Source organism: Macrobrachium rosenbergii, chromosome 55 (genome assembly GCF_040412425.1).
Source record: "Macrobrachium rosenbergii isolate ZJJX-2024 chromosome 55, ASM4041242v1, whole genome shotgun sequence".
Classification (NCBI taxonomy): domain Eukaryota; kingdom Metazoa; phylum Arthropoda; class Malacostraca; order Decapoda; family Palaemonidae; genus Macrobrachium; species Macrobrachium rosenbergii.
In genome coordinates this window covers 10,350,194-10,458,862 of record NC_089795.1, presented here as the reverse complement: position 1 = coordinate 10,458,862, position 108,669 = coordinate 10,350,194, and the positions used below count along the sequence as shown (strand labels likewise).

The 108,669-nt window shown below is 41.6% G+C and overlaps 1 protein-coding gene and 1 long non-coding RNA gene across 4 annotated transcripts; one reads left to right on the top strand and one right to left on the bottom strand.

The window, feature by feature from the left end:
• Positions 1-671: 671 nt before the first annotated feature.
• On the bottom strand, positions 672-60,427 carry LOC136835893 (uncharacterized). Its single transcript, XR_010852273.1, has 4 exons — positions 60,290-60,427; positions 54,646-54,814; positions 39,386-39,538; positions 672-2,452 (listed from the first exon to the last, which is right to left on the bottom strand). It is a non-coding gene; the product is annotated as an uncharacterized lncRNA (long non-coding RNA).
• A 956-nt stretch (positions 60,428-61,383) lies between these two features.
• Positions 61,384-69,964, top strand: LOC136835891 (uncharacterized). Of its 3 annotated transcripts, none has more exons than XM_067099738.1 (11): positions 61,384-61,557; positions 63,923-63,964; positions 64,133-64,174; positions 64,325-64,366; positions 64,697-64,726; positions 65,665-65,715; positions 65,954-66,028; positions 66,237-66,353; positions 66,922-67,083; positions 68,805-68,987; positions 69,287-69,964. In XM_067099738.1, the coding sequence occupies exons 1-11, from the start codon at positions 61,419-61,421 to the stop codon at positions 69,487-69,489; spliced, it is 1,086 nt and encodes a 361-aa protein (XP_066955839.1). In that variant the 5' UTR covers positions 61,384-61,418; the 3' UTR covers positions 69,490-69,964. The 3 variants fall into 3 exon arrangements, with proteins under 3 accessions (XP_066955839.1, XP_066955842.1, XP_066955840.1); XM_067099741.1 differs by having other exon boundaries at positions 61,384-61,550; positions 69,287-69,691; XM_067099739.1 differs by lacking the exon at positions 64,697-64,726.
• Positions 69,965-108,669: the final 38,705 nt, after the last annotated feature.

Below are 108,669 nucleotides of genomic sequence, written 5' to 3'. Positions count from 1 at the left end.
TCAAAGTCTTGAAGTTTTATTAGTCATAGAATCACCACCTTCCAATAATCTTCTGGGAACTTCTAACAGTGATGTTAACTGTGCAATGATTTCTCAGAGAACAAAATTGAGTTTCATGACCAATTTCAGTAATTTATTTAGGAGAAAACAACAGAAATAATTTAAAATAGCAGGGCTGTGCAAAATATGAATGTTCTAAATTGCCATTTACCTGATATCACAGCAAAAGTATTTTTAAACAGATGATTCCTAGGAAAGATCTCTGAACTCTTAGGAATGAAAAAGTCTCCTGTTGATACATTGGGTTGCTATGAAATTATGTTAATAATCAACCTCCCAGGTTTTATGAATGTTTTGTACTAAACAGTTAAAATCTGTTCTAAACAGTTCAAATACAAAAATATCACAGAACAGTGAGACTACTTTACTTTTAATGGATTCCATAAGACAAAAGTTGCCAAAAAACGCCTGCATTCAAATGTACTATCTGCCAATCTTCACAGACTAAACCTAACAAAATCTGCATAAAGTGAGAGCACTACAAGTCCACACAGTAAACATGAAAGTGTGCCTCAACTTTCTATATCAGAGAAACTCAGTCTTCAGGAATATGTCCACACAGTGGAAATAGGTCTAGATTGTTCCTGAATTAAAATATGGCAAGACACACACTAGCATACCCCAGATGGAGGGGGAGGAGGTAAATTACGTCCGCTCCATATGACTATGAACACTCAACAGCAAATCAAAACCTGAGACCAAATTGGCCAAAAACAAAGCTTCCATGTTGTCATGAACTTTCTACAAAGAAGGGACATCTGAAATCTTTCCATAAACACAACAATGAGGACCCACTTAATCTATTACCTTAAGCAATCTATGACATTTCTAGGCCGCTTTTAGGAACCTATTCCATAGGAACTTGGGGCAACTGAATCTCATGACTCTACCCTCATGATTCAAGGCCATTTGCTTCACCTTCTGGTACATAACAGCAGGAAATAATGATACTTGTACATACAACATGAGACAATGACAAGATTGCTGTGCCAGTTCTCGGGGAGAAATGACACAACCATTTGCATGTTGCACTGTTCTTCAGTCAATTGCACTGCCAGAAACACAACTTGCCCATGAAACTCAGACATATGTAGAGTGATACTGGACTCCTTTCTAAGGAGTCTTCATGAACCTTCACATAAGAAAAGTATACACGAAACTCTTAAATGTCCTACGAGGGAAAATGTTACAACGCAAACTAAAGAGGCCTCGAGAGTCAATAAGTTTTGCATTCAAATTCACTCTTTCTTCTGAAGCAGTGGTATAAATTGATATTAAGCCAATTACTACATTCTCACAAAGATAAATGTGTCAATACAAAATTCCTGGGTCTAATAAAGACATACAAAAGTGTTCATCTTCAGATCAAATTAATACAAATATGTCTCATGGAATACTGAGAAATATTCCCTGATAATCAATCCATTTTGTCATAAGCACAATGTTACTTATAAGATAATGAAAGTCATGTATAAAATATATTCCTATTTTGGTGCTTTAAGCATCTTAACAGTGTCATGTTCTCTGTTCTTCAGAGTATTTCTATTCTCGAACAGAGTGGAAGATCTAAGACTGATTTTTTGGCTTTCTGAAGATTCTAACTTCATAAAAATTGGACTTATTATTTATTTTATGCATTCTTTACAAAAATTAGGTTATACAGCAAAACTGAATGACCTCTTCAGCACATCTGATAAAGTTACCAAAGTACTGTACCTGAATTTTACAGAATACTTTCTAGGCATAAAATTTATGCCAGTCATGACATGAGCAAGATAAAACCACATTGCTAGAGACGGTCTCAGATCACCAGAAGAGTTTATAAAATCTAAATTCATTTCTATAACCTTCAGTCCTAATTTCAAATGGCAACTTTGTTCCAAGTTAGAGGAACATAACTTGAAAAAATCTGACAGTCTGTTTAGTTAAGAAAATGACTCAGGTTTATCTCCAGGCCTAGAGTGTCTGAGATTATCTTTTGTACTTTTGAAACTCCTACAGATTTTAAAATCAGCCAAGTAATAAAATGAACTCTTATCAGTACTAGGTAAAAATGTCAGTAACTTAGTCTCAAGTTATAATAAATTCTAGACAGAATAAACAAGCCATTTACAACACACATTATAGCAAACATTAACCATCTGGATGATGCCAAAGTGAAGAAATGCTCTCGGTAAACAAACAGAAGTCAAATGCCATGTCTTAACTTCATTCCAGTTCAGCGAAGAAACACAGCACTGCACTTCTCATTCCTCAGGGATTGTTTACGACTCCTACGCAGCCTCTGGTGGCACAGCAGAACAGCAAAGAGTGATGGAGCAGTTACATAAAGCAAGCCCCCTCGGAGTGTGGACACAAGCCTTTATTCTTTCCAAAGTTTAACAAACTACATCTGAAAGAGACCTTCAATTTTAGAGCTTTAAAATTTAGAACTTTCAACTTTACATTAAAAAATGACAGAGATTTCGACACGAATTCCATTCTGACATAAGTTTGGGGCCATGTCGAACTCTGTACTGTTTTGATAAACCTGCTTTATGCCCAGTTAGATTACTTTCACTCAATCCTGTGGTAAAACATTCTGTTCTGGCTTACTGCTCGTGAGCTTGGAGATCATGTTCTTATATCGCTTTCTATGAACCTGTATTTTTGGTAGAATGTCGAGTCTGGTGTCCTTTTGAAGCTAAATGATTTTACTTCATTTTAATATCTTTGAAAAACCAAAACATTTTGAAGCTAAATAATTATACTTTATATTAATCTCTTTGGAAAACCAAAACATTTTGAAGCTAAATGATTGTACATCTTAATATATTTGAAAACCAAAAATTTTGAAGCTAAATAAATGTACTTTATCTTAATATCTTTGAAAGAGATAAACAAAACTATTATATAGTCAGAATGATGAGTTGAATTTAGCTGAGAAGAGAAATCATGTTACTTTTTGTTAATAATCTTTAAAATATACAGGAAATTTCGAAATTAATTCTGTGCCAAGCAAATATGTCGGTTTAAAAGAAAATGATAACCTTCATTGTGTTTGTAAGCAAATTATCAGACACAAATTACATAAATATGTACATCATTTAGAAAGGAAATCTATTAAACTTTTGCAAAGTGCAAACTCAAGAAAATACTTTATATAAAAATAAAAGAAATAAAGAACAATTACTCAGCTTGAAAATGAAACCAAAAACCAAGATTCCATTCGAAAAAATGAATTTGCAGTTGTCAATGGAAAAACTGTCTTTATGCTTAGAAACAGTAATCTAGAACCTTTCTTCTTTCTCTGTGTTCCCTCAACATATTTATAGAATACCATTGACAAATTAATTGGTCTCATGTGATTTATAAAAATTAAACAACCAGTTGCCTAAAAATGTTTAAAATTGTAAGAATATTTGCAGAACATTAAAATTGTTGTCTAGTGAATCATGAATGTTGTATCTAATAACCACCAATATATATACAACACAAACTATTTCCTTGTTAATCAAATGTAATCACTTTTAATTTGCTGCACTTATCTGAGCTTGTAAGTAAAAGATTTCATGAAGGTAACTTGCAATTAGAAGACTCTAAGTGTCCCTGATGAAGAGAGAACAGACACGTCCAAACTTACGTCAAAAGGAATTTTACAATAAGCAAAGTTAATCACTTACAAATGTTACAAAGATCTCACTAACAATATTCAAATTACATGAGGTATTATATTTAGATCCAATTTGAAATGTACAACTTTAGAAATGGATTCGAAAGTTGTACCATACTGCAGGAGTGGCCAAATCAAATCTTCTGATATTATTTAAATGATTAAATTTGCCCCTCTTGTATACAATTACGCCAGCAACGCTATATAAAAAAAAGTCTACAGAAAAGAACAAGTGGTTTGGTCAAACGTGAAACTATGGAAAGCAAATTAAAATACTCATTAGTTTCACAAATACAAACGTGACAGGTATTTCAACAGTTTATTTCTGGCACAGAGAAACAGAGATAAGGCTAGGCATATGTTAAGGAGACAGTTGGTTAATGCTAAACCTCCTTCGACTGCACTGTCACTTCATCTTGTATAAGGAACACTGTGTCACTGCCATACAGTGGCCTCACACCTTACCCTCACCTCACTTTTAGCAAAAGGCCTGGGAGCCACATTAAATGGGCTCTGAAGACTCCTCCTCAGTTCTAAAGGAAATACGACGTTGGGATCCTTTTACAGGATTTTGGAAGAGTCTTGGCCTTTCCCTGACAACAGTGTCACAGATGTAGCTGTACTTATAGACATCACATAACAAAATATCTGCTGGAAAAAACTTATCTGCAATTGCTAAGTGTACCAGGAGAGATGACAACATCTCTATGGCTCAGAAAATGTTTCAGCACATCCGGGCACTAGAAAAAAATTCTGAGGTCATCAAGATCTTGTGAAGAGTTCATTAACCAATCCTAAACGTACTTGCTTTACATAAAACTGCTTACTATTGAACCAGTGAATCTTAAACTATCAATAATACTCTCACAATATCCAAAAACTTTCCAGGAACACTGGCCCTACCAAACTATAATTTTCCATCATGCTGGCAACTCGTGGGACCAGATAAAACATCTCATATATTTTGACCACACTAAAAAAACATATAGAAGACAGTGCTCCTAACTCTGTGCAATTCTTAAAATGACCTAGAAGCTTTTACTGAATATAAATTCTGTTTCACACAGGTATATCAGCATCTTCATTGCCTCCTACACAGTGAGGAGATGCAATGGCCGTCTGTCCAATTCCGCCACTCAAGTCTTCCCTGTGTTTTATCTTTCAGAAATCTCCCCCCCACTTCCTGCATCCCATATCATAGTTCTCATCCAAGTAGGTCTGTGTATTCCAATTCTTTTGGTGGCCCAGAGGAGTCCTGCTGACAATATTATGCGCTGTTCTCCCTGAGTTGTGCAAAGGATACGTTCAGGTGTTCTCTATACATGCTTCATACAGTCCATTGCGGAAGATAATCTGGTGACCGGTCATCCCCTTGAATGAAACTGACCTATCAAACATTCACTGTTGTCTGCATTCTGCACAAATACATTTGTCTCCTGATTACCTAATTCAAGTGTATGTTCTGCACTAGACTTCGTATCACACAGTAAATTCATTTCATAGCTGCTGCGGGATCTTGTGGAACTTTGTCACTACCTTCACCAAAAGTGCTTGAAGTTCCTGACCAACCATTTCTCTCTTTCTCTAAATCTTCAGCTGAAGAAAACCCTTACTGCTAAGAGTCAACAGAATATAATAAACCCAAGAGAGCTCCAAAGGGAAATCGGCCCGCAGAGAGAGAGAGAGAGTTACAGGAGAAGGTGATATAAATAAATAAACATGAGAGAATAGAAAATAAAACCAATACACCTGAAATTCAGATGTCAGTAGAAAACAAGAATGAATTTGCTCCTAGCTTGAATATTTGGTGATCAGAAGATTCCACAACTGCATTAGGCAAACTATGCCACATTTGAATTGTAGCCAAGATAAAACTCCCAGCAAACTGCGTCACAGACAGTGAATTAACACCTGCTATGTTTGGTACAAAGTTCAAAGAGCCATATGTGTGGCAAGCCTTGCAGAGTATTGGGTATTTAGGTGTTGTTAAAAACAAAAATTATACCTATTTCTCACCAAATGTAAAGAGGATTTGCTTGTCGTTAGTGTTTCAACTTCTTCGGCAAAAAAGCTAGCACCGAACACCCTATGAAAATCAATTCCAGCATGATTAACTGCACAAAACACCTAGTCACAAATATCTGAATTTGAAACAATATTACAATATGTTTGAGTTTCAAACAGAAACCTGAAACAACTGTCATACAATACAGAAAAATTCTTTCACAGCTCACAGCCACTGGCAAAATGTGATGTACACATTTGACGATGCAAAGCAAAGCCTTCTGTGAAACAATAAAACTAAAATGTAAGAACATCACGACCTTCAGAGCTAGACCAATAATATGGCAGCAGTATACAGTAAATATTTTTTCGTATGAACACGTACTTTGTAAGATAACATAAAAAATTCCATGGAATAAAATGTCATATACAATTATACAAAAACCTGCTGTTACTTGCCAGCCTTGGCTGACAGTAATACAAAAAACTGAGAAAAATGAAGAAGATTACTAACCTTTACTCTTTTTAGTCAAGTTACTGCAAGGTGTAATTATACTTGGTTAACGATTACAGTAATTACATTTGCTCAACAACTAATAACAACGGTTTACAAATTAATACTAGGGGAACAAGTGAATAACAATAAATAATAAATATAATATAATATAATATAATATAATAATAATATAATAATTATGAATAATAATAAATAAGCTGAGATTATAAAGATTCGGTGGTGCAGTAAAAGATGAAATTCCTTGTCGCATGTGGATAGGTCCAGACGACGAATGCAAGGGGCACGGCCAATCAAAACTCACTTATATCGCACTGTTCACAAATTGGAATCAGACTAGCATGCAAGCAATGGGTAGCAGGCTGAGAAAAGGATCGACTAGGGGAACAAAAGGAGGGTCTACTGATGAATGGAGAGAGAAATACACGGTGAGCATGGGTTATACTACTTGGAGGGGGTTCGTTAAAAGTCGAGAAATATATCACGAGAAGGAAAAACAGGCTGCCAAAATACTCGCGCTCGTCCAAGGTTTATCGTAGGCATCCAAAGGTAATATCCAGTTATCCTGAATTGGGACACCACGTGGAGCAAGGGTTGGCAGTTCTGTGAAATGTGCAAATCGGGAAGTATATGTCCATTCGATAGTAAGGCCAATAACTGTCTGAGCGTGAATTTGAGAGTGCCTGGGCGACGCCGAGGCAGGAGCAGCTCAGGGTCCAATATGGCTGTTGCATGAGGTAGGGCTTCCAGTCTTTGTAGCGGCTCTCCCATGGATATCCGGAAACACGAGATTTTGACGGCAGAGGAGGAAGAATACAGGAAGGACAAAATGAGAGAATTATGCTGTGTGGGCAGCCATTTGCACTTTGTTTGCATGGGGGCGGCCATTTTACGAGCAAAGATTAGCCCTGCACGTAGCCCCCATATTAGTAGACATTTCGTTCTTAACAGGACGAAAGGTCTGCAAGAACAGGATTAACTTGAGCGAATGTAAATTAAATTAAGAAGTGGTTTTGATTGGCTAGCTGTCTGAGCATACTCTTGTACATAGAATAACATGTCACTACTAATGCCCATAATATGTGCTTGTTTATTTATCTGAGAAGTATTGTCTGTGGAATAAAGGTTAAAACTAAATATTAAGGTAACTCGACACTAAGGTCAGAAAGTTGAACTAACTGAATTCCACAAAGATGCAAGCTAGCGCAGCGCTATACGTTAAACACTAGGCTACTGATTAGATGCAGCATAAAACACGCAATGGGTAGTACAAAATTTACATAAAAATACCCATACTTAATACTAAGAATAATGACCCTACATTTGATTAAGGAAGGTACTGCCTGTGAGGTTGACTAAAAAGAATAAATCTATTACTAACTGAATGCCCCACAGAACCTGGCTAACGCAGCACCATCAAAGTGATAACCTAGCTCACAGGTGAATGATACATCCCTACAATAACGGAACATGCTAAATACAAGCGGGTATGTTGAGCTGCAACTCAAACTCTAGTAATAATAATAAAAATTAAGGCTAAATATGATACAACTGAGCTCTCAATTGAATATTTCGCAAGTAAGCAAATAAAATACTTCAACATGGGCATGTTGGAATGCAACAAAATACACATGGAGCTAGGACATGTCCTCAGCTGTGGTCTAAGGAACAGACGTAGCGCAATACAAAATAAATTCTTTCAATACAACAATGCTGATTAAAAGTAGGAGCCAACCCTAGACATCCTTTCTGGATCAAGGGCTAAGATTGCTGTACGAAGCTAAGGAACTGTTACAGCTATACAATATGAGTGTCATGAGAGCTTAATGGTTCTGATAAATACAAGAAATAGGATCCTAAGGCTATGTGTAATATATATATGGCACCAGGGCTGGAAGAGCACCTATGCTCTGTCATTATTCAAGTTTCAGGTGCCTGACCTTCCAGCTGTAGCAATGGAGGCTTAGCCCCTTGATGCAGGTAGCCTTCCAGTTACTTTTCGTGGGAAGTGCTGGAATTGCAGTTGCTGAGTGGAGCCAACGACGCTTCTTCAAGGGACTGGTGTGCTTCATCTCTTGTTATTTTTTCCACAGAATCAACTGTGGGAACAATTCCTGGATCTACGGGTGGCTCTGCCTCTTCTAAATCGCCCTTGGGCTTCGATGGCTCTGAAGGAACTGGTTGGGCCGATTCCCGGGAAGGCTCATGAGTGCCTTGGGATTCTAAGCAGGGAGTGGTACTGGAGGCTATGCTACCAAACGGAGTGCGACAACCTCAACAGCGGTAGTGCCAAAAATGGGGTCTAAAGCAGTGCCACCCACTCCAGCTGCTGTGACAACTGGAGAAAGGGTGGCACCAACAATCTCTGCCACCTGCCACCGCAGTTCTGGGGCCTCTGTGATCAGCTTGGGTATTAGTCCCACATCTGCCAGAGTCTTAGCTTCTGGGAACTTGGAAGAAGAGGAGGAGTTCGTTGTAGGTGAGAGAGGCTCGCAAGTTGTAAGATCTCCTGAAGGGAGATCGAGGGCGTGCTCTGGCACTGGCACTAAGGTTTTGGCCTCCTCCAGGTTGGTCTGTAGGGAGTCATGGCAACAATCATCTACAAATCTGGGGGATGTAACAGACCTAGTGGGACACTGGTGGGAATTCTTGGAATGCTCACGCATGCTACACAAGTTGCAGAACTTCTGCATCCATCTCTTGGAAGGAGCCCAGTCCTTGGGCTGTGAGTTTGGGGCAGGACCAGGCAGTGGCACTGGGTCTGGAGGACCCAGGTCGGGCTCAGGAAAGGGGCAAGACTTGAGGGCCTGTCCTATGAGTAGCTTGGAGTCTTTGGGAAGGAAATCCACTACCCCATAGGTACTAATTCTACTGTGTTGGGGTGTGGTCACCCTCAAATGGACAGGTGGGATTTTTGCCCTGTGCCCATCTACAATTTCATAAATTATTGTCTTATTCAGGTGGATGAGGACCTGAGCCGGTGCCTGGTCTTTCTGTACAAGGGATATCGTGTTGTAGAGGTCATGGCAGGTGAGGATCAGTCGACCTCCATCGAAAACTCTGGGAGATGCCACAATGATGGGCCCCTCACCTGGAGGTTCTAGTGGAAGGTCTTTCCCTTCAGACGAGTGCCAACCATCCATCCATCATATGGCCATCGCATCAGGTAGGGCTTCCAATCTTTGTAGCGGCTCTCCCATGGCTACCTGGAAACACGAGACTTTGACGGCAGAGGAGGAAGGATACAGGAAGGACAAAATGAAAGTTAACCCTGCACATAAAAATTAAAATGCTCAACTGAATGCCACTACTGGCAGAAACCCCCATTTGCTAAAATCCTGTTTAAAACCCATAAAAACACTTAGAACTGCCCCAGTTTTATAAAAATGCTTATACCTGAGTGTTTTAATAGTTTTACCCTGCACATAAAACTATATAAAATAAAAATTTCTAACAAGCGCATGGGTGAATTTTCAACTGAATACAGAAACCCATGAATGTGTGGCCACTACTGTAATACAGTACAATACAATAATCCCTCAACTTAACAGGAACTGATCTACAGGACTTCTCTACATATCAGCTACATTATCATGAAATATCTTTGCTGTGCCACCATTTTAGGAAAAATAAATTTGCTAGATAAATCTTTTAAATGAAATATATGTACGGTACAGTTTAGGATAGGTCACAGAAATCATGGGAGTTACTGTTAGCCATGAAAGAGCTCGAAAAAGTTCAAGAGCAGTTGTACTATAAGGTCTTTGTTGCATTTTAAGACTACATGCCCCTAATAAACCATACCTGGATTATTAAAAGACAGAGAACAATTTTGCTTCTTCCAAGAAAATAAATTAATTTAACTGCATGAAAAAAATGAGGTGAAATTGACAATCATTTCCCAGTTGAATGATTCCTTCTGGAATGAAGGAACCTCTCAACATTATATCTGAATGTCAGTGGTACTTTTACAACAAATTCTTGAAAACAAAATGTATTCATCCTGTAATAATTCTATAAAAACACAGTACAAAGCTTAAAGTGCAGAATACAAGGGAGTTTTTTTACGTTAGTTATAGGAAATGAGTCTTCTTTCAAGCCAGGCTAGGCCTACTGTACGCCAAAAAAACCACCTCTTAATCGGCAGTTATCAGCTCATTGCAAACTTTGCAAATGACCCGAGTTGCGTACATTATATGACCTATACAAAGCTGATGACATTATACAAAGTATTACTGCCTAGGCTATACAGAAATAGGCTTCAAGGGGAACTGTACCATGCATAAGTCTCACAAGAAAGCTACTGTGAACATTATACTGTGATGAAATGTACAATGACTGTATTGATACATAAACAGTTATGGTAGAATCTATTGCAAGAATCTGCGTTCTACTGAAGAGATTTATGAATGTACTACAATGTTATCCATGTAATTAGCAAAATGTGAACCGTCTCTTCAAGTTTCATCAACATCCGTCATGCAGAGATGCACAAACTGGATAAATAATTCAGAAACTTGGTAAGTGATTCAGGAACCTGATAAATAATTCAGGAACTTGATAAATAATTCAGGGATCAGATAAATAATTCAGAACCTACACAAATAATTCATGAACTTGACAAACAATTCAGGAACTAGATAAATGGTGCAGGAACTTGATAAATAATTCAGGATCTAGACAAATAATTCTGGGACAAGCCTGAATTTACAGTCTAGAAAACTGACTCACAATAATCACAACTTTAACATGTAATTATCTCTAGGTTCATGGTAGGCATGCCGTAACAGTAGTCTTTCTTTATACAAGTTTGCAAAAACAAAATTAAGTAAAATAATAACAAACTTGGAATAGGATCTACATAATTACTATATGACAAAATCATCAAGAGTTTTGTTTCATTTCAACACCTTAAAGAAAGCTTTTTCAAAGTGCAAGACATCTTTAAAAACCAAAGCAAAATATCAACTGGTGTCATTAATTCCTTCATCAACATGTCTAGACTTCCAATCTTACTAACTGGGTTTCCCGTAATGTCTAATACTGTCATTCGAAATGTTTTGCAGTTTTTCACAGTGTGTTTAATCTGGTAGCAGGACATAAGCTGTGGTCCTGTCTTCTCACTGAAAAGCAAAGCCTTTATTATCATAAGTCTTTTGGCAGATCTTTGCATTTTAAAAATTTTTTTACTTGTACGAGTACATCTCCTTCTTGTTCCAACTTGAATACATTTTCAAAAGGGACAACTTCCAACCTCTTCTTCAGGAGATCCAGTTTCCTTTTCACATAACTTTATTCAATGATTGCTATAATGTTTAGGTCTTTTGATGCAGTAATCACTGCCCTTTACATAAAAGTTAATCAAAGTTTTTGATTCACACATGTAATTACAGATTTTTTTTCCCTTTTAAAGGATACACTTTACGTAACTTTTACTGGAACGGTGATCCATGGAAACAGGTTATCTATATATTATGTATCTAATGTGCAGCTTAAACAGAATAAGACATTACTTTAGTAATTTACAAAACAAGTCCTGTCTCAACACTTCTGACTGGTTAGCTTAAAACAGAATACAGTATTACAGTACTTGAGTCATTTACAAAGCAAGTTCTGTCTCAACACTTCTGACTGGTTAGCTTAAAACAGAATACAGTACAGTAATACAGGACTTTAGTTATTTACAAAACAAGTCCTTTCCCAATATTCTGGCTGGTTAGCTTACAACAGAATACAGTAATACTGTACTTTAGTCGTTTACAAAGCAAGTCCTTGCTCAAAACTTCTGACTGGTTAGCTGAAAACAGGATATAGTAATACAGTACTTTAGTCATTTACATGGCAAATCTTGGCTCTAAACTTCTGACTGGTTAGCTCAAAACAGAATATAGTAATTCAGTACTTTGGTCATTTACAAAGCAAGTCCTCGCTCAAAACTTCTGGCTGGTTAGCTTACAACAGAATACAAGTCATTTACAAAGCAAGTCCCTGCTCAAAACTTCTGGCCAGTTAGCTTAAAACAAATATAGTAATACAGTACTCTGGTCATTTACAAAGCAAGTCCTTGTCAAAATTTACTTAAAACAGGCAAGACAGTACTCTGGTCATTTACAAAGCAAGTCCTTGCTCAAAACTTCTGGCTGGTTAGCTTAAAACAGAATACAGTAATACAGTGGTTTAGTCAGTCCACTGTGTCCAGTGGGCTAATACAAAGCGTCAGGATTTACTAATGCTATATCACATTTTTTGTAGAATACCAAGAACATAAAAATACCAAGAACATATAAAAAATAATCAAATAAAACTGCACCTAATTTTCATTGATGTTTAATGAAAAATCAATCTTTTTACTTCCACTAAGAATGACATTTCATGGAAATATTCAAGCTTACAACTACATATACAAGTGCATATGCATAATGCTGAATAACATAAGGAAGCAAAATTCACATCAACCAATGACAAAACTAATTCTTAATTTGGAAATCATACAAAAAGTACATGGGAACAAGAAAAGTGAAGTATACACTAGAACATTTCTTAACCTAGCACTGTACAGTGTTCAGTGAGCACAATTTAAAAAAACCAGAATATATCACGTCAAATTCACTATGGTCAAAATATTTTGGTTCTGCTTTGACTTCTAAGAAAGGATCTGCAAGTAAAGAGCCATCATCTGTGCTTTCATTAAGATCCTCCTCCAAATTCTCCTTCTCCTCTTTGATTAACAGCAATTATAATGATTTTTCAGCTTCCATTTTCACAGGATGTTCTATGTATAATACTCAATCCTAGTTAGGATCTAGGATCTAATGAAATTTTCCTGTTTGGAATACTCAGGAATAAAATATAAAAAAAGAGTAAACAAATGCTCTCAACAGCACTGTCTAGAACACAGAATTAGAATAACTTCCGTGTAAAAATTAATTGGATCCTAAAAATATAAATACTCTTTGGTTTTTATTTTCTACAGTCCCATAGGTTGCTTTTGTCAAGTTTTTTTTTTTTTTGTTAGAGTTTGCAAATAAGTACACGATAATTATTTGAATATCCAGTGCAACTTACTTTGAAATGCAAAAAATTTACAAGTCTGTCAGTGCAACTGAACATCACCTCTGATGAGTGACTGTTTGTGCATTTTGACACTTGAAAACACTATTTTGGCATTCAAAACCATTGATTGTGTTTTGGAGATTGCAAGACAAAAACATAACACGGTGTAAAATAATAGCATCTATCCTCCATGAGTCTCACAAATGTTATGAATCTACAAGAGGAAAAGTGTTTTAACACTGTATGAGAGAATGGCATCTCTCTTCCGAGTTAACGCATTCATTCTAAGATGGACCTAATGAAAAAAACTTCTTGGGAACTAAGTGCATATACAGTATACGACTTCTAACCTTTTGAGACACTTCGATTAAAAATATCTCCTTATGGGTGCTCACAATGTTTTGAGAGCAGAGGAATGCTAAACACCTTTTTGGCATCCAGTTCACTTAATTGCCCTCTAAATATGAATTTTCATGAGTAATCTCAAAGTATTTGAAATTGTCTAACATTTTTGACATTAGGACTGGAGAATGTCCTCTCTCAACAATGAGTTCCAATGTGCACTTTTGAGAATTTCAGAATTAGAAAAATACTTGGACAAAGATCAAGTATACAGTTTCTGTCTAGTATGAATTCTCGTGTGTTCTGAGATGACTTGAGCCAGAAGAACTTCTTTGACATACAGAGCAAGTGAATGGTTTCTATCCTGTATGAATTCTCATGTGTCTTTTCAGACAACTTGAGACAGAAAATCTTCTTTGACATATAGAGCAAGTATATGGTTTCTCTCCTGTATGAGTTCTCATGTGTATTTTGAGACTACTTTGATGAGAAAAACTTCTTTGACATGAAGAGCAAGTATATGGTTTCTCTCCTGTATGATATCGCATGTGTCTTGTGAGAATACCTAAGGCGGAAAAACTTCTTTGACATACAGAGCAAGTGAAAGGTTTCTCTCCTGTATGAGTTTTCATGTGTGTTTTGAGATTACTTTCTTGAGAAAAACCTCTTTGACATATAGAGCAAGTATATGGTTTTTCTCCTGTATGAGTTCTCATGTGTGCTTTGAGAGGATTTTGACATGAAAAACTTCTTTGACATATAGAGCAAGTGTACGGTTTCTCTCCTGTATGAGTTCTCATGTGTGTTTTGAGATCGCTTTGACAAGCAAAACTTCTCCGACATACAGAGCAAGTGAACGGTTTCTCTCCTGTATGAGTTCTCATGTGTCTTGTGAGATTACATGTGTGTGAAAAACTTTTTTGACATACAGAGCAACTATAAGGTTTCTCTCCTGTATGAGTTCTCATGTGGGATTTCAGGTTGCAAATTTGTGAAAATGTCCTTTGGCATTCAGCGCAAGTTAATCGCTTCCCTGCTCTGTTGCTTCTCTTTGGAAATACTTCGGTTCTATCCAAATGTCTATTTTTTTCTGCAATACACATCTTCTTTCCACTCTCATCATCAGAGCTTGGAGAGCAGTCCTCATACTTGATAGATTGGGATGAACAGTTCTCATCAAATTCGCTATGGTCAAAAAATTCTGGTTCTGCCTTGACTTCTAAGATGGGATCAGCAAATAAAGAGCCTTCACCTGTGTTTTCTGTAAGACCCTCCTCCAAATTCTCCTTCTCTTCTTTGATTAATGGCATTTCTACAGGATGTTCTATCTACAATACTCAATCCTAGTTAGGATCTGATGAAATTTTCCTCTGTTTGGAATACTCTGAGATAAATTGAAAAAATCTGAGAAAAACATGTTCCGAATAGTGCCGTTCATAATAAACACAGAATGAGAGATTCAAAATAATTTCATGTTTTACAGTATGTGCTTTTTTCAACTCTAAAATAAGCATACTCTGGGAAAACAAATATCACAATGCAATCATCATCTGGACACAATTGTCTCAAAAGATAAATAAATAAATAAATAAAACAGCCTTGGATTCTGTTTCGAATCAATAAATTTAGTCAGGCCAAAGTTGGTTGACAATTCAACCAGCTTCTGCCTTTACCACAAATTCCCGGCTTACTCTAATTCTGACAATCAAATGAACATCGTCTTTCCTTCATGAGTTGTGGGTACTATAAATCTATTCACAGAAGAATGGCTTTTTTCTTATACAAACTGCATGTCCATTTTGAGATGGTTCTAATGAAAAGGCTAATTGGACATCCAGTGCATATAAATAATTTCTATCTAGTATGAGTTTTCATGTGTCTTTTGAGAACATGGGACATGGAAAAGCTCCTTCAGCATTCAGCACAGATGAATGGCTTCTCTCCAGTATGGGTTCTCATATGTACTTTGAGATGAGAGGAATGATAAAGACCTTTTTGGCATTCAGTGCAAGTGAAAGGCCTTTCTCCAGTATGATTTTTCATGTGTAATTTCAGGCTATTCAGACATGTATAACTTTTTGGACACTCAGAGCAAACGAATGGCTTCTCTCCAGTATGCCTTTTGATGTTTATTTTGAGACTTTCAGAATGAGAAAAACTACATTGCTTGGACATACAGTAAAGAGCGAGTGAATGGTTTCTCTTCCGCATGAGTTCTCATGTGGATTCGTAGATGTCTTGAAAGGGTAAAGCTTCTTTGACATATGAGGCAAGTAAATGGTTTCTCTCCTGTAAGAGTTCTCACGTGCATTTTCAGATTACTGAAGTGAGAAAAATTACTTTGGCATACACAACAAGTGAATGGTTTCTCTCCAGTATGAATTCTCATGTGGTGTTGAGATGACTTAGGTGAGTAAAAGTACTCTGGCATTCAGTGCAAGTATACGATCTCTTCAGTACGGATTCTCATGTAGATTTTGAGATGACTCAAGTGAGAGAAAGTACTTTGACATTCTGCACAAGTTATTTCAATATCTGATCTTTTTTGTTCAATATAAAAAATCCTGTATTACATTGGTAACATGATGTAAATAACAAAACTGTAGTAAAAATCTTCTCAAACTCCCACTGCATTACATCGAGGATCTCATGAAATTTTCCTCTTTTTGGGATACTCTGAAATAAAATAAAAAAATCACAGTAAGAATGTGCTCTGAATAGCACTGTCCATAACAAACACAGAATCAGATATTCAAAACAATTTCATGCATCATAATAAGAGAGCTTGTTCTAACTCTAAAACTTAGGTCCCTTGGGAAAACTACAAATTTTCAGAGTAATTTTGTATTTTTCCAAACATGCAAACCTGAAGTCTTTACACATAGATTTTACTTGCAGCGCGAGCTGGGAACGGCTGTTTAACTTTTAAAGAGGGTAGTTAACTACCGACGGTAGGGGTGGGAGTCCCGCCCACCCAGTCGGCATGCACTAACTTTGCCTTTCAGCCCAGGTATCAGAATGAGGGGTGGCTGAGGTGGGCCATTCATGTAAAGACCTTCAGGTTTGTATGTTAGGAAAAATACAAATTACTTTGAAAATTTATTATTTGTTCCTACACGAATACAAACCTTCGGTCTTTATGTATGGAGACTTACTCTCAGTGGGTGGAGTCTGAGTAAATTTATGAACTGACTGGTAGTTCTGCTCACCTGGGCCTCTCTTCCTGGCCTCAAAGAGCAGAGGAAGGAGTCCCATGTCTCTGATCTGTTGAGCATATGGGATGTTCAACTATCAGACTCCTGGACCTTTCAAATAAATGAGTTTGTGTCATTGATTCAAAAAGGGCTTTGATGAACCAGTAGTGTTGGAGACAATAAAAGGCTAATAAAACCAACAGGTTTGCTTTATTGTCAGCCCGTCTCTCCCCTTGCTAGAGAGAGGGGGGGAGGACTTGCATGAATTAGTTTACAGTATTCTATATTACAGACAGGGTACTCAGTTACGTAAACTCACCTGCACAGCACACCAGTCCAGCACGTGATGGCTCGCTAACCTTCCCTCTGCCCTATGGGAGAGGAAGGTAAAAAGAAAAAAAGGGAAGAGGCCAGTCACTCACACACATTCTCCCTTTTGCAACCATACACCTTAGGCGAGATGCTACCTGTCCCTATAGGGGAGCTGGGTGAGCTACACAACTTGCTGAGCAGCCACTACAGGACCCAATGAAAACATATCCAAGGACCTATGGGCAATGTCCTGAAGGCAGAAGGACATGAATGTGGTTTGTCTAGACCACAATCCCGCCCTCAGTACCTGTGGAACCAACAGGTTCTTCCTGAATGCAAGGGACTGACCAGTGCCCCTAACCTTGTGAGCTCTCGCCTGGAACATACTCCCATTCACCTCGTCAGACACAGGGTATGCCCACTTGATTGTCTCATGAAGTCAGAAAGAAACTGTATCTTGGAGACCTCTTTCTTGGTCAAGCCAGTACTCACAAAGAGTCATTGACATTCAGGCCTGAGCTGTCGAATCCTCTTAAGACAGTATGGCAGCACCCTAACTGGACACAGTAGCTTCTCGTCCCGATCACTACCAACAAAGTCTTATAGGGAGGGGATCGAAAAGGACTCAAATCTAGTGTCAAGGACCAACGGATTCTGAGTCTTTGCTACGAATTCCAGGACAAACTCGAGCGTGACAGACCCCTATCATTTCAAGTGCTTAACGCTAAAGGAAAGTCTATGAAGTTCACCAACTCTTTTCACCAATGCCAAGACAAGAAAGAACACAGTCTTGAGGGTCAGATCCCTGTCTGAAGACATGTAAAGGCTCGTAGGGCACACAAGTCAGGCTCCATAAAATGAGAGTCAAATCCCACTCAGGGGGCCTAAGTTCTCTGGAAAGACAAGACTATTTGAAGCTTCTCAACAGCATAGAGATCTCACACAAGGAAGAGAGATCGAGAGCTTTCAAGTGAAGGACTTGGCCCAGGCAGACCTGTAGCCATTAACAGCTGAGACAGAGAGGCTTCTCACGGTGAAGACAAGAAAGTTCCCCACCTGCTGAAGAGTAGCTCTGGCTGGAGAGATAACCCATCGATGACACCAACCACAGAAGACGTCTCACTTCCCCTGGTACACAGCTGCAGAGGATTTATGAAGGTATCCTGACAACTCTGTTGCTGTCCGAGAGAAAAGCCTCTTGCTTGCAAGAGATGCTGGATAGTCTCCAGTCGTGAAGTGACAGCAACTCCATGGCTTGGTGACATCTCCTATGTGCTGCTGGCACAGGTTATGCCAGGGGGGAATCTCTCTCGGCACCTCGGAAAGCAGAGCTAGCAGGTCCAGGTACCATTCGGCACATGGCCACTTGGGAGCCATGAGGGTCATCCTGGGATTTAGGGTGATCATTACCCTGTTGATCACTATTCAAATCAGACAGAATGTAGGGAAAGCATAAACCTTAAGATTGCCCAATGGGTATTTGAAGGTGTCTTCTACTGCTGCCCATGGGTCTGAGACGACAGAACAGAACACCAGCAGCTTCCTGTTGTGCTAGGTTGTGAAGAGGTCTATCACTGGAAGGATCCACAAATCGAACAATCTCTCCATAATGTCTGGGTGCAGGAACCACTCTGTCCCTATCATCTGGTCTGCCACTACATTCCGTTTCCCTGGAATGTACCTGGCTGCCAACCTGTGGAGCTGAAGGGACACCAGCCCCCTGCTTGTTGACATACGTCACTACTGTGGTATTGTCGCTCATCAGCACCATGGAGTGCCCCATCGCCGAACCCAGAAACTCTTGAAGAGCTAAGAAAGCCACCTTGAGTTCCAAGATACTGATGTGGAGGTGTCTGTCGTTCTGGCTCCACACACCTGAAACCAGCAACTCTTCCAGGTGTACACCCCATCCCTTGGTCAATGCATCCGAAAACAGAAGCATTTTGGGACGGGGAGTGTGTAATGACACTCTTATTATGAGGTTCCTGTCATCTAGCCACCAGGCTAAGTCCTGTCTCATTTCCTCTGAGAGGAATGGGAAGGAACGGAGAGCCCCTTGCCAGAGACCAGAACTCCTTCATTCTTCACTGAAGGGAGGGAATTAAGGTGAAGCCGCCAATGAGGGACCAGCTTCTCCAAGGACAACAGCTGACCGAAAACAACTTGCCACTGCCAAGCTGGCTGGTCCTGTTGAGAGAGAAACAACTGTGCTGCCTCTCTGAACTTGCTGATATAAGAGTCTGAGGGGTAGACTCTCAGCTGCTGTATCTATCAGCATGCTCGAACTTCTTGAAATTTATCATGAATCCCAGGTTGAGACAAAATCTGAGTATTCGATACCTGTCTTGGAGCAACTGCGAATGGGAGCTTGCCAGAACTAGCCAATCATCGAGATACCTCAGAAAGCGTATCCCATGCAAATGGGCCCAAGTTGACTCACGGATGAACACTCGAGTGAAAACCTGGGGAGTGGTTGAGAGCCTGAAACAGAGTGCCCTCAACTGGAACACCGTCTCCATAAGGATAAAGCAGAGGTGCTTGTGGGAGGACTACTGGATGGGTATTTGAAAATATGCATCCTTAAGATCCACCGAAAGCATGAAGTCGGACTCCCTGATGGCCGTGAGCACCAAGAGTGCCGTTTCCATCTTGAACAGAGTCTGGTGAACGAATCAGTTCAGGGGAGAGAGGTCTATGACCAGACTCCATACATCCGTCACTTCTTCCACAAGAAAGAGACGGCTGTAGAACCCTGGAGAACGGTCCGTCATGACTTCTACAGCACCTTTCTTCATCACTGCCTTCACCTATCCCCACAGGGCAAGATCCTTTAGCAAGCTGGTAATGGTCTTATGGAAGTGGACCGGATCATTGGTGAGGGGTGGCGGGGACTCAAAGGGAAGCAGATATCCTACCCGAAGGACATCCACTAACCAGGTTTCCACTCCATATCGCTGCCATGTTACCAACTTCTTACCCTTGCGCACCCTTCCTGATGGGGGCAGAAGAAGACTGGGTATTCTCGCAAGGCCCTTGAAGCCTGGGACTTACTAGGACCTGAAGAGGAAGGGCCAACCTGACCCAAAGGTCAGGCTACAGTGGAATGCGAAGACCCAGAGGTCTTGACCACTGCCTGGTGAACTTGACGGTCATTATTCTCTGTCCTCCGCCTGTCTACCACAGCATCCACTTCTCCTCTAGGGAAGAGGATTCCAGTGCCACTGCCTCCTGCTGTGAAAGGGAGACTCCCTTGGCATGGAATTGGTCCAGCGACAGACCCAGGTACACGCGAACCAGGTCCGGGTCAACCTGTTTAGTTGGCAATGGCTTCTCCGAGGGGTTGTAGTACCACTTCTGGCAAGTGAGAGGAGGAAGCATCTTGCACGAGTGGCTAGACCGAAAAGAATTCTCCTGCCCAGAAAAGAAAATTCACTTGGTCCAAGGCTCCTTCAGCAATTCTTCAGCAATGGCAGGTCCATTGAAGCTTTGGTTTCTTTCTGGGGTCCCCAAAAGGCTTTGAGGGCTGATGAACAGTCCACAGAGAAAGCCATGGTCTCTTCCTCAAGGTTGTTGTACTGACGAATCAAAAGAACAATCTGAGTAGGTCCTCTGTAACCCAGGGGTGTTCCATGTCCTGGGGAAAAGGACCATCGAGCCCTTTCAGGTCAGTCTTCCCAGTCATCAGAACCCCCTGGCGACCTCTCCACCACATAAGCATATGACTGGTCCGGCCCGAGGACCGTACCTGGAGCGTAAGCTTTTGTGGATGGGCTGGGATGGGAAGTCAAATGTTCCCAGTCCCAGACCCCAAGGCGTGTCCGACTCCTGGTAAACCACCAAGAGGTGGAGTGGACAGGAGAGAGGTGCCTAGCACCCTTCATGGACGTGCCAGAGGCCGAAGCCCAGGCAGGTGAGCAAGGTCGTGGGCAGTGGTCAATCAGCGGTGACAACGGCTGCATGGGTCAGGAGAGCTTTCCTGTTCATGCAAACATGAACTGGGGCTGTCCCAAAGAGGTGCTACAGTCTTCTTAGAGGCTGGGGCCTCTAAAGTGGAAAAAGACTGGACAGGGGACCTCATCTTTGCCTTCCTAGGTGAGCGGACCAGTAGGCAGGCCAGCATCACCCTTCTGGGACCCTGGCACTGTCAGGAACGTGCAGGAGGGAGGGAGGGAGCACCCACACGCTCAGAGCTCACTCTCTCTAGTTGGGCCAGGCCTGGGTCCATAGATCAGGGACCCTTACCAATTTCACGAGGGTCCCTGGAACCCCGTGCATTGACAGAATAAGCTTTACTGGCCTGGGATAGTGAATTCCCAGGACTGGTACCGATGACATGGGGGTCAGTGGAACCCCATGCACCTGCTGCTCCTGTGATATAGGGGTCTGCAGAACTCCCTGCAGCAGTTACTCCCGTGACATGGGGGTCCTTGGAACCCTGTGCATTGGTTGAAGCTCCTTTACTGGCCAGGGAAGTTGACCTCCTTGGATCAGTACCAGTGACATGGGAGTCCGTGCAACCCCGTGCATCTGTTGCTCCCATGACACGTGGGTTCTGTAGAACCCCTTGCAACGGTTCCCGTGTCCGTAGACAGTTCGGGAGAGCAAACGAGAGATCCCTTAGCCTCTTCCGTAGAAGAAGGCTGACTGTTAGAAGCCCTACAGGCCTTCTTACTGCTGGGAGAGGCAACCTTCTTCTTCTTCCGCTTATTTACTTTGGAAGAAGAGGGGAGGAGGTGTAGGCACACGGCGAAGATGAAGACACTGTGATTCTTTTTTTTTTTACCTCCTCTTATGGTTGTGGCAGGCCTTTTCGAACAGGGAGTGGAGAACATCCCCCAAAAGGGGAGGATGTCAGAGGGACCACTTAAGGGCAAACAGCAGGAGGCAAGATCATAGGAACCACTGCTGTAGTGGAGCTCCTAGATCCAGTAGACATCGTGACTGTGGCCGTAGTTACGGTCACGGAGGCAGCTGTCACTGGAGGGGCACTAGAGGCCCTCAAGTGTGAGATCAAGCCCTCCACAGAAGGCTCCCCCAAGAGGCCTACGGAGGGCCGCAACTCCTTAAGCCCCTCAGGCTCCACCAAACCTGCAAGACAAGTCGGGTTAAGAGGGCACTCTCCCTTCACCCCTTGGGGAAAATTTGCCCCCCCGAGCGAACAGAGGCCACCAGCGAAGATTTGTACTGGGTCATGGTTCCCCCAAAAGCAGACTTTCTACCATCGAAGCAGTAGGAGACGGTGAAGGGGAGACCGCTCCCTTAGGAGTGGCAACAATAGGAGGCAGTCTGGCTGGGGGTCTATCTCAAGAAAGGAGAAGGAGCGACTGCAGGGTTTGTCAGTGCCAGGGCAACGACTCATGACACAGAGCTTCCTTTCCCTAGGCTCAGATAAGTCGTGGGTTTGCATTGTACCAATATAAGCAAAACAACAACTACACTCATATATCACAAGTATTCACAAACAAAAACAAAAGGATGGCAGGTTAAACAGTCAGTCGGGCAGAGGAAACGTCTAAGCTCGACAGCAGCTGAAAGGCAAAGTGAGTGCATACCAACTGGGGAAGCGGGGCTCCCACCCGTACCGTCAGTAATTAACTACCGTGTTTAAAATTTAAATGGCTGTTCCCACCTCGAGCTGCAAGTAAAATCCATATGTAAAGACCGAAGATTTGTATTTGCACAGGAACAAATCACAAGCAAGTATATATTATTTACAATTCCAGCATTGGTAAACAAAAGTTGCAAGCTTAAAAATGCAAAAAACATTTTGATACATAAATATGAAACATTCAAACATTCTTTCTGTACTGTTGGTTTTGCCAAAATGAAAATATTACTTCAACTTATGCCATTGTGTAGTATCACAGGTAGAATGTGACTCAAGTAGCTCTTTATAACTAGCAACAGCAAAAGGATGGACAAGATACTACACTATGTAAGGCAATATCCATCATGCAATGTCATTATTGTTATTAATTACTATTATTATTATTTTTTTTTTTTTTTGTCTATCACAGTCATCCTATTCGACTGGGTGGTTTTTATAGTGTGGGGTTCCAGGTTGCATCTTGCCTCCTTAGGGGTCCATCACTTTCCTCATTATGTGCACTGTTTCTAGTAGCACACTTTTCTGCAGGAGTCCTGGAGCTACTTTGGCATCTAGTTTTTCCAGATTCCTTTTCTGGGATCTTGGGATCATGCCTAGTGTTCCTATGATTATAGGTGCAATTTCCACTTGCGTATTCCATATCCTTCTTATTTCGATTTTCAGGTCTTGATACTTATCAGTTTTTTCTCTTTCTTTCTCATCTACTCTGGTGTCCCATGGTATTGTCACATCAATGAACGATACTTTCTTCTTGATTTTGTCAATCAACGTCACGTCCGGTCTATTGGCACGTATCACCCTATCACCCCATCTGTTCTGATACCATAGTCCCAGAAGATCTTTACCTGATCATTTTCTATCACTCTCTCAGGTTGGTGTTCGTACCACTTATTACTGCAAGCTAGCTGGTGTTTCTTGCACAGGCTCCAGTGGAGGGCTTTAGCTACTGAATCACGCCTCTTTTTGTACTGGTTCTGTGCAAGCGCCGGACATTCGCTTGCTATGTGATTTATGGTCTCGTCTTTCATACTGCACTTCCTGCATATGGGTGAGATGTTATTTCCATCTACAGTATTGTTCTTTGGACATATCTGGTTCTTAGGGCCTGATCTTGTGCCACTATTAGCATTCCTTCTGTTTCCTGAGTTCTCCCCTCTGTAGCCATTGCCATGTTTCAACGCTGGCCAGTTCTTTTGTCTGTCTCATGTACTGTCTGTGCATTGGTTTGCTGTGCCATTCCTCTGTTCTGTTTTTCATTCTCCTGTCTCTGTATATTTCTGGGTCTTCGTCAACTCTTATCAGTCCATCTTCCCATGCACTCCTTAGCCACTTGTCTTCACTGGTTTTCAGATATTGCCCCAGTGCTCTGCTCTTTATGTTGACACAGTCCTCTATGCTTAGTAGCCCGCTACCCCCTTCCTTTTGTGTTATGTATAGTCTGTCTGTATTTGCTCTTGGGTGTAGTGCTTTGTGTATTGTTATGTGTTTTCTAGTTTTCTGGTCTATGCTGCGGAGTTTAGCTTTCATCCACTCCACTACTCCCACGCTGTATCTGATTACTGGGACTGCCCATGTGTTTATGGCTTTCATCATGTTTCTGGCGGTGAGTTTTGACTTGAGTATCGCCTCAAGTCTCGGCATATATTCTTTCCTGATTGTGTCCTTCATCTCTCGGTGTTTTATATCCTCTCCTTCTTTCATTCCCAGGTATTTGTATCCTGTCTCATCTATGTGTTTGATGCTATTCCCTTCTGGTAGCCTTATCCCTTCAGTGCTTGTTACTTTGCCTTTTTGTATGTTGAACAAGGCTCATTTTTCTATTCCAAACTCCATTCTCATGTCCCCGGATGCAATCCTTACTGTCTGAATTTGGGTATCTATTTCCTTGATGCTCTTACCATACAGCTTGATGTCATCCATGAACATCAGATGGTTAATTCTGTTGCCTCCTTTCTTGAGTTGGTACCCAGCATCCATCTTCTGCAGTACTTTTGTCACGGGAATCATGGCTACTACGAAGAGTAGTGGGGACAGTGAGTCACCTTGAACGATCCCTCTCCTCCTGATGTTAACCTCTGCTAGTCTTACCCCAGAGATGGTAAGTACTGTACTCCAGATGTGCATTGTATTTTAAGGAAGCTGATGGTGTTTTCCTCTGCCCAAATATTTTCAGTCATTCTATCAGGTTGGTTCTCCTTCTCTTACTATTCTTCATTACCATTTTGTCTATCAGGAGCTGGTCTTTTGTGCCCCTGCACTTTCTTCGGCAGCTTTTCTGTTGGTGGGGGATGGTGTTTGTATCCTCTAGGTAGTTGTATAGCCTTCCACTGATGATACCTGTTAGTAACTTCCACATTATTGGTAGGCAGGTGATAGGCCTGTAGTTACTTGCTATATTTCCCTTGTTCTTGTCTTTCTGTACTAAGGACGTTCTCCCTGTGGTCATCCATTTGGGCGCACGGTAGCTTGTGATACAATGCTGGAGTTGTTCTGCTATTCATGGGTGTAGGGCCTTGAAGTTTTTGAGCCAGTATCCATGGATTTCATCAAGACCTGGGGCTTTACAGCTGGGCATTTTCTTTAGTTGGTGTCAGACTGTGTCTGTTGTGATCTCGGTGAATCTTCGTTTTATTCTCCCCGTTTCTTCTGCTTTGATTTCCTGGAGCCATGTTGCATGTTTGTTGTGTGGTACCGGATTGCTCCATACGTTTTCCCAGAGTCTCTTAGTTGGTCTGGCTTCAGGAATTTCCTAGTAGTTGTCTTCCCCTCTTAGTTGGCTGTATGGTCTTTGCTGGTTGGTTCCGAAGAGTTTGTTCTGTTGGTATCCTTTATTCCTGTTCATGTACCGTTGGATCTTATGTGCTTTGGCTTTAAGCCTCTGTTTTGTATCTTCTATTGTGTTGTTTAGTCCCTTCTCCCGTACTTTGTATTTCTCATTCAGTTCCTCTCTCGTTTTCTTGCTTCTTAGCCTCTATTCTGCCATCTCTTTCAGTTTACTCAAGTCAGATCTCGTCGCCATGATTTGTTTTTCCCGGCGCCTTTTCCAAGGCGGTTGCTGTTTTGGTTTCTGTTGGGTTGGTTGTGATGGTGGTGCGGATTACTCTAATTATTTCATTAACTTCACTTCTTTTTCCCTTGGTTTCTTTGTGTTGTAGGCTTTCATGGAGGGGACCTTTGTTCTTTCTGTACCTGGCTTCATCCATTGCCTGATCTTCTCCACCATTCTGACCTCTCTGGTACATCTTCGGTGTTTCCTCGTGTGTCATTTGGTAGCTCATCATTCCTGTCGTTTTCTGTGTCATTGTCTCTTAGTTCGTCTTCTTGTCCTTTGTTGCTTGGTGTTATTTCTCTTTCCCGTTGCTCTTTTTCTGTTGTGGGGGGCCAGTTCTTTTTCTATATGTTCCTTACTTGGTCTGCCAGCCTCTGTTCTGTTTGAGGGGTGTTATTTCTCTCAGATGTTGACCAGTCTTCTTCTGTATCCTCTTTCTGTCGGGTTGCTTCTGATGTGACATCTCCTTATTTCCTTATTTTTGTCTCTTGTCCATTTCTTCTTCTTCTGATTTCCCTCTGTAGCTCCAGTCTCTGGTTGCTAGTTACTGTCGTTGTGGTAGTCAGTTGCTGAATGACGACCTCCAAGTACCTGACCGTCATCCCCGTCGACTGGGTTGTATACCTGGCTGCCAGATGAAGCTTCTCTGTTGCCAGAGGTTCCATTTACGCCGTTGTCGCTCATTCTTTCATTTCTTTTCACCACTACTGAGTTTTGCTATTTAACCCGTAGCTGAACCATGCCCCATCGAGAATAGGTCCTCATTTACAGCTGAGTAGACTGAGGAAATTACGGTAAAGATCCTTTCCCAAGGAATCAACGCTGAGGAGAGTGGTCACCCATCCAACGACTGACCAGCACCAATGTTGCTTAACCAGTCCATCGACGAGCTAAACCACTCTGCCACGGTGCGATATAAGCAAAACAACAACTACACTCATATATCACAAGTATTCACAAAAAAAGAAAAGGATGGCACTTCAAACAGTCAGATGGGAAGAGGAAACGTCTACGCTCGACAGCGGCTGAAAGGCAAATTGAGTGCACACCAACTGGGTGGGCGGGACTCCCACCCGTACCGTCGGTAGTTAACTACTGTGTCTGAAAGTTAAATGGCTGTTCCCACCTCAAGCTGCAAGTAGAATCCATATGTAAAGACCGAAGGTTTGTATTTGCACAGGGACAAATCACAAGCAAGTGTATATTGTTTACAAATCCAACATTGGTAAACAAAAGTTGCAAGCTTAAAAATAAACGAAACATTTTGATACATAAATATGAAACATTCAAACATTCTTTCTGTACTGCTGGTTTTGCTAAAATGAAAACATTACTTCAACTTATGCCATTGCGTAGCATCACAGGTAGAATGTGGCTCAATAGCTCTTTATAACTAGCAATAGCAAAAGGATGGACAAGATACTTCACTGTGTAAGGCAATATCCATCAAGCAATGTCATTATTGTTATTAAAATTATTATTATTATTATTATTCAGAGGATGAAACCTATTCATTTGGAACAAGCCCACAGGGGCCAACGACTTGAAATTCAAGAAACTTTCAAAAAATATTAGTGTTCATTTGAAAGAAGTAATGGTGAAATGAAGAAAGACGAGATCAGTTTTAAGAAAAGTACAAATTAATAAATAAACAGAATAAAGTAAGTACGTTATTAAACTACAAAGAGAATTATTTTAGGGTAGTACTGTACTGCGTTGCATCTTCCCCTTGAACTTTTGAGGTTCCAATTACACAATATCCACAGGGAGGAGTGTTCCAGGGTCCAACAGTGTGAGGAATAGAGGACCTTTGGAACTGAGAAGTTCGCCAGCGAGGGAGGAACATTTACTGCATATTGGTGCTGCTATTCTGCAAACCCAGTTGCTCTTGGCAGAAGATCAGGGATCAGTTGTGTATGTGAAAGATCTCTGTTAAAATCACAATTTTTGAAAGTAAATTGTATTTTTCCTAACTATACAAACCTAAGGTCCTTTACATTAGGAATTACTTTCAGGCATAGGCTGGAAACGGCCGTTAAACTCTTGAGCAAGGTGGTTAGGCAGTAACTACCGCCAGGTGGTGGGAATACCCGCCTGCCCGGATGTAAACATTCCAGTTTGCCTTTCGGTCCAGGTTCAGATTGAGGGGTGGCATGAGGTGGGCATGGTATGTAATGTAAAGGACCTTAGGTTTGTATAGTTAGGAAAAATACAATTTACTTTCAAAAATTGTGATTTGTTCTGACACAATATACAAACCGTCGGCCCTTTACATTAGGAAGACTTACTGATTGGAGGGAGGGATCTGAGTGAGTCTCCTGAACTGACTGGAGTTCTGCACACCTGGGTTACTCCTCCTGGTCAAAAGAGCAAGAGGAGTACCATGCATCTGACATATTGATTGGATGCAAGATCAAATGTCAGATACTGGACCTTTCGCATGAGTGAGGAAACGTAACTCCTACGAAATAGGCTGGAAGGATCTAGAGTCGGAGGCAGTAAGGGAAAACCGAGATAGGGTTCCCTAATTGCCAGTCTCTCCTTCCTCCCTTGCTAGAGGAAGGAGCGGAATTGCTTCTATGATTCTATAAGAAAAATAGAACGGGTGCTAGATGTGTAGTCTTACCGCATCAGTGACAGTTCCAGCAGCTATTGGTTCGAGTCCTATTCTCATCCCTAAGGAGGAGAAGTTGGAGGACGGGGAAGGAGGAGGAAGAGAGGCCAGTCACTCTCGGAATCCTTCTCACTTCCAGAACCAACACCTTAGGCGAGATGCTACTCGTCCTCTTGAAGGAGCCAGGTAAGAAAACACAGCTTGTTGAGCAGCCACCACAGGGCCAAGGAAAAAGGGGTTCCAAGGGTCTGTGGGCAAGACCACAGGAAGAAGACAAGAGTGTGGTCTAAGAGACCACGTCTTGTTTCCAGACCGACAGAAACTTCCAGAATGCGAGGGATGGTCAAGCCATCGACCGTGAGCTCTCGGGTGGAAAGGTACCAGGTATCGTCGTCGTCAGCTGCCAAGCACCTCCTTTGATCGCTTCACGAAGTCAGGAGGAAGATGTGTCCTTAGACACTTCTTCCTTGGGGAGAAACAGTACTACTAAAAACGTTGATGACATCCAGGTTAGGAATGTCAAGCCTTTCGGAGAGTACCACAGCTCCCTAATAGGACAAAGTAACGAAATGATCTGGATCATGACACAAAGTCCAAGGAGGAGGGGAACAAAGGACTCAAACCCGACAGTAGATGCCAATGGATTCGGAGTCCACTTACGACATCCGAGAAGGAGTCGAGGTATGATCCCCATCCCTGTTCTTCCATCTTCTACACCAAGGCCAGGGTAAGATGAGAGATGGTCCTAAGAGGGCATATCCCTATCTGATGACTCTCTTAAGGCGCGTGCAGAGCACAGACAGGAACCCTAAACGAGAGTCACATGCCACCCAGGGAACAGTTCCCTGGGACAGCACAACTGAAGAAGCTTCTCGTCCGTAGCTAACTCTCGACTGAGGAGACGAAGGCTACTTCAGATAGAAGACTAGGTGGCAAGGGCCTACATTCTTCACAAATGAAAGGGAGAGAAGCAACCCTCAGCGGAGAAGACGAGGAAGTCCAGACTTGACGAGTGACTCTGACCCGAGAAGAAGTTCCGACAACTACACCACCAGCAAAGATGGATCCAGTCCCTGGGACAGTGTTGCAGAGGACTTCAAGGGATATCCAGCTATATCTGTTGCCGCTCGGCGAGAAAGCCTGTGCTTGCAAGGAAAGCTGGAAAGTCTCCCAGTCCTGAACACACAGGGATGTACTGCCTCAAGAACCGCTTCTTGTGTAGCTGCTACAGGAGGTTGGGTCAAGCAGAATTCTTCTCGATGCCTCGGCAATCAGGTTGGATGAAGGCGAAGTCTTCAAGTATTTGTCTGTAACTCGGGGTAAGCAATGTTTGTGAACCCCTAGCAAAATGGACAAATATGGAGGGAAAAAACGTTGATATCGAGTTTTCCCCAAAAAAGACAGCATGCCTCACCGCAGCGGCCCCTGGTCTGGTATGAAGGAGCAAGAAAAAACTACCGACTTGTTTGCAGGGAGGCAACACAAGGACGGTAGGGATTTCTCAGTCGAGCAGTCTCTGCATGAATATTCGTGAAGAAAAGAGTGAGCAGCATGTTCCGTCCTGATCACTCAAACCCGAGGCCAGGCTTGCCTACCAATACATCCCCACCAGGAATGCATCTGGTTAATTCAGCTGTCGAGTGTGCAATAGAACAACACTCGAGTACCTGCAAATGTCCAGATGAAACAGGAGGAAAAAACAATTACCTCTTGTTTGTCGACAAATGCCACTACTGTCGTTTGTTGTTCAACGAAACCAGTGAGTGCCGCAAAACCCATCCTGAATTCTTGGACAGCCAAAAGGCTGCCCTGATCCCAGGACGGTGATGAGAAGGTACTAATCGTCTCGGCCACACAACTTCAAGACAAGGTCTTACCAGTGTGCGCCTATTCCTCAATCTGTGAATCCGTAAGTAGACACAAGATGTGAGGGGAATATGCAAGCATATTCGAAGGTTCCTTCAATCAAGCATTAGCCTAACTCTTTCCTCATACATTGAAGAGGAAAGAAGGACGGAGGAATGGAATCAGACTTCCATTCTCCACCATGGGGAAGCTTCTGCAAGATGACAGGGTACCAAGCCAATTAGCTCTAGCCGGGCTGGCATTTCCCGAATCAGGAGCATGGGAGAGGAGGCGGGATGGAAGTTCGATGGAAAGAATTGCCGAGACCTAAGGGAAATAGGTACTTCTCCTGAAGGAATCCATTCCAAGGTCTCGACAATGTTGGTGCCAGTTCCAGAGACTCGATAAGTATCATTTCGTCCAGGCATCAGCAGTTACAATCTTCTTCTGAAGCCTAGGACTTCTTAGCTAAGGAGTTGAGGGGGGGCTGGCTTGAACTCAAGGTCGAGTTGAGATGACCAAGACCCAAAGTTCTTGGCCATTGTCCAAAGGATAAGTCAGTGCCCTGGTACAAACCTTGATTACCGATTTATCTGGCAAATCTCTGAAAGAGAAAGGCAGAACCAAGTAAAGGTTCATTCCTAAGGGTCGAGCCAACTCAGGACTTAAGAAACCGGAGATCCAAATTGGGACAAAGTCCTTCTTCTTAGCACCAGAATTGCCCAAAAAACTGCAGTCGGCAAGACCCTCCCAGGCAAGAAGAATTCATATTCTGTCAAGGCAGGGGTGGAAGCTTGGTGTCTTGACCTGAATTAATTCCTTCGAAGAAAAGAATTCATCAGGTCGAGAACGCTCTCAGAAGCCAGGACCACAGCGGTCCCCGACACTCTCGGTCCCTCGGGAACTGCAAGGGTTGCAAGTGATGAAGGTTATTCATTGGGGGAGCCGCGGTCCTGTCCCGGGGATCCTCTTGCCGACTAATCTGCACGAAGTTCTCCGAAAACACGGGGGCGATTGCAACTTGAAGAGGAAGACCCTCGCTGTTTCCGAAGCGTGAAACTCCAGTACCTCTCCCTTTGGAGGGAGACCTAGATAGATCCCATGCAACCCTCCTCGACTGCCTGGTTATACTACGAGTGAATCGGGGGACCAACACCCAAAGCATGCCAGGCAGCTGAACTCCGAAGATAATTTCGTCAAAGCTCTCTCCATCCGTCTCGCGCCTCTCGGAACAACCAAGAGGAGAGGGGAACAGGTGAGGAGAAAGACTATCCCTTCCTGTCCTGCCTGTAAGATAAGCAGGAGAGGCGGACTGTGAGCGATAATCAACTGAATGAGATTACTGCCACATGGGGGAAGAAGAGCACTCATGCTGTGGCAAAGTGCTTTCCTGGGAAGAGCAAAAACCTCACTCGAATATGGCCGAGTACCTGAATTGAAAAAACCAAGTAGGGCCGAGCCGAGCCGATCACGTGAATGCGATCCAGCTGGTTGGTATGCGGCGGACTGGAAGGCAGGCGGGGTGAGCCAAACCAAGCCGAGCCAGTCTGGCAGGCCGAGTCAAGCCAAACCAGTCTCATAAGCACGACTGGGGGCTGAGCTGAGCCGAGCTGATCACGGGAACACAATTGTAACTGGGCAGGCCGGACTCGTCTGCTGTGAACAATTGCTAGTTTCCTGAACTCTAAACTCCTTCAAGGCCGAGGCCCCTCGAGAAGAAGGTTCAAAGGGGAATTCTGTGTCTGCTATCTTGCATGCTCGAACCCTAAAGTTCAAGACACAAGAATGAAGCCTGGCCGAGCAACCGAAGCAGCTGGCGAGCAGTATCGAGACACCTGGCGTCTCGGCACCCAGACAACCGGGCATCTCGGCACCCAGACACCTGGGTGTCCCAGCAACCAGACACCTAGGTGTCTCGGCACTTTCTCTCGTCCTGTGCCTTTCGTCAGGAGAACGCTCGTGATTCATAGAATTCGAGCTACCCAAGAGACTCACAATAGCCCTTCGTTGGATGAGTCGGTAGAGCTTCAGACTGTCACTCGATGGACCGGAGTTCAATTCCCCCGACCGGCTGATGAAGAGTTAGAGGAATTTGTTTCTGGTGATAGAAATTAATTTCTCGCTATAATGTGGTTTGGATTCCACAATAAGCTGTAGGTCCCATTGCTAAGTAACCAATTGGTTCTTAGCCACGTAAAATAAGTCTAATCCTTCGGGCCAACTCTAGGAGAGCTGTTAATCAGCTCAGTGGTCTGGTTAAACTAAGGTATACTTAATTTAACGAGACTCCCAAAAATCAGGAGCGGCTGCTTTGTTTCCTAAGAGATTGAAAGAGCCACACACAGAACCAGTCTTAGATGCAGACTTTCAAGACTGGCAACAAGGGAGTGGCCTTGAGAGGCAGCGCTCTCGCAGCCCCCGAAACGCAAGATCCCACAGGAGAATGCGAATCGGTTCCTGCCCGAGGGCAGGAAGAGCCAACGTGAGAAACCTGTCTCCCAGAAGAGAGTCAGTCCCTTAGAAGTCCTGCAGGACTCCCGAAGTGAATCTCTTCCCTGCTTCTTCTGATGTTCGAACCGACAGGATTGAGACACCAGGATGGGAACCCGACCAAGCACTGGCAAACACTCGGGGAGCGCTTGCGGTGCTGGCAGGAAGAGCCAAGACACCTGGGTGCCTCGGCCCTTTCTCTCACACTGCTCCCGAACTGGGCCGAGGAAAATCTCTCCAGACCAGATAGGGATACTTGATATTCCATAGAATCTCGAGCACCCGGAGCAGCTAGCGAACGAGCACCCGAAGCAGCCCCCGTCTTAGAGGCAGAACCTCTAGGACTGGGAACGGGATCGCAACCCGAGGTCTGCGCACCTGCGGCTTTTGAAACACAAAACCCAGGGCTATGCCAATCGGTTTCCTAACCCGAAGGTCGGGAAGAGCCAACAAGAGACCCACTGACTCCTTGGAAGGAGGCAGTCCCTAGACGTCCAAGGGCATCAAGGGGAAGAAGCAGCCTTCCTCTCCTTTGGCCGACGGAGGTCTGTCTGATTCTCGGGACCCCCTTGGACCTCGGGAGAGGAAGGGAAGATGCAGCAGAAGACGAAATCGAAGATAAGATGAAGAAGATGGCGGCTACTTCCACAGGGCGGTTTTCTTCACCTCCACTCCGACATCTTCTACAGGATGGTGGACACGAAACATCGTAACCTCCAGGGTAGTCCAGCAGGAACACAACGGACATGGCCCAGGACACCACCACCAGGAGAAGCAGCAGGCATGATCAGGACAGCCGATGCAGGAGCTACGGTAGCGGTTTGGAAGGCAGGAGCTACTGCAACGGCCAGGAACATCACCTCAACAGAGCGACTTCCTTCATCTTCACGCTGACATCTACAGGATGGCGGACATCGTAACCTCTGGGGCAGCTGGCAGGAACACAACGGAAGTGGCCCCGGGCACGACCGCCAGGAGAAGTGGCAGGCATGATCAGGACAGCTGATGCAGGGGCTACGGCAAAGGTTCGGAGGGCAGGTATTGCAATTGCGTCACGGCCAGGAACCTTCCCCTTCATGCCAACATCTTCTATAGCAGAGGTTCTTAACCTTTTAATTCCCCCCCCATTCGAGTAAAACCCCTCCCAGATTTAAAGAAAACCAAAACCAAGGTGTTTTTATCTTTTGGGAATGAATTAGTGAGGATGGCAGACATCGCGAGTCTTGTTTCCAGGGCATAAGCTGGCAGGAACACTTTTCCGAAATTGCTGGCGCCCCAGATTGAGAACCACTGTTCTATAGGATAGCAGACATCCTAACCTTCAGGGCAGCTGGCAGGAAGTAGCAGGCATGACCACAGGACAGCGGCAAGATCAGGGCCAATGCAGGAGCTATGTTAGCGGTTCGGAAGGCAGGAGCTACTGCAACGGACAGAAATGTCACTTGAAAGTCACCAGCAGTGACAGGAAGCGATCAGGGCGGCTGCGGCAGGAGACCAGGAAGAGCAGCCCAGAGACTGTCGTCGAGTTGACAAGAGCATAACACAGGGAACAGCAGGAGCAGATGGACCACAGATACGCCGGAGGCATTGCAACAGCATACATGAAAACCAGCAATGACAGCAATCGATCCACATCGGCGGGAACAGAGTGAGAACGATCCTGAGGTGGAAATATGTCATCTAACCAGGTACTGTGGTCGATCCCGAAGTTCCCGAAACAACACTGAATGAATGTCAGGACTGCTTCATGTGAGATATCCTTTGATATATCCAGCCAACTACTGCTGTGTCTGCGATGCTCACTGTCAACCTGAAAGAAAAGCAAAGATGATTAATAGAGGGAGACTCCTCTCGCTACAAGGGGAATTGCCCTACGCAGAGGGAGGAGGTACTCTACAAGAGGTCGCCCGATCACTCCCCGTCCCTGGTCTTCGCCCGACGAGCGAGCGAAGAGGGTGAAGGAGAGAGATCTACTAAAGGGAAATAGGAAGAACCTACGGGAAGAGAAAAAGGAAGGCTCGAAACTTATCGACACCTGCAACCTCCCACCTGGCCTGTAATTCTCCAAGCGCCAGCGGCAAGCAACACTCAGCATAAGTAGGAAGGAATTAGTGATGCCCCTTATACACGGAGGGCGGAAGCCCAAGAAGGGAACGAACTCTTACGTCCCGATGAATGTAGGGGAGTGAAGATATTACGTCCCAAACTATATCTCCGAATGTACAGGGGCGCCTTCAGTACTGTATTTATGTAAAGAGCTGCTGGAAGAGAAGCATTACCACTCGGTTACGCTACTCCAATTACGCCCTTGGCCGTCAAACCCAAGACACAGGCAGGGAACGACGGCTCATGCAAGGTTATCAAAAATCGTGGGTTTGTATTAACTCTTAAACGCCGAGCCTCTATTTACAAAAGTGTCTGTCATATGCCAGCGGCGTTCGGGAGTTAGCGCCGAAGCGGAAAAAAAGTTTTTTTCAAAAAATCACAGCACGCTTAGTTTTTAAAATTTAGAGTTCATTTTTGGCTCCTTTTTTTTTGTCATTGCCTGAAGTTTAGTATGCAACCATCAGAAATGAAAAAAATATCATTATCATATATAAATATTGAAATATATGACAGCGCAAAAAAAAAAATTTCATACATAATTGTATACAAATCGTGCTGTGAGCAAAACGGTTAAAGCTAATGAGTTATTTTTTTTCTTTGTATTGTACACTAAATTGCAATGATTTTGGTATATAACAAATTGTAAAACGATCAAAGCAACACAGAGAAAATATTATCACAAAATGATGCATGAATTAAGTAACATGCGGATGTAAAAAAGTTTTTTAAAAATTGACCATAAATCGAAATATTGTGCTAGAGACTTCCCGTTTGTTGCAAAATGAGGGTAATTGATTGAATATTACTAAAATGTAAGAGTTTTAGCTTACAATTGCAGTGTTCGACCATTTCGGTTGAGTTAAAGTTAACCGAAGGTTGAATTTTTTCTATTTATCGTAATTTATATGAAAATATTTCAAAACTGATAAAACCTACAACCATGAGTTATTTTTTGTTGTATTCTACATGAAATTGCACACATTTTCATATATAAAACTTTATGTAACGACTAATATAAAACGGTGCAAACATTACAACAAAATGACGAAAGAATTTCCAAGATGTTCGGCCGAGTTACTGCGCAGATGTAAGGAAAAAGTTTTTTTCAAAAATTCACCATAAATCGAAATATTGTGCTAGAGACTTCCCGTTTGTTGCAAAATGAAGGTAAATGATTGAATATTACTAGAATGTAAGAGTTTTAGCTTACAATTGCGTTTTTTGACCATTTCAGTCGAGTCAAAGTTGGCCAAAGGTTGAAATTTTGGCACTTATCGTGATTTATATGAAAATATTTCAAAACTGATAAAAGCTACAACCATGAGTTATTTTTTGTTGTATTCTACATGAAATTGCACACATTTTCATATATAAAACTTTATGTAAAAACTAATATAAAACGGTGCAAACATTACGACAACGTGACACAAGAATTTCTGAGATGTTCGGTCGAGTTACCGCGCGCGGACATAAGGAAAAAGTTTTTTCAAAAATTCACCATAAATCGAAATATTGTGCTAGAGACTTCCAATTTGTTGCAAAATGAAGGTAAATGATTGAATATTACTAGAATGTAAGAGTTTTAGCTTACAATTGTGTTTTTCAACCATTTGGGTCGAGTCAAAGTTGACTGAAGGTTGAAATTTTGGCACTTATCGTGATTTATATGAAAATATTTCCAAACATAAAAGCTACAACCATGGGTTGTTTTTTGTTGTATTTTACATGAAATTGCGCACATTTTCATGTATAAAACTTTATGTAACGGGTAATATAAAACGGTGCAAAAATTACGACAAAATGACGAAAGAATTTCTGAAATTTTCAGCCGAGTTACCACGCGGACGTAAGGAAAAAGTTTTTTTCAAAAATTCACCATAAATCGAAATATTGTGCTAGAGACTTCCAATTTGTTGCAAAATGAAGGTAAATGATTGAATATTACTAGAATGTAAGAGTTTTAGCTTACGATTTCATTTTTCTACCATTTCGGTCGAGTCAAAGTTGACCAAAGGTTGAAATTTTTTTGTAGTCGCCGTATGGTGCGTCCACTCATCACCCAACAGACAATTTTAGTCGACTTACGATACGTCCAGTCAGTGTTTAAGGGTTAATAAATATCAAACACACATATATATAAACAAAAATACAGAACGGTCCCACCGGGATAATAAGAGCTAACGACAGTCAGGCGGAGAGAACGAAAAAAACATGTCAGCAATGCATGACGGCTGAAAGCAAACTGGAATATTTACATCCGGGCAGGCAGGTATTCCTGCCTACCTGGCGGTAGTTACTGCCTAACCACCTTGCTCAAGAGTTTAGCGGCCATTTCCAGACTACGCCTGAAAGTAATTCCTAATGTAAAGAACCGGTGGTTTGTATATCGTGTCGGAACAAATACAACTTATGAACACCTGACAAACAAGAGACCATCCATCAGTGGTCTGTTGCCCAAAGATGATGTCATCAACTCTGAGTTGGTAGAAAGTACTCTGAATATTACTGGCATTACTAAAGACTTTGGTAGATATTCACGAGACCAATCACATCTCTCAAAGTGGCTTTCCTGCTGAATCTTTATTTAATTTTAAAGAATTTGATGTTTATTGCCCTAGGAAATACTTGTATAATCCATTGCAATGGTCCCACTTATCTAACAATAATAGAGGTGTCCCAGAGGGAACCTGGGGCATTTAAATTAGGGTGAATAATAAGGACACACAATGATCTAACATAGGACACTTGAGTATAATCTGACCAACAAGGGGAGCATTGCTTCTAAACTGACAATTCATGATGGGAAACCGGTCATTATTTAGAACGGGTCAGGATGAAGGAAATTTCACAACTGACCACAAACAAGATAAAAGAAGCAATGCAGCAAAAAACTGGCTTGAGAGAAACAGTGAGGCTTGTCTACTCGATGCACCAATGCTAAGGCTAGCACAAAAGTTCTTGAGAGCGTTCTCTTCCCAAAGACTCAGTGGAAGTCTAAAAATTGAGTACCTGAGTAAGACGCCTGAGAATGAGTCTATCCCACTCTGTAGAGGCGTGTGAGGTCTTGAATTCCTGACCTAGGGCCGAGCAAAACAGAGGAGGAGAGGACATTTTCTCGGTGAAGGCGGACTAAAGAAGTCCAAAATCTGTTGAAGAGTTGCTCCCACCAGTGACAAGGATGCTTCTCATGACTTAAACTTCTGACAAGGGACCCAATTCCCCTTTGCACTTCTACTGAGGAACAATTGACAGTACCTGACATTTCTAATATACTCACAGCGAAAAAGTCCCTTTCAAGAGTCACAGGAGTGACTTCACAGACCAGTGGTGCTTTAGCAAATGGTGACCAGTCACACGGGTGGCAAGCAACTTGGTGCAAGGTGGACACACCATAAGAGACAGTACAGGTACTGTGCAAGGGTGAACAGCCATGAGTGCGCATTAGGACATACCAAACTGATTTTGAAGAGCCAGGATGTTCATAAACCAAAAACAGGTGCAGTCTCCCCCACCACAACTCAGGAGAGATGCAGTAAGCACGATGAGAGTCCAGGTCAGATCTCCTCACCTAAAGAGTCCATATCCTCCCTCTTTGATGATGAAGAGGGGGACAGAAGTGGAAGAGCTCAAGAGCAAAGAGAAGGATGTTGAGGGAGGCAGCCACCTTCTAAGCCTCTCACTCAGCTCTCCTGCTTCACCAGGGGATGACATCATTGAAACAAGAGTCCATGCAGGGCCAGGTGTCAGAGTAGCAGAAGAGGATCCATTTTCAAAGCATGGGCAACATGAGAGATTTGGCAGCACCCAAATGCTCTAAGATGGTAACAAAGGACAGTTCCACGTACTGTATGTACCAAGGGACCTCCAAAGTACCTTCAGTAACTCCTGGGAAAACCAGGGGGGCCTGAGGACCACAGAAGGATTGACAGATGCAGGAGATTAGTTGATGATTGTGTAGGGGATGAACATCAGACATATACCAGTCCCATCATGAGCAGAGGGCCCAGTTTAGTTGTCCACAAGTATCATGGCAGAGTTGGTGCCAAAAGGAGACAAGAGTGAAGAAAGGAGTATTACCTGCCAACAGAGACTTTGTGTTCTTCCTCTTCTTGGCTGTCACTAGGAAAATCCTCAGCACAAACAGCCCATGCAAAAGGAACAAAGATACTAGAATCAACATACATGGGTGATATAAAGCAGCCACATACTCACAAACACTCTCTCACGTCCACAACAAGCCTTCATTGCACACAAATGAGAAAATACAAATCACTCGAGATTTCTTGACTTGAAACAAGCCGAAAGAAAAGGTCTGCAGACCATAGTATTATGATTCAAAGACTTTCATTTCTTGCTATAGATATTCACATACAACAGACAAAGGTTTGTGTCCTCGTGGGAACAAATGAATTTGGTTTTCTCAATTCTGATGCCAAGAGAGCTAAGTCTAAACAGTCAGACAGTTCCTAATCTCAAGAGATATACTTTAAATCATACATGAATGACAGTACTCATAAACGTACAAATCTCTTAAATACTTACAGAAAAATAAAATGGACAGCGGTCCTAAAAGGTTTACAACAAGACCAAGAAATACACTTTCTTTTTGACAATTGCTTCAGCTTCACTTTCCGGTGACCTCTGACCAAGTCTTCATTTTGTGTGTCAAAGTCTTCATTTAGTGTCACAAATTATCTGCAAGATAAAGAAACTGATCATTATAAATATACAGGACGTGTATTAGGCTTACATTAGTATACAGGCATTAATGCCTTCCTCAAATCAATGTACAATGTCCTAACCACTAAATCAAGCATACAGTACATCCAAAGGTCCCCAATTCAAGTCTCACTCAGGCTGTTGAAGTAAAATAATTGATGTTTTATGTGACCACAGATCTCCTTAAAACCTGTTTAACTATCTTCTCTCGTTCTATTTCAGACCATCTTTGGGGACTAAAGAACAGTTCAACTGAACTGACTGTATCCCCAGCTTCCTATAAATGAATGTCAAATAGAGTAGTGTGGACAACAAGAAGTCTGTCATATAGGCAAAGGAGTGTGGTGTTGGCCCTAATAGGAACATCTTCAAAGCCATTTTGTATGTCAGTGGGACTGCATTTTTCTTTTCTTCAAATCTTCAGCTGAAAACCCTCACAAACAGAGTCAACAGACTTTAATAAACCCAACAGAGCTCCAAAGGCAAATCAGCCTGCAGAACGAGACAAGATACAGGAAAAGGTTATATAAATAAATGAACATGAAGGAATAGAAAATAAGACCTATACACCTGAAATACAGATGTCAACAGAGAGTAGGAATCTTGATGTTCCCCAGCCTGAACATCGGCATTACAGTGACTGATCAAGATTTCCTTTTCGTGATGCTGTTTTTCGCTTGTTGCAGGAATCCACAAGACCACTGGCTCTACTGATACAAACGAAAGTGAGGTTACTGTGTCAATTTACTGTTTGTTCCTACACAATATACAAATCATGTCTTTACATAAGGAATGTGCTTCAGTGCAGCTGGAAATGGCCATTTAACTTTTAGATGAGGTGGTTAGGTAGTTAAATACCATCTAACTGGAGGGAGTCTCACCCACCTGGATGGTAAGCATTCACTTTTGCTTGTGGTTTATGTGCTATGAGGAGCTGTTCATGTACCCCCCTGCCCTGCCTGCTGTTTTGCTTTGTTTACTTCAATCTCGGTGGGACTGTTGCTTGCTTGCTTTTTAGATATACAGGCAGTAGTTTGTGCTTGTTTGTGTATTTGTGAATTGACAGCATGCAAACCCATGAATCATGTGATAAGCCTGTTGAAAATTGTCAAAAATCCCAAGAAAACCTTACTTTTAATGCTTGGTGTATTGAAACTGATGTAAACTGCATTTTTATTGAATTTTTCGTCAAAAAAACTCTACCAAATTTTTATTATTCTGCCATTTTGGGCCATATTTCTTCACTGATTCTATGTGTGACAAATGTCATGACCCTGGTCCCCTGTGCAATGGGTGAAATAATTTCTGATGAATATATTTGGAAAGCGAAGAAGGCCTCGAACGGCATCGTCTGACCCGGTAAACCAGGGACCCTGACAACACTATTTGTTGCCTTCCTTCTTGCTCTTTCCTTCCCCATGCAAACCCACGAATTGCTGATCACTCCTTGAGCAGAAGTCTGGTCCCCTTCATTGTCTTCCCTTGCTTCATCTAAACCCTGTAAGTTGGCAAGGGGCTGGTGACAAGGATGTTGACCCCTCATGTCTCCTGTTCATTCAGGTTGCAGAAATCCCCTTCAGGGTGAAAACACTGATTCTGTGTCTTGACAAATGGCCATGACTGGTCCCCAGGCAAGGGTGAAGTTCTCTCTGGGAGGAGGTGTTCCCTCAGTGAAGGCCTTGTTGCAGTCACCTGGGGCTGCCCATGTTCCTGTGATGCACCTGGTGACTCAACTCCTTCTTGCTAACAGTCCATCAACTGTTACAACTCCCACGCTTCGTTGTCACCACTGTGATAGCTCATCCCCTCCTTTGTGACCCCTGCTTCATGAAGACAAGACGTCATCTGGGGGCTGCAACAACAGAAGAATGGTAGTCACCATTCTTTGTTGGGTGGGAGAAACTCCAATGGGGTGAAAAGACTGCCCAACTCTCCTGACCCAAGGTGTCTTGCAGGAGTGGTCAAAGAAGAACAGATGAACTCCAGTCTTCTTGGCCATCTGGGCCTCCCGGATGTTCCTTCTTCCAAAACTCAGTCACCGGAGGGAAGGATGTTCCTGTGACCACAGCAGACTCCTCTGCTGTAACAGCAGAGGGATCTCTCGCTTGCTCTCCCTAGTCTTCAGACACAGGGCCGTGTCACAGATCTCTCAGAGACCCCGTGACTCGGGAGCATCAAGTGCCCAGGTCTCCAAGGGGACCCGCATACCAGATAGTAGTTCAACGAAGTCATCTTCCAGAACTAGTGCAGTGCCTACCTCTACCTGTGTCTCTTCGGACACTTCGGTAGAGGGAACAGCTGTTGAATGTTTAGTATGTGATCTGGGAGCTTTGAGCACGCGGACCTTCAAGGAAGACCATGCTACCCTCGGTACTCGGGTTCTGACCAAACCACAAATAACCTCTGCCAGTACCGTGGAGTCAGCTCCACGGGTTGGTTCAGGCTCTGTGCAAGAGAAGGTGAGCAAGCATGCAGGCACTGTCTCATCCCCTGCCAGTGCTCCCTGAGCACGTGGCCAGGGTCCCGGACAGGTGCAGCTGACTTGAGAGTCTGCACACCTGGAGAAGCTTTGGGGAGGTCCCCCACACAGTCTTCTTCTCATCTGGAGGCCACGGCCTCGAAGAAGACTGGGGCATGTTGGGAGACAGCCTGAGCTCACACCTGAGTGTGCGAACATTCTCGCTACATCAACCTGAGTTTGCGTTTGTGCGAATGGGCCTGCTCATATGGCGACAACTTCTGTGCACGTTTGCATCAGCTCACCTTGGGACAGCACCCCCCAAAGTCCATGTGTGCGGGATCGCTATCCTAGACCCATGCAGCCATTGTCACCACGGGATGGTGATTTCACATGGCCTTCCTCTCCTGTCGGGGCTTTGGCTTCTGATAGGACAGCAAAAAGTGCTTGGTCCCTCTCATCTGCCCCCTCAACCTCCTGGGTTTATATGGGAGGTGTGATTTGGACAGAAGGGTCAGCGACTGGGATGTTTCACCCCAACTCAGCCCTACCACAAAGGCTTATGTTATAGGTTCAGTTCTAGGATCAACCAGGTCATTTGCCCAAGTGGTTGAGCAGGGATCTGGGGATTCTGCTGAGGTTCTCCCTCCAGCAGGGAGAGTAGATCAGGAGGAACGTGTCCTGGAAGGACCAGAGGTCCTCTCCCTCAGTACTTGGACACCCCCGAGATACAGAGGACCTTTGCAGAGATCGTAAGGCTGATCCATCAGCACAACGACCTCAGGGAAGGGGCCATGGCCACGTCCATGGATCGTCCATCTCGCCTCGAAGCTTACTGGGGGCCAAAGAAGGAAACCAAGGCTCCGGTGGGCTTGCCATGGTCCACGCTTGCTGAGGGGGTTTTGGAGCAGGTAAACCCTCTAGAATCTGGGCAGGAGAGTTTCCTTTGCTCTGACTACTCAGATAAACTACTCCTCCTCCTCTGCCTCGACAAAAGCAATACTACACGGCCTCGGAAGTCACTGCCTAAAAAACAGGTTGACCTGGACTTGGTTTGCCTAGGTCTGGGTCTGACGTTGCAGCAGCTTGGTGTGGGGGGTACCACCCTCATGCAGCAAGAGGCACTGAGCCTGAAATTGACTGTCATGGCAGAATTCCAGGCAGTCTCTTGGCTGGACCTGTGGTCATTCACAGTGTCCAAAGTTGCTGCCGTCTTGGGTTCCATAACCCCAGGGAGGATTCCACCTTTGGGAGACTGTGCCAGTCTGGAGGTGGAGCTATTACCTACCTGGTCCACCAGATGGTGAACCTGTGGGCGAACATGGTATTAATGAGGAGGGACATTGTCCTGACTTGGGTATCCAAGTTTGCTGGCCTGGAAACAGAACTGGCTCTACAGAATGGACCGTTGCTGGGGTCTGCCTCTCTCTTCCCTCGAGAGCATGCAGATGCTGTGGTGGACAAGCACTGAGGTGAGGCTAATGACCGATTTGTTCGCCAGGCAGTGGCCAAGACTTCTGGGTCTTTGCATGCCACTTTGGCCCGACCCTCGGGTCAGGCTAGCACTTCCTCTCTGAGCCCTATGAAGTCCCAGGCTTTGAGGGTTCCCGGGGGAACACCCAGCCTTCTGCACCTGCCAAGAAAGGTGTGCAGTCATGCCCCTTTCAACCCTCCTTCCAGTCTTGAAAAGGGGGCAGGGCAAAAAGAGAGGAGGCTGCTAGGGCAACATTCCCCTCCACATGCTGCCATGGGGAAGGGGGTTACCTGTTGAGCTGTTGGGCAACATGGCAGCAATATGGAGTCAAGACCTGGGTAGTGGATGTCCTCCAGGAGGGCTATCTATTTCCCTTTGAATCTCGGCCACCCCTCACCAACAATTTGGTCCATTTCCCAACATACGTTCTGGCTCACAAAAGGACCTTGCCCTTTGGGTGGAGGTAGAAGTGATGCAGAAAAAGGCGGTATGGAAGTCAAGACAAATTGGTCCCCAGGCTTTTACAGCCAAGTCTTTCTCGTGGAAAAAGAAACAGGAGGTTGGAGACTGGTCATAGACCTCTCTCCCTTGAACCAATTCATTCGCCAGACCTGGTTCACGATAGAAATGACATGGTCAGCGCTCACGGCCATCAGGAAGTCCGACTTCATGCTTACGGTGGACTTGAAGGATGTGTATTTTCAAACACCCATCCACAAGTCCTCACGCAAGTACCTACGCTTTATCCTTGGGGAGATGGTAATCCAGTTCAGGGTACTATGTTTCGGGATTTCAACCGCTCCCCAGGTGTTCACACAAGCATTCACCCTTGTGTCAGCTTGGACCAATTCGCATGGGATATGTCTGGTGAGGTATCTCAACGATTGGCTGGTTCAGGTGAGCTCTTGATTGCAGTTGCTCCAGGACAGGGATCGCTCCTCGAATTTTGCCACGACCTGGGGTTGTGGTAAAGATCGAGAAGTCTGATCTCATACCCAAGCAGAGGATAAAGTACCTGGGCATGCTGACAGATACACCAAGCAAAAGTCTTCCTCTCACACCCGCGTATCAGCAGTTTCAGGAAGGTAGCGCAGTTGTTTCTGTCTCAGCAGGAGCAACCAGTTGGCGATGGCAAGTTGTTCTCGGCCACCTGTCGTCTTTGGAGAAGTTGGTCCCTCATGGGTGGCTTTACCTTCATTCCCTTCAGTGGAGGCTGAAGGATGTTCTGGTCTCCAGCATGGGACTCCCCGTTCCTTCCCATTCCTCTCTCAGAGGAAGTTAGACAGGACTTAGCCTGGTGGCTAGATGACCGGAACCTCCTAATAGGGGTGTCTCTGCACTCCCCCTCCCGAGATGCTTCGACCAAGGGATGGGGCACACACCTGGAGGAGTTTCTTGTTTCAGGTGTGTGGAGCAGAAATGACAAGCACCTTCACATCAATATCCTGGAGATCAAGGCATCCTTCTTGACTCTTCAAGAGTTTCAGGATCAAGTGATGGCACTTTGTGGTGTTGATGAGCAACACCACAGTAGTGGTATATGTCAACAAACAGGAAGACCTAGTGTCTCTTCCACTACACCTGTTGACACTGCTGGTGCACGAGTGGGCAGTAGTGCACTTGGTAGAGCTGTCAGCCAGATACAGTCCAGTCAAGAGGAATGTAATGGCAGACAAGCTGTCGCCAGGGTCAGGTGATAGGGCAGAGTGGTCACTTCACACAGACATCATAGAAAGGCTGTTCGACCTTTGATCGACCTGTTTGCCACTCGGTACAACAGAAAACCACAGGTGTTTTGTTCCATTGTGCCAGACCCATGGGCTGCAGTAGATGACACCTTCCAACACCCATGGGACAGGCTGGATGCATATGTCTTTCCTCCGTTTTGTCTGATTCACAAGGTGATCATTAGGGCATGTCACCCTAAATCTCAGGATGACCCTGGTGGGTCCCAAGTGGCCACATGCTGTATAGTGTCCAGACCTGCTAGCTCTGCTTTCCGAGGCACCAAGAGAGATTCCTCCTTGGCACAACCTTCTGTGTCAGCCACACATAGAACAGTACCACCAGTCAGTGGAGTCTCTTTCACTTCACAGCTGAAGATTAGCCAGCATCTCTTGTGAGCTAGGGGGTTTTTCCATTGCACAGCAACAGAGATGTCTGGATACTTTCGTTAATCCTCTGCAGCTGTGGACCATACCAGGGAAAATGGGCCATCTTCTGTGGTTGGTGTCGTAGACGGGGTCTCTCCCCAGTCAGAGCTACTATTCAGCAGGTAGTGGACTTCCTGGTCTTTCTTCACCGAGAGAAGCTTCTTTCCGTCTGAGCTGTAAAGGGCTACTGGGCTGCCATGGGCCTAGTCCTATGCCTGAAAGGTGTGGATATCTCCTCCCCACTGGAGATTTCCCTGCTGATGAAAAGCTTCGAAAGATCTTGCCCTCCCAGGGAACCCCGGACCTGAGTGGGATGTGACTCTCATTCTTAGGAGCCTGACTCGTGCACCTATGAGCTTCTACAAGAGTTGTCTCGCTTGCACTAGCATTGGCGAAGAGAGTAGGCAAACTTCATGATCTTTCCTTGGAAGTTAAACACTTGAGGAGATGGGGATCAGTTACGCTTGATTTCATCCCGGAATTCGTAGCGAAGACTCAGAATCCGTCAGTCCCTGATGCCAGGTTTGAGTTCTTTACAATCCCCTACCTAGAGGACTTTGTTGCTAATGATTCAAATGAGATACTACTCAGTCCAGTTAGAGTGCTGTGGTACTACCTTAAGAGGACTTGACATCTCCGGCCTGAGTGTCAACAACTATTTGTTAGTACTGGTTCGACCAAGAAAGAGGTGTCCAGTTCCTCAGGCACTGAAGGAGGGGGTGTGGTTGCATCAGACCACCTTGACCTCCTTCTACCTTCAGGATATTCCCCAAAAGTCCTTGAACACTTTTTCCTTGGATCCTGTGGTGGCTGCTCAACTATTTGTGTAGCTTACCTGGCTCCTCTAAGAGGACAGTAGCACCTCGCCTAAGGCATTCAGTTGCGAAAGAGAGAGTACGTGTGTGAGTTATTGGCCTCCCTCCCTTTCTCTTTCCTCAACCTTCCTCTCCCTGCGGGCAGAAGGTAGGTTGGCGAGCCTTCACATTCCAGAACTGGCGTTGATGCAGGTGAGTTTCACAATCGAGTGTCCATCCTATTTCCTGCGTAATGTAGATGTATAGGAGCAAGTCCTGCCCTCTCTCTAGCATGGGTGAGAGGGCCCGACAATAAATCAAACCAGTTGCTTATACATTACTTTATTTTCTCTGACACTTAGGTTCAACCTAGCCCCTTTTCAAATGATGTTGCTTTCACACGCATTCGTTCAAAAAGGCCTAGAAGTCTGACAGGTGAACATGCAGTTTCCATACTCCATCCAATATGTCAGAGGCGCGGTCCTCTTCCTTAATCTACTTGACCAGGAAGAAGACCCACGTGTGGTGAACTACCAGTCATTTCATAAACTCACTCAGATTCCTCCCACCAAGACAGTAAGTCTTCCTTATGTAAAGGTTGATGGTTTGTGTATTGTGTAGGAACAAATGAGAAATTTTGAAATTTGTATTTTTCCTAACTATACCCGCCTGAGGTCTTTACAATTTAATGCCCACCTCACGCCACCCCTCATTCTGATACCTGGGCCGAAAGGCAAAGTGAATGCTTACAATCTCTGCCAGTCGGATGGCAGTTAACTACCTAACCACCTTGTTGAAAAGTTTAACAGTTGTTTCCAGCTGTGCTGAATCATATTCCTTATGTAAAGACCTCAGGTTTGTATAGTTAGGAAAAATACAAATTACTTTCAAAATTTGGAATGTTCAATGACAGGCTGCTGGCAGACTGTAGGAAACTGGACTGAGAAGTACGGCATCTGTAGCGAAATACTTTTAGCCTGTACCAGCACCTGGCAAGATACTTAGCAACTCTTAGCAACTTGCTGCCAAACTTCAGACAAGTAGAGAACCTTAAGTATAAACACTTTTTTTTAAGTAAATTGTAGTTTTCCTAACTATGCCAACCTGAGGCCCTTTACGTTAGGAATTACTTACAGTGCAGCTAGAAATGGCCGTTGAACTTTCAAATACGGTGGTTAGGCAGTTAACTGCCGTCCAGGAGGTGGGAGTCCTGCCTGCCCGGATGTAAACATTGCAATTTGCCTTTCGGCCCAGGTGTCAGATTGAGGGGTGGCATGAGGTGGGCAAGGAAATGTAATGTAAAGGACCTCAGGTTTGTAGAACAGGAGCTCGAAGTGTATGCATACCTGCATCGACCACCAGATCCAGCATGTAACGGCTCGAATCCATTCTCTGCCCGCAGGAAGAGAGCCAGGATAAAGAGAAGAAGGAGAGGCCAGTCACTCCCACACTCATTCTCGCATCCACAACTGCACATCTTAGGCGAGATGCAACCCTGTCCTGTTAGAGGAGCCGAGTAAGCTACACAACTTGTTGAGCAGCCACCACAGGTCACGAGGAAAAGGAGTCCAAGGACTTGTGGGCAATATCCCAAAGGTAGAAAGAAGTGAAAGGGGGTCTGTTGAGACCACACCCCTGCTTTCAATACCTGAGGAATGACAGGTTCTTCAGGAATGCAAGGGTTGGACCAATGCTCCGGACTTTGTGAGTTCTCGGATGGAAGGTACCAGTGTCGTCTTCTCCAGCAGCAGAGTACGCTCTCCTAATCGTCTCACGAAGCCAGTAAGAAATTGTATTCTTGGACACCTCTTTCTTGGTCAAGCCAGCACTAACGAAGAGTCATTAACACTCAGGCCGGGTCATTACCTATGAGGTCCTCTAAGGAGGGGATTGTGAAGGACTTGAACCTAGCGTCAGGGACCGATGGGTTCTGAGTCTTCGCCATGAAGTCTGGGACAAAATCGAGCGTAACTGATCCCCATTCCCCTCGAGTGTTTAACATCAAAGAAAAGTCCGTGAAGTTCTACTCTCTTCACCGATGCCAGGGCAAGCAGAAAGATGGTCTTGAGAGTCAGATCCCTGTCTGACGACTCTCGTAAGGGCTCGTATGGTGCATGAGTCAGGCTCCTTGGAATGAGAATCACATCCCATGCAGGGGGCCTGAGGTCCCTGGGTGGGCAAGACCTACTGAGGCTTCTTATCAGTAGAGAAATCTTGAATGATGAGGAGATATCTACCCATTTAAGCTGCAAGACTAGGCCGAGCATGGTTCTGTAACCCTTTATGGCTGAAACAGAGAGAAGCCTCTCTTGGCAAAGAAAGACGGGGAAGTCCGCAACCTGCTGCACAGTGTTTTACAACACCAACCACGGAAAACGGCCCACTTTCCCTGGTATACCACTACAGAGGGCTGCCTGAGTTGTCCATCCATATCTGTTGCTGCGAGATGCAAAGAGCCTCTCACTTGCAGATGCTGGATAACTGCCAGCCTTGAAGACATGGGGACTGCACTGCCTGGCGGTACCACTCTACCTGAGGTTGGCACAGCAGGTTGGGCCAGGGAGGAATTTCTCTGTGCCTTGGAAAGAAGAGCTAGCAGGTTGGGATACCAAACACCCTGGGGCCATTTGGGAGCCACCATAATCATCCTGAGATTCGGGGTGATCATCGCTTAGCTGATAAACTTGCGTCAGAAAAAATGGAGGAAAGGAGTAGACACTGAGGTTGTCCCATGGGTGTTGGAAAGCGTCCTCCACAACGGCCCATGGGTCTGGCACGACTGAACAGAAGACCTGAAGTTTCCTGTTGTGCCAGGTGACGAACAGATCTATGACTGGACGCCCCCACAGATCGAACAACCTCTCCGCAACGTCTGGGTGAAGGGACCACTCTGTCCGTATCACCTGATTCTGGCAGCTGAGCTTGTCTGCCAGTTCCTGGCTGACAGCTCTACCGAGTGGGCCAGAGCCCACTCGTGCACCTGCATCGCCAACAGATGAAGCAGAAGGGGCACCAGGGACCCCCTCCCCCCCTTGCTTGTTGACGTATGCCATTACCGTGGTTTTGTCACTCATCAACACCAGAGAGTGTCCCATCACTCAATCCTGAAACTCTTGGAGAGCCAGGAAGGCCACCTTGAGTTCCAGGAGGTTGATGTGAAGGTGCTTGTCGTCTCGGTGCCACACTCCCGAAGTCAGCAACTCGTCCGGGTGTGTGCCCCATCCCTCGGTTGATGCATCCAAGAACAGAAGCATGTCTGGAGGGGGAGTATGTTGGCATACTCCTATTAAGAGGTTCCTGTCGTCCATCCACCAGTTTAGGTCCTCTCTCACCTCCCCTGAAAGAGGGATGAGAAAGGTTTGGGAGCCTCAAGACTGGGACTAGCACTCCTTCAGTTGTCACTGCAGGGACTGAAGGTGTAGATGCCCATGAGGGACCTGCTTCCCCAACAAGACAGGTGACCGATGACGACTTACCATTGTCGAGCTGGCTGCTCCTGTCGAGACAGGAACAGCCATGCTGCCTTCATGAACGTGCTGATACGAGAGTCTGAGGGGAAGACTCTTGCTGCTACCGTATCTATCAGCATGCCCAGGTACTTTATCCTCTGCTTGGGGGGCGAGACCTGACTTCTCAAGATTTACTACAATCCCAAATTGTGGCAAAACTTGAGGAGCTGATCCCTATCCTGAAGCAACTGCAAGCAAGAGCTCACCAGGACCAACCAATCATCGAGATACCTCAACAGGCGTATCACGTGCGAATGGGCCCAAGCTGAAACTAGGGTGAACACTTGCATGAACCAGAGTATCTGAACAGATGGCTTCTGTAACAGGTTCAAGATATTATCCAAGCGGTGTTGAGTAGGAACTAAGAAAGGATCCTGAACCACAAGAGGATCGGCACTAGATACACCAGGAACAGAGTCCCACATGTGATGCCTCGACGAACGCTGGCAGGTGGACAAACATCAACATTGGCGCCCATTAACACAAGACGCTTGGTCCCTGGAGTCCGCTCACGGACCGACCAAACACAACAGGATCACCAAGATTAATACCTTTAATAGACAGATCTGATGTCTGCAACTTGGACACTGTGCGCTCCGACAATGCACGAACACTCTCGGGACGCTCAGATACTGGGTACCCACAAGCTGGAAGCGCAGATGGCGGACTCTCCAACGAATGTCGCTCAGACACTGATCACTCACAATCAGGAACTAAATTCTCGGACTTTGGGCATTCAGACACTATGCATACACTGGACTAACCAGCACTTTCTTGGACACTTTGTGGCGCTCGGTGGACACCGAAAGGGAGCGAGAAGCTTGAGGAGACTCCCAAAAACTACAGTGAGGGAAGAGGCCTACAAGCCCTATCCAACGCTCGCTTACAAGCCAAGGGAATGTCTTCATCCATCGGGGCGCCAGACCTTTTCAATGGTCTTGAAACATTAGCGTTCTGAGCCCCACCAGTCTGAGTCACTGGAAGATAATGCATGCATGTTCAAGCAGATGCCTGTCCAACGGCGATCCTCCGAGTCCTGGGATAAGCGGACAACAGGCTCGGATGAGGCAGGGAATACTCGTGGGCAACTCCACCGACCTCCATTGGACTGCCAGTTTACTTCATCCTAGGAGAGCAAGGGGAGTTTAGCAGGGACCTTGGTTTAGGAGCATCGGTGGGACAAGTAGTCACCCCTCCACTGACATTGCACTAACACTGTTAAATCTGTCCGTGAGGACATGCACTGAGTTCCCAATCTGGGAAACAGTTATCACTAATAAATCAAATTTCTTATCAACACGAGCTTCAAGGCTGGCAATGGCGTTGGGTTCAGAGGAATGAGAGCCAGGGATCACAGTTACAGGGAAAGTCAAAGGGCTTGAGATAAGGAAAAAAGTGGTCACAGGTGTTGCATGTACAGGTAAATCAGCCACATCAACCCTTGCAGACCAAAACCTGACTAGCGGAAGCCTTTGCTTCAGCCCTAGCTGTAGCTTTCCTAAGTCTGTCACGCTGTGACTTTTCTAAAATACATTTAGTCTTCCACTTCCCCTTACATTTGTCACAGCAAAGTTCAGGAGAGCAAACTTGCTCCCTACACAAACTACAGAGTGTGATTGTCGTATTCAGCTGAAGTCAACCAATTCTTACAGCCTTTACTAAAGTACTTGACACTAGAAAGGCTAGAACCTGACATGATTATTCCAATCAAATAGTCAAAATCAGGAGAGTCACAAAAAAGGGAGTCCTGAATTAGCTAAGCTAATTAACAATAGCACGCTACCAAAAGGAACAAAGTGCTTCACCAAATGAAGAACAACAGCAACCATCCAGTGGAAAACAACAAATTCAGAGGTGCCCATGGCCAAGTGTTCAGTCACTGACCGGCAGAAATGAACTGAGCGCTACCTGTGTTGTAACTATCCTTCCCCGAAAGTGGGCGGGGCAGTATAACCACATCCAAAACAAAAGAGCGCTACCGTGATTAAATTTTGAGTTGCCGCGTAATGTAGAAACTGATAGCTATGCAATTATTTGGTAAGTTAGGTAGATAAAAAGCCATAGCTTACTAGAGAGCGTTAGGGTAGCCTAGTTAGGCTACTGTCAGTAAGAGTAACCACAACTTCCTGGGGCAGGTTAGGATAGCCTAAGTAGGCTACAACAGGTCAGTGAGAATAGCCACAGCTTCCTGGGGCAGGTTAGGGTAGCCTAGGTAGGCTACGACAGGTCAGAAAGAGTAGCCACAGCTTAATAGGGCAAATTAGGGTAGCCTAGGTAGGCTATGAGAAGTCAGTGAGAATAGCCACAGCTTAATGGGCCAGATTAGGGTAGCCTTGGTAGGTTACAACAGGTCAGAAAAAATAGCCACAGCTTCCTGGGGCAAGTTAGGGTATCCTAGGTAGGCTGCAAAATGTCAGTACGAATAGTCAGAGCTTACTGGGGCAAGTTAGGGTAGCCTAGGTAAGCTACAACAGGTCATTAAGAAGGGCCACAGCTTACTGGGACAATTTAGGGGGGGCCAGTGAAGGACCATGGGACGGTGACTTTCCCGCCAAAGAAATGCAATTAAAAGATCCAACGAAAACTACATATTATTTTTTTGATATCGGGAATGAAATCATTGGTATTTACCACGTTTTTCTGATGACCCAGTATTCAGATAAAAAATCGAAGGAAACCTACAACTGGTAATGGGGGCTTTGTTGGGATACCAGGGTTTATGGGGGGGGGGGGGGGGGAGATGGACACAAAGGTGTACAATTTCCACAACTTTCGTAATCCCCCGATTTACTAACCTGCCACTCTACATACAAGAGGCTAACCCGCCATTCTACATACAAGAAGCTACAACATTTGGGTAGTCTATCCTAATGTACCTACTGACACCACTAGCCTCGGCTACTGCTTGCCTACATGAGAAACATTACTCGTTATTGACAGACTGACCCGCCACTCTACACACATACGGCTACATAATGCGTGTCCCGTTGTCCCGATCGTGGGGACTAAAGATCTGTCCGGGGACGTGCTTTGTCACTGGCTGCGACCTAACCAAACAAACCAAAACCTAACCGAACCTAGAATATAGTGTCCTGACCTAATCTAACCCAACCCAATCTAAAATAAAAATAAAAATATTTATAAAAATAAAAATAAAAATACTATAAATAAAAATAAAAATCTATAAATGAAAATAAAAATGAAAATACTAAAATACAATACCCAACCTAACCTTACTTAGGGCGCCATGCCCCAACCTGGCCAGGGAGCTTCGCTCACCTGGACCCCCCCATCGTTGTAACCCAGTAACTCAAACATGTGGAGCGGCCTAGGCTACCCCTTAACGGTAGTAGGTACAAATCATCATTATTCATTGTGCAATGTTTGCCGCAAAGAAAGAGAACTGCACCGCTTACCTTACTGAAAATCGCTGCTGTCTGACCACGAGGGTACCAGGCTAGGCTTCTTTGCAGCGGTCAGGAGTTCAAGTGAATCGTGAGTACTAGCTTCGGCTGGGAAAGTAAATCAGAGATGGGGGATGTCGGGCGGCTTTTGAGCTAATTTCGTCAGCGGACGCACCATGCTAGAGAACAAAATTTTATCGTGACACTCCATCTCGGTGGCCAAAGAACGGAAAGAAAGCACGAACGTGGATCAGGGCGTACGGCTATTAATCGTATAGATCAGACACATTCTCATTGGTTAGATGTATTCAATCCATGGGGGTAGGGATCAACCTGGGTCAACCGGGCCTACGATTGGATGGAATTAAAAATTTCCCGCGATCAGGTCGGGGCAACGCAAGACGGCAGTCTTAGGAATTGTCGGGTGAGAGTAGAGTCGCACTACAGCCATCTTGAGAGCTGCGGGAGAGCGGGGCTGCGTGCCCACCATTCACAGTGACTGGGGTACTTAGAAAAAGTGGTATTATTTTATAAGTTGCCAATACAAACTATGAAATAAAAAATTAGAAAATTTACGACTTATAAGGTAAGAATACCCCCCCCCCTCCATAGCTAATACGGCCAAATTGCAACCAGCCAACACCCGTAGGTGAAGTTATATTGGTATTTTAAGGATTCTTTTAGCGCCCTATTATTTCTTAGTCATTTCTGCACGAAAAACTCAAAATGGTTTTTCGTGCAAAAATGGCTGACTGGAGTCTTATCGGCAACTTTTATAAAATCTTACCGAAAAAGCGACGTTCTGCAGCAAAAACTGTCGGTATTGTTTTAAAATGAAATTGTGGGCTAACCTACACTACTTAAAAGAGCTCCTCATCAAATTACGACTTATAGGGTACGACAATACCGACCCCATAGCTAATACGGCGATAGTTTAACCAGTAAATACCCCGAGGTTACGTGGTACGATTTAGCATTGGCAACTTATATAAAATCTTCCCAAATTGACCAAAAATGGCCGCGTAAGTTAATTTCCGGGTAGATTTTACCACGCTGAACATCTTTTACTCTATACAACTTTTCATTTGGGGTCATTGTTAATGAGGTTCCTGGGTCGGGTCACGGTAGCCTTGGTAGGTCACGACAGGTCATTGAGGTCAGCCGCAGCTCCCTGGGGGCAGGTCAGGGCAGGCTTGGTAGGTTACCACAGGCGGGCCAGCCTGCTAAGGTGGATTTAGGACGGGCACCGGTAATTTAACGTGATTAAAATGATAATAAAATGTCATATTACCTTCGTTGTTAAAGTTGAATGACGGTGCACATCAGTAGTAGTAGTAATAGAAGAGGCTTGCCTTTGCAACGGCTCCTCCTCCCTTGCGCGTTTTATCCCTCCTTTGCGTTTAGGATTTTTGCTTCTTTTATAAATTCTTTCCTATTTCCAGTTTCCCCCTTTCGCAGATCTGTAAATTAAAGTATATTATAGCTATCGGTTCCTCTTTATTTTCCTGATATGGCTGCTGCGCAAAGCTCTATTTATTTCTAATCTCACTTTGTGCTGGGCAGAAGAGTCTGACATGTTCTAAGTTTTCATTTTTTTCCTCACAGCACAAACATTTTGTATCTTCCTCCTTTTAGCCTGTTCCTATCATTTAATTCTAGTGTGCCTAGTCTAGCCCTACGGATCAGCATTGTTTTTTGAGTGTTGTCATACCAGATTTCTTCATTCATGTTTCCTTTATATTTTCTGTAGATTCTTAATGTTGTTTTGTCGTTCATTTCTCTCTCCCGAGCTTTTTTTGTCTCATTTATTATTTCTTTTAGCTGCTTAGCTTTAAACGATTCAGTTTTACCTAAGTTTAATGTTTAATTCTTTCATATGGTCTTATACTGCAGATTCCACGAGGATCTCTTGTTTTCATATTGTCTCGTATATGAGGCTATTTCCACCACTCTCAAGTGTGTTATGTTTCAGACAGAATAGTTTATTCTTCCTATCTCTTAAGTGGCATGAAGAGGCCCCTATTTCGGATCTTAATGCTCAACTTGCTGCGTGACTTGGTGCTTTCAGGATTGTTCTATATACTTGATTGTCTATAGTTCATTTATGGTTTTCTTGTCGAGTTTCGTGGCTTCCTTGGCATGCAGGAAGGATGGCACCGCTAATACTTTCCGATAAAGTTTTCCTATTTTCACCCTGCCACAGCTTTTGCTGATGACTGCATTGGTCAAATTTGCCATTTCCTTTGCTTTAATTTGTGGCCTTTTTTATTTGTTCTCTGAAGCAGTCTGTCGAGAATTTTTCTCGATATTGAGTGAGTGGACTGTATTTAAGAGTTCGAGGCCCGATGTTGTGGGCTAATTTGCATAGGCGTATACGAGCCTGGGGCGGCTGCAGCCCCCCCTCAAGATTTGGGCAGACTCAAATTTTTCGGGTAGAGTAGTCTACGTAGCAGGGTTATTCAACTGGCAGATTGTGAGCTAAATTCTCATTCTTGATCGCATTAAGAAAGATGTCGTTGCCAGTGAACATTACACGATAATGATATATGAGGCCTCTGACGTAAGTCGTACAGAATAGGTCTCCATTTGTCTCAGCTTTCTCGACAAAGGGAAGAAGTGAGAGGCAGTTGTAGGATTTTATGAGACGAAGATTACTGATGGCGAAGCTTTGTTTGCTCTTGATTTAGATCTTCGAAATATTGTTGGCGAATGTTTTGCTGGAGCCTCAAACGTGAGTGGTAAAGAAAAAGGATTAGCAGCCAGAATGAAATGATGTGCACCTATGGCCATCTACGTACACTGTTATGGACACTTGTTATATCTGGCACTGCAAGACATTTTTGTATCTTCCCCTTTTAACTTATTCATATCATTTGAGTCTAGTGTGCTTGGTCTAGCCCTACTGATCAGCATTGTTTTTTAGTGTTATCATGCCAGATTTCTTCATTCATGTTTTCTTTATATTTTCTGTAGATTCTTAATGTTGTTTTGTCGTTCATTTCTCTCTCCCAAGCTTTTTTGTCCCATTTATTTATTATTTCTTTTAGCTGCCTATTTTTAAGCGATTCAATTTTACCTAAGTTTCTCCTATATGTTTCCTGTATGCAATATTCTAAGATATACAAATTATCAATTCCTCTTCTTTGAGTAGTGGAGCCTGAGTGGAGTTCATGCTTTTTCCTTATATTTCTAATATATGCTTTTCTATTTTGGTTTTCAGGATCCCAATGAAAATTTTATATGACACATTAGTTAATGCAATTGGTACGAGATCTTTGACTGTGGGGTGTTGTTTCTTGAGTGTAAGTGTTGTTTTTTTACTTAAACCAGCTGTTCTGTGTTTTCCAGCCTTTCAGTATGTTGTTTCAACATTCTGCCAGTTCTCTTTTAAGGCTGGTGCTCCGTAAGAACAGTCTGAAGAGAGCTGCTTTGTTTGATTTCATTTTCTCAAGTTGATTTTTCACATCTTCAGTTCTTGTGACTTCTTCCATGGGTTTAATTTCTGTCACTGCTACATCAAAAAATGGCAGATTATTTTCATTTTCATATTCAATTGTAAAATTAATGTTAGGATGTATTTTATTGGCATAATCAAGAAATTTCCCAGCTCGATCTTTATCTCTGAGCAATAAAAAGGTATCTTTCACGTACCTACTATAGAAAAGGGATGGTAGGCCAAAGGACAATTGTCCAATATGCTCTCCTCCAGGGAGCACATAAAAATGTTTGCAAAGGTGGGACCCAAAGGGGACCCCATCGCCATACCACCAACCTGAACGTAGGCTTTACCGTTAAAAACAAAGGCTGTGTCCTGTAAAGCGAGCTCTAACAATTTTGTAAAATCAGTGAGGTTAAAATGATTAAAAGTGGCATCTGGGCCAGTAAAAATATGGCTAACGATAATATCAATGGTTTCTTCTACCGGTACATTAGTAAAGAGAAACTCGATCCACTAGTGACCTCAGGAATCGTAAATCTATTTAATTGCCCCAGATGTAATCTTGGGAAGTACTTCGACTCCACACGAAGGTTGCTCGAATTGAAATTAGACTCTCATCGAAGCGTTATAGCTATAGAACAGGTGTCAAATTAACTAATCCTGAATTTTCATGTATATGTGAACATGCAAAGAAATGTAAATATGACATAAACTACGAAGATTTTAAAATTATAGGCCAAACTCCTAACTCTGTATCTCTCGTGAGCTTAAGTCGAAACTGAACCCCGCCCGAATTCCGAGTTTGTTATTTTAACGTTTGTCTTCTCTTTTATAACTTGAAAATGGGACTTTTACGTCTTGCAACGTTGCAGCAATAATAAAGTACTTAGAAAAGGAATAAAGTACTGATCCTTCACCTTACACTACTGAGATATATATATATATATATATATATATATATATAATATATATATATATATATATATATATCGTATAATCTCAGTAAGCTACTTGGAAATCTTAGCTTGATGATAAATAATATTGCCAAGACCAGGAAGAACATTCTTTATTATACGAGCGCCTGAGGTATAAAACCTCGTCATCAGGCTGAAAAAACCTACAAGGATGAGAATCAATAAAATTACAATAAAATGAATCTTCATAATAAATCTTCAGCAAAAATACTAACCAAATATATAAAATGAACAAGTAAATACAAACTAAAAGGGTGAGACGTAAAATAACGAAAAATTAAAAGCGAACACAAACATAGAAATATGAAAATAAAAATAAGGTGAAATGTAAACAAACTACCACTCACAAAGTAAAATATTTAACGACCTAATTGAGTACCTACTATGAAATTACACGATAGCTAGTTGAATACCAGACGAGTTGTTGTTCAATTCCGGCTTTATATTTTTAATAGTCAGCGACTATGAAATCAAAAGGTCCTGTCTATTTGAACAAAAAGACAGTACCCGAAAATCCAGGTCAGTGAAAGGATGGTCCTGTGCTAAACTGTGTTCTCTAATGGCAGAAAAGGGTGGTTTGGAAAGGGGAAACCTAGTTCTAATAGAAAGACCTCTGTGTTCCAAAATTTTGTGTCTGAGCCAGCGGGAAGTGGATCCCACATATCACAGACCACACTGCGAACAAGTGAACAAGTAAACGACACAGGAATTAAGGTCCACAGGCAGAGTAGGCTTCTCTCTGAAAAGTGATCTTATTGTAAAACGATTACAGAAAACAAACCGGAAACTAATTTGAGGGAAACAATGCTTAAGTATTTCTTGTAACTTTTTCGGACCATATAGCTACTATGACCAAGGTAAGGCAATTTAATGTACTTTACATCTTTACTAGCAGTACTGTACACCGGTCTGGGACAAAACTTTTCATTTAAAAAATTTTTCAGAACTTTATAAAATACAAAAATGGGATATGAGTTTTCAGAAGAATAATTCAGGAGGAAAACCATATCTTGATGAAATAAATTAAAATCACAACAAACATTGTAGGCTCTATTTATCAAAGTGCGTATTGAGTTCTTCTTATACAACTTTGGCCTGCTCTGCCTGTGGACCTTAATTCCTGTGTCGTTTACTTGTTCACTTGTTCGCAGTGTGGTCTGCGATATGTGGGATCCAGTTCCCGCTGGCTCCGACACAGAATTTTGGAACACAGAGGTCTGTCTATTAGAACTAGGTTTCCCCTTTCCAAACCACCCTTTTCTGCCATTAGAGAACACAGTTTAGCACAGGACCATCCTTTCACTGACCTGGATTTTTCGGGTACTGTCTTTTGTTCAAATAGACTGGACCTTCTGATTTCAGAGTCGCTGACTATTAAAAGATGAAGCCGGAATTGAACAACTCGTGTGGTATTCAACTAGCTATCGTGTAATTTCATAGTAGGTACTCAATTAGGGTCGTTAAATATTTTACTTTGTGAGTGGTAGTTTGTTTACATTTCACCTTATTTTTATTTTCATATTTCTATGTTTGTGTTCGCTTTTAATTTTTCGTTATTTTACGTCTCACCCTTTTAGTTTGTATTCACTTGTTCATTTTATATATTTGGTTAGTATTTTTGCTGAAGATTTATTATGACAATTGTAATTTTATTGATTCTCATCCTTGTGTTTTTTCAGCCTGATGACGAGGTTTTATACCTCGAAAGCTCGTATAATAAAGAATGTTCTTCCTGGTCTTGGCAATATTATTTATCATCAAGCTATATATATATATATATATATATATATATATATATATATATATATATATATATATATATATATATATATATATATATATATATATATATATATATATATATATATATATATATATATATATATATATATATATATATATATATATATATTTACATGGGTCATTCGGTGGATGAGGTTATCTATTAATTACTGTGATTTATACAGCCTTGCTTTAGCTAAGACCCACGTAATTCCATCAATTAAGGTTTAAGTTACCTAAAAGACAGGTAATTATCTTAATTAGATTCGGTCGCCATTTGAAACTAGGTTACTGAATCTTTTTATTTACTCTGAAACAAATTAATTAAATAAACCACATTGATCAACCATCTAGTCCAACAAAAAAAATTAATTAAAGTAAGGAAATCTACGTGAGCCAATAACAGCTCCCCAGTTCACCCCCCTTTGGACACAATCACTTTTCCCCCACTTTAGAGGATGATGCAACAGCTGAGTTGCTCTAGTGACGCTCTTATAGTCGGTTCTCTAGTATATTATGGGGTGTATCTTAAATCGAGAATATTATGTTAACACCATGGAGGATACTTTATGCAATCTCACTAGGCAACACTGATTGTACTTCATATAGTCAACTTTATAAATGGGATATGGTTTCACTAGGGTTCTTCAGTCAGTGACTGATAAGAGAGAAACTTGAAACAGAAATACAGTGTGAGATGCGATGGGAGAACGGCGAGTAATTATCATCTTCAGACTTACCTTATTGTAGAGCAATTGTGCACACTCGTATCTGATGCCCAGAGTCTGTTGAATCGATCCTCGTCGATTCCACTAAGTTGGAAAGAAAGAGGTAGAAGGGTCGTTGGTTGTAAACAACTCCCCCCACTTTGCAGAGGGTGGGTAGCCTGAAAGATAACAAAACTTGCCAGTAAGTAGTTTTTAGGGAAAAGGGATCTTAAGGGATACCCTAACTAAAGGTGGCCCTAGTGAAACCTTCCTTGTGGGATAGGTCCCTAAACTGAACTTGTAATCCTCTGAAGACGGTTGGTGGTTTTGGATCACTACAGCTGAAGGTCTGTACTAAGCAAGCTGTTCGCCCCGATTACTTTACTCTTTTCCCCTGAACAGATCCGTCCCTCGCAATCCAACTAGCTGAGGATCTACCTGACTCTAGAAAGGGGTATGAGCTTTTAATCACTTATTTCTACAGACTCCGAACACTACTTAAAGGTACTTACGGTTATTTACGTGCTACCTCTGATGATCGTGATATTCAGACCTAGCCAAATGGTGGTACATTCAATGGCATCTACCATGACATAACCTATTAGAACACGGCTGTAGCACTGACGTAAAGGACAAATAACTAGCTAAGTTACAACCCATCTACACACTAAAAATATCCAAAATATATTTATTATTATCTGTTTTTCTTTTTATGATACCCATTGCCAGTTCCATCAGAGAAAACCCATCTTTATTCATTTTCCTTTATTCCTCAGAGACAATCCATCTTTATTCATTTTCCTTTATTCCTCAGAGACAATCCATCTTTATTCATTTTCCCTTTATTCCTCAAAACCGAGGAACAGCGAAGCAGCTGTCTCAAGGGTGGCACTCGGTAAGTCCTATCATGACCCTGTCGAGTGCTTGCGAACCTCTTCTCAATCATCAGGCTATGATAACAGAGCCAGCGACACTCATCCCCCTCCACCCCCCCGGTCTATCTATCAGTCACCCACTTGAACTCTGGTCTGATAACAAAGAGGCAAGGTTCTTGGACAGTGGACTGAGTCACGCGTCTGATAGACGTGTCCCCGTGAGGACTGGTTATATAAAGACCCAGGGCTGCAAAGGAAAGCCAGTTCGGCTGTTCTTTTCTGCAGAGATGAAGCCTACTATTTTTGCTCTCATTCTCTTCCTGACAGTGGGGAATTTTGCCCACTGTCAGGAATGGGAGAATCTTCTCTTCATCAAAATGGAAGAAGTGCTGCAGAAACAAGAAGCAGTCTTGAACCAGGTGAAGGGTAAATCCTGATTCATGTTCAAGTTTTCTTTTCTTTTTCATGAAACACAATCTCGACATTCTTATATCTTTTCTTTTTTTCTTTAAAGATAAGATAATACATTTGATGCCAAGACTAATTCTTAAACTATTCATGATTTTTATCAATTTTGGTTGCACTCCTTTCACTGCACTGAGCTGTCAGGGTTCTATACAGTATGTTGGACTTCCTCAGTCCTGGGTGTGTTGCCATTTACCCGAGCACATTTCCTCTCAGACACCATTTGGTGTGTCTGGGAATGTTAGTTAGAGAGATGAGTTTAGTTTTTAAATGCACAGGAATTTGATCTTTTCCATTTACTCTGTTCTCTTAATTGCCTGTTCGGGATCCAGCATTACTGTTCTATAACTGCTCTACCCTGGTTGAAGGGGGAATCCTGTTTTTCTTTGCCTGGTAGATGGCGCCACCATATCGACTTGTTTACTTCTGGAATGTTTTTTTTTTTTTTTTAGATTGATTTATGGTGTCATCACAGTTTCTTCTTGGCACAAAATCTTTTGCCTGTGTAAGGAATTTGATTCATTGTTCATTGTATGCTGAATAGTTTTGTGTCATGTTACAATCGGGGATTCCTTTTTCATTCATTCGAGCAATATGAAACTAATCTGTGGCTTTCAGCTTAATTTCACGAAAAGAAGCTCTTCAATGTTTTCCTCATCATTTGTCAATCAGCTCAGTGGTCTGGTAAAACTAAGGTATACTTAACTTTTTGATGGCCTAAGACAGACCTCACGACCCCTAGTGTCATCCCTGTAAATGGTTGGAGCAAAGACTAACGCGGAATTGCTAGTTTCAGGATTTGCTTACCTTTCCTTTGTTAGCAGCCACAGCACATCACATACGCAGCACATGGTTATTTACTTCGAAGCAATTGCTCTTATTTATTAGTAAGAGGATAGTGAATATTATGGTGAGAAATTTTGTAGGGAACCCTATGTTATAGGTTTCCGGAAGGCCTGTCTATTTCAGAAGTGATGTCTGCATACTTAGATGCGTCCTGATAAAATAAGTATTTGACAAACAAACTGACACTAATGCCAGTCTTGTCATCTTTGGAGGCAGTTGTGCTAAGTGCAGGGATCGACTTATGGCTCTAGTTTTACATGGCAGGTCAACCCTGGATCTCTCTCTGTTTTCTGATTTCCTTCAGCTGGCTGAAAATATGGCAGCCCAAATTTCCAATGATGCACTGGGTCTGATTATAGATGGTTTTTCAGCCATCTAAGGTGATCAGTCTGTGGTTGAGCTATTAAGACTTGATACTAAACTTCATTGAAATAGACTCTCCTGATCAATCAGTCTTTCAACAAATTCCTGCTCCATGATTCGGTGTGTACAGGTAAGGCTGTGTTGAATAGTCACGAGCATTAGGCAATATTTGGTGATACCTTCAACTCACGATGTTCTTTTCCACAGCAGCTAAAAGGGATTTCATCTCATGCTGAAAAAATACGAAGGTTTTGTTCATTAAGCTGCTTCAGATCTTTCCTTTCTGACATCTACAGCCTACTACCTCATATTTTCTCAGGTTAGAAAAATGGTTTTATACTGTTGCCACAAAACTTAGTATTACTCTTAAAGTTTTCTACACCTGCAGAGATGATATCATCAGTGACACCTGTTTCAGATGGTGAACTCTACCACTGCTTTATAGTGTTGTTCTATGTTAGTACCCTACGCCTTCCAGGATCTTCACCAGTCACAAGGATTAATGGAAGATGTAGTGGACTTTTCCACAGACAAATTCAATTCTAGTTCTTTCATTACCTTCTCCTCAAGAGCCAGTGTGTGTGTGTGTGTCTGTGTGTGTCTGTGTGTGTAACGTCCTCTGCAGAGCTTCCACATTCACATTCAGTTGCAATGTTACATTGTAACTCATCCCAGTGCCAGAAGTCTTCTGTTCCTTCCACTGCCAGGCCTTAAAATGGACTGAATGGCAGGTTTTGTTGTTCTGGATTTTTGTGAATTCAAAAGAAGTTGGCATATATTTTTCACGTACACTTACCTTTGATTCCTATTGATGTTTTAATACATTTCATTTTTCTTTAGTTGTTTTCTTATCACTTTCCCCTTCTCGCTTGCAAAGGTGAGCAGCAGGTGGAGAGAAAAGCCAGAGTAAGTCAAGACTTCTTGAGGACTGTTCCCGCTATAAAGCTAGTGGATGCAGAAGAACCTTTGTACACTCTCGTGTAAATTTCTCACTTCTTTGATGAAGACTCCGGTAACGTGAGTTTATTCGTGTTTCCCTTTTATTCAAACGTTTCTCGCGGAGAACATTTTTGAAAATAAGGACCGACGTTTTTAACACAATGATTAATATTTGCAGGAATGCAGGAGAAGCAGGAAAATATGGGAGACAAGCTTGAAGGTAATTTTCATGCATTATGCTTCAAAATTTCATGTTCTACTAAATAACAGATATCCATGCCTCATAAATCTCTGTGCTTCAAATACTGGGGTAAATTGCTATTAACGTGAGCCTTGTGTTTTTAGGAAGAAAGACCAGTGTTCTTCAAGCAATGATTAATATTTTCAGAAATGCAGGGGAAGCTTGGACTCATCGAAAACAACCTTCGAGGTAATATTTATACACATTTTGTTTCCAAATATTTATGTGCTAATAAATAACACATTAGTATTTCATGGCTTTCTATGGTTCATACAGTGAGTCAAGTTTCGCCAATACGACCTTTGTGTTTTCAAAAGCAGGAATAATTTATATTTTCAGAAATGCAGGAGAAACTTGAACTTGTCGAAAACAATCTTCAAGGTAATTATTTTCTGAGTTTCTTTCTTCTGTTGAATAGCATATTTCTTTACTTTATAAAACTTCATGCTTCAGATATTGATTCAGGTAGCTATTAAATTAAAACCAGCCATTTACCCATTTTCCATTTGAGGCCATTTTTTTTTTTTTTTAGAGAGAATATTTTGAAAAAAAAAATCCCCCAAAATAAGTTATATAGCTATGTATTTTTTAAACTCTCTCTTCATAAGTATGAAACTGGTGTAATGACAGGTTACATCTTTCAGTTAGTATTTCATTTGAATGAAATATCCTTCCAATATGCTGTCATTGACATCAGATCTCTGTTTCCAGACACCCACCATGAGATGGAACACATGAAAGGTATTTATTAAAGTCTTGTTATCCTAAAAACAAAATGCTAAACACACGCCAAATTCTTCAAGATCTAATGTTTCCCTTCTGTTAATATGTTGTCAAGCTGATTAACAGTTAGAATTGCTTTTAGAAGTCAACTTTAAACACGAACGTTCTATTTTCTCCAAGTTCACCAATAAACAACCAGGACCCTTGTGATGTAAATAGATTCATTAGATAATTATGCAAGAAAAGGCTTGGCTCAAAAATAATGGATCAAACATTGTACAGGAACAACTAAGAGCTTTTCTAAGATAGTTCATGTGAATTCATCCACTTAATCGAAGCATTTTTCATGCAATTTCAATGTAACATTTCACATGGTATGATGTGTAGCATCATACTCCCTCTCAGTGCAGTTTTCATATATTCACACACACACACACACGCAGACACATATAGAGTACACACGTGTATGCTATGATGGTGTGACTGTAGCTTTGATGTTCTAGAAGGTCATTGCACAGCATACTGAGCGAGAGAAAAGTTAGATGAAATTGTGGCCAGACATTCTCTTGAACATCACGTCCTCCAGTGGAGATAAAATTGTCTTGATGGATATTTTCATCTTGCAAAGAGATTTCGATCCTTCACATCTGAAACTATGAGAAATTTCCTTTCTGAATAGGCGAAGGAAATCAATTCTGATCGTCACAGTGAGAGGCGCAACTGTGTTCCTCTCTTGCAGAAATATAGCCTACTGTCCACAATGGTCGATAAAATTTCTTTGCTTTCAAAAACCTCCTGATCACATCATTAATCAATTTGGCCTTTAAAAACTTGCATAATTGCTTCATGGAGAAAATACTGAAAGATCTGCCGCAATCCTCTTCATCATGTGATGTATTTTTCCTTGCTAGAGCTGACCAAGTCATATCTGAAGTCCCTTTGTCCAAACATTTCAGGAATTCCTCAAGAAACCAGAGGATGCCTCGGAAGGGACGACTTTGAAGCAGGTACTTAGCTTTTGGCATTGGCAATGATTTTTTGTATTGTGTAATTAGTACAGAAACTTCTAATTATTACCTAATTTCAAAGTTGGAAGGTAATTATTTTTCATTTTTCATCTGCTTTTATGACGTTTCTCGAAGTACTGTGATATTATAGGTTTAAAATTGCCTCATGTAAAATGAAGTCTTATCAAATGGCATAAGAGTTACGAGCAGTTGTTCATGGGATTAATTTTCTTTTTAGGGCAACAAAAACTAGAATCGTCCCTTCACCAGGAAATATCTGGGGTCATCTCTTTGTTAGAGACTGGAGGAATTGGTTAGTGTGATGATCTTAGTTATAGCCATATATTTTTTTATAAATTTAAAAAGAATTGTACTGGAATATATGTATCCTAATGTACTAAATAATGGAAAAGCTTTCAAGACAGTTTAAAAGTAATGTAAAATACATAACTGACGGTTGACAAAACTCCTCATGTAATCATTGTGTACTTGATAGTGACTACAGTACTCTTATTCCACAGATGAGTGCTCAGAGGGAACCCACAGCTGCGGTACCGACAGGATATGTACCGAAAAGTTTTTCAGTTATACCTGTTCGTGTCCCCCTGGCTTTGCATGGAATGGTCCACATTGTGAAGGTGAGAGAGCCTGCGCAGTTCACTGTTCTCTTTCTTCATTGATCCTGTTACAGTTCTCATATATATGCCATTTACTCTAAGATTAAAGTGTGGGCAGCCGGGCTACAGCTCTAGGCTAATTGCATTCAAGTACACTGATAATGGAAATCACGCTGCTTTCTGGTTTTACTCCCCACGAACATGGGTGCAATTTGGAGAAGTTCTTCAAGTTTGTCTCAAACAAAAACAAATGAGGCAGGATTGGATTTGGAATACACGAATCCTGTGGGTTGTCATTCTAGTTGAAGACGAGTTCTGATGGCCATGTTTCCAAGAACATATTTCTTTCTTTAATATCAAAATGTCATATGATACGACGCTTATGGTTTTTAAATTAGTAGCTGTCCACATTTCAGAATTTCACATTTTTTTTATCCAGCATACAGTTAATTTTGAGTCATTATATATGGCGTCACAAGAGTCCAGGCCCTCTTTGTCTCTTGAAATGACTCTACTCGACCTCCCTCAGAATAAACTGGGCCATTTTCCAAAGCTTTTTTCTCAAAACTGTATATCTAATCCTGAGCAGACATCGATGAGTGCGCCCAAGGAGAAGCCGAGTGCAGCCCCCACGCAGAATGCAGGAACTCCGTCGGGAGTTACAGCTGCTCTTGCAACCCACCTTTCGAGGGAGATGGGAACACCTGTTCTTGTCCTCTGGGTTTTGCACAGAATGGATCACATTGTGATGGTAAGACAGATTGCTTTATCGGTTTCTTAATTTCTGTCTTTCTTTTTCTTACAGTTCTTTGATATCATTTTCCCAGACAAATATTTGCTCCATGTGGTTTGATACTGTTAGTTCTACTGGTCATATCGCTTCCTAAATAGTCGAATGTTGTGTCTTTTGTACAAGTGATGAATTGATAATGGCTTTGAGCCTCGATGGCTAGGTCGGTAGAGCAGCAGCCTCGGACTTCATAGAGGTCTGTGGCACGGGTTTAAATCCGCAGCCGACCGGTGAGAGAGGCGGACACTACTATCCGTGTAGACACCCTGGGATTATGTATGTAATCAACGGATAGGTTTGCTGAAAGCAAATGGGTGTTACAGACTAATACACACACAAACAAAGCCACTCCAACATCTTCTAAAAACATAACAGACACCTCACACGTCTTGAACTGTCGACCTAACCGCTCAACTCTCCTCGCTGCCAGGAGAAAGGGAGCTGGGGATTTGGTACGATACATGTACACATGCGCTACCGGGGTCTAAGCGATGTCAGGCAGGGCAGCCGACTGAGGCTACGGTCTACCCCAATGCCAAATCAGAGTCCTTCAAAAAGAAGGCATCGTGCTTACTCCATATAAAAAATGGGAAAAAGCATGTTAAACGAAGAAGAAGAAGATGATGAATTGATAATGGCTTTATAAGCAAAAGAAAGTAAACAGAGAGAGTGTCATGCTATTTAAAGGCGCACATTTTTAGGAGCTTTATTTCTGAATAAAGGTTTATTCCAAGAACTTCATTGAATGTTTCCAACTAGATATCTTGATAGATTCTGCAAATATATCACTTGGGTTTTCACTAAATGCATTATCACTTTAATTGTGAGTTTAAAAGCTATTTAAAATTCTTTCAGAAATATTTTCCTTCCATAGACCTTGAACAGAGTTATTTTTCTATGGATGAACAAAATCATTTTGCCACCCTTTTCAATATATCTAGCTTCAAAGGCATCTACTAAGCTCAATATGTTTCTTGAACTGAGTCTACTTCACTTTGCTTGAACAAACAGGGTCATTGTACAATGGCTGTCTCTTAACATATTTCACTGCTGTGTAGTCATCAATGCGTGGCCTGAAGCAAAGCTGAGTGCAGCCCCACGCAACTCTCAGGAACTCCACTGGAGTAACAGCTACTCTTGCAACTGACGTTCCCGAGGATGTGAACAAAGCTTTTTCAAAAACTGTATCCATAGACAAGAGAAGATGTGAGAGAAGTGCGAAATAATGGGCAGGAAGACAAGTACCGCTAGTTTACTGATGAAGCGAGCCGCTTATAAAGTGGGATGCGGGCGTCTGCGTATACTTCGCAGAGACCGCGAGTACAAAGATTTACAGGTGGCCTGAGGTCAGACTAATTCTTTGCAGAAACAGGACAGGTTCATACAGAAAACATAGTGATCAATAATGTCTGACACATAACATAAATAATTCGTTACTTGTACATAAAGCATGACTGTTTAGAAAGACAATAAATATACAGTTTACAATTATGGTGATAAACATATATTCTGATCGACCCTAGGTCGATGTGAAGGCACCGCAGAAAACGGGATGTTCTCTATAGAGAACGCATTGAGCGGGGACTTTACAAAGACGTTAAATTGTTTATGTTTAATTAGTTCTAATCGGTTCTCTTTCCTTATACAAATCTTTTGATTAAAGATTTATGCTAATTTTCTAGAGTTTTTGTGTAAAAGCCCGGGCAAGGCCATCCAGGGTCTGGGATGCGTAAAGTCTGTCAATGAATGGAAGACGTGGGAGCAGATGAGGGACCACTGCTGGAAAGAGGGATGGCGTCTTCTGCAAGGCTTCGACTCACGACACTTGCGGGACATTGAGCAGGCATATCCTTTCGCTCATATGGGTAAGTTCCCTCCTTACATAAATCTTGTAATAGCTGACAATTAAAGAGAGAGAGGGAGAGAAAATATTACATTAGTGTCTCATATGCTTATATATACACACACACATACATATATATAATATGTGTGTGTGCACATTATCATCAACAAACATTAATCAATGAAAGTTACACAGAATTCATTAAGCAATGAAAACTTCATTTTAGAATATTTCTCTGACCTTCACTGTTCTTAATACATTGATTTGTTGATTACATTTTCTTTACTTTGTTTCTCTAAATCTATTTATTTATTTTCAAAGGTCCATGGGTCAGCATATACGACGGAAAATGGGCAGAGTCTGGAGCACCGATAGGGCAAGAGCTTTGGGTGGAAGGGTACCAGGCAGACTCTCCCAGGCGCTGTGGGTTCTTGGAACGCGATTCTTCTTCTTCCTCTTCTGTCAGAGTGACTCAAGGGGACTGTTCGTATCCGCGCTGGGGTCTGTGCCAGTTCGTCTTCTAATCCTCAGAAGTCAACCCCAAGGGAATCTTAAGTGTGGTAAACCCTGAAGTCCAATTATATATATTCGTTTGCTTTGCAAAGGTTATATGATATCAATGAATGTAGCCATTTAATATACACATTTTGACTGTGGTAAATGTTTGACATGAAATAGCATTGGAATTCTCTGTGTGAGCTTTCAACAATATATAAGAGTTAAGCACTTGGTTCTTTTCCTGAAACACTTTTTAATTTTTTTGAACATTGTTAGAACAAAAAGAATCAGAAAATAGTAAAATGATGAAATAAATAAAGAGCTCTTCACGGGTACTTTGAAAAAAATGAAAGGAAGGAAATGTTAATGTAAGTGGAGAGGATGGAAATAAAAGGGACTTGGGAATGTCAAGATGAAATTTGTAAAGCTGAACAATGTCAGAAGAAGAAGAATCCACTGTAAACGATTATGAAAACAAGAAAAATAAAGGATGACTGAAAATCTTACTGTTCTTATTGTATAAAAAAAAAAAAAACCTTCAATTTTGACAATACCTTTTTCAGAAAATAAACCTGACACCTATATGATATATATATATATATATATATATATATATATATATATATATATATATATATATATATATATATATATATATATATATATATATATATATATGTGTGTGTGTGTGTGTATATACATCAAAAACTTGCCTATTACAGAAAATTAATGATTAATTGCTCCTACAAAAAAACTACAGGCATTTGTGAACCTGGTATCGTCAGACGCCCCCATACTCGATGATCTCTCTTGTAAAGTCCCTGCTCAATGCGTTCTCTGTAATGAGGACATCCCGTTTTCTGCAGGTTCTAAATGCCTTCACATTCGACCTGGGGTCGACCACACACATATATATATATATATATATATATATATATATATTATTATCATTGTTGTGAATTGTATATTTTATAGTGACCATGCATTATGTATATGTGACGGAGTATTTTTGTAACACATCAGACATTATTAATCATTATGTTTTCTGTATGTACCTGTCCTGTTTTTGTAGAGAAATAGTTTGATCTCAGGTCATATTTTATTGTCTGTTTGTAAATCTTTGTACCAGCGGTCTAATCATTATGTTTTTTGTACCAGCGATCTCTGGTACTCAGATATCTGCACGCCACTTTATAAGCAGCTCGCTTCATTAATAAATTAGCAGTACTTGTCTTCCTGCTCGTTATTTCGCACCTCTCTCACTCTCTCTCTTTCTCTCAACTTTACTGAAAACCTCTTAACCTAAGTGTGTGTGTGTGAATCAAACCCCAGAATACAAAAAACAAATCTATCATACGACAAGTAAATAAAAAATCGTGCATGTTAGGTAATTAATCCCAATTACACTGTATCCCAAAGCAAAAAGAAACTGTTGCAAGAAATCATAATATATAGGAACAAACTCCCACTTCCCACAAAGTCACCTAAAATCCACAACATAAGTTTGTCCTTGATCTGTAGAAAAAAAAAAAAAAATAGTCACTGCAGCCCCCATCTCTCTCCCATAAGGGCTATATGCCATGTTAGGGTTCTACCTTACTTGAAACATCTGCGATGACTGAACAATGCCCATTAGTCCACAGTTCATAACACAAAACATACACAATAAAAATATTAAATAAAGGCAGTCATTAATCACTGCAAAATAATCATATCTGTAATAAACACTGATAATGATTAGTAATTTTTCAAAGTTCCAACTCACTTTCAGCAACAGGGAATTCTGGTTCCCAACATGTTCCAATGCATCTTTTCAGTCTGGACTCTCACCAAATAATGTTTAATTTTCCATTAGAGCACCTTGCGCTTAGTGCTTTTGCAGTGCATGCACAGATTGCACTTAGTGCTTTTGCAGTGCATGCACAGATGCACCTTTCTCTTTAACACACTTAAAAATCTGACTCACACTGTATCAAAAGCTTCCATACCTTCCTATTGCCCCAAGACGGGATTTCCATTCTTGGACATGTCACCAACGACCCGCTAAATAAAAGGTGATCGTCCGACAAGTGCTGATTAATGCCGAGAGTGCACCAGATCTCGCTGAATAATGCTGACACAGGTGCTATTAAACAAACATACTGCCCAACTTCCTAACGACTGAACATTGCCAACAAGTTTATATGTCGCACATACCTACGCACACCCCACCCCATTTAATAGGGCTCGGCTACCTACGTACAGTTTCATGATTCACCGTCATTTGCACTTGTGGGGACTGCTTCTCCTTGAAGCAGCAAAGTGGCCCGCACCCCAAAATTATAGCCACAACCGTGACTATGACAATAACCAGCAACACACCAAGGATGCATGGTAAGACGAACTTGTGGCTACTCAGCCACTTCATATAGTCTATTTCCTCCACCTGATTCAACAGCGGCTATGTTGTGACCTCTGGCAAGGCTGGTAATTCTACAGCCCCATACAAAAAATGGGAAAAAGCACGTTAAAAGAAGAAGAAGAAGAAGAGTTGCATGAATATACCCTCCGACGAGTTGGGGATGCATCTACTCATCACCAGGAAATGAGTAGAGACTATCATCCTGCATGCTCCGCTGAATAGCTGTGACCCCCCCAACAGGAATGGTGTTGACTCGGTGAAACATAAACTTATCAACCTGCATCTGTGACAATGCATCGCCGGAGTTGTCTCTAATGGCATTACCATATAATCACCAGCGGCCGGTCTAAATCCACATTATGTAACGGCTATTTCGCGTGTCACCTGAAACACACAGCCCTCTAAGATAATATCCCTGAAAACAAATCCGTTATTATTGCAATTATATTTATTATGAACTAATGTACACCTAATCTTATAATCAACAGCTAATGATGGAAACTTATCCCCTATTATATACATAGCTTCTAGTCCCTCTAACATCACTACACTATTATTATATGTACTAGGAAAAAGTTGTATGATATACTATGAAATGGATCTTTCGTGCTGGTAGGCCTACGTATCTCCAACATTAACCCCCTGTCTGATAAACATACTTTTATTATCCCTTAGTACTTTTATAAATCACTACCATTTAAAACAACATTGAACCCCCATTTATAAGCCCATTCACCAAAACTGATTCTAACATCCCCAAAGGTAAAAATATCTTCAGGCTATTGCCACGTTTACTTGAGATTTAATCTCTGCCAGCAATAATTCAGTCTCTCTCAATGTTTAAAATTGTAATATATACTGTAAAGAATGCAATTGTCAAATCTAGGTGTCGACCACAGCTGTGGAATTATTGTGGCTGCTTGGTTCGGCCTGAGTTGGTTGACCACCAGCTATTCTACTCCAGACGCGGAGGATAGGCTACCCTTATTCTTCGAGGAGAATATCAATAATTTATCCATTCAAGAAGCTGATAAGAGACAAGTTTATTTATAGGAAAATTAGTTTGTAATTTGCGATTTCCTCCTCCTTTCTGGACCCCCTAATTTTTGGTTTTGAGTGCTTAGTACCTATCTTAGGTGTAGGTGTATTTTGGGTGATTATTATTAAGAGTGAAAGTGATTAATTTATTACTTGTATTAAAGAGGTTCAGGTGTAATTTCTATCTGTTTATTTTTGTATTAAATTTATGGTTTTTGTGGTGTTTGTTTACTAACCCCCTTGAATTCATTCTTGCACTTTTTTTATTGAGTTTTGGTATGATTCCACCCTATTGTGGACTTCATATCGGCATTACATAGATACACGAAAAGGAAATTAATGAGTGAATTTTGGTAACGGTTAAACGAGTCGTTACAACTGGTATTTGAGCGAAAAATTGTCGCAAATTTTCCGTATGACTTCTTAAGTGGAAGTGAGAAATATACTTTACTTTCCTGCTAAAATACAAATTATCTACCATAAAACTGCCTCTCTCTCTCTCAAAAAAAAAATATATATATATATAATATCAGAGTAAATATGTATCTACGTATCTTGGTATCGCCATGTGAGCGGCATTGTTTGACAAATTGTCGTACAATGTCTGTATGACTTGTCAATTCTGGATAGCAGAGAGAAATTTACTTCAGTGTCCTACTAAAACTACCCATTTTCTACGATAAGAGCTTGATCGTTCTCTATACAAATATCAAACAAAATATCAAAAAACGTAAATATATATCTATGTATCTCGATATTTTGAACTCGTTGTCGTAGACATATCATGTCAAATAATATAAATATAATATTTTACATTTCTTGACATATTTTTGCTGAGTATTTTCGGAAACATGAAATTATATAAGTAGGTAACAGTTCCAAACAGAGCGTCGGGTTTTACCTGTAAACAATCTGGAGTTGCATCAGTGATTCTGGCAATTCCATTGCCATGAGCAAGAGAAGGGTAGAACCTCCATTATGAGGTAGAAATTTGAACGATTGGGCCTCGTAAGTAGTTAGAAGAGAGGAATTGTCTCTCTGCTGGGAGAGCAACTACACCACAACGCCCATATCTAGGTAAGGGATTTGTTTTCCTGTATGAGTCATATTCAGATTAAGTGTATTCTAATTAGTGATTACTATTTTTCATAATATTATAATATTTATAAACATTTTCTCGACTGTTTTCTTGCTGTTTCCAATCGTCCCATTCAAGATTTCAACCGGAAGCCGTTCGTGGTAAAGTTTCGAAACCTCTCCCATCTCAAGTACAGGATACTTGGCGGTGTAAGAAAAGTACAGAAGACGAATTAATTCTGGCTGAGATCTAGAATGGAATAATTGAAAATGCCAAGAAAACATAGAAAAAATATGGTTGCCATGCACACATCAAAGCAGGTTGACACGTGGGCTTACATCACTTGCAGAATAAATTTTCCAAGTTGCCAATAAAAATAATACTACGTAATAGGGGTGTTCACTGGTTACACTTTTGCTGTGTTAACTATGGATGGGCAGAGGGTATTGTCTTACCTTTCAAGTCGTAATTCGATGAAGAGCTCTTTTCAAAACTGCAGGTTGCAGTTTCATATCGTGTACATGAGGTTTTTGAGAGCCACTCGCATCTGATAAAACTAACTTCCGTGGAGGAAAATGCATTCTTTCAAGATAAGTTCCCTTAAAGCCACTAACAGTATAGCCACAGACCTTTCGTTCTTTCGATTTTGGGGGAGAAACACTAGTATTACAGCGCCACAAATTCTTACCCGATTCTTAGAGTACAGGGCTTGAAAAATCGAGCAGGGATGTTCGGACTGGAAACGAACATTAACCAAAAATTTATATTGATAGCATATATTTTTATAGGTTTAGAAAGAAAACTTTAGGGTGAGCGTAAAACAATGGGGACAAAACTAACCTTTCCTAGATTACCATGCCCTGGCCTAACCTCATTAGGGCATTTATTTTTATATGATAATGTATTACAAAAAAAAATTCGCACTGATAGCATATAGCCTACTATTTTTTATAGGTTGAGAAAACATTATATTGGTATCATATATTAATGAATTTTTTTAATGAAAAAACATTGCTCTGATAAATATATACATATGTTTGTTCCGACACAATATATAAACCCTCAGTCCTTTACATTAGGGATTACTTTCAGGCGTAGGCTGGAAACGGCCGTTGAACTTCAAACAAGGTGGTTAGGCAGTTAACTACTGTCCGGGAGGCGGGAGTACCGCCTGCCCGGACCGTTGCTGGGTTCCTCCTCTCTCTTTCCTAGAGAGTTGGTGGATGCCGCGGTAGACAAACGCCAGGCTGATGACAGCGACCAGCTTGTCCACCAGGCAGTGGCCAAGACCCCCGGGTCTTCGCTTTCCACTGCGGCCAGGTCTTCGGGCCAGGCTGGCACTTCCTTGGCCCCTAAGAAGTCCCAGTCTTCGAAGGGGTCCCAAGGAAACACCCAGCCTTCTTCTTCCTCGAGAAAGGGGGGCGTCCCTCTCGCCCTTTTCAGCCCACTTTCCAAGCCGGTAAAGGGGGCAAAGGGAAGAAGAAGAAGGGGAAATGCTAGGGGCGGCATTCCCCCCCCAAAAAGTTGCTGAAGGTGGGGGGTGCCTGTCGAGCCATTGGGCAATGTGGCAGCGACACGGAACCGCGACCTGGATAGTGGATGTCCTTCGGGAGGGATATCTACTACCCTTCAAGCCTCGGCCTCCCCTCACCTACTCTCCGGTCCCTCTCCAAACTTATGTTCCAGGATCTTCGAAGGACACCGCACTACAGCAAGAAGTGCAAGCCATGCTGAGCAAGAGTGCTGTAGAAGTCGTGTCGGATCAGTCTCCAGGCATTTACAGCTGTGTCTTTTTCGTAGAGAAAGCCTTGGGGGGGGGGGATGGAGACTGGTCATAGACCTCTCTCCCCTGAACCGTTTCGTTCACCAGACTCTGTTCATGATGGAAACAGCACAATCCATGCTGGCCTCCATCAGGGAGAACGACTTCATGCTTACGGTGGACCTGAAGGATGCATAATTTCAAATACCCATTCATCCATCCTCTCGCAAGTACCTCCTCTTTGTCCTCGGGGAGACGGTCTTCCAGTTCAGGGCACTTTGTTTCGGGCTCTCGACCGCTCCCCAGGTGTTCACGAGAGTCTTCTCTCTCGTGTCAGCTTGGGCTGACTCGCACGGCATACGTCTACTGAGGTATCTCAACAACTGGGTAGTCCTGGTGGGCTCTTGCTCACAGTTGCTACAGGACAGTGATCGGCTCCTCGAGTTTTGCCGGGATCTAGGGATCATGGTAAATCTCGAGAAATCAGATCTCACCCCCAAGCAGAGGATAAAGTACCTGGGCATGCTGATAGACACGGTGGCAGCGAAAGTCTTTCCCTCGGACTCTTGTATCAGCAGGTTCAGGCAGGCAGCACAACTGTTCCTGTCACGACAGGAGCAGCCAGCCCGGCAATGGCAAGTCGTCATCGGTCACCTGTCGTCTTTGGAGAAGCTAGTACCTCACTGGCGTCTTCACCTGCGGTCTCTTCAGTGGAGACTAAAGGAGTATTGGTCCCAGTCCCGAGACCCCCAGTCCTTCCTCATCCCTCTTTCCGAGGAGGTGAGGGAGGACCTTCGCTGGTGGACAGACGACAGGAACCTCTTGATAGGAGTATCCCTGCATACTCCCCCTCCAGACATGCTTCTGTTCTCAGATGCATTGACCGAGGGATGGGGCGCACACCTGGAGGAGTTGCTGACTTCGGGAGTGTGGCACCGAGACGACAAGCACCTTCACATCAACATCCTGGAACTCACGGCGGCCTTTCTGGCCCTCCAAGAGTTCCAGGATCGAGTGATGGGACACTCCGTGGTACTGATGACCGACAATACCACGGTAGTGGCATACGTCAACAAGCAGGGGGGCCTGGTGTCCTGCCAGCTTCATCAGTTGACAATGCAGGTGCACGAGTGGGCCGTGGCTCACTCGGTAGAGCTGTCAGCCAGGTACATTCAAGGCAAGAGGAATCTCGTGGCAGACAAGCTCAGCCGCCAGAACCAGGTGGTAGGGACCGAATGGTCCCTCCACCAGGAGATAGCGGAAAGGCTGTTTGAGCTGTGGGGGCATCCAGCCATCAATCTGTTTGCCACCCGGCACAACAGAAAGCTCCAGGTCTTCTGTTCTGTCGTGCTGGACCCATGGGCCGCTGCGGAGGACGCGTTCCAGCACCCGTGGGACAACCGTGACGTATACGCCTTTCTTCTGTTCTGTCTGATTCGCCAAGTGATCAGCCAAGCGATGATCACCCCGAATCTCAGAATGATTCTGGTGGCACCCAAATGGCTGCAGGCCCAACCTGCTGCGTCAACCTCACGTAGAGCGGTTCCACCTGGCAGTGCATTCCCTTTGTCTTCACGGCTGGAGGTTATCCACCATCTCTTGCGAGCAAGAGGCTTTTCGCGTCGTGCAGCAATAGAGATGGCAGGATACCTCAGACGATCCCCCGCAGCAGTATACCAGGGAAAGTGGTCTGTGTTCTGTGGTTGGTGTCGTCGAAGGGGTATCTCTCCGGTCGGAGCTACTGTTCAGCAGGTCGCGGACTTCCTCGTCTTCCTTCGCCGAGAGAAGTTTCTCTCTGTTTCAGCTGTGAAAGGCTGCCACACTGCACTCGGCCTAGTCTTGTGGCTGAAAGGAGTAGACATCTCCTCCTCTTTCGAGATATCTCTACTAATGAGAAGCTTCGAAAGGTCTTGCCCATCCAGAGATCTCAGGCCCCCTGCATGGGGGTGTTACTCTCGTCCTTAGGAGCCTGACTCATGCACTGTACGAGCCTTTATGAGAGTCGTCAGACAGGAATCTGACCCGCAAGACCGTCTTCCTGCTAGCCCTAGCATCGGCGAAGAGAGTTGGAGAGCTTCACAGACTTTCCTTTGATATTAAACACTCGAGGGGATGGGGATCAGTTATGCTCGATTTCGTCCCGGATTTTGTAGCGAAGACTCAGAATCCTTCGGTCCCTGACGCACGGTTCGAGTCCTTCATGATCCCCTCCCTAGAGGACTTTGTAGGTAATGAACCAGACGAGATGCTACTGTGTCCTGTATATATAGGCTATATATACATACACGTACATACATACATATATATATATATATATGAGGCGCCCAGCGGAGCAAGGGCGGAAGCGCCGTTTTTTACAAACTGAGAAAAATGCATTTAAAGTTTTCAAACATCAATATCTTCGAAACCAACCATACGATTTTAATCTAGTTATCGTCATTTTAAAGGAAATTTATCCGTGTACCATATATCCCAAAATTATGCCATTATTATATCTTATACTTAAGCTATAGTATAAAATGTAAGGTAAAGTAGAGTGTACAAGCTTATTATTTTACTCGATAATAACGATTTTTGCGGTTGATTTTACTTTCTTTGGTCCTTCCTTAATTATTGACATTATAACACTTAAGAAAAAACGTCATGGTAAATACACACACACACAAAATAAATAAATAATAAAAAATAAGAAAGCTCAATACAAAAAAATGCTAAATAGCAATAAAAAAATCATTGATTGTAATTCCTGAATTTTAATCAATAATATGGTTTAAATTTTTTTAGATGAATGGTAAATAAAAATAAAATTCTTTGAAATTAATGACATACCAGAAACATTAGCACAAGTGAAATTCATGTCCAGAGCATCAACGTTAGCATCTCTGACCGGGACCTCTTCTTCTTCAGGAGTATCATTAAGCCTTCCTCCTTCTTGAGTGTCAAAGTCCTTGAAGTACTGGGTGCGATTTTTGAGTGTTCACGTTAAAAACAAAATGTTGTATGTCCACAGTTTTCTTTTATAAAAAGCAACGCTAGTACTCAGCTTGGGTGTCGGCAATGTTTGTTGCAGATCGAAACATAACGCCAAAAAATCATCATTGTCTGAAGTACTAAAGCTATCAAGCGCAGCTCTAGCTTGTGTTGCAAGCACGTTATGTCCATCCAACTCACATTGCATTTCATCCAACTAAGCCTGTTCCCAACCCATTTGTTTATATTTTGAAATATTTGCTGACAATAAATTACAGGTGTTGCATATATCAACAACTGGGGCATGAAACCAATATTAAATTCAGTCCTAAACACATTACGATAATAATTACGAGAGACAATATCCACATTTGGGTGCTCATCTTTAATAAACTTCACATACGTATCATACAACTTCACAACACTAAGATTCGATTCCATGTACATGCGGTTACGAGATTTTGCGCGAGAATAATGAGATGTCATGGTCGGCAGCTTCTTAATGTGTTCACGCACAAGGTCTGCTTTTTCCCCAGAAAATTTTGATACCCTTACGTTTGTTCCCCGCTCGTCAGGTACTGTTGTTTTCCCCAATGTCAGTTTCTTTAAAACAACACGTACCCTCTTATCCCCTATTCCAAAAATAGCCATAAAAGCTTTTTTGCACACTTTGTAATGCTTATCTCCATATATCACGCTATACAAAATTGTTTGTGTACGCGAACTTTCCTCTGCGGGTTTCCTTCGACGTTTTATTGTCACTGAAGCCATTAATTGGTGCAAATATGATGTGTGGGCATTGTAGTTCCCCATGCCCCAATAATCTTTAAACAATGCCTCTATCACATGCATAGTAACTTTCTGAAAACACCCATCTGCACAAGCAGGTCCAATTTTACGGGCTTCTACTTCTTTAAGAGTCTTTGGGCTAGTATAAGACTAACCGTCACTATGAAGTTTTTTAGCGATACTCATTATCCAAGTTTCAGGATGGCCTTCCTTTTAACGACCATGTGAAGAACCAGGCTCATTAATATCTTCACCTGATCGCTATTGATAACTTTGCCTTCAATAATATCGATCTCTTGGTGATCGCTGTTATTAACATTATCAGCCATGGTAAAAAAAAAAAAACCTATTTAATTGCTAAGAAAATACTCATAAGAAGTAAAAATATATCAGAGCATCTGATAACAGAAGAGCATGTGATAAGAGAAAGGATGAGAAGGTGTCTCTGTGTTCCGTCATACGAGATAGAGCAGCGGTAAGCGAATAGAAACGTGAACCCAGTCTGTGCACGTTTTCATTGGATGCCAAGTTCAAGCGGGAGGTAGTTGAAGAGAGACGGCAATGCTCACTCCCCCATACCTCCTGCCCTCACCACCCCAGGTTTAAAGGGACAGTTGAGAAGCGCCCTTATGCAAGCGAGTCTGTTGGCAGAAATTTCTACATCCCGTAGGGGTGAAAAAGTACTTGTGTTCAATGGCATATTAGACCATAATATTTCAACCATACGGTCACATACGATGTACTGATGCATAGAGGGAAACCTGGGGAAAAATGTCGTACTGCTAACTCAATTTCGGCCGCGGTGGCGCTTATGCCCTTGCTCAGCTGGCGTCATTATATATATATATATATATATATATATATATATATATATATACATATATATATATATATACATATATATATATATATATATATATATATATATATATATATACATATATATATATATATATATATATACATATATATATATATATATATATATATATATATATATATATATATATATATATATATATATATATATATATATATATATATATATATATATATATATATATATATATATATATATATATATATATATATATATATATATATATATATATATTATATATATATATATATATATATATATATATATATATATATATATATATATATATATATATATATATATATATATATATATATATATATATATATATATATATAGATAGATAGATAGATAGATATATAGATATATATATATTTATATATATATATATATATATATATATATATATATATATATATATATATATATATATATATATATATATATATATATATATATATATATATATATATATTATATATATATATATATATATATATATATTTTATATATATATATATATATATATATATATATATATATATATATATATATATATATATATATATAGTTATATATATATATATATATATATATATATTTATATATATTTATATATATATATATATATATATATATATATATATATATATATATATATTTATATATATATATATATATATATATATATATATATATATATATATATATATATATATATATATATATATATATATATATATATATAGTGATACAGGGAACAGGGAAATACTCCAGGAAGCATATCCAGAGGAAGACGGACGAAAACCACACATCACTAGGCTTGTCTTATTTATTTTAAAACCAACGTTTCGTAATTTTGTACTGAATTACATCTTCAGGGCTGTGCACAAGAAAAGATAAAAACATAAAAACAGTTATAAGTACAGTCTTAGAATACGTTTAAAATGTTACAGTAAAAATGAAATAAATAAGAATAAAAACACAACCAACCTAGAGGTGAAACAGTATGGAACTAAATGGAAAGAAGCCACGCAGTAAGGAGTTAAGCTAAATACAGTTGACCAGCGGATGTGTGAGTATTTAATGATGGTACAAGTTGTTTGATAAATAACGACTCTAAGATTGTTAAGTCTTGAGGGTTGGCAGTATGACCGATGACGCAAAAATCTTTGTTCTCAATGTAGGTTTTACATTGTTTTGAATGGTTCCTGATATTGGAGTGCTCTGGGTTTGAGATTCTGCTATCTGTGCGGAAACTAATTCCCCGATGTGAATCAATGCGCACCTTAAGAAGCCTACTGGTGGATCCCACGTAAATCCCTGAAATACATTTAGGGCAAGTATATTTGTAGATGACACCAGAGGACATATAAGGACACAGCTGATCCTTTACCTTAAACAAAGAGCCAATACTTAGAGGATTTTTGGGAATTAATTTGGCTGATATGGCTGGGAAATGTTCATGAATAATTTTCGTAAATCTTTTTTGAAAGGTTAAGTCACTGATATATGGAAAGGTTGCAAAGAAGTTCATTTTTTGTACTGTTAGGACTTCAGGTCTTTTAGAGAAATGCTTATTTAGTAACTGATTTAACTTTCTATATACTAGCCTGGAAGAAAACAGTTACCTCTAAAAAGTTAACTAGAAATAAAATCTCATTATGAAAGGCATTCCAGTTAGATGTGAGGACCAGTGCTCTATTAAGAAGGGTAAAAATGGAATTAATCTTAAAATTAAAATAACAGCTGCTATAAAAATTAGATCCGAGTCCTGTAAAAGTTTTCTTTCTAAAAATCGTGGTGTTAAAAGAATTATCTTGTCTATAAACTTGAACGTCCAGGAATGAAAGGCAGTTGTTCTCCTCTTTTTCTATAGTAAATTTCACGTTCGGGTGTAAAGTATTCACGTAGTCGAGGAAGAGATCAGCCTTTGTTTTTAACGGAAAACTATTTAAACAAGTAGATGGCATGGCCATGGGTTCTCCCTTGGCCCTCGTTGTTCTTTAACATCTTCATGTGCTCCCTGGAGGAGCGCATGCTCGACGATTGCCCTCTAAGATTTCATCCTCTTTTTTATTCTAGGTATGTCGATGATACGTTCGTTCTCTTCAAGGGTGAATACGAGGCTGATCTCTTCCTCGACTACGTGAATACTTCACACCCGAACATGAAATTTACTATAAAAAAAGAGGAGAACAACTGCCTCTCATTCCTGGACGTTCAAGTTTATAGACAAGATAATTCTTTTAACACCACGATTTTTAGAAAGAAAACTTTTACAGGACTCGGATCTAATTTTTATAGCAGCTGTTATTTTAATTTTAAGATTAATTCCATTTTTACCCTTCTTAATAGAGCACTGGTCCTCACATCTAACTGGAATGCCTTTCATAATGAGATTTTATTTCTAGTTAACTTCTTTAGAGGTAACTGTTTTCTTCCAGGCTAGTATATAGAAAGTTAAATCAGTTACTAAATAAGCATTTCTCTAAAAGACCTGAAGTCCTAACAGTACAAAAAATGAATTTCTTTGCAACCTTTCCATATATCAGTGACTTAACCTTTCAAAAAAGATTTACGAAAATTATTCATGAACATTTCCCAGCCATATCAGCCAAATTAATTCCCAAAAATCCTCTAAGTATTGGCTCTTTGTTTAAGGTAAAGGATCAGCTGTGTCCTTATATGTCCTCTGGTGTCATCTACAAATATACTTGCCCTAAATGTATTTCAGGGATTTACGTGGGATCCACCAGTAGGCTTCTTAAGGTGCGCATTGATTCACATCGGGGAATTAGTTTCCGCACAGGTAGCAGAATCTCAAACTCAGAGCACTCCAACATCAGGAACCATAAAACAATGTAAAACCTACATTGAGAACAAAGATTTTAGCGTCATCGGTCATACTGCCAACCCTCAAGACTTAACAATCTTAGAGTCGTTATTTATAAAACAACTTGTACCAACATTAAATACTCATACATCCGCTGGTCAACTGTATTTAGCTTAACTCCTTACTGTGGTGGCTTCTTTCCATTTAGTTCCATACTGTTTCACCTCTAGGTTGGTTGTGTTTTTATTCTTATTTATTTCATTTTTACTGTAACATTTTAAACGTATTCTAAGACTGTACTTATAACTGTTTTTATGTTTTTATCTTTTCTTGTGCACAGCCCTGAAGATGTAATTCAATACAAAATTACGAAACGTTGGTTTTAAAATAAATAAGACAAGCCTAGTGATGTGTGGTTTTGTCCGTCTTCCTCTGATATATATATATATATATATATATATATATATATATATATATATATATATACATATGTATGTGTATATATATACATATATATACACATACATATATACATATATATATACTGTATATATATATATGTAATATAAGTAACTATATATATATATATATATATATATATATATATATATATATATATATATATATATATATATACAGGCAGTCCCCGGTTTATTTATGTTCCGACTTCACGACATTCGAGGTAACGACACTTTTCAAATATATTTATCAGAAATTATTTCCCGGCTTACACGCATGTTCGGGTTACGACGCGTCGTAAATGCATCCGATCCGACGGAAGAAATTTGGCCCCAAAACGGCAGAATAATCATAATTTGAAGGTTTTTGATGTAAAACTCAATAATAATGCAGTTTACGTCGTTTTCAATGCACCCAGAGCATTAAAAGTAAGGTTTTCTTATGATTTTTGACGATTTTCGATTTTCGGTTACGACACTGGCGCAAGAACGGAACCCCGTCAGTAAACCGGGACTGCCTATATATATATATATATATATATATATATATATATATATATATATATATATATATATATATACTGTGTATACACACACACACACACACATATATATATATATATATATATATACAGTTATATATATATATATATGTGTGTGTGTGTATAATATATATATATATCATATAAAATATGGAACTGAATGAAAATATGGAATGATGAATATATAAGCAAAGATAAAATCATTTAAGGAAACGGAAGCACTGGAGTGCTAATGAGCCTTTCGACACTAGGTCCTTTACTTAGGAGACTGCTAAGTAAAGGACCAGTGTCGAAAGGTCTCGCAGCACTCCAGTGTTTCCGTTTCCTTCTTCCTAAGTAAAGGACCTAGTGTATAGCCTACATATATGTACACATATATCTGTTTATTATGTAATATATAGCATATATATATGTGTATATATATATACTAAATTTTATATGTATATATATTACATATATATCTGTATATATACATACATACATATTTTATATATATATATATATATATATATATATATATATATACATATATATATATATATATATATATATATATATATATATATATATATATATATATATATATCAAATTGTAGGTAACATATAAATCAAGAGAGCACATTTCTATTCATTTGATTATATTGAAAATATCAAGGCATACTCTTATATGACGAAATAGTTTTTGTGCAAAAATCAGCCTTCTAACGGTCATAGTTTCATAGTTATTAAAAAATAACCTTAAATTTTTTGCTTTTGCCATTTTCTCAAAACTTACTTTTTCAAAACTAAAAGCTCATAACTCCAAGAAGGCTGAGCCAAGCTCGATGAAACTTTTACAGAGTGTAGTATAACTATATCTTATTTTGACGTGGGAAATTCATTTTTGAGTGAAACTATTTTTTTTTGCATATTTTTAAAGTTTTAAAATCTTTTTATCAAATTCAAAAAAAAAAATTAACGTAGAAGTCGAATTTCTAAATTTTCCACAATGAAAATTTTCATAATTAGTTGAAGAATAAGTGGTAAAAATTGGAAGCAAGTCACTTCATTCATAAGCACTTACTTTATAATGGGGCCTAATGGAGTTAGCGCTCCCCTTGAGTTTATTAATGTCATATTTTTTATTAGGTTGTTTATAAATTATAAATTAAGTAATTATCATTTCTTATTCGAAGCCCTTCGTTGGCCGAGTCGGTTGAGCTTCAGACTGTCACTCGATGGGCCGGAGTTCAATTCCCCCGGCTGGCTGATGAAGAGTCAGAATGATTTATTTCTGGTGATAGAAATTCATTTCTCGCTATAATGTGGTTTGGATTCCACAATAAGCTGTAGGTCCCGTTGCTAAGTAACCAATTGGTTCTTAGCCACGTAAAATAAGTCTAATCCTTCGGGCCAGTCCTCTCTAGGAGAGCTGTTAATCAGCTCAGTGGTCTGGTAAAACTATGGTATACTTAACTTATTTCTTATTCGTATTTTAATACTTGATATTTGCAAGTCAGTACAGTTTACAGGTACTATGTCATAACATACTTTGTTATGTACATATAAAGTAGTACCTAAATTTCCTTCTTCTTCTCTAGATGTAGATACTAAGGTATATTGACCTGTTGTTGATATTGTGTTGTTGACATGTTGTAAACATAATATCATTGGTTCATATTCCCTTGGTAGTCGTATTTCTCCCCGATGTAATCTGGTCTGTAGACCATTTACGTTGCATTGTATAATATAATTATTGGAAATATTACATTAGTGTGTTCAAGTGTTAGTTTATTTTTGTGGATCGTCGATTTGTATTTTTCCTAAAATTTTATTTACGACATTTATTTGTTTTTCTTTATTATTAGGTGTCAAATGCACGTACAGCCCTTTTCGTGACTGTCTAAAATAGTAGTTACTTTATTTCTGTATCTTAAAAAATCTTGTATAGTGTTTGTTAAACTGTCTTTGTTGTTTATGTTTTTGTTGCACAGTTCAGTGAAACATTCATTACATCCACGTGTGTTTTCATGTGTCGTTTTTTTGTTTACTCTTGTTGCACCAATTACAGGCGGTCCCCGGTTTACGACGGGGGTTCCGTTCTTGCGCCGCGTCGTAACCCGAAAATCGTTGTAAGCCGGAAAATCGTCGAAAATCGTCAAAAATCATAAGAAAACCTTACTTTTAATGCTCTGGGTGCATTGAAAACGACGTAAACTGCATTATTATTGAGTTTTACATAAAAAAAACCTTCAAATTATGATTATTCTGCCGTTTTGGGGCCATATTTCTTCCGTTGGATCGGCGCACGACGACGCGTCGTAACCCCGAACATGCGTCGTAAGCCGGGAAATAATTTCTGATGAATATATTTGAAAAGCGTCGTAACCTCGGAACGTCGTAAGCCGGAACCGTCGTGAACCGGGGACTGCCTGTATTGGCGATGGAGTAATCTCTTCTCCCATCACATAATCATTCTGGTCAGTGGTTGGCTCCTCTGCTATTTCCCTGTTGTTCTGTTTAATTGATGTATCTGTTAAGATTTCTGTTAAAGCTTTGTCCCATATGAGAAAAAGACTAATGATTTTGCAATGTTACGCGTGTTCCATATGATTGTATGGCAAAGACGTGTACCTTTTGAGAAATATGAACAAGTGTTGCACTGAAGTGCATGGCAATTGCATCATGTTTTAGATTGCATTGCTCTGATCACGTATTGTTCTGATTGCGTCCCACATGATTTTTTTTTGCTCGAGTCGTATACGTCTTTGAGGGTAAAAGCACGTCTCGATCGATTACAAGTTCCTCGTTGGACCGGTCGACATCGTTCTCGGCTAGCACTGTGCTGGACCCGCGCTCGATTCTCTGGCCGGCCAGTGAAGAATTAGAGGAATTTATTTCTGGTGATAAAAATTCATTTCTCAGCATAATGTGGTTCAGATTCCACAATAAGCTGTAGGTCCCGTTGCTAGGTAACCAATTGGTTCTTAGCCATGTAAAATAAGTCTAATCCTTCGGGCCAGCCCTAGGAGAGCTGTTCATCAGCTCAGTGGTCTGGTTAAACTAAGCTATACAGGCAGTCCCGGTTTCGACGGTTCCGCCCACGACGTTCGAGGTTACGACGCTTTTCAAATATATTCATCAGAAATTATTTCCTGGCTTACGGCGCATGTTCGGGGTTACGACGACGGTAAATGCGCCGATCCGACGGAAGAAATATGGCCCCAAAACGGCAGAATAATCATAATTTGAAGGTTTTTTGATGTAAAACTCAATAATAATGCAGTTTACATCGTTTTCATTGCACCCAGAGCATTAAAAGTAAGGTTTTCTTATGATTTTTGACGATTTTCCGGCTTACGATGATTTTCGGGTTACGACGCGGCGCAAGAACGGAACCCCCGTCGTAAACCGGGGACCGCCTGTACTTACTAACTTCTATCGATTACATCATCTTCCTTCTTCTAGAATTCTCCCTTGTATCTCGTTCCCAAAATGCCTCAATGACGTCATCTGATTGTTTCATTTCCTACTGGAATCCTAGTTTGTTCATTCTGATTTCAGAGACTGTTAGTATTGGTTCCCTCTCTTTCTTCAAAAGAGAGAAATTCTAACATAAAATATTTGTGGTCAGTGGTGTTAATCTTAGCTCTTGAGATGTGAATGTAGGAAAAGTGTGTATTTGCAACGGCGCCTGACAAAAAAGTGTGTTTTGTGAATCTAAAGCAGCTGCGTTTCAAGTGATTTTGCGAAAGTTTTCACAACTTGTGTAAGGTAAAGTGGAATTTACGTATTACCATGGTATAATAAGGTATATTAAGAAAAAATTTTGCCTTACTGAAATTATTATTAGTAAATCTTTTGTGTATTTTTGTATTTGCAATCTCTTGATTTTTCACATTTTATATATTGGTGATTTAACATTTATTTACGTAGCATTGTAAATATTCCCTGATAATTTAACATTGCATACTTGATTTAATTTTCATTTACTAAGATTTTCTTTTAAAATCTTGAGTAATTCTTGATAGTTTAAATTTTGCTCTATTAAATCAATTTCTTGATAAATTAATTTTTTGTGATTTAGTTTTGTTTAATAATTTAACTCAAGAATTAATTAAATTTTTGTGTTTTTTCGACTAATAGTAAATTTTTCAGATTGTGAATTCTAATTATAAATTTTTAATTCAACAATAAATTTTTGTATTTGTAATTAAAAAAAAAAGTGTTTCATTTATTGTTGATACCTCACACTTGCTTTGATGAACTTAGTTTGATTTTTCACATGATTAATGAGCTTTTTAAGGGATCACTGTTACCTTTATTGATTTTTCACATGATTAATGAGCTTTTTAAGGGATCACTGTTACCTTTAGAGTACTCAGTCGTAATTCTTATTGTTTTGAGAGTTTAGGCATCTGGCTGAAGTGAGGTAAATTTTTGAAATCTGTGATTAGTTGTGTAATAACCAGGTACTTGGAACACTTCGTGACAATATATATATATATATATATATATATATATATATATATATATATATATATATATATATATATATATATATATATAGTCAGTAGATATTTTGGCCACTTATTTCACAAGATAAAATATGAAAACTTCTAACACTGAATAGCAACTGTGTCTGTAAGTTAATCTGGCCTTATGGCAGCACAGGCTCTTGTTCTTAAATCTGCCTGTAATTTGTAGAGCAAGCCATAGGTCCTGTGCAGGTGATTAAATGGTTTATACTGTTGCAAAAATGTCTGAAATTGCTGGTGAGTATTATTCGTGCACTGACAGAGAGAGAGAGAGAGAGAGAAAGGGGGCGGGGCAGTAATATTTCTCAGCATGACGGAGAGCAGTGATGTGTGTCAGCAATAGAGAGAGAGAGAGAGAGAGAGAATTTAATGGATTATAGAGTTTAGGCCAAGTGCTAGGACCAATGAGTTTTTCAGTGCTGGAAAGGAAATTGAGAGTAGGTAGGTTTGAAAGGTGCAAGAGGAGGAGAAACCTCACAGTTGCACTATGAATCTCATTACGTTAAGCCCAGAGGTCTAGCAGTTGCAGCATCCCATATGTCCAACAAGCTAGAGGTGTGGGATTCCCTCGTCAGCTCTTCCAGACCAGGAAGGTATTCCTGGGCGGGTAGAACCAACCAGTCGGTTCACAGAATTGCCCAGACTCCCCCTTCTAATAAGCAAGTCTCCTACGTAAAGAACCAAGGTCTGTATTTGTGTAGGAACAAAAAGCAAATTTTTAAGTATTTTGTGTTTTTCCTAATACAGGCAGTCCCGGATTACGACAGGCCCGGCTCATGACGTTCCAACGCTTTTCAGTTATATTCATCAGAAATTATTTCCCAGTTTACGACGCATGTTCCAGGGTTACGACGCCAGCGTCGACCGATCTGACGGAAGAAATATGGCTCCAAAATGGAAGAATAATCAAAATTTGGAGGCTTTTTTGATGAAAAATTCAATAAAAATGCAGTTTACATCATTTTCAATACACCCACAGCATTAAAAGTAAGGTTTTCTTAGGATTTTTGATGATTTTCGATGATTTTTCGGTTTAGGATGATTTTCTGTTTACAATGCAGTGTACAAACAGAACCCCTGTTGTAAACTGGGGACTGCCTGGTACAAACCTGAAGGTCTTTACATTTATGGCCCCCCTCAGCCACCCCTCATTCTGGTACCGAGGCCAAAAGGCAAAGTGGAGTACAGATCGACAAGTGGGCAGGGTTTCCCATGTACCATCGGCAGTTAATGACGGTGTCTGAAAGCTTAAGTTTAACAGCCGTCCCAGCTTGTGTCTGCAAGCTAAATCCCAAAGTAAAGAACTTCAGGTTTGTATGTTAATAAAAATACAAAATACTTTAATAAAAATTGGCTATTTCAAGTCCATCCTTTGGATGACAATAGTATTCATGTGTTTTGAAAATGTAGTTTTATTCCTCTCTAAGAAAAGCTCTTGAAGAAGACAATTATTTCTCAGGTTATGGGAAAATCTGTTTGTTTTTATTCAGTACAAAGTCACTTTGATGGTAGCTGTTATAAATAAATAGTAGTACATCATATACTGATACTACTACTTCAATATTTAATTAAAATGGTAAAGAGTTAGTTACAAAAATATCCAGGGTAGGGTTTATTGACAGGCCAACATTGTGGCAAGAGTGTACAAAACTAAGTGTACAAAAATACAATTGGTTTGATACAAAACATAGGAGCATGTTACCTTATCACATGCTGTGAGGTAATTCAAATAGTGCTCGATGCCACACACGAGAAACATAAGCAACACAGGCAGTTGCCGAGTTACGACGGAGATCCGTTCCTGAGGCAGCAACCCAAGTTGAATCTGCCTTAAGTCGGATCTTAATAATAATAATAGTAATAATAATACTATATTCTTTGTTTCAACTTACACAATCTACATACATGAGGTGAACTGGTAAAAATGATAATTGGCGATAAATACAGTTGTTAACATTAAAAAAATTTTAAAAATTAAAAAAATAGTGAAGAGTTCTTAGCATCGTAAGATCAGATCAACGTATGCCGAGACCATCGTGACCCAAGGACTCCTTGTACTGCACATGGTAACACTGAAAACTGATCATGTAGTCAATACAAGACTTCCCATACTGAGCAGGTGTGGATTTACATTGAGGCTAATGAGGCTGCAGCCTCAGGCCCTGGGTACTGAGGGGGCCCCCGATGAGGCGATGATTAAAAAATAAATCAATAAAATAACTGGCAATAGTACATTCACGAGACTTGGCAACCCTGGCCTGTGAACGTGTACACATGCCAGGGTTGCCAAGTCTCGTGAATGTACCATTGCCAGTTATTTTATTGATTTATTTTTTAATCAACAATGGAATTACCTCTTTTTTTTTTAATACAGTATGATACAGCACAATAGATCAATTGTTTCAATATAAATTAAACGCAGAACCTGCCGAAACATGACACTAACTAATACTGTTCATATCGAAACATGTACTAAAACAAAATATGATAAATGTGTACGTGTCTGTTAAAAAGGCCCCTGACCTGAAGTAGCCTCGGGCCCCAAGTACTGCTAGTCCGCGCCTGATACTGAGGAGTTCCATAAGGCCTCTAGTGCTTACATACCGGACACATTCGCTTCCTTTCTGCACTGATCAGGTACATAAAATACATACCATTACTAGGGCTTACATACAAGACACGCAAAACAGTCACTGGTTTCTTCAGTTAATGGACTAAGTGGGGACCAAGAAAGGACCTTACGTTGTAATGGTGTCTGTTCATTTTGATTGCACTTTATATTTTAATTGTATTTAGTGAGGGCTGGCATTCTAATCCTTTTTTTTTTTTTTTTTGTTAAGAGAGACTTCCTACATGTTGAACTGTCCTCCAGCGGCTCATATTGCTTGTGGAAGTCGTACAGATTTTTAATTGTTGTATATTTCATTGTTTGGCATTTACCAGATACAGTATTCATTCTTTACTTCCAGTTGATAACTTGTTTTCAACCAGTTTGTGATATGTATCAGATAAGTTGTTGTGTGGATGTGCCCTAAGATTATTTGTACAGGAAAATGCTTTCTCACAGTCCTACCTCATAAGCAACCCCTCGTTAATCCGCATCCGCAGGAACTGGAGCACCCCAATACAGACAGTGTATGTAAACTATATATACAATAAATAAAAATGAATAGAAAGCCTCCTGTACAGTTGGCAACATTGTGCAGACAGATTGTGAGGGTGGTAGGCTGAGGTAAGCACTTGGGAGGAGTGCTTAGTGGGGAGGGCCCTCGTCTGCATGGGAGCTTTTGCAACTGTGTGCTTATGGGGTGGGAGGGAGGGAGGGCCAGGAGAGCTGAGTGGGGAGGGCTAGGCAAGGCTTCATCTGTTCAGGAGCTTTCATGACTTTTATTGGCTAAAGAGCAAAAACGTCATTGTGCGTCATTTCTTTTATTACTTTTGAGTGGCTGAGTGTCATGAGTATGTCACAGAGGTTTCGATCTTGCGTTGGCTGCTTGTGTTTGTCCTCTCATCCTCACTCCCTTCCATTTCTCCCTCTAATGGATATCTCCAGAGTTACAATGAATTTATGACTTAAATTTATGAGCAAAATGATTTTATCTTAAGTAAGGGCTTTTCTGAAGTTGCAATACCAGTGAACTGAAAAACTTGGACACATTAGGAAATAACATCAGTTAAACCTCCCAGTCGTGTTGCATCAAAACTTTTCTTACTTACCAGTGTCTGTCTTAGCAAGTGTATATATACACCATGTATGTGTTTAAGTACACACATGCATCATACTGAAGTCAACTACAATACAGGCAGTCCCCAGTTTATGATGGTTCCGGCTTACGACGTTCTGAGGTTACGACGCTTTTCAAATATATTCATTAGAAATTATTTCCCGGCTTACGACGCATGTTCGGGGTTACGACGTGATCGTACACGATCCGACGGAAGAAATTTGGCCCCAAAATGGCAAAATAATCATAATTTGAAGATTTTTTGATGTAAAACTCAATAATAATGCAGTTTACATCGTTTTCAATGCACCCAGAGCATTAAAAGTAAGGTTTTCTTTTTCTTATGATTTTTGACGATTTTCCGGTTTACGACGATTTTCGGGTTACGACGCGGCGCAAGAACGGAACCCCCGTCGTAAACCGGGGACCGCCTGTACACACTTGCTGTGCATATACCTGCCTTTCTCTTCCTGTCTCTGGGTTAGTCTCTATTGCTATTTATAGCAGACAAAACTGGGAATTCTTCCTTGCTCAAAACCCCTTATAATCATTTAGGGAATCATATGTCACTGGCTGAAACCTTGGGTAAACATTTAATGCAATATATTTAATGTTAAACACAATAACATAAATCACATTTTATTGTGGGTCATTAACTTGCAATCGTATGATCAAGCACAATGCAACGGAAAGGTAGCAACCAGATACTACAGTATTGAATTAATTGGTTGCAGAAGAGTAATGTACATGTAGTCAACAAACCAACTGAACTTTTTATGATGTAAATTGAATTGCATAGTAAAGTACTTAAAGGTATTGCCTATCCATACAACACAAACAAAAGACTAAGTAGTATTGCTTTAGTTCTTGTTCACTTTCATTCAGTCCTATGCATATGCTGTACAGTACTGTATTCATAAAGCAGGTAAAAAAATAGGGTGCAAAATGATACTTTTCATGATAGAATTAACTGTTTGGAATTTTAACTACTACTAAAATTAACATATCTTTGAGCCATTAGGTGCGATCGGCATACAAAATAAAAAAAGCAAAGCTTTGCTAACCCGCAAGGAATGTCTCTGTAATCACCTGTTTCCCACCAGGTGGCATTGGAATGTTTATGTTCTTGTCAGAATTCTTCGTGAGCACCCACTAAGATGTGGGGAGGCTGGGTGGGTTTCCACTTTAACAGTAGGTAAGTATCCAAATAAATGGATTTTATGATGAAAATTATCATCATTTCAAATGAATCTGACCTACTGTTAAAGTTAGCTGACTACCATATTGAATGAGGATGGTGGGTTAGTGTGGCCACAGAAACAACGTTCAGCCAAACAAATTGATTAAGGCTGGAAATGCCCATGGCTCCATGGCCTTGTTGCATAACAACTGTCCAACTTACCCTTCCCAATTCTGGATTTCTCTGTGTGAAGAGTGTGGGGAGAAGGATATCAGAGGTTGACAGGGGTAAAAAGTTAAGTGTATCTTAGTTTAACCAGACCACTCGGCTGATTAACAGCTCTCCTAGGGCTGGCCCGAAGGATCAGATTTATTTTACGTGGCTAAGAACCAACTGGTTACCTAGCAACGGGACCTACAGCTTCTTGTGGAATCCTAACCACATTATGATGAGAAATGAATTTCTACCACCAGAAATAAATTCCTCTAATTCTTCATTGGCCAGTCGGAGAGTCGAATGCTGGGCCAACAGCGGGCTAGCCGAGAACTCTACCCACCCCTCCGATGAAGAACTTGATAGGGGTAAAAAAGGTACAAAGTATCCTTCCCTGAGATCCAACAGTACCAAAGGTTCTTCTTGGTGCTTTGCCAGACACTTCTGAAACTCTGCACACAGCCTTGAACTGGCAGTTCAAAACATCAGTTATGGTTACAAGTGCAATTTTCCACTTAGAATGTGAGCCAGATCACTACTGAAGCGGCACTCGAGAGTGGTTTAGGAAATTCTGTGGAACTGACATGCCAAAAAGGCTGTAGGGGCAAGTCACTAGAGGGAAGACTTCAGAGGTGGTGCTAAGAAGTTTGTAATCTCCTGATTTGAGACATCTTGGGTGATGGCCTTAAACACTCAGGTTAAAACTCTTGATGAATCATCATGAGATTGCCTCTTCAGGCCTCATATTTGTAACTATCATCATGCATGTATACATGCATACATATATATACATACATGCCTACATATGCTTGCATAAACATTACTGTACACATATATTGTATATGCATATATATACTGTATATATATGTAACATAGCCACATATATGTATTACTCTTGCAGTGATCGAGCCGTAGTGCTAAGAACGAAATAAAGGGTTCAAAGGTACTTCCGCCTCACAATTAGGACTAAGTACCTTACCAATTTGAGGAGTCTTTGCTTCCTTGGTCCAAGAATTTGAAACTTGCAAGGTGAACAGAGGAAGATGAAAAAAAACTTATATGTAAGTCCTGACCCAGCACTAATTAGCTTCAAAAACTGGAAATAGAAGCAGTAGCATCCGAGAACCAGCATTAAAGGATACAATTCTGAGATCGCCTCTGTTGTTTAGATTAAGCCAGCAACATGTGAGCACATCGCCTAGGTTTGCTGGTTGCGAAGAGCTCACTCTACAAACACAGTTGCGAATACAATACACATCTGCACATTGCTTAAGGGGCGATTGCCGAGAAGCAAGAGATGTTCTGTCACCAGGCTAACTCACTCTAGATAAGTAAGCGGTGAAAGAGGAAGAGCCACTATTGCAAAAAGGAATACAGAGAGTCCCCGGTTTACAACGGGGATTCCATTCTGACACTGTGCCACAAGCCGAAGATCGGCGTAACCCGAAATAATCGTCGAAAATCATAAGAAAACCTGACTTTGGATCCTTTGGCTGTCTTCAAAATTATGTCACCTGCATTTTTAATGGGGTTTTCATAAAAAAAACCTCCAAATTTAGACCATTCTGCTGTTTTTGAGAGAGAGAGAGAGAGAGAGAGAGAGAGAGAGAGAGAGAGAGAGAGAGAGAGAGACTCTCTTTTTGTCTTGCCGTTTTCCTCCCAAAAAATCACAGAACTATGTTAAATCAAACCTAATTTTTCCTAGTTATTGAAATGCAGAGTAATTATAGCAATGAAAATATACAAAAATGAATGACAAATTAGGTCACGTTTATCTATAAAACTATACATAACAAATAAACATACCTGTTACATATGCAAAAAAATCTCTTTCTCTCTCTCTCTCTTATCTCAGTGAGAGAGAGAGAGAGAGAATGTTTGCCTCACCACTCATCTTCCAGGAAAAGACTTGGAATTTCACAGAACTATGTAAAATCTTAGCTCATTTATCCTAGTTTTTGAAATGCATAATGTAATTATAGCATGGAAAATATGAAAAAATGAATGACAAAGTCACGTTTATCTACAAAACTATACAAAGCAAATAAACATCCATGTTACATTTGCATTAAAAATCCCACTCTCTCTTATCTCAGAGAAAGAGAGAGAGAGAGAAAAAAAAAAAACTGCAGGCAGTCCCCACTTGCCAGCGGCATCAGTTAACAGCGATCCAGTTTACGGCACTTGTCTAGCGACGCCGTTAACTGTATAACCGGTTAACAGCTCAGTTAAGCGGGTCATCAGTGCTATTTTCGTGCAGTTCAGTGGGTCATTAGTGCTATTATCGCCGATTTTCGGTCACCGGCACTTGGCCGGGAATGGAACCCCCCACCGTTAACCAGGGACTGCCTGCACTCACCCTCTTGGGTAGTGCATGCAAAGCCCTTGAAGTACAAGATTCGTGGCTGGCTAAAATCCTGCCCTCCCTGCCAATTGCATGTTGTCATGGAGAGGAGGGGGTGTTGCTTCAAGCTGTTACTGGCTACCTTCAATCCTCCAGCCAACAGCGTTTCGACATGGAGAGAGGGTTTGCTACAAGCTCTGTTATGGGCTCTTTCCAGGCCCTCTAGCCAATAGCGTGTCGCCATGGAGCCTAAGTTAGCAATAAAATAAACTGTATCACAATGATGGCTTTGTGAACTTGCTGGAATTTTATTATATTTTTTATGTTTACACAGTAATCCATATTTCATTAAAGGATATACTGTACATATACAGTAGAGAGAGAGAGAGATATGGGTGGTTGGCCTTGAATATCAAAGAGTGAATTTTTATCATGAAAAATGCACTTAATCATGAAAATAAAATAAAAATCAATAATTGGTGAATATTGCTCTCGACGAGAGAGAGAGAGAAAGTTAAACCAAGTTGTTCACATCGATAACCTGTTTTGTGATTTCACAGATTTTTAATTGAAAATTTTATTGATTCTTTTCTGTGGTTACTTTAATAGTAATATTTGAAAATTAGTAAATAATTTTTTTATAAAAAAATGTATTTTAGTCATGAAAATAAAGTAAAAAATCAGTAAGTTAGTGGCAAAATAATAATGATCTAAATAATCATAAGAGCATATGTAGAATGTAAATTTTATTTCTTCCAGTTTAATATCTGTAAATATCAAAGACCAGTGTCGCTAGGCTTAAAAAACAATTGCATCGCCATCTCAAACAAAAATCCCAACCCGAGAAGAACAATATTTTCATAATATAATTAGGCCCGAGAGGGAAAAATTTCATATGAGACAGAGAAGGATGATAAAAATATAAAACCCAATTGAATATATATATATAATAAAACAAAAAGGGTACAAATGGAAAAAAGGAAGGGGTTCCGACCTAGTCTTCGACATAAGGTCACGTCGTGGGGAAGACTGGCAAAAATAATTATTTAAAGAGGGAAATAAAATCACCCAAAATAATACACAAGATCGTGAAGAATCCAAAAATCATAAGAAAACCTTACTTTTAATGCTCTGTGGAATTGAAAACGATGGTGCGGGGGTAAACTGCATTCATTATTGAGTTTTGACATTGGGAAAGTTTAAAACCTGTGATTTCAAATTATGATTATTCTGGAGTTTTGGGGCCATATTTCTGGTATATTTTCCGTCGGAAATAAGTGCTGAAAGGTTATTTCACGTGACACAGGTCTCTCCCAGAAATAGATTTTTCCTTTGTCAAAATCCTTTTGTGATTTCACAGTTTTTAATTGAAAATTTTATTGATTCTTTTCTGTGGTTACTTTAATAGTAATTTTGAAAATTGTAAATAAATAAAAAAATATTTTTGAAAATAAAGTAAAAAATCAGTAATTAGTGAATACTGCTCTCGAACGTAAATTTTATTTCTTCCGTTAGGACCAGAACCGTCGAAACTGGAAAACTAAGAACCTAAGTATACTTACCAAGTAATTACATAGCTATACTTTCCACTCGTGTGGCAGTTTAAATTTTAAAATTTTGCGTGTAATGCTCCGATTGTTTAGTGTAGGTGACCAGTCCCGCCCACTAACTGAGGAGACAACCTCGTTCTGTTTCTGCCCATATGTCCATCGGAGGGGAGGAGGGTGGGCTCCGACTCTGTAATTACTTGGTAAGTAGATATGAAACTCAATTTTATTATGAAAATAACATTTCCATATAAGTAACTTATTAAGTAATTACATAGCTGATTCCCACATTGACAGGTGGTAGGGTACATGGACATATTCCATTCCAAAACATTAAGATAAGTAATGATTTTGAAATAGAAAAAAGCTGCTAGCACTGGAAAACAGTGCTTGTGTTTCCTTAGCAGTTAAGAGAGCCATTGCAGGAGAATACTGCCTCTGGTTGGTGCCCATCTCAGCTTGTCGTGGCGTGGCAGTAAAGCCGAGGATTGCCTCTACTCAAGTGGGAGTTTTGCAGCCAATGAGTATTCTGTTGGCTGGCAAAGCATCATTAGGTGCCTGCCCTGGGCACAGTACCAAAAATTAAAAAACAACCAGTTGACTTTGTCACCCACACTGAAATAAAACAACTACACATCCACTGAGAGAGGTGGGTGCTCCAGGTACATTGTAACCCCTGGCTCCCCAAAAAATTCTACACCTTACTGCAAGATGAAGAGGCAGGAGGAGAAAGCCTTCTACTTCCTCCCTCAGTGCCATGCCAATTACTAATAATGGTCCCAAGGTACTACAAAAATGTTCAAACACTGTTTTGACTTCAAGGATAATTTAGAAGTGAAGAACTATTACACTTCCATTGGGTCGATTGCCAAGCGGAAGTGAGCGACACGTTGAGCCTGAAAACTAATGAGGTAGAGGCAATTCTGGCATCTTAGCCATAATCTTACCCATAATTGACCTGTCCCATAGATTCCACAGATTTTACCAGACCAGGGGATCCAAGGTCCACTTGGCAGGAATGACAAGCTTCTGACATAACTAATTTGTGTCCACTGAAAAAGTCATGTGACTGGAAAACTCGATTTGGTATGCCCATCGTAGGAGTTCTCTGCTGACTGGTGGAAGAGAGAGAAAGAGATAGAGTCTCCTTGCTTCCTTCTGTTCCATATGCTTAAGGACTGTGGCCTTGAACCAAGATTACCACAGTCTAGGTGTGAAAAAGGGTCAAGAAGCGTCAAAGCCGTGAGTGCAAAGTTTTCAGCTATCTGACAGAGATGAGAATATACTTAGGAATGTGGTCTTGTGACAAGATTACTACAGTCTAGGAGTGAAATAGGGTCATTAAGTGTTGAAGTGGAAAGCTTTCAGCCCTCTGAAAAGATTCTGTTCCTCAGAGGGCTGTGTCCTGGAAACTGCCCGGTTCTCCAAGCAGGCTTCCCAACCCAAATCCTAGGCGGTTGAATGGAAAACTAGGTCTGGGTTTGGAGTACAAAGGCAATTCCTTTCCGATGGATTATGTTTGGACAGCCACTACAGTAGGCCTGGCCTAATTCAGGGCCAAGGCGAAAAAACAAAAGTGTCCAGCTGCGTTTTTCCTTCCCCAAATGTTAGAAGACCTCTGCACTTTTTCCTTAGAACGTAATTGAAGAAGTCAGTCATCCCGGTAAAGAATGACGTTCCGGAACATGAAGTCAGACTCTAGAGGAGTGGGGACTTGAGATAGGCTTGCCATAGAGAGGCCGGAACACAGATGCTCGCATTAGAGGACTCTGCCCTGCCAGGTGGACTTGAGATACTCCCAGAGTCTGGCAGGTCTTCATTCAAATTCCCTTGGAGAGCAGATGACAGGACTGTCTAGGTCATCTTTATCCTGAATTTCGCCTTCTATTCTAAGATGAAAAAGGGGCGTTGTGGGCCGTGCAGATTCGCTGACTACTATGCGGTCTCGCGGACAACTGAGGGAACTTGCAGATCCTCGTCCCGACCCGCAGACCACCATGTGGACTAGCTGCCGACCCTGCGGACTCTGACAATTGGCGGACACTTGGACACTCAAGCGGACTTGATCATAATGAACTCAAAAACACTACGCACAGGCCGAAGACATATGCAGGAAACATGAAAATCTAGCACAGGCTTAACTGTGGGTTTGACAAACTGAGCCAAACCCTTCTGCGGAGCAGACACAGTTCTCTCAACTGTGTCCTGAGGGAAGAAGAAATGTAGCCTGGAGGTGAAAATAACAGAGCTGAATGCCATTGTGTGACTCCTCAGCAGTAAAAGAGCACCCAAGTTTTCTCTTCTTGAGGTTTCAAAGTAAAGAGCGGAGATCTCTAAAAGACATCTCAATCGTCCTTACCCACACAGGAGAGGACTCAGAGACCAACCCTGGTAATGTCTCTCAGCTAAAAACTGGAAGTCCTCTAATTTCTTAACCAGAGCTCCTACTGTGTAATAGCAGGGAGCTTTCTTCAAGAAGTTCAAAAATACTGGACATAAATGTCCTCTGAAAAAGGGACCTCTGTATATGCAGACTAATGCTCCCTGTACGGCGCCCAGATGCAGGAGACTGATACTGAAAAACTGGTACCAGGTTATGGGGAACTGGCACTGGTCACTTGAAAAAACCAGAGCCAGGTGCTCAATCGGGAACTGGCGTTCGAGAAAGAACAACAGTGTGTTCCAAAAAACTGTCTGTGAGCAGGTGATAAATGTTTACAGGCAGGATTCAAGTACTGGATAGATATTGATGCTCTGTAGTAAGCGCCAAGTGCTCTTGAATTGGCGTTGAGTGTTCAGGAATCGGAGCCGAGTGCTCAGGAGTTGGCGCCGAACTTTTGGCAGTGCCAGTAGCATAGAGGTAGACAGTGGGTGTTTGGGAGCGGGCGCTGAGCGCTCGGAGACTGTGACTGTTGTATTTCACCGAGAGAAGAACTTCTCGCTGTCACCACATCTCTTCAAGGGTCGGGACGCACCATGAAAAATGCCTAGAATGCTTCTTGTCAAGGCTAATTTTAAGTCTGATGACAAGTGGTGGGCACTAAAAGGGACACCCTTCTAATGGCAGTCTGAGGGTCTTCTACTACACGAACTGTGAGTGACAGGTTCTACCGAGGAGGTGACTTCCTGGCGGCAAGCCCCACCAACCTCCTTTGGACTTTGGGAATATCTTCTTCCTTTTATCTAGGAGCATCGAGAGGGGGGGCCGCTCTGGAGCCACTGGACGATTGGAAATTGCTGGGTGCTCGGGTGCTGGGCACCTACGATTGCTGGACGAGAGTTTTGGCGCCACTGGTACTCCACAACTGGAAGTACAGGAGACCAGCGCCGTGGACTTCCAAACCGGAATCTGTATCACTAAAGCGCATCCTTTTGGACGCCTTTTCAATGGTTGTCCACCGGATGCCTGGGACCAAACAACAGGCTCGACTGATTGGGCCAACTACCCAGGGGCAAACCCCTTCGGACTCCCTTGGACCACAAGTATGTCTTCTCCTAGGTTTAGGGGAACAGGACAGTGACCTTTGGTCAAGGAGATCCAACAGGCTGGAAAGTCATCTTGTCCCCTACACTTCCGGCAAGACACCTTTTCAGTGGCTGCCTGTCGCCACCTAGGACTGCATAGCAGGTTCGACTGAGGGAGCAATTACCTGGGGAACTTCCCGTCAGCCTCCATTGAACTTTTAGTATGACTTCTCCCAAGTTCAGGAGAGTATGACAGTGACTTAGGTCTAGGAGAACCGACAGGCCGGATAAACACCTCCTCCACTGCACAGCACTACACTATCACAAGGTTAACTTCTGTTAACTCATACACAAGACTGGCAAAGGCACGACAAGGAAGCGAGGGAGCCAGGCCTGGGAGAAAATGAGAGGGCTAGTAGTTGGAGAGAACAAATTAATGTAGGAAGAGTCGGTGCCAGACGACTGGGAGCTGGGTGATCCCAGGATGTGAAATGTGCCCGGTGTAGCTGGGCACCAGGTGAGCTAGTAGCTCCGGAAGCTAGTGGGCGCTCCTGGGTGCTCGGCACCGAAGCTAGTGGGCGCTCCTGGGTGCTCGGCGCTGATTCTTGGCTGTCAAGAAAGTCTATTTATCCAAATGCCCATCACCTCCAAAATAAGTAATTTCTCTCCTTACTATGTTCTGCCCTTACACTTTTTCAGTTCTCTGCAAAGGAAAGTGTAATAAGAAAATGTTATAAATCAATTCTTTACTGAAATTGCTTTGAAGTGCACAAAGTACCATCATGCAAAACATATCTCAATTCCTTATCACACATTGAGACTAGTGGATATGTGTTCACCACCAAAAACATCAGTTCAGTAGCGAACACGATATTTTCGTTATAATATGCCACGCGGTAAAGGAGAGTTAATCAACTGATTGCAAAATCGCTGTAGCGAAATATGATAAGCTTGAATCAGATCTTAATAACAAAACAATAAAATACTGATCCTGAAAGCTGTAGGCTTGAAGGCTACTCGAAATCGGCGATAATACTTCACTGAAATCCGGTTATCTAACCAGCAAAAAATAAACAAAGCTGCTGCAAACACCCGATGTTTACACCGAGCACGGCAGAAAGAGAATGAGGTTGTCTTCTAAGTCGTTCCTAGTATTCCTGCTAGTGGGCGGGACTGGTCACCTACACTAAACAATCAAGAGCACAACCGTAAATTTTAAAATTTAAGCAGCTGTACAAGTGGAAAGTATAGCTACGTAGTTCCTTACTTTTAATCCTGTGTGTGTCTTGAAAACATATCCTGCGTTTTTATTGAGTTTTTCTTAAAAAATACCTTTGAATTTTGACCATTCTGCTGTTTTGGGGCCATATTTCTTCTGTCGGGTTGGCGTCGCAAACCCAGAACATGCGTTGTAATCCGGGAAATAATTTTTTCATGAATATATTCAAAGAGCGTCGTAAACTCGCAACGCCATAAGCTGAGCACATTGTAACCCGGGGACTGCCTGTACTGTAATTGTCATAAGGTGATGAATACAAGTTGATAGAGGGGAAACTGAGTAGGATGGGGGAGGGTTATCGTCCACTCAGAGGACAATACTGGGTGAGCAAATGACGACAGGAGAATTGACGAGCTGCTCAGAACCACTGAGGCAAATGTAATGTGTCTGTATCCCCAAGTAACTCTAACTCTACCAATTCACACACATCACTGTCTCTCTCCCCAAAACAGACTGCTGTATGTTTGAGCTGGCGAACGCGAGTGCCAAACTTGCAAACAACTCATCTGGAGCACATGCCGAGCCTGAACTGGAGAGATGGTCGAGAGAGGTGGTGAAGGGCACAGACCCTGGTCCCGAGACACCAAGGCCCCATGTCAGTGAAGAGGACCAACGGACCCAGGGCAGTCCAAAGGGCTGGCTACAAACAGGCGCCAAGGCTCTGACACCTTCTGTCTTGCGGGGGGAAACAAAAAGAAAACATTTCAATTACAGGCAGTCCCTGGTTTACGACGGGTCCGGCTTACGACGTTCGAGGTTACGACACTTTTTAAATATATTCATCAGAAATTATTTCCTGGTTACGACACATCGTGCACCAATCCGACGGAAGAAATATGGCTCCAAAATGGCAGAGTAATCAAAATTTGGAGGCATATTTGATGAAAAACTCAATAAAAATGCAGTTTACATCATTTTCAATACACCCAAAGCATTAAAAGTAAGGTTTTCTTGATGATTTATGACGTTTTTTCAGTTTACGACAATTTTCAGTTTACGATGCGACGTAAAAACGGAACCCCTGTCATAAACTGGGGACTGCCTGTGCCTATTATTTTTTCTCCTGAACCCTATGGGGGCTAAAGAAGGTGGAGCAGAAGGAGTGAGAGAGTTAAGTATATCTTAGTTTAACCAGACCACGGAGCTGATTAACAGCTCTCCTAGGGCTGGCCTGAAGGATTAGATTTATTTTTACGTGGCTAAGAACCAATTGGTTACCTAGCAACGGGACCTACAACTTATTGTGGAATCGAATCACATTATAGCGAGAAATAAATTTCTATCACCAGAAACAAATTCTCTTATTCTTCACTGGCGGTCGGAATTGAACTGCGACCAACAGAGTGGTAGCTGAGAACGGAACCCACTCACCAAGTGAGGAACTAGGAGTGAGAGAGGAATTAACCTAGGCTACTTGGTAGGCTAATGGAGGTGGAGGAGGAGGAGGAGGAGGAGGAGGAGAAGCAACACCAGAAGACATAAGGGAAAGACTGATTAGGCTTAAGGTGTGCCCTAAGCAATTGTCTACATAAACTGTTGGCCTCTAGCATTTTCCGATGCTTCACAAAATTATCACCCCCTCATCAGATCACTCATCTTTCAGTTCTTCATTGGAGGGGTGGGTAGAGCTCTCGGTGAGCACGCTGTTGGCCCAGCATTCGACTCTCCGACCAGCCAATGAAGAACTGAAGGAATTTATTTCTGGTGACAGAAATTCATTTCTCGTCATAATGTGAAATTCATTTCTCGTCATAATGTAGTTCGGATTCCACAATAAGCTGTAGGTCCCATTGCTAGGTAACCAATTGGTTCTTAGCCACGTAAAATAAGTCTAATCCTTCGGGCCAGCCCTCTCTAGGAGAGCTATTAATCAGCTCAGTGGTCTGGTTAAACTAAGATATACCTAACTTTTTTTCACACATCAAGAAAACGAACACTCGTGTCTCAACAGCTAGGCTAACATATAGGCTACGTGGTCCTGCACAACCGAAACATTCGGTTTTCACAAACTCTTTCCTGTACAGCCTAATGCTTTCATGTCTGCTCGTTGGAGATGACGTAATGCAAAAACAGAAAACATGCGCAATACTGTACAGGAGGCAATAAGCCAGAAACCATCAAAACTATTACTTCATGCCGATTCACGCCACCTGCTTAAGGACAGGGCGTAAAGAATTCTGACAAGAACATAAACATTACAATGCCACCTGGTGGGAAACAGGTGATTACAGAGACAGTCCTAGCGGGTTAGCCAAGCATTATTTTTTTTTATTTTGTATGCTGATGACACCTGATAGCGCGAAGATATAAGCTAACTTTAACAGTAGGTAAGATTCGTTCCAAATAATTGACATTTTACATCCATGAAGTATTTTTGTACCATATCCAAAAATATGTTATTTTCATGATAAAATTAGGTTTCTTATATGCTTACCAAGTAATTACACAGCCATAGTTTCCACTCGTGCGGCAGCCTAAATTAAAAAAGATTGCAGTCGCTCTTCTGTTGTTTTTGTGTAGGTGACTAGCCACGCCCGCTTTCTGGGAACAATAGGACCTCAATTCGTTTGTGTCTTTATGTCCATGAGAGGAGGAGGGAGGGCTCCGATCTTCTACTCCTTGGTAAGCATATGTGAAACTTAATTTTATCATGAAAATGATATTTTCATATGAGCAACTTACCGAGTAATTACATAGCTGAATCCCATATGAACAAGATGTGGGATACTTGGACATACAGGCAGTCCCCGGTTTATGGCGGGGGTTCCGTTTTTGCGCCGCGTCGTAAACCGAAAATCGTCGTAAACCGAAAAATCGTCGAAAATCGTCAAAAATCATAAGAAAACCTTACTTTTAATGCTTTGGGTGCATTGAAAACGATGTAAACTGCATTTTTATTGAGTTTTTCATCAAAAAAACCTTCAAGTTATGATTATTCTGCCGTTTTGGAGCCATATTTCTTCCGTCGGATCGGTGTACGACGTGTCGTAACCCCGGAACATGCGTCGTAAACCGGGAAATAATTTCTGATGAATATATTTGAAAAGCGTCGTAACTTCAAAACGTCGTAAGCCAGACCCGTCATAAACCGGGGACTGCCTGTATTCTACTCCAAAACATTCAGTCTTGAAATTGAATTTGAAACAGACAATTTGCTAGCATTGATACAATGCCTGTTGGTTCCTTACCTGGTAAGAGAGCTACTGCAGGTAATTACTGCTTCTGGTCGGTGCTCATCTTAACCTGTAGTGGCGTGGCAGAATAGCTGTAGTGTGTCTACTCCCAAGTGGGAGCTTTGCAGCGAAGGAAAATTCCGATGGCTCGCAGAGCATAAAAACAGGTGGCCTTGCCCTGGGCGCAGTGCCAGAAAACGATAACTAGACAACGCTGCCACCTACACTGAAATGAAAACCACCACCCATCCACTAAAAACTGGTGGGCACTCCAAGTACATACAACCCCCAGGATCCCCAATGACTCGACACTATGTCAAGGCGAAGAGGTCAAGGATAAAAGGAATGCTTCCTATGCTTCTTCCCCCAGTACCGTGCCAGCCACTGATAAAGGTCCCAGGGTACTGTAGTTTTTGAACACTGTTTCTATTTCTCTTAAATAGTGTGACGCGAATATGGACTTGCACTTCCAGTAGACAGACCGTAAAGTTGAAGCGCATGACATATGCCTGAAAGCAAACGAGGTGACGACCGCTCTGATGTTGTGTGCTTTCACCTTAAAGGTAGGCAGGATGTCCTCTTGGATTCGAGAATGTGCCTCGGTAATAAGATCCCTTAGGAAGAATGATAATGTGTTCTTGGAAAAGAGGTCGGGAAGGATTCTTGACAGAGCACCTGAGATTGCTGGATGGGCCTCTGATTTTCTCGGTTCTGTCCAGGTAATACCTTAAGGCCCTAACAGGGCAAAGGACCCTTTCCTCTTCTTCTGGGCCGAGGATATCCATTAGATTCTGAATAGTGAACGAGCACGGCCAGGGCTTGGAAGGCTTTGTTCTTGGCCGAGAAACGGAAAGTAAAAGAGCAGACTGCTTCTTCTTGAGCGAATCCTATCCATCTGTCTGTGGCTTGAAGTTCGCCGACATGCTTGGGAGTAGCCAAAGCAACAAGGCATAGAGTATTTCAAGTCAGGTTCTTGAGAGACGTGGAATGGAGGGGCTCAAAAGAGGGGCCTGTTAACCACTTGAGAACCACATCAAGATTTCAAGAGACGGAGTAGATTTTTGTGTGTTTGGAAGTATCGAAAGGCTTAATAAGATCGCTAAGATCCTGGTTAGAAGAAAGATCTAGGTCTCTGTGTTTAAAAAGGAAACTCAGCATGGATCTATACCCTTTAATGGTGGAAGATGAGTCCCTTGGTAGTCCTCAGATAGAGAAGGAAGTCCGCTATCTGAGTTACGCATGTTTTAGAAGATGAGACGTTTTTAGAAGACGAGATGTTATGTCTGCCACACCATCTTCGGAAGACTACCCACTTAGATTGGTAGACTTTGCAAGGAGACTGACATCTGTATCTTGCAATAGCTTCTGCAGCTGATCTTGAAAAACCCTTCGCTCTGACAAGTCTCTGGACACTCTGAAGCCTGTCAGAGCAAGAGCAGACAATCCCTGGTGAAACCTCCTGAAGTGAGGCTGTCTGAGTTGAGTAGACGTGGATTTTGGCGGAAGGAGCCTCGGGAAGTCCACTGAGTCTAAAGAGGTCCGGGAACCACTCTTTGAGAGGCCAAAATGGAGCTACCAGGGTCATTGCCACGTTGTGATGAGACTGAAATTTGTTGAGTACTTCCCTGACCATGCTGAATGGCGAGAATGCACAGATGTCTAAATCTGACCAATTCTGAAGAATGGCATCTGACGCCCATGCCAAAGGATCGGGACTGGAGAACAAAAGAGAGGAAAACAATGATTCCTCGATGTGGCGAATAGGTCCAAGGTTGATCTGCCCCACAGTTTCCAAAGGTCGGTGCAAGGTCAACTCTGTGGGGAGGACCTGTTTGCGACGATTCAGCTCGTCCGCCAACACATTCATCTTCCTTTGAATGAAACAAGTGACTAATTTCACTCGATTCTGGTCTGCCCAAATTAGGAGGTCCTCTGTTGCTTCGCAGAGGAAGAAGGAGTGAGTCCCGCCTTGTTTCCTGATGTAGGAAAGAGCAGTGGTGTTGTCTGAATGTACCATACTGTTTTGTGGCGATCGTGTCCGAAAAGGACGAGACCTAAATGAATGGCTTTCAATTCTTTTATATTGATGCGCAGGTTCCACTGTCCTGGGTACCACGTCCCAGAAGTTTCCATGTTCCCAAGAAGGGCTCCCCAACCTAGATCTGAGGCGTCCGAGTAAAAGTCTAGGTCGGGGCTCACAGGGTGCAGAGACATTCCTTCTGAAAGTTTTCCTTCGGACATCCACCATCACATGTCTGACTTGATCTCCATTGTGAAGGGGAACACAAACGAGTCTGGCCGCATTTTCCTGTTCCAATTGACTTTTAGGAAGAACTGCAGGGCTCTCATATGGAGTCTGCCTAACTTGACAAACTGTTTGATGGAGGCGAGAGTTCCCAAAAGACTCATCCACCATTTGGCTGAGCAAGACAGGAGAGAGAGAAAACTGCAGACCGTCTGAAGACAGGAATTGATTCTCTGGGGGATGGAAAAGCCCAAAAACTCTAAGAGTTGATCTTCATCCCTAAATAAAGAATCTCCTGACAGCTTTGCAGACTGATCAGTATTCCTAGCTCTTGGGTGAGGAGAAGGGTCTTCTGTAGGTCCTTTGTGCACGTCTCCTTTGACGGTGATCACAGGAGCCAGTTGTCCAAGTAAAGGCATATGTTGATGCTGAGAAGATAGAGCCACTTCAAGAGAGGGGCGAGCACTCGTAAAAACTTGAGGAGCACAGGGCCCAAAATTCAAAGACTCTGTCCTTGAAGACAAACCTGAGATACTTTCTGGAGTCCCAATGGGCAAGGACATGGAAGTATGCATCCCACATATCGAGGGTAATCATCCAGTTGCCCTGGTCAATGGATGATAGTACTGACCTTGGAGGAATAATAACTTATGGAGATGCCCTGACTCAAAGGTCCTTACCCGAACCCAGGAAGCCAGGTCAGTCAGCGGTCACTCCCCCGATGACGTAAAAAGAGCCTCGGAACCAAAGATACCTACCGTGCT

Bases quoted from the DNA above. Each gene is read 5' to 3' on its own strand.
- LOC136835891 (XM_067099738.1), top strand. From the start codon at position 61,419: ATGAAGCCTACTATTTTTGCTCTCATTCTCTTCCTGACAGTGGGGAAT. The intron at 64,727-65,664 runs GTATTTATTAAA...CAAACATTTCAG, and splicing joins TGAGATGGAACACATGAAAG to GAATTCCTCAAGAAACCAGA. The intron at 66,029-66,236 runs GTTAGTGTGATG...CTTATTCCACAG, and splicing joins GTTAGAGACTGGAGGAATTG to ATGAGTGCTCAGAGGGAACC.